This window comes from Choloepus didactylus, chromosome 14, assembly GCF_015220235.1.
Source record: "Choloepus didactylus isolate mChoDid1 chromosome 14, mChoDid1.pri, whole genome shotgun sequence".
Lineage (NCBI taxonomy): Eukaryota > Metazoa > Chordata > Mammalia > Pilosa > Megalonychidae > Choloepus > Choloepus didactylus.
In genome coordinates, this window is record NC_051320.1 from 56,627,385 (window position 1) to 56,771,563 (window position 144,179).

Consider the following 144,179-nt stretch of genomic DNA (forward strand, 5'->3'; position numbering starts at 1 on the left):
ATTAAGAAGAAAAAAATCTATGAATTAAGGCTAAGGGAGAAAACAGAGAATCTAAAACACAGGGTATTTAAAGTATAGGTAAACTAGTGCATGGACAAGCGTTTGCTTAGAACTTTTGATGGCCCCTTTTAGAAGCCAGCTTTTAAAATTCACCCATTTTAAGTGTACAGCTGGATGCGTTTTGACAAATGTATACAGTAGTGTAAACACCACCACAATATTCCATTGTATAGATATATCACAATTTCTTTAACAAATCAGCAGTTGATGGCCATTTGAGTTGTTTCTATTTGGGGGATATCATGAACTAAGCAGTTATGAACATTTATGTACGAATATTTGCATAGATATATGTCTATGTCATTTCTCTTGGGTAACTATCTAGGAGTGGAACAGCTGGATGCTTAACTCTTTAAGAAACAGTCAAACTGTTTTCCAAAGTAGTGATACCATTTTTTTTTTCAACCTTCATTTTATTGAGATATATTCACATACCACGCAGTCATACCAAACAAATCGTACTTTCGATTGTTTACAGTACCATTACATAGTTGTACATTCATCACCTAAATCAATCCCTGACACCTTCATTAGCACACACACAAAAATAACAAGAATAATAATTAGAGTGAAAAAGAGCAATTGAAGTAAAAAAGAACACTGGGTACCTTTGTCTGTTTGTTTCCTTCCCCTACTTTTCTACACATCCATCCATAAACTAGACAAAGTGGAGTTTGGTCCTTATGGCATTCCCAATCCCATTGTCACCCCTCATAAGCTACATTTTTATACAACTGTCTTCGAGATTCATGGGTTCTGGTTTGTAGTTTAATAGTTTCAGGTATCCACCACCAGCTACCCCAATTCTTTAGAACCTAAAAAAGGTTGTCTAAAGTGTGCGTAAGAGTGCCCACCAGAGTGATCTCTCGGCTCGTTTTGGAATCTCTCTGCCACTGAAGCTTATTTCACTTCCTTTCACATCCCCCTTTTGGTCAAGAAGATGTTCTCCGTCCCACGATGCCAGGTCTACATTCCTCCCCGGGAGTCATATTCCACGTTGCCAGGGAGATTCACTCCCCTGGGTGTCTGATCCCACGTAGGGGGGAGGGCAGTGATTTCACCTTTCAAGTTGGCTTAGCCAGAGAGAGAGGGCCACATCTGAGCAACAAAGAGGCATTCGGGAGGAGGCTCTTAGGCACAACCATAGGGAGGCCTAGCCTCTCCTTTGCAGCAACCATCTTCCCAAGGGTAAAACCTATGGTAGAGGGCTCAACCCATCAAACCACCAGTCCCCTATGTCTGTGGTCATGTTAGCAACCATTGAGGTGGGGTAGGCCAATACCCCTGCATTCTCCACAGGCTCCTCAAGGGGGCACTACATCTTTTTTTTTTCCTTGTTTTTCTTTTTTTTTTTTTTTTTTAACTTTCCCTTCTTTTTTAAATCAACTGTGTGAAAAAAAAGTTAAAAAGAAAACAAGCATACAATAAAAGAACATTTCAAAGAGACCATAACAAGGCAGTAAGAAAAAGACAACTAACCTAAGATAACTGCTTAACTTCCAACATGTTCCTACTTTACCCCAAGAAAGTTACCTAATATAGCAACATTTCTGTGAACTTGTTCCTACTATATCCATCAAAAATTAACAGACCATAGTCATTCCTGGGCATCCCCAGAACGTTAAATAGCTTATCTGTTCTTCTTGGATTATTGTTCCCCCTTCCTTAATTGCTCTCTATTGCTAGTTCCCTACATTCTACATTATAAACCATTTGTTTTACATTTTTCAAAGTTCACATTAGTGGTAGCATATAATATTTCTCTTTTTGTGCCTGGCTTATTTCGCTCAGCATTATGTCTTCAAGGTTCATCCATGTTGTCATATGTTTCACGAGATCGTTCCTTCTTACTGCCGCGTAGTATTCCATCGTGTGTATATACCACATTTTATTTATCCACTCATCTGTTGAAGGACATTTGGGTTGTTTCCATCTCTTGGTAATTGTGAATACTGCTGCTATGAACATTGGCGTGCAGATATCTGTTCGTGTCACTGCTTTCCAATCTTCCGGGTATATACCGAGAAGTGCAATCGCTGCATCGAATGGTAACTCTATATCTAGTTTTCTAAGGAACTGCCAGACTGACTTCCAGAGTGGCTGAACCATTATACAGTCCCACCAACAATGAATAAGAGTTCCAATTTCTCCACATCCCCTCCAGCATTTCTAGTTTCCTGTTTGTTTAATGGCAGCCATTCTAACCGGTGTTAGATGGTATCTCATTGTGGTCTTAATTGGCATCTCTCTAATAGCTAGTGAAGCTGAACATTTTTTCATGTGTTTCTTGGCCATTTGTATTTCCTCTTCAGAGAACTGTCTTTTCATATCTTTTGCCCATTTTATAATTGGGCTGTCTGTACTATTGTCATTGAGTTGTAGGATTTCTTTATATATGCAAGATATCAGACTTTTGTCAGATACATCATTTCCAAAAATTTTTTCCCATTGAGTTGGCTGCCTCTTCAACTTTTTGACAAATTCCTTTGAGGTGCAGAAACTTCTAAGCTTGAGGAGTTCCCATTTATCTATTTTCTCTTTTGTTGCTTGTGCTTTGGGTGTAAAGTCTAGGAAGTGGCCGCCTAATACAAGGTCTTGAAGATGTTTCCCTACATTATCTTCTAGGAGTTTTATGGTACTTTCTTTTATATTGAGATCTTTGGTCCATTTTGAGTTAATTTTTGTGTAGGGGGTGAGGTAGGGGTCCTCTTTCATTCTTTTGGATATGGATATCCAACTCTCCCAGCCCCATTTGTTGAAAAGACCATTATGACAGTTCAGTGACTTTGGGGGCCTTATCAAAGATCAGTCGGCCATAGATCTGAGGGTCTGTCTCCGAATTCTCAATTCGATTCCATTGATCTATATGTCTATCTTTGTGCCAGTACCATGCTGTTTTGGCAACTGTGGCTTTATAATAAGCTTCAAAGTCAGGGAGTGTAAGTCCTCCCACTTCGTTTTTCTTTTTTAGAGTGTCTTTAGCAATTCGAGGCATCTTCCCTTTCCAAATAAATTTGATAACTAGCTTTTCCAAGTCTGCAAAGTAGGTTGTTGGAATTTTGATTGGGATTGCATTGAATCTGTAGATGAGTTTGGGTAGAATTGACATCTTAATGACATTTAGCCTTCCTATCCATGAACATGGAATATTTTTCCATCTTTTAAGGTCCCCTTCTATTTCTTTTAGTAGAGTTATGTAGTTTTCTTTGTATAGGTCTTTTACATCTTTGGTTAAGTTTATTCCTAGGTACTTGATTTTTTTAGTTGCTATTGAAAATGGTATCTTTTTCTTGAGTGTCTCTTCAGTTTGTTCATTTCTAGCATATAGAAACATTACTGACTTATGTGCATTAATCTTGTATCCCGCTACTTTGCTAAATTTGTTTATTAGCTCTAGTAGCTGTATCGTCGATTTCTCAGGGTTTTCTAGATATAAGATCATATCATCTGCAAACAATGACAGTTTTACTTCTTCTTTTCCAATTTGGATGCCTTTTATTTCTTTGTCTTGCCGGATTGCCCTGGCTAGCACTTCCAGCACAATGTTGAATAACAGTGGTGACAGCGGGCATCCTTGTCTTGTTCCTGATCTTAGAGGGAAGGCTTTCAGTCTCTCACCATTGAGTACTATGCTGGCTGTGGGTTTTTCATATATGCTCTTTATCATGTTGAGGAAGTTTCCTTCAATTCCTACCTTTTGAATTGTTTTTATCAAAAACGGATGTTGGATTTTGTCGAATGCTTTTTCAGCATCTATTGAGATGATCAATTGATTTTTCCCTTTTGACTTCTTAATGTGTTGTAATACATTGATTGATTTTCTTATGTTGAACCATCCTTGCATGCCTGGAATGAACCCCACTTGGTCATGGTGTATGATTTTTTTAATGTGTCTTTGGCTTCGATTTGCAAGTATTTTGTTGAGGATTTTTGCATCTATATTCATTAGGGAGATTGGCTGGTAGTTTTCCTTTTTTTGTAGCATCTTTGCCTGGTTTTGGTATTAGATTGATGTTAGCTTCATAAAATGAGTTAGGTAGTGTTCCATTTTGTTCAATGTTTTGAAAGAGTTTGAGTAAGATTGGTGTCAGTTCTTTCTGGAAAGTTTGGTAGAATTCCCCTGTGAAGCCATCTGGCCCTGGGCATTTATTTGTGGGAAGATTTTTGATGACTGATTGGATCTCTTTTCTTGTGATGGGTTGGTTGAGGTCTTCTATTTCTTCTCTGGTCAGTCTAGGTTGTTCATATGTTTACAGGAAATTTTCCATTTCTTCTACATTATCCAGTTTGTTGCCATACAGTTGTTCATAATATCCTCTTATAATTTTTTTAATTTCTTCAGGATCTGCAGTTATGTCACCTTTTTCATTCATTATTTTGTTTATATGGGTCTTCTCTCTTTTTGATTTTGTCAGTCTAGCTAGGGGCTTGTCAATCTTGTTGATCTTCTCAAAGAACCAACTTTTGGTGATATTTATCCTCTCTATTGTTTTTTTGTTCTCTATGTCATTTATTTCTGCTTTAATCCTTGTTATTTCTTTTCTTCTACTTGGTTTAGGATTGGTTTGTTGTTCATTTTCTAGCTTCTTCAGTTGATCCATTAGTTCTTTGATTTTGGCTCTTTCTTCCATTTTAATATATGCATTTAGTGCTATAAATTTCCCCCTCAGCACTGCTTTTGCTGCATCCCATAGGTTTTGGTATGTTGTGTTATCATTTTCATTCGTCTCTATATATTTAGCAATTTCTCTTGCTATTTCTTCTTTAACCCACTGATTGTTTAGGAGTGTGTTGTTTAACCTCCAGGTATTTGTGAATTTTCTAAGTCTCTGATGGTTATTGACTTCTAATTGTATTCCATTGTGGTCAGAGAATGTGCTTTGAATAATTTCAATCTTTTTAAATTTATTGAGGCTTGTTTTATGTCCCAGCATATGATCTATTCTGGAGAAAGTTCCATGAGCACTAGAAAAGTATGTGTATCCTGGTGATTTGGGATGTAATGTCCTGTATATGTCTGTTAAATCTAATTCATTTATCAGATTGTTTAGGTTTTCAATTTCCTTATTGGTCTTCTGTCTGGTTGATCTATCTATAGGAGAGAGTGATGTGTTGAAGTCTCCCACAATTATTGTGGAAACATCAATTGCTTCCTTTAGTTTTGCCAGTGTTTCTCTCATGTATTTTGTGGCACCTTGATTGGGTGCATAGACATTTACGATTGTTATTTCTTCTTGCTGAATTGCCCCTTTTATTAGTATGTAGTGGCCTTCTTTGTCTCTCAAAACATCCCTGCATTTGAAGTCTATTTTATCTGAGATTAATATTGCTACACCTGCTTTCTTTTGGCTGTAGCTTGCATGAAATATTTTTTTCCATCCTTTCACTTTCAGTTTCTTTGTGTCCCTGTGTCTAAGATGAGTCTCTTGTATGCAACATATTGATGGTTCATTTTTTTTGATCCATTCTGCGAATCTATATCTTTTAATTGGGGAGTTTAATCCATTTACATTCAACGTTATAACTATGAAGGCATTTCTTGAATCAGCCATCTTATCCTTTGGTTTATGTTTGTCATATTTTTCCCCTTTGTCTATTAATATCCTTTATTGTACCCATACCGAATCTCTTTAGTACTGAACCTTTCTCCAAGTCTCTCTCTCCTTTCTTTGTTTCTCTGTCTGTAGGGCTCCCTTTAGTATCTCCAGTAGGGCAGGTCTCTTGTTAGCAAATTCTCTCAGCATTTGTTTGTCTGTGAAAAATTTAAGCTCTCCCTCAAATTTGAAGGAGAGCTTTGCTGGATAAAGTATTCTTGGCTGGAAATTCTTCTCACTCAGAATTTTAAATATATCGTGCCACTGCCTTCTTGCCTCCACGGTGGCTGCTGAGTAGTCACTACTTAGTCTTATGCTGTTTCCTTTGTATGTGGTGAATTGCTCTTCTCTTGCTGCTTTCAGAACTTGCTCCTTCTCTTCTATGTTTAACAGTGTGATCAGTATATGTCTCAGAGTGGGTTTATTTGGATTTATTCTATTTGGAGTTCGCTGAGCATTTATGATTTGTGTATTTATGTTGTTTAGAAGATTTGGGAAGTTTTCCTCAACAATTTCTTTGAATACTCTTCCTAGACCTTTACCCTTTTCTTCCCCTTCTGGGACACCAATGAGTCTTATATTCGGACATTTCATATTATCTATCATATCCCTGAGGTCCATTTTGATTTTTTCAATTTTTTCCCCATTGTTTCTTTTATGCTTTCATTTTCCATTCTGTCATCTTCAAGGTCACTGATTCGTTGTTCAACTTCCTCTAGTCTTGTACTATGAGTGTCCACAATCTTTTTAATTTGGTCAACAGTTTCTTTAATTTCCATAAGATCATCCATTTTTTTATTTAGTCTTGCAATGTCTTCTTTATGCTCTTCTAGGGTCTTCTTGATTTCCTTTGTATCCCGTACTATGGTCTCATTGTTCATCTTTAGTTCTTTGAGTAGCTGCTCTAGGTGCTGTGTCTCTTCTGATCTTTTGATTTGGGTGCTTGGGCTTGGGTTATCCATATCGTCTGGTTTTTTCATATGCTTTATAATTTTCTGTTGTTTTTGGCCTCGTGGCATTTGCTGAACTTGATAGGGTTCTTTTAGGATTTGTACACCAATTGAAGTCCTTATCTCTAATTTATCAGATCTACAGCTTCGTGGAGTACACTTTCTCTAACTAACCAGCAGGTGGCGTCCACGAGCCACCTGTTCTCCACAAGCCAGTTCTCCCCTGCTTAGCCTTTTTGGTGAGTGGGGGAGTGAGTCTTGTGGGGCCCAATTGGTGTACCAAGCTTGCGTGTGTAGTTGGTGTTGCCTGCCCTGTATATGGGGCGTGTTTCTGGGCAGTCAGGGAGGGGTGGTGGCCCTAACAATCAAATCTCCCTGGTGATCCTAGAGTTTTAAAGCTGCTGCAATAGTCTAATCCTTCAGTTCAGTCCTGCCACAGTTTGTCTCTGCCACTGACCCACAGGTCCTTGGTATTGGCGTATGGCTCCTGAGACTTGCAAGTGGGCCCCTCTTCCAGGCCGTGCACCCCGGGTCCTCTGTTGAGGGATGACTGTGCTATGTCACAGGTGAGTGCCGTCCCTCCAGGGCAGTTCTGGGCTGCTGGGCTGTGTAGGGAGGCTCCCAGTCTGCTGAAATGATGGCTGAATGGGGCTTTGTTAATTCACACTGCTCCACCTTCCCAACTCTGGGACAATCAGCTGAGGTTGCAGGGAAGGCTAATGTCCACGCCCAGTTTTGTGGTGTGTGCCTGTTATTTGAAGCACTCTCGTCACACTGGGTTGTCTGGGGCAGCTCTGGGCTATTGGGCTGGCGATGGGCAGGAGTGTTTCCTGTCCACCAGGATGATGGCTGTGAGCGGACACCCCCCTTTTCTTGGGAAGTTGTGGTGTTTAGTGAATTTTCTCAGCCACTGGATTATTGCCTTTTGTCTCAGAGCTCTCTTAGTTCTGCTCTTGACTTGACCTGCCCAAATTGCAAGTCTTTGAAGCTTTCTGTATTGGGCTTCTTAAGAGTAATTATTTTAGAAAAAAAAAAAAAGGATTAAAAAAAAAAAAAAAAAAGGGCCCTCCTCAGAGATCTAATGGGTTATTGAAATGCTAAGAGACAAAGCAACCAGGGCCATTAAGGAAAGGACCACAGGGCAGAGAGATCAGCTTTTCTTCGGGATTTGCATATGCGCCTCAGGGCCTGAGCTCTGCCCTTCCCCTTTCTATGTTCACCAGAACACTAAAAATCCTCCGCTTTTATTTTGGAGTTTTTTGTGTTGTTTTTTTTGTATGCCTGTGTCCTCTCTGCTGAGCTGGCTGCTCTCAGATTCTCTGGTGTCTGGTCTCAGTCTATCTATGGTTGGAGTTTGGATCAGTAGAACGAGTTTCCGATAAGGGCTGCCACTGCAGTTCTCCCTTCTCCTTCCCGGAGCTGACAGCCCCTCCTCCCACGGGACTGAGCCTGGCAGGGAGGGGCGCGGGTCCCCTGGCTGCAAAAACTTACAGATTTCGCTGATCTCAGCAGTTCCATGTTTTCATGAGTGTTGTATAAAGTATGCCCAAAGTCAGATTGGTCTGTGGTGTCCAGTCCACGCAGTTCCTGGCTTTCTACCTACTTTCCTGGAGGAGTAACTGAAACATACAGCTCACCAGTCCGCCATCTTGCTCCGCCTCCGATACCATTTTATATTCCCATCAGCAGTATATGCGAGCTCCAGTTAATTCAGTATCTTCAGTATCACTTTGCATGGTCAGCATTTTTTATTTTAGCCATTCTAATAGATGCGTAATGCTATCTCACTCCATTTTAACTTGCATTTCCTTAATAATTAATGGTATTTCCATCTTTTCCTGTGGTCAAGTGTCTAAATCTGTTGTCCATTTTTTTAAACTAGGGTGGTTCATTGTCTTATTGTTGAGGTATAAAAGTTCTTTATATATACTGGCTGTATCAGTATATATAAATAGCTTTATATATACTGGCTACAATCAGACTATTATCAGATATACGACTTGCTAATGTTTTCTCTCAGCCTGTGACTTGACCTCTTTTATTTTTCTCCTAACATTATCTTTCAAAGAGCAAGGTTTTTAATTTTGAGGAAACCCAATTTAACAATTTTTATTTTTATAGTTCATGTTATTTGTATTCTATCTAAGAAATCTTTGTCTAGACCGAGGTCACAAAGAATTTTCTCCTATTTTCTTCTAGCAGCTAACTTCTTAGAATCATGATCCCCTTGGAGGTACATATTATTTTGCATATGGACATCCAATTTTCCAGCACTATTTGCTGAAAATACTACTCTTTGACCCACTGACTAACCTTTTCACATTTGTCAAAAATTAATAGACTACATATGTATAGTTTTATAAACTCTTATTGCAGTCTGTTGATCCACATATCTATTATATCCTGACATCCGTACGATACTGTCTGGATACCTATATTTTTACAGAAAGAATTAAAAGCAAGTGGCATTAGTCTCCCAACTTTGTTCTTTTTCAAAATGGTTTTAGCTATTCTAGCCTTCACATTTCTATATAAATTTTATAACCAGTTTATCAATTTATATTTTTTAAAAGCCTGAGATTTTGACTGGGATTGCACTGGATCCTTACATCAATTTGAAGAGAATTGGCATCATAATAATATTTGTCTTCTAAATCCTGACATGGTTATGTCTCCATTTATTTATGTCTTCCCTGATTTTTCTCAGCAATCCTCAGTTTTGTTTAAGGTCTTGCACATATTGTGCTAAATTTAATTCTAAGTAATTTTTATTTTTGATGCTGTTGTAGATGATACTTTATTTCAGATTCCAGTTATTCACTGATAATAAATAGAAATGTGATCGATTTCTTGAATATTAACTTGTGACCACACTAAACTCACTTCAAAGTTCCATTAACACTTTTTGTTGATTCCTAGGATTTTTTTGGTAGGCAATCATGTATTTGAATAAAGATACTTCGGGGAGGAGCTAAGATGGGGGCATGGAGAGGAGTGGAAGACGATTAGTCCCCCCTGGAACAATCCATAAATGACCAAAAAACTAGTAAATAACCTGGAATAACTGTGGGGAGACAAACATGACTATCCACTCATCATCTACCAACCTGAATTGGGAGGAATGCCCGAGATCACAGCATAAAATCTGTAAGTAAAACTGCGGACCCACGCTGAGAGCCGAGAGCCGAGAGCCCCTCCTTCACGGAAGCCTCGCGGTGCCAGAGAGCAGCACTCTCTCAGCCCAGTTCCAACAGGGGGTTTTAATGTTAACTGCTCAATACAGACAGCAAATCCTAAACAAGCAGACAGAGGCTTTTGCTGACAACTGACCTTGGGAGAGTCGGGGGACATATGTGTCTCAGGATGGGGAGCCCAAAGGATCAGGTGCTATCTCCGGCTGACAGGTGAACCTGGGAGCTTTTCTGTCCCTTTCTCTCTCTGTGGAGAAAGGCTCAGCTGTTTTCAGCCTGCAAAGTTTTGCAGTAAAGACAGCCTCAACCATTTTAAAATCAAAACACTTTGATCAGCAGAGTCAGAGAAACAAAGAACTTACTGATATTCAGATGACCTCTCTGGAGGGGGCACAGCTTCCCAAGAGGAAAGGGAGGGGCCCAGCTCTACTGCCTGCCTTTCCGGAACCAGACCCCAAAGCCTGGGGGAGGAGAGCCACAGGCCATACCCTCTTACACCAGCTGGTGACAGGTTGACAGGTGCACCTGCCAGGCAGAAAAGCACAGGTGTATCAATCCTCTAAGAAAAACCATCAGGGAAACCAGATACTGAATATTTCCTCCTTCTGTGACCTGAGCCTGTTCTCGTCTGGGAAAACCTGATTGGGGTGGCCTAGGAGGTCAGATGCCTAGACAACAGAAAACAACAACCTACACTAAGAAAAACGAAGGAACAAACATACACTTCAACTGAGACACAGGAATGTAAACAACTAATGCTAAATCAATTCAAAAAGTTTAGAAAATATTTCACAAAAGAGATAGAGGCTGTAAAGAAAACACTGGGCATACATAAGGCAGAAACCGAAAGTTCAAAAAAACAACTAGTAGAATCTATGGAAACGAAAGGCACAACACAAGAGACGAAAGACACAATGTAAACATACAAGCAGATCTCAAGACACAGAAGAAAACACTCAAGAACTGGAGGAAAAAACACCTGAAAGCCTACATGCAAAGGAGCAGATGGAGAAAAGAATGAGAAAATATGAGCAACATCTCCGGAAACTTAAGGATGAAATGAAGTACAAGAATGTAAGTATCATTGGTGTCCCAGAAGGAGAAAAGAAGTGAAAAGGGGCAGAGGCAATAATAGAGGAAAAAATCAATGAAATCCCATCTCTTATGAAAGACATAAACTTACAGATCCAGAAGCATTGCGTACTCCAAACAGAATAGATCTGAATAGGCCTACGCCAAGACACTTAATAATCAGATTATCAAATGTCAGAGACAAAGAGAGAATCCTGAAAGCAGCAAGAGAAAAGCAATCCATCACATACAAAGGAAGCTTAATAAGACTATGTGCGGTTCTCTCAGCAGAAACCATGGAGGCAAGAAGAAGTGGTGTGAATAAAGACACTTTAATTCTTCCTTTCCAATCTTTATGTCTTTTTGTTCCTTGCCTTATTGCACACTTTAATATCAGTACATAGACCACTAGTAAGAGCTGTCTTTTTAGGCTGCTTGATGCTGTCCTACAGTTTAGCAATACAATGTTCAAATTTTTGCAACCTTTTTTTGTTCTGTGCTTCATTTTGCATAATTTCTATTGCTATGTTCATAAACTACTTCTTCTGTGGTGTGTAATCTTCTGTTATTTCCATACAATACATTTTCAATTTCAGATACTGTATTTTTCATTCTCTGAAAGTTGCATTTGGGTCTTCTAAAATATCCTTCATTCCCTTCTTCATTATGTTTATGTTTTTCTTTACATCCGTGGACATATTTATTTAGATTTATAACAGCCTTTTTAAGGTCCTTGTATAATACTTCCATAATCTCTATCATTTATGGGTTCTTTTTAAAATTTTCTCTGGTTATGGGTCATGCTTCTTTGCATGTTTGGTAATTATTCATTGGCTGCCAGATTTGTGGATTTTGTTGTTGAGTACTGGATTTTATTTTATTCCTTTAAAAAGTTTTGGTCTTTATGCTGTTTTCTGGTTTGCTAGTGCTACCATTATGCAAAATACCAGAAATGGACTGGCTTATATAAAGGCAGTTTATCAGGTTACAAATTTACAGTCTGAAGGCCATGAAAATGTCCAAATTAAGGCATCAACATGAGTATACCTTTACCAAAGGAAGGCCAATGGTGTCTAGAAAACAGATGTTAACTGGGAAGGCACGTGGCTGGCATCTGCTATTCCCAGGTTGTGTTCCATCTCCTCTCTCAGCTCCTGTGCATTCTTCAAAATGTTGCTCTTGGGCATTTTGTCCTCTCTTAGCTTCTCTGCAGCAAACTCTGGGCTAGCATTTCCAACGCATCAGCAAAAGTCTGCTTTCAACAGCCGTCTCCAAAATGTCTCTCTCAGCTGTTCTGTGTTCCTTCTGTTTGTGAGCTGTTTTATAGAACTCCAGTGATTAAATCAAGGCCTACCCTGAATGGGTGGGGTCCATATCTCCATGGAAATAATTTAATCAAACGTTTCGCCCACCACTGATTGAGTCACATCTCCATGGAAACACTCATTCAAAAGATTCTAAGCTAATCAACACTAATATGTCTGCCCTCACAAAACTGCACTAAAGAATATGACTTTTGGGGGACATAAAACATCCAAACTGGCACATGTTGGCATGCAATTATGGACCAATTAGATCCTGTGAAGTGACTTTGAAGTTTTGTTATGGCAAGCCCAGAGCCTTTACTCTAGGGCTAATTTAAACTTACTACCAGAGCAATATCCTTCTAAGCACCTTACTTAATGATTCATTATAAGGTCTTTCTGCTCTATCTGGTGGAAATACAAAATACACCCAGCCCTATATTAGCTCAGAGAATTGTTTGGTCTACCACCTTCAGATAGTTCCTTCTACAACCTTGTGGAGCTTCACCCAATGCATGCACTGATGAGTGTTCAGCTAAAGACTCAAAAGGATCCCTCTGCAGATTTCCAGACCTCACTCTGTAGCACTACAAAGTCGAACTGCCTTGTTCTTCCTGAATGCCAATCACTATAGCCTCAACTCGGTGAGACTTCTGGGCTCTGTTTTGGTTTCCCCTTTCTGCACTGCTCCTGAAAACAGACCCCAGGCAGAAAGATGGGGCAATTACAGTGCTCTTCTTTTTTGTTTCCCTTCCTTCAAGGTTCACAGTCCTTTGCAGTCTCTAATCCAATGTCTGAAAACAGTTGTTTTATATATTTTATCTACTTTTCTAGTTGTTTATAGTGGGAAAGAAATTCTCTTAGCAGTTAATCTGATGGCCCTTTTGGAGATACGTAAGGCAAACGTTATTTCTTATAATATGTATTCTATATGCTATGTTATAGATTGGCTCATGTCCCCTACAAAGACATATTTAAGTCCTAACCTCCAGTCCTGTGTATTTGAACCCATTTGTAAATAGGATCTTTGAAGATGTGATTAGCTAAGGAAAGGCCAAACTGAATTCAGGTGGGCCTTAATCCAACATAGCTGGAGACCTTATAAACAGAGGAAATTGGATTGAGTAGCAATAGGAGAAAGAAGGCAGCAGATAGCTATGTGACAGAGGCAGAGACTGAGTTATGGATTACCAGCAAGCCACCACAAATTAGCACACACTTGAGAGAAAGCACCTTGATTTTGGACTTCTAGCATCCAAAACTGAGACTACATTTCTGAGTTTAAACCAATCAGTCTATGGTATCTGTTATAGCAGCCCTAGCAAACTGACAGAAAAATGACAAATTCTCACTCTATCCCTTACCTTCAACCCACCTGGAATGAAGTCCTAGGTTGGTATGAGGATACCTGTCTCATATTTCATTTAGTAATAAAAATAACTGAAACTGCAATGGTTTGTTTTTTAGGGCATATCGAAAGGCCTCCATATAAAAATAATTGTGTCAAAGAAGAAACATCAAAAGGTGCCTTGACAAATCTATAGAAATGGAAAGTAGATTAGTAGTTGTCTAGGTCTGGGGCAGGGTGGGGGCCACAGTGGGGAGAATGTGGTGTGTCTGTTAATGGGAACAGGGTTTCTTTGGGGGGTAATGAAATGTTCTAAAATTTCTGATGATGGTTGATGGTTGCACCACTCTGGTAATATACTTTAAAAACCACTGAATTGTACACAATAAATGGGTGAATTATATCTCAACAAAGCTGTTAAAAAAAAATTAAAAAGTTCCTTGTGTCATTATAAGGAGCATAAGGTAGAGTTTCTGGGGTCCTGTTTCTTGCCCTGAATACTGGCTACATGGGTATTTGTTTTGTGAAAATTTATCAAGCTATGCACTTATGATTCATGCATTCATTACCTTGTGTCATGGGTTGACAGTGTTCCCTCCCCCCACTGCAAATTCATATCGACCTCAGAATGTGACATTATTTGGAAATAGCGTTTTTGCAGCTATAATAAAGTTAAGATGAGACTATACTAGAATAAGATGAGTCCTAAATCCAATGACTAGTGTCTTTATAAGAAGAGGGGAAGACACACGGAGACATACAGAAAAGAAGGCATGCGAAGATAGAGATTGGAGTGATGAAGCTACAAGCCAAGGAATGCCAAGCAATGCCAGGAGCCACGAGAAGCTATGAAGAGGCAAGAAGGATTCTTCCTTAGAGCCTTTAGAGGGAACATGACCCTGCTGACACCTTGATTTGGACTTCTAGCCTCCAGAATGGTGAGAGAATAAATTTCTGTTGTGTTAAGCCACCAGTTTGTGGAAACTTGTTATGGCAGCCCTAGGAAATGAATACATCCTATAAGTTTGTTATGTTTTAATAAAAAATAGGGCTTACAACAAAAAATCTTCACCAATATGCCAAGTATAACTGTCTGTCTGACAATGTACAATAGGCAGTGTCTATCATATCTACCAAGTTTGGATTGAAAGGCACCTATTGTAAATCCAAACCCAAGAAATCTGCATATAAATGCTGACCCCAAACTGAACTACAAGTGTTTTTCTGCTGCACCACAAATCAATCCACACCCAAAATCTATTGAAAACACATTAAAGCAGAACTAAATATATATATATACACACACAGTTTTTCAAATGATTTTGCAGTTGAAAGGGGAACTTAGTCTAAGTATCATCTGAATTACAACTCCATCACCACCATCAGTAAAATAGTGTCTGAGTGAGCTTGCATTCAATATAAACCATATTAAAAACAAGCAAATTATGATGAATTTGTCTACTACTTCTCTTGCAACTCATTTCACCTTATGCTATCTCTTTTATCCACTATAAAATAGCTTATGTTGGCTGTCTTATAGAGATTTGAGACTATATACTGGATCATGTATTACTTCTACGAAATCTATTGAGTACCTATTTCAGGCTGGCCATGAGTATATTTACTTAAAGTTATTTCCTTGAGTGAGTGTACAACTCAAGGCTATGCTTTTAAAATTTATTAATGCCCCACTCTCCAGCATGGAATTTGGTGTTAGATCTTGCCGTCTCTTCCAAGCAATATGGCCCTTAACCTCACTAAACCAGCAAATTATATAACCCTTGTTAAGTATTACATTCTTATCTATAAAATGATATTACAGTGCCTATTCCTTAGCATTGCTAGGCACTTAAAATATTAATTCTCTAGCCTTTCCTTTCTAGCAGTATCAAAACTCATCATGAACTCACCCAAATTGTTTCTTTCCTAGGAAACTGAGTATCACTATATTTTAGAAGGGATGGGAGATTAAAAGTTGAAAAGGATAGTCAAGCAGAAAGCAGTAAGCAAGAGAGAGGCAAGCTAAGTTAAAAGCAGTCTTTGACAAGCTGCACAGCCAACCCCAGAGAAAGCAAAGGAGAAAAAAAGCAATCAAGGGTCAAATACCTATGCTTCTGAAGATGGGGCAACTAGGCATCTATAAGCCCATGTCATAATAATGAGCAACTGTGTGGAGTTAGACCCTTGGTGAAGATGCATTCATCTGAAAAGAAAGAGAAAATCTTAGCTTCAAAGTCTGGAGAATAACAGTGGCATTCTGAATCCAAAGTCTCTCCATACATCCTCCCCCACATACCCCCCAACCCCTCAAAAACAACAACAACAACCAAAAAACCATTAAGAGATACAAATAAAACTGCATATGCCCCCAAGTCTTCAGCATTGCCAGAAGACAGATAATACCAAAACCTTAAAATTGACTTCAAGTAGAGAAATACCACCAAATTCCTACAAAGCTCCTGCCACTGCTATAGCCTGTAGGTATAAAAGTAGGGAAATGTGAGGGTTAAGAGGATCTCTATAAAGAGTAGAGAGTCATAAGGACTTTAATGAAGCACAGACTTAAATCACCCTTAGAAAGAGGAAGTTCAACACTTAATGTCAAAATCCTGAACCCAGATCACAGAACCAGCTACATGGTAGGGGGCCTGAAAGTAAACAGCACCAGAGGATGCAGCCTGGGAGAAGCATTTTTTTCTAGGGGGAGAATCAGATAAATAGAAAATAGATGGCACCTTATGAAAGAGAAACAAAATATAACAATCTCTCTTTTCCTACAAACACCATCAGCACAATCCATTTAAGAAAATGGATTTCACTAAAATGAAAAGGGTGATCTTGAACTAATAATCCTATATATGAAATGCCTAGAAGTATGGGTGTGTGTGTGTGTGTGTGAGGGAATGGGACACACCTATATAAAAACTAATGTAATGAGAAAACAAAAAATGTAAATCAAAACATTACGTCTGATGAAAATTATCCCCTACATACATGCACACATACACACACAGAAAACCACTAGGATAGAAGTCCAAATTGAATCAAATATTCTCAGAAATGCTTTGGGAGATATTTAAAAGATATTAGAATTAGAAATTTTTTAAAAAAGAAAGAAACAAATGAGACTTGTTCAAGCAAAAAGAAGAAAAAGGCAACACCATCTCAGAAGTAAAGGATAAATTACAAGATGATTAAGAACAGACTCAAATGAAAATCTAACAAGGAACATCAAAGAAAGGCAGAAAAACAACCATGAAAAAGAAAGAGATGAACTAAGGAGAAAAAAGGGTTAGAAAGAAGGAAGCTGAAAAGGAAGGTAGACAGAGAAGGTCTAAGAAATGTTAAATGGTCCCTGAAGACACAAACAAAATATAAAACAGAATGTTTAAAACTGGAATCCAAGAAAACTATGGAAATAAGAAAAAGCTTAAACTTTCAAGTTGAAAGAGCCCACTGTGTACCTGGGAAATCTGACCTGAAATGATTGTATACAAGACATGGTAAAGACAAAGAAAAATAGAAAAATACATCAACTTTTCTAGTCAAATTACTTATAAGGGTAAGAAAATCAGGCTTGTATCATCTTTTTTTTGAAATTATCTGACTTTATTTAGTATACCAATAGTTTATCCTGGTTATAAATTAATATGTACAGTAATCAAAAGATGTTGGTTGCTTTCCAAGGAAAATGTTCCTTTCTGGAGGTGTATACTCAAGTGTATGTAGAACCATTTAAACAGCTGTCTTTATAATTTTCAAATTTAAAAGTGTGGTAACATCAAGTTTTTAAAGGATAGTCTCTTTCTCTGTAATTCATGATTTAGATAGATGGGGTTTATCAAAGTTTCAGATGCCATTAGTCTTCTCTGCAAGCTACCAAACCTGACATTATAGAACTGACAGTTCAGAAATCATCTGGTCCAATCACCTAATTGAACAGATAAGGAATCCACTGGCATTGTCAAAGATTATAAAAGCTAATGAGAGGCAGAGCCTGGACTACAAACTGGTTCTTAGAAAGGCTCCAGAAATGTCTGTTAGGCTAAATGAGGCACATATATCACACAGAACACTAGTCGTATCTAAAACAACCCCGGTTTTACTTTGTTTAACATCGGATTGAATTCTGATGGTTCTTCTGTAGTTCACAAACATATTTTGTCATTCCGACTACTGCAGTTTATCACCAATCACTGATTGCCAAGGCTGTTTATGCTTCTTTTCTCCTGGGATGTTTGACTTTGGAAACTTTTTTTCCTGTAGTCACAATAGAACCAGGTCAACTGTTCTTGTTTGAAATTCAACATCAGCAGAGGGAGCTGACACAGTATCAATATTTATAAAACCATCAACATTTGAGTTTGGGGCAGCTCATTTCAGAGTTATCACCTATCCTGTTCTATTCCTTTGAACAGTTAGTTACTGGTTCTGAGACCAGCTTTGCAAAGCAGTTGTGGATTTCTTCAGGGGAGTCAGTATCCCACAGAGCAATGAGATTTATCAGCACATCAAGAATATGCCATGTAATGCTTCACGATGCACCATGGTGATTTATTATGTCTCAACCTAATGGCTACACATAGCCCTGCTGCAAGCAGACAAAAGGCTACACGCTTGTTTTAATTAAAACCCCCAGTGGGTATGTGTAGAACATTTTACCATTCAGTAACAGAATGTTCAAATTCTAGCAAGCCAGTTTTCTCTTAGGAGCCATTTCCCAGATATAGTTCATTTTTTCAACTTTATATATACACAGTAAAGTTGCATGTATAAAAGGAAATTTTGAAACTTCCATATAAGTGATTCTAATTTTGTGCTACTTCTCAGCACTGCAGCAATGGAAGACTAATGGCCTATCTTTATATATTTATTTTTCTCCAGGACAACATCTCAGTAAGAGTGCATGTCTGCTTTGGTTGCAGGTTATAGCATACTAGATATGCCCCCATGGGCATATTTATTCAGAATAGACCTCCAATTTTCAAGCTTATCTTCAGCAATCAGAAGTCATTATAGAGGCTTCATCTTTTGGCAGTAGTGGCAGTATCATACTTCTTAAAAGCAACATACATAGCAAGGCAGTAGCATTTTCAAGAAACTAAAGGAAAGAAAGTGTGAGCCCAAGAATTTGTATGCAAGTCAAGTAGGATAGTTTTGAATGTGCACAACCAAGTACACAAGAGCACTTCTAGGAGCATCAACTAGAAGATGAACTTCATCCAATCAAGAGTTTACTGAGGAAACCTTGTCAAACACCAATGGTGAGCATTTCTATAGTTCATTATAAACCTAAGAATAAAATAAAGGTGGGGACATAGGTGGAAGAATCACAAGCAAGCATTGTATGTTCTCATAAAGCAGAAAGAATGCTGCTTTAAAAATATGAACACAAATCACCAATACCGGAACAAAAATTATCAATATCAGGAATGCAAGAGGATTCACCACTCACTTCAGATCTTACAGTTATTAAAGGATGATAAGGGAATATTATGAACATTTTTATGCCAATAAATTTGAAAACTTAGATAAACCTTTTAATAAAGAAATACACACTTCCAACTGATTTTATGGGGGCTATGTTATTCTTATACTAAGCCAGCCAAGGGTAATACAAGATAAAAAAAATTATGATAGACAAATATCATAAATAGATACCAACATCCTACCCAAAGGTATATACAGATTCAATGCGATACCTATCAATATCCAAGCAGCCTTTTTTACAAAAATGGAAAAGCTGGTTCTCAAATTTATATGGAATTGCAAGGGGTCCCAAATAGCCAAATCAGTACTACAAAAGAAGATTAGAGTTGGAAATTTCATACTTTCTGATTTCAAAACTTACTACCAAGCCACATAATCAAAACAGTTGTTCTGGCATAAAGATAGACATACAGACTAATGGAATAGAATTGAGAGTTCACAAATAAACTCACATATCTATGGCCAACTGATTTTTGACTAGGGTGCCAAGTACATTAATTGGGGTAAGAATGGTCTCTTCAACAAATGATGTTAGGAAAACTGGATATCCACTGGCAAAAGAATGAAGTCGGATCCCTATCTCACACCATACACAAAAGTCACCTCTAAATGGATTAAGGATCTAAACATAAGAATTAAAATCATAAAACCCCTAGAAGAAAACACAGGGGGAGAACTTTCATAACCTTGGATTTGATACTGATTTCTTAGATACACACTAAAAGCACAAGCAACAAAAGAAAAAATAGATAAAATGAACTTTATCAAACTTGAAAATGTTTGTTTGTCAAAGGACACTATCAAGAAAGCGAAAAGACAACCTATAGAATGGGAGAAAATATTTGGAAACCACATATCTGATAAGTTTTTAATATCCAGAATATATAAAGGTCTGCTACAACTCAGTAACAAAAAGACAAATAACCCAATTAATAAATGAGCAAGGGGCTTGAATAAACATTTCTCTAAAGAAGATATATGAATGGCCAATAAGCACATGAAAAGATGCTTAACATCACTGGTCATCAGGGAAATACAAATTGAAACTATGAGACATCTCTTCACACCCATTTGGATGGATATTATTAAAAAACAAAATAAAATAAAGTAACTGTTAGCAAGGATGAGGAGGAATAGGAACCCTTACACATCACTGGTGGCACTTTAGAATGGTGTAACCACTGTGGAAATCAGTTCAGTGGTTCCCTAGAAAATTGAAAACAGAATTACCATATGACCTAGCAATCCCACTTCTTGGTGTATACGTAAAGAATTGAAAGCAGAGACTTGAACAGATATTTCTACACTGATGTATATAGCGGCATTATTCACAATAGCCAAAAGGTAGACACATCCAAGTGTCCAACACAGATGAACAGATAAACACAATGTGGTATATATAAACAATTACAATGGAATATTATTCAGCTGTAAAATGGAATGAAATTCTGATGCATGCTACAGCATGAGTGAACCTTAAAGACATCATGTTGAGTGAAATAAGCCAGACACAAAAAGACAAATATTGTATAATCTCACTTATATAAAATACCTGGAAGCAAACTTCATAGAGACAGATGGTGATTTACAGGTTACCAGGAGCCAGTGGATGGAGTGGGAAGAGGGAATCATAGCTTAATGGGTGAGTAATTACTGTTTGAGGTGATGAAAAAGTAGGGGTAATGGTTGTCAGTAATGGTAGCATAATATTGTAAATATAAGTAATACTACTGAACTGTGCACATGAATCTGGTTAAAATGAGAAATTTTGTGCAGCATATTTGTTATTACAATAAAAAGTTTAAAAATATCCTTATCAAAATATTAGCGAATTGAAGCCAGCAATAGATCACAACCAAGTGAGGTTTATCCAAAGAATGCATGGTTGATTTAACATGTGAAAACTAATCAATGTAATTTAGTTTATAAACAGATTACAACTAGATCATTAACTAAATATATATAGAAAACACATTTAACAAAATTCAACACTCACCTGAACCAAAATTCTCACTAAACTAGAAGCAGGAAGAAACATCCTAAACTTGACAAAGGCCAGCTACAAAAAATCTACAGCTTGAATCATCAATCACACTTATAGTGAAATACTGATTGCTATTCCCTAAAATTGGGAACAAAGCAAGGAAGTCCAATCTAACCACTTCTATTCAATGCTATACTTGAGGTCTTAGCCAGTAAAATAAAGCTAAATAAATAGCATAAAAATTTTAAAGGAAGAATTAAAGCTGACTTTTCCCGCAGATGACATGATTATGTGCATAGAAAACCCTAAGGAATTTTTTAAAAAGACCTAATAAATGGTTTTAATGAGGTCACAGTATATAGGCATAAGAACAAGTGGAAGATGGAATTTTTTAAAATACCATTTACAACTGATATTAACACGAAATCTTAGGAATAAAATAAACACAATGTGTGCATGACCTATAAATTGACAACTACAAAACATTGACAGAAATTAAAGAATACCTAAATAGGTAGAAAGATATACCATGTTCAGATGTCAGTTTTTTCCAATATACAGATTCAATGCAATCCCAGTTAGAATCCCAGTAAGTTTTTTTGCGTAGACATTGCCAAGATATTTCTAAAATTTATATAAAAATGTGAAAGACCTAGAATAGCCAAAATAATTTTAGGAAAAGGATGAAGAAAAAAAAACCCATGACCCTTACCATATACAATAATTAATTTGAGATGGATGATAAATCTAAATGCAAAAAGGTAAAATTCTAAATCTTCCACAAGAAAACATTAGAGAAAAAGACTTCTTATATAGTACACAAATAGCATAAACCATAAAAGAAAAAAAATTAATACATTGGAGTTATCAAAATTAAAACCTTCTGCTTGTCAAAAGACACATTTAAGAAAAAGAATGGGCAAGTTACAGAACGGGAGAAAATCTCTGAACATGTATATATGACAAAGAACTTGTATCCAGAACATATAAAGAACTAAACTCAACAATGAGACAAACAACCCGTTTTAAAAATTGGGCAAAAGACTTGGACACATCATAAAACAAGACATGTGAACAGCCAATTAAATAAGCTCAGTATTACCAGTCATCAGTAGTAGGAACCTTTAAACTGAAAGAGGCTTTGGAGACATGGCAGAGAGATGGCAACCAATACCAACAGAACTTATTTGAATCCTGACTCAAACAACCTGCATTAAAAAATAAAACAAAACAAAACAGAACTTGGAGAAAAATGAACACTGACTGAATATTTTATGATATAAAGGAATTACTGTTAATTTCTTTTAGGTAGAATGGTGATGTGTTATAATTTAAAATAGTCTTTATGTTTTACAGGTACATTACAAACTAGTTACAGATAAAAAGTTATGAAGTTTGAAATTTGCTTCAAAATCATCTGGGGGCATGTAGATTGGGGGAATATAGATGAAACAAAATTGGCCAAGTGTTGATAACTGTTGAAGGTTGGTGATGTGTACATTGGACATTATTTTATTTATTTTTGTATTTAAAGACAGACAAAACAACAAAAATTAAAATTAGGAGAAGAAAGAAAGGAGAGGGGGAAATAGAATAAGATCAGACTGTGTGGTAATACACAGGAGTCAAAGAATACCATTAAAAACTAATGGGCTGCCATGGTAAACTCAAAGAAAGTATCAGAGAACATGACCACAGAGATGAAAAGTAGAGTATGGGTTATGAGAAGTGGGGGAAGGGGCAATGTGGAGTTAAGAAATGAGTGTAGGGTTTCTGTTTGGGGTGAAGGGAAATTTCTAGTAATGGATGGTGGGAAGGTGACAGCATTGCAACATTCTAAATGTGATTAATCCCATTAATGGAATGCTAGGGAGGGGGTGGAATGGGAAGATTTAGGCTGTTTATAAGTTTCCACAATTGAAAAAAAAAAAAGACAGTCTAAATACATAATGACAATTAAATGCCAAGGATGATCCTGGGTGGAATCTGAGGATGGAGGAGAGGAGGCTCAAAGGGACACAGTTGGGACATAAGAAAGAAAACAAAGGAAATATAGAATGTGAGCTTTGTATCAATGCTGAATTTCTTGAACAACTTAGCTGCACTTAATGTGATTGCATAAAAGAATGCTCTTGTTCATGGGAAATGTATATGTGAATTATATTGTTTGTTCATGGATGTGTGCAGCTTGCTCTCATATGTTCAGAAGACAGAGCAATAGATGATGGATGACAGATAGGGAGGGAGGGAGGGAAAGAAAGAAATGGTGGTGTGACAGGATGTTAAAGTTGGTGGATTGGGGTATCGTGGGAGGGGGGTCGGGGTATGCTGGAGTTCTGTGTATGGAGTTTGTATTGTTTTTGCAACTGTTCCTGTAAGTTTGAATGTATTTCAAAATAAAGTTGAACAACAACAACAACAACAAAAAAAAAAAAACAAAAAAAAAACTAATGGGCTGGGTCCTGCCCCACTCAAGATGGCAGAGTGAGACGCTTCAGAACTCTGTCTCCCACAACAGAAGCTTTGAATGACCAGCAAAAACTGGCAGAAACATCCTTCTCAAAGCTCCAGAGAACATTTAAAGGACTGCAGTACAAGGGCAAGCACTGAATCAAGAAAAAGGTTACTTAAAAGCAGTAGAATCTCTTCTCACTCTGGCTGGCCCCTCCCCCACTCCTCACTGGCTTGGCTTGGAGGCAGACTGTGCTCCTAGTGTGGATCCCTGGTCTTGGTCCTGGAGAAAGCAGAGTAACCCTCGTGCACATACTAGGAGCATGTACGTAAAAAATCTGTCTGGTGGTAGCCTGAGGGACTCACTATCCCAGAACTTGCCCTGCATTTAGAAGGTAGCTCATGGAACTCTCCTACAGAAGGCTGTAGGACAGTAGTCAAGCCATGCTTCCTGGGGCAATGGATGCTGGCTGAAGGACATACAGTGCAAACCCAAGACAATGAGGAAACTGTTTCCTAGGTAAGAGGGGACATTCAGAACCATGTAAATGGGGGATATCCTAGGGCCACATGTGCCATGCCCAAGACAAGAAGCATGTGCAGAAAGGATCAAGGAGGCCCCTACCTACACTTTGGCCTTAAGCTATTCTCTAAATCTCATGTATGGATAAGCCCTGAAGGAGAGCACTTGCAGAGGTCAATATGCAAAGACTGGGAAAGGTGTTTTCTTTTTTCCCTTTATCTTTTATTTATTTTATTGGTTCCTGACAATCAAGGAAAACTCTGTCATAACACCAGCTGGATACAAGCTTAAGGAACAGACAAGTCAGAGTCTAAATTCCAGTGATAACATTAAAATATCGAAATGTCCAGGTTTCAACAAGATTACAAAACATATAAAGAAACAAGAAATGATGACCCAGGCAAAAAGAGATTATTAAAGCCTTAGATACCATCAACGAAGAGGACATATCAGACAAAAGAGTTCTTTAAAAAGGGTCCTAAATATGTTTAAAAAGCTAAAGGAAAACATGGGTAAAAAATTAAAGGAAATCAGGAAAACAACAGATGAACATAAATTGAATATCAAAAGAGAGAATGGAAATTATGAAAAGAACCAAACAGAGCTGAAGACCATGGTAACAGAAATTTAAAATTCCCTAGAGGGGTTCAACAGCAGATTGAAGGTGGCAGAAGAATCCGAGAACTTGAAGATAAGACTATTTATTTATTTATTTATTTATTTATTTATTTATTTATTTTTATCTTCATTTTATTGAGATATATTCACATACCACGCAGTCATACAAAACAAATCATACATTCAATTGTTCACAGTACCATTACATAGTTGTACATTCATCACCAAAATCAATCCCTGACACCTTCATTAGCACACACACAAAAATAACAAGAATAATAATTAGAGTGAAAAAGAGCAATTGAAGTAAAAAAGAACACTGGGTACCTTTGTCTGTTTGTTTCCTTCCCCTATTTTTCTACTCATCCATCCATAAACTAGACAAAGGGGAGTGTGGTCCTTATGGCTTTCCCAATCCCATTGTCACCCCTCATAAGCTACATTTTTATACAATTGTCTTCGAGATTCATGGGTTCTGGGTTGTAGTTTAATAGTTTCAGGTATCCACCACCAGCTACCCCAATTCTTTAGAACCTAAAAAGGGTTGTCTAAATTGTGTGTAAGAGTGCCCACCAGAGTGACCTCTCGGCTCCTTTTGGAATCTCTCTGCCACTGAAGCTTATTTCATTTCCTTTCACATCCCCCTTTTGGTCAAGATGTTCTCCGTCCCACAATGCCAGGTCTACATTCCTCCCCGGGAGTCATATTCCACGTTGCCATGGAGATTCACTCCCCTGGGTGTCTGATCCCACGTAGGAGGGAGGGCAGTGATTTCACCTGCCAAGTTGGCTTAGCTAGAGAGAGAGGGCCACATCTGAGCAACAAAGAGGCATTCGGGAGGGGGCTCTTAGGCACAATTATAGGGAGGCCTAGACTCTCCTTTGCAGCAACCGTCTTCCCAAAGGTAAATCCTGTGGTAGAGGGCTCAACCCATCAAACCACCAGTCCCCTATGTCTGTGGTCATGTTAGCAACCATCGAGGTGGGGTAGGCCAATACCCCTGCATTCTCCACAGGCTCCTCAAGGGGGCACTACATATTTTTTTCCTTGTTTTTCTTTTTTTTTTTTTTTAACTTTCCTTTCTTTTTTAAATCAACTGTATGAAAAAAAAATTAAAAAAAAAAAAAAGAAACATACAATAAAAGAACATTTCAAAGAGACCATAACAAGGCAGTAAGAAAAAGACAACTAACCTAAGATAACTGCTTAACTTCCAACCTGTTCCTACTTTACCCCAAGAAAGTTACCTAATATAGCAACATTTCTGTGAACTTGTTCCTACTATATCCATCAGAAATTAACAGACCATAGTCATTCCTGGGCATCCCCAGAACTTTAAATAGCTTATCTGTTCTTCTTGGATTATTGTTCCCCCTTCCTTGATTGCTCTGTATTGCTAGTTCCCCTACATTCTACATTATAAACCATTTGTTTTACATTTTTCAAAGTTCACATTAGTGGTAGCATATAATATTTCTCTTTTTGTGCCTGGCTTATTTCGCTCAGCATTATGTCTTCAGGGTTCATCCATGTTGTCATATGTTTCACGAGATCGTTCCTTCTTACTGCCGTGTAGTATTCCATCGTGTGTATATACCACATTTTCTTTATCTACTCATCTGTTGAAGGACATTTGGGTTGTTTCCAACTCTTGGTAATTGTGAATAATGCTGCTATGAACATTGGCGTGCAGATATCTGTTCGTGTCACTGCTTTCCGATCTTCCGGGTATATACCGAGAAGTGCAATCACTGGATCAAATGGTAACTCTATATCTAGTTTTCTAAGGAACTGCCAGACTGACTTCCAGAGTGGCTGAACCATTATACAATCCCACCAACAATGAATAAGAGTTCCAATTTGTCCACATCCCCTCCAGCATTTGTAGTGTCCTGTTTGTTTAATGGCAGCCATTCTAATCGGTGTTAGATGGTATCTCATTGTGGAGATAAGACAATTTAAATCATTCAGTATGAGTAGCAGAAGAAAGAATAAAGAAAAGTGAAGAGAGCTTGAGGAACCTGTGGGGACACCATCAAGTGTATCAGCATACGAACTGTAGAAGTCTAGAAGGAGAAGAAAAGAGAGAAAGGGGCAGAGAGAGTATTCATAGAAATGGCTGAAAAATTCCCAATTTTAACAAACGACATGAATTTACATCTAAGATGCTCAATGAACTCCAGACAGGATAAATTTAAATAGACCAATACTGTGACATATTATAATCAAACTGTCAAATGTCAAAGATAGAGAATTCTGAAAGCCATAAGAGAGAAGCAAAGTGTCAAGTATAAGGAAGCCTCAGTAAGACTTAGTGCTAATTTCTCATTGGAAACCAGGGAGGCAAGAGGGCAGTGGGATGACAAAATCCTGAAAGCAAAAAAGAAAAACAAGAATTCTATATCCCAGCAAAACTGCCTTTCAAAAAAAATGAGGAGATAAGAGTCTCCCCCTAAGTGCCTCTTTGTTGCTCAGATGTGGCCCTCTCTCTCTTGCTAAGCCACCCCGGCAGGTGAACTCCCCCTATGTGGGACCTGACTCCCAGGGGTGTAAATCTCCCTGGCAACGCAGGATAGGACTCCCAGGGATGAATCTGGACCTGGCATCATGGGATTGAAAACATCTTCTTGACCAAAAGGGGGATGCGAAATGAAATGAAATAAAGCTTCAGTGGCTGAGAGATTTCAAATGGAGTTGAGAGGTCACTCTGGTGGACATTCTTATGTACTATATAGATAACGCTTTTTAGGTTTTAATGTACTGGAATAGCTAGAAGTAAATACCTGAAATTATCAAACTCCAACCCAGTAGCCTAGACTCTTAAAAGACCATTGTATAACAATGTAGCTTACAAGGGGTGACTGTGTGATTGTGAAAACCTTGTGGATCGCACTCCCTTTTTATCTAGTGTATGGATGGATGAGTAGAAAAACAGGGACAAAAACTAAATGAAAAATAGGATAGGATGGAGGGGGATGATTTGGGTGTTCTTTTTTTACTTTTATTTTTTATACTTATTCTGATTATTTCTGATGTAAGGAAAATGTTCAGAAATGGATTGGGGTGATGAATTCATAACTACATGATGGTACTGTGAACAGCTGATTGTACACCATGGATGACTGTATGGTGTGTGAATGTATCTCAATAAAACTGAATTTAATTAAAAAAAAAAAAAAAGAGGAGAGATTAAGACATTCCTAGAAAAACCAAAGGTGAGAGAGTTCATCACCAGTAGACCAGCTCCACAAGAGATGCTAAAGGGAATTCTACAGGTTGAAAGGAAAGGACAATAAACAATAGATTGAAGTTGCATGAAGAAATAAAGGTCTCTGGTAAGGGTAACAACATGGGTAAATATAAATGCCAGTACTATTGTATTTTTGGCTTGTATCTCCACTTCTTGCTTCCTACAGGCTCTAAAAGGCAAATGCATAAAATACAATAATCAGTAGCTTTTAACTCATAATGTATAAACATGTACTCTGTGACAAAAACCACATAAAGGTGGGGGGTGGAGAGGTATAGGAACACAGTTTGTGTATACTGTTAAAGTTAAGCTAGTATCAAAGTAAATGAGATTGTTACAGATTTAGAAAGTTAAATTTAAGTAACATGGTAACTACAGGCATACCTCAGAGGTATTGCAGGTTCGGTTCCAGCCCACCGCAATAAAGCAAATATCACAATTAAAGCAAGTCTCACAAATTTTTTGGTTTCCAAGTACACATAAATGTTTATACTATACTGTAGTCTATTAAACATACAATACCATTATCTCTAAAATAAACAATGTACATATCTTATTTAAAATGTAACAGAGGGACATAAAGCGAGCACATGCTGTTGGAAAAATGGTGCCAATAGACTTGCTCGATGCAGGGTTGCCACAAACCTTCAATTTGCAAAAAAGGCAGTATATGCAAAGTGCAATAAAATGAGGTATGCCTGTGCAATGAAAATACGAGAGAATATGCAAGGTCATAGACATGGAAAGAATACAGGTTGCCAGGGGCAGGGGGGTCAGAGAAAATGGGAAGTTAATGCACAAAGGATTAGGATTCTGTTTGGGGAGATGGGAAAGTTTTAGTATCAGAAGGTGGTAAGATACAGCAATATCATGAATGTGATTAATCCCATTGAATGGTATGCTTGGAAGTGGCTGAAATGCAAAAGTTCATGTTATGTATATGTTCCCATAATTAAAAAAAAAAAAGAGCAATAAAAGAGACAATGACAATTAAATGTAATACATGATTGTGGATGGGATCTAGCAAGGGAGGAGGAGAAGGTTCAAAGGGACATTATTGAGACATAAAAAAATAGAATATAGACTGTAAGTTTTATATCAATGTGAAATTTCTTGAACTTGATATTGATAACTGTACTTAAGGTGGTCACCTAAGTGAATATCCTTGTTCTTAGGAAATGTACATGGCACTACTAAGCGTTCAAAGAGCACGAAGTATACAAACTACACTCAAGTGTTCAGAAAATGGATTGATAAATGATACTGAGTATCTACAATATGCCAAACACTAAAGCTAATGAGAAGACATTCATGATCCTACCAGTAAGTGCCCTTACTGGGAAATTAGACCTTGGGAGAGATGGGTGAATGGAGCCTATGAGGTACTGGGTATTTTACACCATTATCTCATTTAGTTTTCCAAACAACCCTGCAAAATAGGTATTGCCTTCATTTTACTGATGAAGAAATGTTGGCTATACTAAGATATTAAAGAACTTATCGCATAAAGAGAACAAGCCAAGATTCAAACAGAGATAGATATGGCTCTATCACCTGCTTTTTCCATTTTGTTGAAGTCACCTTCATCTGGGATCCTATCAGGGATGGATTTCCATGCAAATCCCTGAATTTTCTTCATTGTCTTCGTTTTTTGTTGTTGTCCTTACAGTCCTCTTTCTCTTCTTCTTCTTTAAATAGCCAACAAAGCCCTTCCTAATACTTGAGAAAAGGTGGATAGAGAAAAAGGAGGTTAATGTAGGTTTTATAAAGTCACAAAGAAATAGTATATATTTCAAGACATTTCATTTTATTATTAGAATAATAGTTTACATTTCAATATTTGCTGTGATTTTGCAGAGCTTTTGAAGACATTTTCCCTTTATTTGGGAATCAATTGGAAACATTGTTACCAATGTTATATTGTCTCTGGAGTTTTAGGCCTTGTTCCGATGCAATAAATCCAGCTGTAGTCTGTTGGTGGCCTTAGCAGAGCAATTCTCATGACAGCATATAATATCCTGCTGGCTGCCTTTTCTGTGGTTCAAAGGCCTAGTCATAGTTTGTTTTTTTCTTAACAGCCCCAAATTGAAAACCCAAATGTCCATCAGCAATCGAATGAATAAACTGTGGCATATCCATACAATGGAATACCATGTAACAACAAAATAAGAGCAAACTATTGCTACACATAATATGGATAAATCTCACAGACCTAATGTTGGACAAAAGAAGCCAAACGCAATAGTCCATGTTGTATGAATTCACTTACATGAAGTTCAAAAACAGGTAACACAATTTATGATAAGAGGTAGGAATAGTGGTTACCTTTGTGGGAGGCAGCAAACTTTGAGGTAACATTAGGGGTAGATGGGAGTTTTCTGAGGTGCTGGAAATGTTCTGTCTTGAACTGGGTGGTGATTATATGGGAATAAACATAGCTTACAAATCATAAAGCTTTATTCTTTAGACTTGTACCTTCAACTGCATAATGAAACCTTAATAAAAAAAAAATAAAAAATTCATGCAAAAATAAAATCTGGGTTGTAAAAACAAACAACAGAAAAATCTGGTCTACCGCAAGGCAAGGAGGTGATTTCCCAGATTGCCACATACCAAAGATATAATTATAGGAAAATACTCCAACTGCAGCTTGTTAGGGTATGCTGAAAGTTTTCTAGCTGCATTCACACACAATGCACTGTCTCTCCTAAGTCCACTGGGTTCGATCACAATTAAGAGAACCTTGTTTACACACAAATTCCACAAAACACATGTATCTGTTAGCATCTGAGTCCAGACTAAAGCTAAGTCTAAATGACAAAATATATGTATATTTTAAAGTTACTATCCATTAATATAATTGGTAAAGGAAATAAGAATTTCTGTCTTTTGAATTTTTTTAGGGTAAAGATTAATGATAAGGATATAAAAACTAAACAAAAGAAAACAAACTCTGAGCTAAAAGCACAGACCCTGGAGTCAGAGAGCCTGGAGTTCCAGACCTGTATTTGTCACTTATTACTAGTGTTACTAGTTATTAAGTTATTAAGAAAACGTACTTAATTTGTTGGAAATTTCTATAGCAGCTGGTAATTGGTGTTTTATCCAAAGTATTTCTTAATAACTTGAGAAAAGGTTGACATCGTCCTAATTGGCACAAAAGTGCAAGGCAGGGTCAGAAGGTTTTCTGTAGGTGTTCTATAGACTCTTATGATAATCATTGGTTAAATCCATTTATCAATTACAAAAGAACCTAGAATGGGAATATGAGCAAGCTCAGAAAAATGATCACCAGGTCGTTAAAGAAGTGTTTCATATTCCTGGGCAGTCCAAGAAGCTTACAGCAAGGAAAATATTCTGATTCAGAATTTTATGCCCAGCCTGTTTAAAGACTAAACAATGACTTTCTTATTCCCTTAGCTCTTTGCCCTAATATGTGACAACAGAAAAGCATCAAGTTTTGGCTTACTACTGCAAATTTTGATAAACATAAAAATCTGCTTGCTACCTGTAAGCTCCTCCTCTACCCACACCCCACTCCTCCCCAGCTAAGGGTAGTGCAAGTACCTGAGATTTTATGGAGCTTTACTTTTTGCAGTTTACAGGCAGTTTACACAGAGCCTAAACATGAACTCTGGAGTCTGAAGACCTGGTTCAAATCCCAATTCCAACACCACCTATGTTTGTTTAGTCATTTAACTTCTTGAAGCTTCAGTTTCCTCATCTGTAAAATGGGAATACATTACTAAACCAATCTCATAGGGTGGTTTCAAGAATTAAATGAGATGCATGTAAAGAATTCGCTTGATAAGCAAGCATGTAGCATATGCTAATTGTTAGCAGTTACCATTACTCCCAATCAGACATTTCTTTCACTGTTAAAAACAAACAACAAAATTTTGTTTTTTCAAACTGCACATGCCCCCTACCTTAAGAATCACTGCTTTATACAGGGGCCCACAGCTACTACTTCTTAGAACAAATTGGCTCGGCTCCTCACTTATATAACAATTTTCCTTGTAGGCCATAATTTTGGTGCTAGCAAATTATCAGTGAATCACAATTTGTATTGTAAATAACTCACCAATTTTGCAAACAGATTACATATAAAAAACATTAGATGTATCAAAAGATTAAGTTAAAAATTGAAAGGACAAGTGTTTAGCATATGATTAATTTTCCATTATAACTTTCATTACTTAATGGTCAAAATATCTTAGATTGATTTCAGTATTTCAAAAAATCTTAACATTAGGGGATGAAAATAGTACTTTTGAATGTCCGGATGGCATGTCTAATTGGCAACTTGAAAATGAGCCTGATAAAATATATCCGAAGTGCCATATTTTACTTCAGGGGTAGTATAAACAAAAACCCACTACCAACCATAAATCTACCTTTTCATATATGCCCTATCAATAAGTATTTTATACATTTTGTGGGACCTTTTGGAAAAATACAAATATTCTTGACTCCTTATGTGAAGAGCTTTTTTTCTATAGAAAGAATGTTAATTTGAGTTAATGAATCCCATATTGTTCAACATTTTCTGGAGAACAAAGTCAGTAAATAATTTGCATGTTTTTCTCTCCCTAAATTTGCAATGATTGTGATTGATACCGCCAAAAATTTGAAATAAGGTTACCCTCTAATTCTGCCATGTATAAATGCAGCACTTAAAACTAGGTGGTTGAGAAGACATTGCCAACATTCAGGTGATTTAAGTCTTAGAACAGTAACCGAAAGATTTTAATTCTAACCAATTAGATTGTCTAAATGAAGATAGGTTATATTTACTAAAGTGGAAGAAAACATGAAGACTTAAAAAAGGAGATAAAAGAATTCATCAGTGTAGCTTTGGCATTGCCCAAAGGTGTGCCTGTCCTGACTTGAGATTCTCCATGATTGATTTAGCCTCCTAGCCGAGAGGTGTACATCAGGCTATCACAGCTTGCTTGTATTAGCCAATGTACTAATTCCACCCATTTTGTTTCGAACTTGAACCAACCTCCTAAATTTTACTTTGCTTCCATGAGAGCTGCTCTATAGGGAGAGAATACACTTATTAAACCCAAGTATTTAGGTCCTTTTCAAAGTCATATACTTATTACAAATGAATAAACTAGGACAACAGTTTTACATCAAAACATTAAAAAATAGTCTAATTACTCTCCATAATCCCACTGACTTGTGATCCATTATTTTGAGCAGGAGGGAAAAGGAGTGGAAGCAAAGCTAGCATACTATAAAGAAGATACAAGTCTTAGTTGAAATGGAGAAAAGGATTCTAGGTCAGAAAAGCAGTTTCCAATTAGCAACTATAACGTACAGTACACCAGAAAAATGTTGCCTATAAAATTAAGTCTCTGAACTTTCCAGTAGAAGCAACCCTACATATGCTTAAAGATATATGGTGGTTCAATTAATGTCAGTTGTCTTATTATACTTTTTCTCTCAAATCCTGCATGAAACTAGGTAGTTTAAAAACAAATCACTGTAGGTTATGAACTATGTATTTATCAGATATAACTTAATTTTTCCTAACATAAGTCCTGTCACAGGGACTACATTCCAAATTTGCTGGCTCCTTCCCATCAGTCACATAAGCTTGCTACTTCTACAAAAATAGACAGTTCAACTGTTAGATATGAAAATTTTTTTCATATCACATAATTCCAACTGCCCAATATATAAAGTAAGTTACTTACTGTCCGTGTAAATCCTATCTGCATGCAACACTGGAGTATTTTTTAGTGTTGGGATCTTATTTACAGATACAGCTTCTAAAATGACTCAAACTAAAATTTTGAGTAATATGGTATGTACTTCTGATTTCTTAAAGCATTTTAGAGATAGAATCACCTTAAATGGTGCCTCAGAAATTCTCATTGAAACTGTCAGCACTTAGGGGTCTGTAGTCAGGCAAAATGCAAAATAATCAACACTAGAATGCCTACTAGGTGCACTGATTTAAGCAACCAGGTAGGAAGGGGAGGTTTGTGTTTAAATCAAACCCAGAGTTTCAAAAAAAAAGTAGCCAAAAAGTATTCCAGGGATAGAAGCATCCTATGGCTTCATCAAACAGAGAAGGGCCACTGTCACAAGCCAAGGTTCAGAACCCGAAGAGCAATAGATCACAAAAGCAACAGAGCTATTTCTCCCAGATGGCCAGGCATACACTTCAGAAGGCTAACACTGGCAGGATATGGAGAATGGAGTAGAGGTTAAAATTAGAACATTTTTCTCAAAAGTACAATTCAATTGTCTGGGTTATTGTTTCAATGCATATCTCCTGGACCCTAGCCCACATCTAAAACCAATCTCTGGATAGTAAAACCTGCAAATCTTCATTTTTAATAAGTATCTGGGTGATAATGAATTATATTAGGTACTTATACAGTCATCTACCAAAACAACTTTAACAAACTAATCCTAACTCTGACATTTAATCCACTTAAAAATGCCAAAAAGTTTACATTATCCACTCTCCTCTCCAATAAATATATTGCATAGCTTTATTGTTTTATACTATATAAATTAGGTTTTAAGCTAACTGCTTCCCGACCTAGAAATCTCAAGTTATAAACTGGCATGGTTTCAAAAAGTGAAGGACATACATTATATTAACCTTGGTTCAAGACTGCTACATGGAAAGCTACATTTATAGAGCACATTACAGGAATTGACTTGTGCCTCTTTTGCATAAAACTATGTCCAGTTAATTCCAGCTCAGCTGTTTACACATGCCAATACAACGAATTAAAATAAAAAAGCATAACATCACTGTGCACTGTTTAAGGAATTTTTATTAAAGCAAGAATTTTATAATCCAAATTACGTTTCCTTGCTCAGTTATCAATTCTGTTATCTAAAACAGAAGTGATGTTCTGAGCTATTCCACAGTAAAGAATTACAAAATTAAAGAAAGGAATGCTTTAAATTTTTGTACTTTGCTGAAAATTCTTTTTCCCAGGGTCTATAAAACATTAATTTGTTTTTATATTTTACTATTTTTTTTTGTTTTTTTTTTGTTGTTGTTTTTAAATCAATAAGTAATCTAGGACTAGCATTATGTTTGCTAGCCCTGGCATTTGCTCGGTACATAAGGTTCAAAGTTTCCTTTCCTTTTTTTATTTATTTTATATTTTGCAATGTTTTTTTCCACAATATTTAAGTTTTTCGATGTTTAGATATTTTTCTTCGGTGAAGCACAAGTTTCTTTTCGTGGTCCCTGATCAATCTGTAAATAAAAAAAAAAAAAAAATTGAGTTTTTCTACTAATCAACCTCCTATGATATAGGCCATCATTTCCCAAATTGTCAAATATCTCTGGGAAACTGATCATTTGTTACTCCTAGAAACGAACATTTGAGCTTCAGAAATCAAGCTTGACTGCTTTATGTTTAATACGGCACTTGTCAGTAGCAAATCAAAGCCCCTGGCCAAATTCAGTCTGCTGCCTATTTTTGTAAGTAAAGTTTTACTGGAACACAGCCACTCATTTACATACTGTCTATGGCTGCTTTTACACTGTAACAGTAAAATAAGAGTAATTGCAACAGAGACAATATGGTCCAAAAAGTTCTTTTATCCCTTACCGAAAAGCATTACCAACCCCGTTACAAGCCATCAAATACAAATTACTATATAAAAAGTGCTTGGATCTTAAAAATTCAAGTCAAGGTTGATACTAGGGTAATAGGTAAAATTTCCTTTAATTTCTTCTATATTTTTAGTTATCTCTAAAAAATTATCAATACATTTGGATTGACAGAAAAATGAATGTTTGCTATGTGTGTTTCAAAATATACTCAACAAACTGTTATAAAAGATTTAAAAAATCAAGCTTAAGATAATATATACCACAGTGGGGAAAACTCACTTTAAACAGTTGGAACACCAGTGGCACTGTTAACTGCTTTCTGGGCAGCCTCTTTAGCTTGGTGGGCTTGTAGTACAGCTACAGCTTCATCAACCTAAAAAAAAAAGGTGGGGGAGGGGGGTGAGTTAGCTCAGAAAAGGAACATCTAGAGTAAGTTTCCAAAAAACAATATGCAAATTTTCCAACAAATAAAACAAACTCCCTTCTTTAGATGAAAGTAGAAAAAGTCTATCAAAACACTGTATCTGTGTTTCATTCCACCATTACAGAAGAACTACATTCTCTTGCAGATTAACATCTTACCCTCTATCAAAAAAAAAAAAAAAGTTGAGAGGCATCAGGAAACATCTCCGTTCTCCAATAGGGAAAGCAGCAGCACAACTAAGAGACCACAGAGATGCTGAAGCTAGACAAGTGCCACTTACTCAGTAGCTGTGAACACTGGGCAAATTATTCAATCTCCCTATGCTTTCCTCATCTATAAAATGGGATTAAGAGGATTTAAAATTAAGTCTTTATAAAGCTCCTAGAACTGCATTGTTTGTAGAAAGCACAATATAAATGTTCTATAAAATTAGTTTCTACAAAAAGCCATAGAGTAGGTATTATAAAAGGCAGTTAGATAAATGATAAATTTAAATTACCTTAGAACGGAGAGACTCTGGAGACTCAAGCATATGAAGAAGTTCTGAATTATCAATCTCCAACAACATACCAGTGATTTTACCAGCAAGCGTAGGGTGCATGGCTTGAATAAGAGGAAAGAGCCGTTCACCTACGAACAAAAACATTCAAGAACTTCTTTGGTCAAAAAAAAATCTTAAGGGCATTCACCTCATTAGAATGCGGTTTTAGAAGCCAACTTCTGTATAACTTAATGAAAAGACGGCTATAGATCAGAATAAGAAATTTCTCCACAAGAAAATTAATTCTCAGCACTATCAGTTGACCAAAAGAAAAAAAAAGAAAAGAAAAGAAGAAAGGAGGGAAGGGAGGGAGGAAGAAATTAAGCACTATAGTATTAGGTTGTTAAATCTGTGCTCAGGCCAAGTCACTCTTCTCATTTGTTTCAAATTCTTTGTTCCAAAAATGGAAGAGGGTCCATGGTAATTGTTGCCGTGCCCTACCCATGCTCCCCACAAATATATTTTATTTGCTTAGGGAAACCAACAATGCCATCATAATCATGCATGCCAATTTAGATCAATCCCACTACCATGACTGTCATTTTTATATGCAAATGGTATCCAAATGATCGTTGTATTTTAGTCTCTTTGGAACTAAGTGGGGCAAAGCTACTTACCCAACATCTGCTTTTGCTCTTGAGGAGGGGCAGATGCCAACATGGAAGCAGTCAAAGGTTCCTGACCTTGTACATGAACAGCAGGCTAAATATTAAATAGGAAGATTCAAGAGTTTAAAGTACAGATGCAGACATCACTGGAAAATGGTGATCAAAATGACAATCTAAATGTGAATAGAAGCTAAGTAAATTAAAAATACAGTCTAGGATAGCTATTAACACCTATATGCTCAAATAGGTAGAACCACATGGGATATTATTTCATTTCTTCTTTCACCTTTGTAACCATTCACCTATTATCAGTATCAATTTTGGTCCCAAGGTTGGAAAACAGGTAAGCCAAAATAAACTATGCCAAACAAAACTCTCAAACTACCAGTAATTCAGGACTGAGACTGCCAGCTGACTGGTCTAATTCCTTTAGTGTTAGCCATGTAACACATTCTTTACATACTACCAACTGATGGATCATGAATTTGCCAAATTTTCTAGAAAGCTTAAGCTCTCATATATCACATGGTTGCCTTCAATTTCTTTGATTTCAACCAAGGACTATCATTTTCATAAAGAAATCATTAAATCCATACCTGCTGCATGGTAACTTGGGGCTGTGCATTAAGATGTTGTTGTGGATTGCGAACTCCTGCAGCATATTTATACTGTGGAACGGTGCGGACAGCAGGAGTAGCTGCAGCAGCAGCAGCCGCAGGACGTGGACCCATTGTCTGTGTTGATGTATTAGCTGGAAAATACAAACATATTTTTATATATTTTTGGCTACTTCATATTGGAGATCAATTTTTACAGGCAGGGTAAAGACTCACCAACACGTTGTGTTGACATGACTCGTGGAACCTGTGAAGAAGCTGGTCGCATAGTACTAAATGGTGGTCTAGGAGCGGCTGGGCGTATAGCACCGGGCATATTTTGGAATGCTACATCAGAAGACATTAACATACAATAATTGGGAAAAACAAAGTAAAAGTGTTTACATGCTATTTACAGAGCTGAGGTTGCACAAGAAGCTAAAAGTGACCAAATATAAATACAGTTTAAGACCAAGCCTTACATCTGCATTTTCCCCAGACTTATCAGCTCAGAAAACTAGTAAATAAAAACACACAATGACAAACAAGTACTTATATCTGAAGTCAGACTACATAAAGATGGTCCCAAGTGCTCTGGCAATACAGCATTGTTACACAGAACAAGACCTAAAATACCAGGATCCTGACCCTTTATACATATATGATTAGATGGAATAGATTTTCTAAAACCACCGCCTAAATGAACATGAAATTAGAGAAGGATCTAGTCCTAAAATTTTTATAAAAGGAAACCAAACCAGCACAGGCATTACTGTCTTAAGAAAAATGGCAAAGCAATTTGAGTGATTAAAAAAAAAACTAGGATCCCAAAAAGGAGCACCTAGCACTGTAAATTATAAAACGCAGAATATACCACGAAAACGTAATATTATTAGCTACATTTGTCTCATGTATATTTTTAATTCAAATAACTAACAGCCTTAATTAAAAGAAAATTAAAGGCTTACGATGAGGTCTGGCACCCTGAGCAGTCCAGCGAGGACTTGGTCTTAGTTGAGCAATTTGGCTAGGAGGATAGTATGCAGCACGGTTCTGAGTCTAGAAAGGAAGCAAATTTATCAGATGAAGAAAACAGCAAACAATGCAACTGGTTATATACTCTCAAAACATATTCCAGGTCTTCATATTCTAAGCATTTCTTCAAATTCAATCAATCATTAATTCACAGGTCTCTTCATGTTTTTATGGCTTTACTACTTTTTAAAATGCTAAACACTAAAAATGACCAAATATGAAAACTTGTAAAAACATAAGGTTCTTGTACTCTCCTAGAACCTACCTGTGGGATAGCTGCCATGAAGTAACCTGAAGGAGGTGCTGGCTGGTAGGGGTTGATTACAGGGTTGGGCACAGCTCTTACACTTGCCATTCTCTGCATATACTGGTTAGTGAGGTGAGCCTGGCGCTCTTCTTTGCGCTGAGCTAAAGCTACATACAATGGCTTGGTGGCCACAATTCTACCATTCATTTCGGTAACTGCTTTAGTGGCTTCTTCTGGGGAGGAGAAACATACAAAACCAAACCCTTTGCTGCGACCACCCTCCATCATAACCTATTAAAAGAAGAAAAAAAAAAAAGGTTAATGCAATGGCAGAATGAGGCACAAAAAGAGGAGAATCTTATCCTTCAGACTCAACTACAGTCACTATATCAAATATTAATTCAATATTAATATTTTAACTTTCAATATTAAAACTCACAAATGTTAAATACATTCAAAGCCCACTAACTGGACTTTTGGGCATATTAGAAACAATTAAAATTCAACTATTCTGGCAATACAAGCTCACAAGATTTTAGTATTCTTTTAAGAAAAAAAAGCAGCTGAACCTTATAATTCAATATCTACTTCTATAAATTTATAAAAATTTCACATTCAAGACCAAAAGGGCTGTAAATATTGGGTATAGAAGATACCTCAGGAAGCAGGTTCAAAAATAACTGTCAAGATTTTTTAAACCAGCAAAGAACCTTAGCTCTGCAAATTGAATACATATGCATGCTATCAAACTATATTAACTAAACATATCCATGCAACTATGGAGGATTCAGTATGTTAATGTTAGCATTTTAAAATAGTGGGCAGAAGACGGACTTCTGAATACTCATTACATGGTACATCAGGAAAACCGAAGAAAAAAAATTTCTTCACAAAACACTGAAGAATCAAACTGCCAGATAATTTTGAATCTGGCACATAAAATACAAAAAAAAAATTCCCAAAATAAAACAGAAAATCTTTCTAAGATAACAAACCCCCCAAACTGAGTAAAAGACACGGACAAAATATCTGCAACTTTAAACAAAAGGCTGGCATGAAAATGCTCCTAAATCAATAAAAAGACAACCAATACGCAATATAACAATATGCCAAGACGAGACATATGCAAACCAGGCAAATTAAACACATTAAATGCACAATACCACTATATTTCACAATATATTGCGAAGACAAGATACCACTTCCTATTAAATTAAGAATGTTAATTAAAGCAGTGTTTCTAATAGTGGAAACTTGCCCAGTAACCCCAAAGTTTACCAATATAGGTATGATGAAGTAAATATGGCACATCCACACTACGAACTAATGTAAACTGGCACAGCCACACTATGAATAGTCAAGCCTTAAAAAAATGCCAAAAATACACATGTAATTCATAGAATATGTAGTATGATCCCAATTTCTAAAAACTATATATACATATACAAAAAAAAAAAGAAAAAAGAAAATCTTGGACAAGCAAGAAAAATTCTTTAGGAAGGATACTCAAATTCCAAGAGTTCCCTCTGGAGACCGAAAATGGGGGATCGAGGAATGACCTTTTTTTCACTTTCTACCCTTCTGTCTTGCTTGATGAATTTGTTTTTCCAGCAAAATTAACACAATGAACTCTTCCCTCAAGAATTTCTTGCCAACTGTTTTCCCAGCCAATGGTGATATTATCCACAAACATGTTTTAGAAAAAACTAAAGGAGAATTCATACTTTTGCAATAAACTGATTGACAATATTCAACCTAAGCAACTTTCAAGGAATTTAATAAGGATAAAGACCCTCAGGAATAAAAGCTATGGTCCTCTAGATAACGTAGAAAAGCACAGGCTGAAAGGTAAGGGAACAACAGTACTTTGCCTTTTATTTGCATTCATCTACCTTGTCCTTAACACCCCCTATTTACAGAAATAAGCTCCTTTGGTTAACAGGGTCACCAGAAAAGACGTGTATAAAGCTGGCCATGAGATCACTCCAGGTCAGCACATTGTAACCTTTCCTGGGATCTTCTGAGACTGGTTAAAGTTGTGGACCTTCCTCCCCAAAACATTAAGCACATAACACATAACTTGGATTCCTGGACCATGGACACCAGATAAAAACATCTAGAGCAGGGGTTCCTAAATGAAAATTTCAGAATTTAGATGAAAATCCTACTCTATTGCTGATCTCAAGCAAAAGGAAATATAATCAGGATCTTTATTGCTAGGAGATATGGGGTTTAACTACACAGAATGAACTGTATTAATGAATATCAAGATTACACTACTGTAACAATTATAGTTCCTAATAAATTGCCCTTCTTTGACCAGTAAAATAAACCAGTTTAACTGAGTACAGGATACAGTACATATGTAGTCATCACCAATGCAGTCTTCCTCGGGAAAGAATTAACTTGCCATGTGCAAAATGGAAACACTGAACTAACAACATCCTCTTTGAATCTGAATGTAAAAGTTTTAAAAGTGATGAAGCAAAAACTTGGTTTCCAGAATACCTGACCATTTAAAAAACAAGAAAAAACACTATAGGAATATTAATGTGAGAAATTCACATATGTATATATACATGTACATGGATTTTTCCCAACTCCTAAAAAAAAAAAAAAAAGCATCATACTTTCAAAAACCACACACTCTACCTTTGCACTAGTGATTGTACCAAATGGAGAAAACTCTTTCCGGAGACGTTCATCATCAATACCATCATCAAGATTTTTCACATAAAGGTTAACACCCTAAAAAGAAAACAAAACTATAGATAAGGGAAAAGAATACCACAGTGAGGCACACACTTAAGCACACTACCTATTCCATGTGTCTTCTCCTTTCCCCTCTAAAACCCTCTCAGCTACCTGGTAATAACTGAAACGAATGTAACATAGGTTCCTAAACCCTGTCTTATTTTGCTTGTTCAATTAAAAATGAACCTGGTATCTGGTGATTCTATCTTGCTTCATCTGTTCAAATTTGCGCTTAAGTTCCGTCTGTCGTTCCACTTTTTTCTGAGCTCGACCAACGTAAATTTGTTTTCCATTGAGCTCCTTTCCATTCATCTCATCCACAGCCTTAAAGAGATCACAAATTTTAATCACTAATTTGCAACATAGCTCATTTCTTCAACAATAAAGAAAATTTGTTAAATTACAAAAGCTAGGTACAGAGGTTTTGGGAAAACATAGCCCCCCAAATTTACACCCTCAAAACAAATACATAAAATGCAAATAACCCAAAATGATACAAAAACATAGAAAACAGCCACTGGTATAAACATGTATTTCAACACGAAAGCAATATAACTTTACATCTCTTCTTCTTACTATAGAATATAGAAAAAAAAATCCCACAAAAACTGCTTTTAATTAGTATATTTAAGCCTTACTTTCTGTGCATCTTCATGCCTTTCGAAGCTCACAAATCCAAAGCCTTTGGATTTTCCACTTTCATCAGTCATTACTTTCACACTTAAGGCAGGTCCTAAAAAAATATTTTTAAATGTTTCAGATATGCCATACAACAGTCTGCATACTTAACTTAAACACACACAAAAGCAAAGTCAGCCACCAAAGAAAGGAATTTTTTAAACTTCCAAGACTCCCTCCAACTGCCTTCAACCAAAACACACACAAATGGGCACTTAGTATGCTCTTCAAAAGACATTTACTTTTACCAGCAAGTTAAGTAAATACTCTCTATTCCCTGAAAGATTCCTCTTTCCATTTAAGAAGATGTTTTAGATAGTGTAAAATTTGATTTTCTTGACAAAGAATTTCTTAAGCCTTGGTTCACCAGATTTTCAACAGGAAGCGGAGGGAATACATGGTTTGACTCTGGGAAGACATAGCAGAATCCCTGGAGAGGAGGAGGCATGATTCTGAAGAGACACTTAAACTTAAGTGAGTGGTAACTCACATAGGTGGGGAAGAAACAGGTTAAAAATCACATTATTTGATTTCAGAGAATTTGGAAGAAGTATGAGCACAGGTAAATTGTTTCTTTTGAATGTGTCTCTGTCCTAAGGCCATGAACTTCAAATCTCTGCTGTATAAAACAATGTCAAAATATGACATATTTACAATATTGCTCTAAATCAAGCATTATTCATTTGAACTAAGTGCTTAGCATTAACCAACTAGTTACAAAATATCTAATTCAAACAGATTAAGAAACAAGACAGATGAAATCCAAGAAAACCAGTCATTAAAGAGAATTTGGGATAAGATGTGGGACATGTGTCACCTATTTCCCACATTGTAAATGATTTATCTTTAAGCAAGACGGCAAATTTTTTGCTCAGAGCATGGAGGGTCAATGTAGCTTTCCTAATTCTTTATCTTTTCTAGTCCATCATTAATTCATGAACTGAATTGGAGAACTCAAAAAATAAAAAAGCCACTAAGTTCAAATAAGATAGCACAAAGGATGTACTAAGCAAATCATCTGCAAATATAAACAATTGTAAGTTCATCTACCAATCTGTTATCCCACTACCTAAAGTGAAGCTGGTTATACTTCATTAATGTGAAGTTTAATGAAGTTAATTTGAAATGGAAGGAAAAATATTTTAAGATCCCATGCATTCAGAAATCCATCCTAAGGAGATACGACTGGAAAATCTGGATCATTGGCTTTGTCTTTGAAAGTCATTGTTTTAAACTGCTCCAACATGATGCTATTGAAATTGGCCAAATATCTTAAAGCTGGCCGGGTTTTACTGTCCTATAACTAAAAAACCGCACTCCAACTTGATTGTGTCAAATGCATGCCCCTAATAAGGAATCTTCAAGGCATAAAACCCAGCACTATATATGTACCTTAATGTAGCAAAGTTTTAAAATCTGTTCAAATTAGTGAGACGGTCATATCTTACTGTACTAATCCAGTGCTATTAATTTTTAATCTAAACTGGACAGTCTCTTTATATGTCTCTTGGTAGCTTAACCCAAATAACTACAAATATTTTAAGTACCATGTAAGTCTCAGCTAATTTGAAGTATGAAGTATTAACTAAAACTAATGTTGAGCAATCACTTAGAACTTCGAGCATAAAAATTTAATTCAGACACATTACCAAACTTGCCAAAGAGATCCTTAAGGCGCTCATCATCCATGTCTTCTCCAAAATTCTTGATGTAAACATTGGTGAACTCTTTTGCCCTAGCTCCAAGTTCGGCTTCTCGTTCTTTACGAGACTTAAATCGTCCAACAAATCTAATAAAATATGTAAATACTATGACATTAGGTTCTATTTTATGAAATTCAGATTAAACCTGATGGTTTCTGTTAATGAGAATTTCAGTATCTCTAAGAACACACTATAAAAACAGAAATAGGGCCTTAACATCAAGTATGAAAACAACTCAAATACAACCGCAAAAAATGGAGCACCTCTCTTCCTTCCCTCTAGCTAACAGGGATTAAAGAGATCAAAAGCTTTCAACCTTACGGTTTCAAATGGGCCTTTGCACTGTTTGCCAGTTCCTAAAACAAAAGCTAAAACTTCTGAATTTTGTATTCTTTTGCATACAACAACTTGCCTGGAGATTTTCTTTGCAGCATTATCAACAAAATGACTTTAAAGAATTAGGTATTTTTCCCCTATTAGCTTCTCAATGCTATTAGTTTTGTAAATGTGCTCAATGGAGGCATAATATTTCATTGTGGACAGGATAAGCTTCTGCTTGTGTAAATAGTGTTGCCTCTTAGAATTGCAGAAATCCTTAATAGTAGGTAAAAGAGTATATAAAAGTTTTATTATTTATACATATGCTCAAATTGTTTTCCAAAGGGTTATATCATTTTATACTCAAAGCAGCAATAAATCAATCATTAATATAGACCTTGCCAGAGGCAAACTTTTCTTTCCCTTTAAAGCACCAACAGGCAAACTGAAATATTTTCATTTAATGTCTTCTTCAGGTACAGACTGACTATACCACTTGAGGCAGGGATTTATGAAAACCACACCTTAGGGTAATACAGTTAATTTGCATGTGATTATTGCCATTTACATAGCAACACGAACTCACATATCTTTTACAATATGACCTTACAGCTCAATTTGCCCAGATGATTAAATTTAAGATTTGTCATTTCTTTGGGCTCATAAAATGTTTTACAACCCATAGTAGAAATAGTCCTGTATATAAGCTTTATCTTACAATTTTAAAAGTTTGCTATTTTTAAAAGCCAAGTATATTTCAGGAAAGATTAATCATAACAACTTCTGACTTAATTCACTGAATCAATCAATATAAACTGCAGCAGTATGGCCAAAAAGGGGGATAGGCTCTGAAATCAGACCACTGGGTCTGCATCCCAATGCAATTTACTTTGTTTCCATACCTATTCCTTCAACTATAAAATGGGCTAATTTACATCAGGAATTATGAGGATTAAGTTTCTGTCTAAATATCTGATTTTTCAATTTTAAACTTATTTTTGGAAAAGCTTGATGTCCCTATTTATATATCTTCTCCTTTTTCTTTTCAGTTTCAATGTTGACCAACTATATTAATTCACTGTTACGTGTACATTACATTGGATGTAGAGAAAAAACAATTATAAAATCAAGACGCAGTTTACTAATTTTAACTCATAAAGAGCAAAAATATACTAACTTTTAAAATTGATTTGAAACTATTAAAAACATAATTGGAATATGAATATCTTACACTTTGCGATCATTTAGAAGCATCCCATTCATTTTTTCAATAGCTCTTTCAGCTGCTTCCTGTGTCTCAAAATGTACAAATCCGTAGCCCTTGGAACCATTTTCATCACAAACCACCTAGGGGAAAAAGGCATACCAACTTTCCATTACTTGCTATTGATTTAGCATTTTCCAAGTGTTCAGAGGTAACTTGTCGGCCACTTAACCTGATAATTTGGGAAGTAAAGCTATCCAATTAACAGGTAACATGGTTGCTATTTTAAGGAATAAACTAAAGGTAACTAAAACACTGTAAATATGTTTACCTGTCACTCTGCTTACCTTACATGAAAGGATGTTACCAAAAGCAGAAAATGTATCATACAGTGCTTTATTATCAATAGATTTGTCCAAATTTTTAATGAATATGTTGCCCACTCCACTTTTGCGAAGCGATGGATCACGCTGAGACCACATGATGCGTACTGGCTTGCCCTTTATAACATCAAAATTCATGGTGTCCAAAGCACGCTCCGCTGTAAGAACATTTTCAGAATGAATATTACTTTATAACTTTACGGGCTACCTAAGATTATATAAATTATGGTTGGTTGGGCCTGTGGTATCACTAACATGCCCTCTTCATACACTAACTGCAAGATGACTGAACCTACCTTTCAAGTATCACATATTAGTCTAGATTTAAAGTGTATACTGGAAAAAGACAAGATAAAACAAATTTCCCATATGCACTAAAGGATGGCATTTGTGAATAATTCATATAATTTCTTAAACAATCTCTTTCCTCAACTGCTATTAAATTTAAAAGTACCTTTTTGTTCCCAGTCAAAACCCAGATTCCCCTTCAAATACAATCTGCTTAATAAGCAATACAAAATACATCATAATTCTAGATTATTTACAGGCTGAGAGTATTTTATAGATTTTCAAGCATTTTAACTTCTTCACTATTTGCCAAAATTGGTCATTTCATTGCTATCACTGCCAATACACAAAACGAGTCCATTTCTTAAAAAAAAAAAAGTTCCTAAATTACTGGGTAAATTTCATTGATTCATGCTATCACTTCCTAATACCAAGTAGAAAACGAAAGGCTAGATACCTGGCTATACCCACTTAGAAAGACTGTAATCAGGTCTTTTAAAACTAACAGAAGTTGGATGTGTAATCACAGAATTTTTGATATATCAAGTTTGCCTATTCATAATTCACTTTGAATGCTTTCAGCAATTCTCGATACACAAATCTACAATTACATAATTTTATCTTAAATCATCTTTTTACTCAACAACTGAGGATTTAATCAGATTATTTTTGGATAGTGCTAGAAAACTTCAAAATATATCCAGTTAATTTCCAGGGTCTTTGAGGGACTGAACTGTGTATCCACCATCACTAAGGAAATGCTCCTTTAATAGAGCTGACACTCTGTACAGAAAAATGTAACTTAAAAAAAACCTGTTAATCCCCAAGAGGGAAACAAATAATTCATGGGAAGTCCTGAAACACCAGTTTTCACAATTCCATGCCAATGAAACTGTGAAGGACATATTTTCCAGCTCCTTCTTTACGTAAATGAAAGTTCCATTTTCTAGATAGCAATAATCAACACTCAGCTCGTTATCAATTGACCACATCTACTTAGCTCCCTTAGTTTTTTAGCTGATTTGATTGAGCTTTTTTTGAATAAGTTACCTCTTCCTGTTCAAACTGGAAATTGGTTACTTTCAGAAGTTATTCTACAAGCTCATCAATATAGCAAATGCAGCAATAAATAAGTAAAAATAAAAAAAAAATCACTGGAGAAACCATTTGGAAAGATGGTAAATTAAACACAAAAACCAGGAAAATGGAAGGTAGCTACTGGGATGGAACAATATACAGTACACTACAACCACAGCAACCTTAAGTTCAACTTTTCAAATCCTAAGGAAATAAAAAAAATTTTTTTTTTATTTAAAACCATTAAGGTTAGAAAGAATACAGTCTCAAGTTAGCTATTTCACAGGATTTGTTCAAGTTTTCTCTACCAACTCTTTACCTGCCCCCCAAAGCACTTTCTCAAATTTTTTATTTTACATCCAATGATAATCTTTGCCTAGAGTTATGGAGTGATATTTGGAGTTACTGCCGACAGAGCAAAACCTGAAGTGCAATTTTACAACTTCTAGCTGTGTCACTCAATATTCTGCTTACCCAAAGTCTCAGCTATCAACCTAACCTAGCGAAAAGTTGTTCACTAAAGTAACCTAAATTCTACTGAACAAACTTACTAAGTTTAAATCCCACCCTTAAGGCCATTTCTAGAAAAATGAAAGTTAAATTCCTTACATTTTAGAATACTTGAAAAGTATCCTAACACTCTGTAAAAATGCAAAATTGGGCTGTAAAATCAAGTGAAGCTAACTTCTGGAAGTCAACTGATGCAGAAATAAAAATTCTGATGACCCATCAAGCCACATATTTCATTGATTTACGACAACAAAAAAAAAAATTAGCTGTATTTTCCCCATAGATTTCAAACTAAATTTAATCTCAGTTATTTTGTATTCAATTATTCCAGGATTTACGGATATTTTGGACCACCTGTAAAAATAAAAGAAAACTGAACCACTTGAATGCTACATATTCCTACATAATGATTCAAGAGTACTGGATTGAAGTACGATTCAGTCCGGTTTATACTAACATTTTACAGCTAAAACTGATGAATATACTTTTAAGAAAAAAACCCTGAAAACCACAGGAGCTATTTCAGAAGGTAAAAAAATAAATACTGAACATATTAACGACTTTGAAACCAAAGAAGCCTAAGCTGAACAAAAAATAAAAGGATCAAAGCTGGCTGACAAATACATGGTCTCCAAAAGGTCTTCTTGCCCATCCCCTCCTCCCATTACCCTGCAGTCAATGGTGAACGAGAAATGCTAGGTCTAGGGGAAAACCCCAAATGCACTACTCATTGGTAGTTTACATTTCTAGATCCATCAGTCACTGATGAGTTACTTCTAAACAACGGACTGAGAAGCCTGAGGATGACCACCCCATCACTGCAACTTTATTCTAAGGACCTGTGGCTCCCCTAGGCGATTGGGCCAACATCAGGAACAGGCCTCGGGCCTGCGAGGTTACAAGGTTCAACACGTGGTATTTTTCGAGCACTGAATTTCACTTCCTCCCCTTTCCGGGGAGCCGGCAAGAGCCCGGGGACCGGGAGTGCCTCCACCCATTAGTGGAGAAATGGTCTCTACACTCAACGTCCCCAAATCCCGGTTACTGTCAGGTGCGACTACTAAGAACCGAATCTCACCCACCCTCCTGGCGCGTCATCACCCTAAAGTTCGAGAGTGGCTGCGGCCGAGAAAATGGTCGCAAAGGAGGAAGTGACCCGGCATGCGAGGGGCGTGCGGCTGCTGGCTGCGCGGGTCCCCGCGGGCATGGTGAACATGGCTCAGGTGGAGCAGCCGGACCGGGGAGTCCCGGCGCCCGAGCCTCTTCCCGGTGGCCTTCGGGGGGTGACAAGCCCTCCTGCCTCCTCTCCCCAGGCTTGCCGGCCTATCCCGCCCTCCCGTCGCCGCCCGAGCCTCATGGCCCGCTGCCCGCCCGCCGGCCCGGCTCTCACCATCCGCCGGCTGCTGGAAGTTCACATACGCGTAGCCCAAGGAGCGGCGGGTGATCATGTCCCTGCAGACCCGGATGGAGAGGATGGGCCCGGCCGGGCTGAACTTCTCGTAGAGCATCGCCTCGGTCACGTCGGGGTGTAGGTCCCCCACGTAGAGCGAGGCCATGGGGTAGCTGGGGGCGCTGGGGTTCATCTCGGCACAGCTGCCCGCAGGGCCACAGGCCGCGACCTTTCCGTGAGAGGAGAGCGAGTGCTGGGGCCGGGGACCGGAGCCGGGGGGAGGGGAGCGGGGGCAAGCGCAGAGGGACAAAAATCAACCGGAATCGAAAACTACTCAACGGCCGCAGAACCGGGTCGATCCCCTGCCGCTGGCTGCTGGCTGGGGAGCGGGGGTGGCGGTGTCGGGTCCGGGCAGCGGGAAGGCCTCGGTCTCTTGGTTCCTTCTTGGAGCTGCTGCGGGGCCGCGGGCGGGCGGGTCGGTCTCGGCTGCTTCACCGGGTTATTTTATAAAAGAGGAAGGAAAAAAAATAAAAGTCTCCGGCGGGGGAGACGCGGATTTTTTGTAAATTTTTTTGGGTTTTTTAAAAGATTTTTTTAGATTTTTTTTGGATTTTTTAATAATAAATGTGTGTTCCGAGCCCGGAGCACACACTCCGCACTCTCAGCACTAACCGCCGGGGAGAAGGGGAAGCACCGCCTCCTGCACCCTCTACTTATACCCCCCGCCGCACTCGCCCCGCCCCGCGCGTCTGACGCCAGGGCCCTACGCGAGCGTCAGCGCCGGAGGAGGAGGAGAAAAGGAGACGAAGGGGAGGAGGGAAGAGAAAACAGGAGGAGGAAACAGCAGAGAGGAAGGGAGAGGTGGCGGCGGCGGCTGTTGCGGGTGTGGGGGTGGGCTGTGTAGGAGCGGGGCGGGGTCTTTGCGCACGCGCCGCAGCTAGGGGGCGGGGCCGCGGAAGGGAAAGGCCGGCTCGCGGCCGGTTCTCTGTGGAGTCGGGTGGGCGGGCCCCTCCCTCCACATACCCCGCCCCCACCTCCACCCGGCAGAAGCGTTAACCCGTCACCGCGGCAGTGGGCGGGGCGCGGGGCTTCCGGGTTTCTTAGCACTAACCACCTCCCACGTGCGTGGTCGCCAGAGGGGCTTCTTCTAGGTGCCGCCCGCCCGGCACCTCTTCCCCTTGCCCCTGAGGGACGCCGGGCGCGAGTGGGCCGGCGTGATCACCTTCAGGCCCGGTTTCCGAAGCGTGCATGTAAGAAGTCAGGGGTGGCTCCCCCTTTCTCCTACCCTGACAGTACTACGAGTCCCTGTGGGCAGCGCCGCCACGCGCGTCCGCCGCAGAAGCGGTGCTTGCTGGGAGCTGGAGTCCCCAACGGCCGCGGCTCTCGCTGACCCCGACCGGCCGCGGGTCCTGGCCGCCCGCTCGGGGACCCCCAACCGTCCTGAGCGCTGGTACCCCCGTCCCCACCCCGAGGTTCTTCCAATAGCTGAGGGGGGGAGGGGAGAGGTTTTGGGGTTTCTTGTTCTTGGGTTTGACAGCCCAACACTTGTTCTCGCTACTGGATGCTACGGGATGGTCAAAGTGGCTTTAATTTGGGAAAGCTGTTTTGGGCTCTTCACTCGCTTCTTTTTAAATGTCGGGGTCACTTAACTACCTTAAGGTGCTATGTTGAGATTATTGATTCGTGCTGTTTTCTGCCAGACAACATTTCTTTGAGGTAGAAAAGAGGACTCGACGAAAATGAGTATTTTTCCTTAAAGTATAACTTTATCACAGTCACTGGTACTTGGCACCACAGACCTTCTACTAGGCAAAATCAGGAATAGTCTAAAACCACACAGTATTACACAAGTTTAAAACAATTTTGTGCATCCAGCTTATCATTTTAGTAAGAATGATAAATTTAAGAAATGGACACCAATAAAAAACAAGAATGACATTGTCAACAAATACTACTAATGCACTTAACAGTTTTAAAGGTATTTGCATAAGTATCCTATCATTAAAATCAATAAACAGCCAATTCCAGCATTTTATCAGGCTGCAAAAATTTTCTATTAGTTCCTGAATTTGTTTTCTTAAAAATTAAATTCTGTTACTGTAGTTTAAAAGAAAACAGGCTTCATTTCTGTATTTACATAAACGTAATGAACAGAGACAATATGAAAAGGCAATAGACATGATAGAAGATATGTACTCATTAAAGAAGGGTGAAGGGAGACCACCTCCAATAACTTGGAAATTAGATAACATCAAGAATTTAAAACTATCAAAAACCATACATAATTACTAAGATTATCTGGGGACTTTTTTTTCATATATTTCTGGTAGAGGACAATAAGGGTATGGTTTCTGGTGGACCTCATTGGAACATGATTGTAAATAACAAAGGTAAAGAAAATGGTCTCCTTGGGATCTAGAAAACTTTTAACAGAGAGCAAGAGTTTGGGAAGCACTGTCTGGGTGGTTTGAGTACCCCAGTCACAAGAGGTCCTGCCCTCAGGTTTCACTAGAGCCTGGATTAAATAGTTCTGGATACAGTTTGAACAAGCAACCATTTAATGGATAAGTCCAATTAATAGTTCAGTCTTACCTTGACACAGGAAATGGATGCCCTGGATGGTAGACAGAGGCAGTCTAGTCACTGGAAAGGTATATCAGCCCTTTTTAGATTAGTAAATGCTTTAAGAAGGGAGCTAGTCATCAGGACTTCTAGACATTCCAGGAATGTCACTGTCATATTTCAGGGAGATATAGTTGAGTCTGTGCAAGGAAAATTAGAAGCAAAGTCCATGTCTGAGCATAGGGAGCTAGCAGCATCAGGAGAGGGATTCAGAGCTCATCCCAGCAGGAAACAAGTGGATATGGAACTGGAACAGAGAACCAGCTCCCTTGTTGTAGCAATCATCTTTTCTCTTTCCATTTCCAACCAGCTTCTTTCTCTCAGATTAGAACTCTGTTTTTCTGATCAAAGGAAGAAAGAAAGAGAAAGAGATGGGGGTGGGGTGGGGGAAGGAAGAGAAGACAAACTCTACTTTAACAACACATTCCTCTCTAATTCACCGTCTTTTCAGAGCCAAGTTTTTTAATTTCCACTTGTTCATCTCCTCTTAATTCCTTTACCCACTGCAATATAGCTTCCTCCACCTCCACTCAAACTGCCTTGCAAACAGTTGCCTGGGAACCCCCTCCCATCTGACAAATCCAGTGGACTTTTTTTCAGGTCCATCTTACTCGATTTATGCAGAATTTGAGTCTGTTTTCCTCTCTCTTTTCCTGAACACACTATCTTGGCTTCTGGGATACAGCTCTTCTGGTTCTCCTCCTAACCCTCAGACTATAATTCCTCCTTCCTTGACCACCTAATTGGGCTGGGCACCTTTCCTTTGGGCTTTATCCTGACTACCTTCTGCCACTATGTTTACCATATTATATTAAAATAGTCTGTTTATGAACTGTCTCCCAAAATAAGTTGTAAGCTCCAAAAGAGATCCTGTGTAATATTTAGCTGTATCCCTACCACCTACCACAAAATCTGACACATGGACTTCCTTTTCCTTTTTTTTCCCCCTAACTGATAAGAAGCAAGGACTCAGGGAGAAGGCCAGGCTCGTGGACTGACCACACAGAGCGGGGGTGAATAGAGAGATAACCTGATGCCCTCATGGGCAACTAGGGTGGCGTTCACATCCAGACTGCTTGGTCTGCCGCTGCACACTACTTCCAAATCCCACTGGCTCTGGTAGGAGTATTTCCTAACATACTGGCTGGTCTCCCATTTCCAGGGCTGAGCTTAGAGGTAGACTTTTAGTACTTGTGCTGGTTTGTATGTATTATGTCCCCCAGAAAAAGCCATATTCTTTAATGCAATCTTGTGGGGGCAGACATATTAGTATTGATTAGGTTGGAAACTTCTGATTAAGTGTGTCCATGGAAATGTGACCCACCAACTGTGAGTGACAACTTTGATTAGGGTGTGACCTCTTGATTGAATGTTTCCATGAAATGTGGCCCCACACATTCAGAGTAGGTCTTGATTAGTTCACTGGAGTCCTATCAAAAGAGCTCACAGAGGGACCTCAGAGCTACTGAGAGTGACATTTTGAAGAGCTGCAGCTAAGAGAGGAAAAAACGCCCCAAGAGCAACATTTTGGAGAACAACATTTTGAAACATAACTTGGGAGCAAGCAGATGCCAGTCACATGCCTTCCCAACTAACAGGTTTTCTGGATGCCAATGGCCTTTCTCCAGTGAAGATACCCTATTGTCGATGCCTTACCTTGGACACTTTATGGCCTTAAGACTATAACTTTGTAAACAAATAAACCCCCTTTATAAAAGCCAGTCCATTTCTGCTGTTTTGCAAAATGGCAGCATTAGCAAACTGGAACAGTACCCAAAGCAAGCAGGGCCATGTAAGAATTGCTGTGCAAAAGGAGTTTCTGGCCCTCCAAAGCTGAGGACACAGTTCAATGATGATCCCATTAATGTTCTGACACCCTTCAGGGACTATCAGACTACCTCCCTCTTTGGCTTTTTACATTATGATTTCTTCCTGTTAGTTTTTTTTTTTTTTTTTAATACATTCTGACAGAGGCGATTAAGACTACAAACAAAAGGCAGATGAAATATTTGTCAACTCCCTTTGCCTTTTTGATTCTCTACTCTCATTTTTCTCTCCCATCAATTTCTTTTTGTTCTTAAAAAAAATGTGCTATGTTTATCTGGCCTGCCTGTATTTATCTAATTTTAGATCACAAGCTGTGGGATAGAATAATGTCTTTATATGTGCAGCATCTCACTGTGGGTGCCTAAGAATGTCTAATGACATCAATATCATTGAATTAACCTGTTTTTATCTTAGTGAATGGATTGTAAAGTTCCCTAGAGAACTTGTTCCCTTGAACTTCACTAGAGATGTATTGATTTTCAGGCTATATCCAGGATACACTCAGAATATATCCAGAATAATTTATAGTATCTTGTGTAATGTAAGACCAATTTGACTGAACTCATGAGATCTTTGGGTAATGCTAAGAGGTATATTTGAGACGAATTATATGGGAATATAGCAGCCCTCTCCCAATTGGAGGGGTATACTTTCTGTAGATCCTTGAAAAATAAAAATATTATACAATGTTTAAGATAAAACCAAAAGTATACAATGTTTAAGAAAATTAGCTCTCTGCCTCATTAGTTTACTGGGTTTGAGGAATACAACATCTACTCAAACTTGTAAATTATCATGCCCATGATCAGAAGCATTCCTATAATGAGAGTTCCATTCAGATTTTATATTTTCTTTCACACACATTATATATTCTCATACTAACCAAAAACTAAGAAAGGGATTTGTAAAAGAATTTTAAAATTGGGTCCTGTCCCCAGACCATGTGTCAGACGACATAACCTGACGTGAGCTCTGAGAAAATGGCTGCCCAATAAGAGGATGTATTTCCTGAAACAAAGACCCACGTAGGGTCATAAACACTCATAAACAAAAACAGTAATGGGAGAAAAAGGTAATCATGGCTTTGCTGTAGAAGAGAATAAGAAACTCAGAGAAATCTCAGAATACGGTACTAAGATTTCTTAGAAAGTGTTCTTCTAAGGGCATGGCCTTAAGCCAGTGTACCTGACATAATGACTGTTGGATAGCCACACGTCTCCTATAACAGGGATACTACTACCTACATAATTGGATTAGTGTCAGATTTAAATAATATATGTAAACTTAAAAGACATAATGTACAAAAACATCTTGAAAAAAGAATGAAGTTGGAGGACTTACACTTCCTAACTTTAAAGCTTATTACAAAGGTACAGTGGTCAAAACAACAAGGTATTGGCACAATGATAAATATATAGAACAAAGGAATCAAATTGAGAGTTCAGAAATAGACCCTCACATCTTTAGCCAACTGATTTTTTTAAGTTCAGTTTTATTGAGATATAGTCACAAACCATACAATCATCTACAGTGTGCAAACAATAGTTCACAGTATCATGTATATAGCCAAAACATCCCATACCCCTCATCCCTATTATTCATTTACTTTTTTGTCCTCATTTTTCCACTCATCTGTCCATACCCTGGATAAAGGGAGTGTGAGCTACAAGGTTTTCACAATCACATGGTCACACAGTGTACAATATATAGTTATACAACTGTCTTCAAGAATCAAGGTTACTGGGTTGCAGTTCAACATTTTCAGGTATTTCCTTCTAGCTATTCCAATACACTACAAACTAAAAAGGAATATCTATATAATGCATAAGAATAACCTCCAGAATGACCTCTCAACTCTATTCGAAATCTCTCAGCCACTGCAATTTTGTTTTGTTTCATTTCTCTTCCCCCTTTTGGTCAAGAAAGCTTTCTCAATCTCACCATGCCAGGGCCAAGTTCATCCCTGCGAGTCATGTTCACACATTGCCAGGAAGATTTATACCCCTGGGAGTCATGTCCAACCTAGAGGGGAGGGCAGTGAGTTTACCCGCAGAGTTGGCTTAGAGAGAGAGGCCACATCGGAGCAACAAAAGAGGTTCTCTGAGTGACTCTTAGGCACAAGAGTCTTAGGCACATAAGGGCTTAGCCTCTCCTTTGCAGTAACAAGGTTTAAGGGTAAGCCCCAAGATTGAGGGCTTGGCCTTCTAAATTGCTAGTCATCAATGCTTTATGAGAATATCAGTAACTTCCCAGGTGGGGAAGTTTAATAGTTCCACGCTTTCTCCCAGTTCCTCACGGGGGCTTTGCAAATACATTTTTATTGTCTGTCCAGATTACTCCAGGATGTATCGTGGCCTCACAGTAACCTGTACAAACCAACCAGATCTCACTCCCTATTCAAAGTTCCATGTAATTATGGTGTTTGAATCAACTAACCATACAAGTTAAATTATATAGTGTGCTACAAAAAAGATAGATTTTGCACCTAATAAACTTCTCTTCCTTTGGTCTCACACAGAAGTTCATGTTTTAAAACACCATCAATATTGTCATTTACCCTTTAGTCTAATTTGCCTTAGTCCTAACCAAGACCATTTCATGCACATCTCCAATTGAAGTCTGATCTCTTTTTCAGACTCTTTAACATTTGCTGTATGGGGTAATGCTGACATTTATAGCTGCCGGACTCTGGCTCTTAGTCTCAGGTGTCACACAGATACCTGAATTCCAGGGACCGATGAGGTTATACACAAAGAGCTTATCATCTCAGTATTTAGAAATAGCCATTATAACTCAGGAATAGATGTAACTGCTGTAAGAACTTACAATCTAGGAACTGTTACAATAAACCTTCCCCTGATGACCTATGCTTTCAGATTTAATTCTCAGAGTTTGCACATTATAGTTACTCCATATTAGTGAGGCATTATAATGTTTGTCTTTTTATTTTTGGTTTATTTCACTCAGCATACTGACCTCAATGTCCATTCATCCAGTTGCAGACTTCACAACTTCATTCCTTCTTGTAGCAGCTCAATATTCCATTGTATGTATACACCACAGTTTGTCATTCCATTCATCAATCAATGTACCATTAAGCCAGCTCCATCCACTGTAAATCATGAACACTGCTACCATAAACCCCACTGTGCAAATGTCCATTCGTGTCCCTCTTTTCAGTTCTTCCAAGTATATACCCAATAACGGTTGCAGGACCATTTGGCAACCCTATGCTTAGTTTCCTGTGGAACCACCACACTGCCCTCCAGATGAGCCATGCCATTCTACTTCCCCACAAATGGTGATTAGGTACATCCCTTTCTCCAGATTTTCTCCAGCACTTGTATCCATCTGTTTATTTTTTAGACAGTTTTATTCACACACCATACATTCCCTCCTAAGTAAACAATCAGTGGTTCCCTGTATAATCACATAGTTATGCATTCACCACCACTATCTATATGAGAACATTTCCATGTCTTCCACAAAGAGGAAGAGGCAAAAAAAAGAAGAAGATTGAGGGGGAAAAAAATGACCTAAATAAAAGACAAAATAAAATAAAAATACAATAAAATACAATAAAAGGTCAGACAACAACACCACTGCCAAGAATCCCATACCCCTCCCTTATATCTCCCTCTTACAGATATTTAGCTTTGGTATATTGCCTTTCTTACAATTAATGTAAGCTTATTACATGTTACTGTTAACTATAGACTTTAGTTTGCATTGATCTGGGGAAAAGATACAGTGAAATGGCCAATTGATTTTTGACAAGGCTGCCAAGTCCACTCAATTGGGAAAGAATAGTCTCTTCAACAAATGATGCTGGGAGAACTGGATAACCATATGCAAAAGAGTGAAAGAGGACTCCTGTCTCACACTTTACACAAAATTAACTCAAAATGGATCAAAGACCTAAATATAAGAATGAGGACTATAAAATTCCTAGAAGAAAATGTAGGGAAGCATCTTCAGGATCTTGTGGTAAGCAATGGTTTCTTAGACTTTACACCCAAAGACACAAGCAACAAAAGAAAAAAAAAAAATAGATTAATGGAACTTCCTCAAAATGAAAAATTTTGTGCATCTAAGGAGGACTGTATCACAAAAGTGAAAAGACAACCTACTCAGTGGAGAAAATATTTGGAAACCACGTATCTGATAAGGGTTTAATATTCAGAATATGTAAAGAAATCCTATAATTCAACAATAAAAAGACAAACAACATAATTTAAAAATGGGCAGAAGACTTGAATGGACATTTCTCCAAACAGACAAATGGCTAAGAAGCACATGAAAAGATGTTCAACATCACTAGCTATTAGGAAATGTAAATCAAAACCGTAGTGAGATATTACTTCATATCCAGTAGAATGGATTCTATTAAAAAAACAGAAAATTATAAGTGTTGAAGAAGATGGAAAGAAATAGGAACACTCATTCATTGCTGCTGGGAATATAAAATGGTGCAACTGCTGTGAAAGTTCCTCAGGAAGCTAAATATAGAATTGCTGTATTATCTGGCAATCCCACTACTAGCTATATAACCAGAAGAACTGAAAGCAGAGACACAAACAGACATTTGCACAACAATGTTCACAGTTATTCACAATTGCCCAAGTGTCCATCAACCAATGTATGGATAAACAAAATGTGGTACATACATGCAATGGAATATTATTCAGCCATAAAAAGGAATAAAGCCCTGATACATGCAACAACATAGATTAATCTTGAAGACATTGTACTGAGTAAAATAAGCTAGACACAAAAAGAGAAATATTGTATGATCTTACTGATTTGAAATAATTAGAATAAGCAAACTCATAGAGTTAGAATCTAGAATATAGGTTACCAAGGGAGGGGTTGGGGATAGGGAATGGAAAGTTAATGCTTAAAATGCTTAAAATGTACAGAGTTCCTATTTGGAATGATGGAAATGTTTTGGTAATGGATGACAGTGATGGTAACACAATATTGTGAATGCAATTAACAGCACTGAAATATATATCTGAATGTGATTAAAAGAGGAAATGTTAGATTGTATATTTAGTAATAGAATAAAATTTAAAAAAATCCATGGACCTATACTACACAAACAGTGATCAGTAAGTTAAACCAGGGACTTCAGTTAATAGTACAATTATAAAAATGTGCTATTATCAATTGTAACATGTTCCACACCAATGCAAGGTGTTGGTGGTAAGGTGGTGTATGGGAATCCTGTATTTCATGCATGATTGTGCTATAGATCCAAAACTTCTCTAATGAAGAAAAAACTACATTTCAGGTAAATAGAAAAAATTTTAGTATTTATTGATGATTAACATGGATAATCTTACTGTCTCCTTACAGCAACCCTATCTGGTAGGAAACTATTACCAGTGAAGAATCTGAGGCTTAAAGAAGTAGAAAAACTGATTCAGACATAGGCAGTGTAAGATTCAAAGGATTAGATCTTTGATATGGGACTTACAGAGTTCAAGACTTGGAATGAGAGGAAAGGGCATAGTAAAGTAGAGGAAATAACATCAGGAATGTCATATACAGGTGGGAACAAGCAGGATGTGTTGGGGTATGACAAAGTCACATGGGTGAAACATGGCATACAGGAAGGGGTAAAAGTAGGCAGGAGACGGGGGCAGATACAAGAAATTTTATAATGGTAACCAAGTTGGAAAATTAGATTGGTAGTGTAGCCTTTAGGCAACATATCTCAAATATCAGTGGTTTAATCTAGGCTGTTTCAGAAAGCCCAGGTAGGTCTCTGGTAGGTAATTAAAGGACTATTCTGGGTTGGTGATTAAAAGGACATAAATATTTACATATATCCAAATACTTACTCATTCAATATATACTTATCGAGTCATATATTAGGTACCTACAAACACCACAGAAGCAAAAATGGACAAGACAATCCCTGCCCTGAGGAATGTATTGTAACATCAATAGCACTGAATTCACCTTTTTAAAATTTTTTTTTACTCTTAGTGAATAGATTGCAAAGTTCTCTAGAAAACTTGACCACTTAAGCTTCCTCAGAGATTTATAAATGAATTTCAAATGACTGGTTTTTAGGATATAGCTACAATAACCTATAATAGACCATGCAATGTAAGACAAATCAGAGTTAACTGGTTTCTTGAGATCTTTAAGTCTAACTCTGAGAGGCCATTTGATGTGAACAGCGAGTGTAAACAGCAGAACCTTCACTTCTGAAGAAGTATACTTCATGGAGACCTCCATAATGGTAAAACATTGTATGAAGGAGGTCCTAGTTTACTGGGGTAACAGATATGATGGCCAGCAACTACAGTACAATGCAATAAATGGTATCGTAAGGGAAGCACAAGACGTTCCAGGTATACAAAACAGGTGCACTGAACTAAGCTTTGGGAGTGTTTGTGGATGGCAACATGAGAGGTGGACTCAAGCTGAGTCGTCTTAATATAATAGTAGCCGCCATTCAGCGAGCCCTTTTCCTCACAACACAACAGCCCAGGGGATTAAAATGACGCCCAGAGACGGTCAGCCCACAGCTGGACCCCGGGCAGGCCCATGAGCAATGCACACGACAGCACCTTGTCTTGGGAGTCAGGCCCTGACAGAGCACCAGGGCAGCCCTGGTGAGCCATGAGGGACCAACCTGTAGGATTCCAAGAAGAGAATCCATCCTGGTACTGTAGCACTAACAAGGCAGCTCCTGCCACTATGGTTCATTGGTTTATTTTGTTTTCTCTTCTAGGAAACCAACCAGATATGAACAATTTCTTCTAGAAATTTTTCTTTTCACTTATTCATAGGATGAACAAGAAAATATACTTATGCCAAATGGTGGATAAATGCCTGTGTCCTCACAAGTGTACACTGAATGACATGACAAAAATATGGGCATAGTACTTGTTCAGTGTGTCACTGTCTTAAAAATCTATAGTTGTATAGTCTAGATTTTAAACCTACTTTTAATCAGAATTTCTTCAAGTTCACCCAGCTATACCATTTCTTTTTCACTAATAATTTAGTAATGCTGTCCATTTCCTTCCATACAAAAATCTATTTTTTAAAAAATATGAAGATAGCCTACCTGTAATTTAACTATTGATAAAATACCTTGCATTTGAAAAAAAAATTCTTAAATTTTTCAAGAGGAAAAAGTGAGACACTGAAAGCCACTATACAGAACTGTCAGCATCTGCCTGCCAAGGCTCTTGTGTGAACTAAGGCAAGATGACTAAACCATACATTTGTAAGTATTATATAAGCACACAAAATGAAGACATTGTGAGAAGCAAAGTAATTGGTCTGTACATCCTTAGTGAGATGGATTCTAAGAGAAAAGCAAAGAAAAATTTGAATTTTGTTCAGTAGCTTTATTGTTAGTATTTGTATTCCTGTTGTGTTTTGTATTGTCAGACAAAAAAATAAGTATGCTAATTTTGTCAAGTCTAACATTTTTATTTAGGGTGATAATGTTTATTGAATTACAAAGAAAAGGAAATATTATCATAATTTGGATGAAGAAAAAAATAATTGAAGTAGGCATGCTGTAATGTGGGAACTAAGTTAGAAATATTAACATAAACTAATAACATTTAATAAAAGCTGTCTTTTCTAACTCTATCTGATGAAATGGACAAGGTACAATATTGTGCCACCAACGTGAGTCTGATGATTTGTGTGCCTAATACCTAAATGTTAGGGTCTAATAGCACCTTTCACTTAAAGGAACCTACATGCCTTGGAAAAACAGCTGATTCTATGTCTGGATCTGGGAAGATACAAGGTGAGTCTGGGATGTTTTTTTGTGCAGAAAGCAAGGATGCTTTCAAAAAAATGGTGTTGCCTGGAAGAACACAGGCGCCAGTTTAGAGGAACACCATTGACTGAGTTCTGACAATTGGGTTTCAAATGGGTTAACTGAAATCTGTTAATTTGGGAAAAGCTATGAGTCCATTATGATACGAAAAAGGAGAAAAGTTGACAAATTGTATGAAAGAAGTTGCATGTCATTACTCACCCTGTTATCATGTTTGTGTTATTGACTTGTTTATTGAATCAGTACAGAATATCAAACTCAGTCAAAAGCAAATATGTTAGTTTTACTTAATTTAAGTTTATATTTAGAAGAATAATTCTTTAACTTTAACACAGGTTATAACTGCCAGTGTCTATACTACTATAAATGATTTGTTGTAGTGACAGAATTATTTTTGTGTGTAAACACCCACCCTGCTAGTGCTGGGAGTTTTGATTGTACCTCAAAGTACTGTTGTAGTGAGTCATCCGGAGAAAATTAGCAATGGAATATATCTGAATTTACTCCTGAGTCTCAATGTAACAATCTGCTAAGTTTTAAGAGCTGGTTCATACCCTGGTGGTATTTTGCATAGTCTATATAGCAGGATATCTATCCAATAGAACTTTCTGAGATGATGGAAATGGTCTCTACTTGTGCTGTCTAACAGAGTAGCCATTAGTCAGATGTGGCTAATGGTTACTGAGTCACTTGAAATGTGGCTAGTATGACTGAAGAATTGAATTTTAAACTTAATTTAATATTAATTAATTTAAAATTAAAGTTAGACACATGCATTTTTCTTCTCCCCAGTAATTCTGGAACATCTATTTCCTTTCAGATAAGGATCACTATTGAAAAACTTTCACATTGTAATTTGTTTTTTGAATAGATAATATATTCACATAGTTTAAATGTACAAAAAGGTATACAGGAAGAATTTTCTCCCACCCTGTATCCCACCTACCCAGATCTTTTCAGCATAAGTGTGACAATGTTATCAGTTTCTTTTGCACCCCAGAGATACTTGATGTATATACAAGTAATGGTAACATATCATTTTTGTGAGCAAAGCTTTTTCTCTTTCTCCTTCCTGTTTTAAAGGATACCTGAAGGTGGCCTGTGTGCCATCTTGACAACTGATGAGATAGCTCACCTTTGGAATCTTAAGAATCCTGATTTCACTAGACAGGCAACAATAACAGCAGGTAGAACGGATGGCAGCCCCTATTCGGTGCACCCCACCCATATGGCAGAAGCCCAAATTTCAAAATTCCTGGTCCCTTGCCTTTTAAACTTATATTTTGAACCAAATCGTGCTAAACCTTGTGAAGTGATCCAAGATATTACCTTATTATAATACTAAATATGATTTTTTAAATAGCACAATTTTAATTTCAATAATATGTAAGACTCTTTAGTGGCTCTCCATTGGACATAGAATAAAATCCAAACTGCTTACCAAGGCCCACCAGCGTTTGCACCATCCGGCCTCAGCCTTCTCCTGAATCACTAGGCTCCAGTCACCCAGGTCTCTCAGGCAGCCAACTCTTCCCTGCCTCCGGGCCTTTGCACTCACTTCTCTCAGTCTGGCATGCTCTTCCCTGGTCTCTTTTTATGGCTCTCCATTTTATCCTCCATCCTCAGCTTAAATGTCACCTCCTCACTCATGTTGTCTCTGAATGTGCCATCTATCGTGCCCCTCCAGCCCCCCACACAGTTACTTTCTTCAAAGCACTTTTTATAATTGTAAATAATTTGTTTATTTAAACATTCTCTCTCTCTACTTGACTGTAAGGTCTCTGAGAACAGGAACTTGAGCTGTCTTCACTGCTTGCCACGGCAGTTGCTGTACAATTAACATTTGCTAAAAAAAAAAAGCAAACATGTTGAATGAGCAAATATTGAATGCATTTCAAATACAGGGCCCGAAGCTTGAGAGAATTTGGACTAATGCCATAACTATCAAACAGCCCGTCATAATTGAATAAACATTGTGAATTACTCTCAGATACTGTTTTTATGTGATGGTTTTGATTCCCTTAGAATCCATCTTGAGTCCTATTTTCTTCTTTTGTAAGTCAGAGACATTTAGTATATTTGACTCACTAGAGCTACTTGCATCTGTTATGATATCCATCTATGGAGTGAGGCTGCTTATGCAATAATGGTTTGTATGTGTCATCTTATAATCTTTTTGTGTCACTAAGTCATTGTGACACTGAGTCATTAGTATTGCTTGCTAAGTCAACATTTATTGCTCAAGTGCTTACCTCATCATTACTGAGAAATATACATTTGTATGGTGTTTTACAGCTTGCAAAAAGCTTTTATCGATGTTAATTTATCTAATCTTCATAACCCTCCTGTACTCTGTAAGGCATCTTATGGCCATGTTATTGGTGAGATTACTGGAACTCAGGAGAGGTTAAGTTTTGCTTAAAACACAACTGGGAAGAACTTGAGCTAGTAAGTGAACTCAAGTCTATCAAGTCAAACTTCCAGGTCCAAATCCTCTGCTTTTTCAGCCACATCATGGTGACATCAGCACTATAGCTGAATAACACTTCATAGTTTACAAAGCACTTCCACATAAACTATCTCATTTGGTCCTCTTTACAACCTGTTGGTAACAGGGCTGGTAAAATTCCCTCCCTAAAGAATTTATAGTCTCTTTAAGGAAACAGCAGACATGCAAAACTGAACATATTGCTACAGAGTAATATTTAATACATGGAAATTAATTATGGAAATGAGTACAGATGCTGAGGAGACTGTGAATTGTATATAGTCAAATGAGATCTATTACAAAACACTTCCTAGGAAGAGGTGATGTTTAACAGGTTTCAGAAAGAGAGGAAGAAACAAGATTCATTTACAAGAGGGTTCAGTGTCTTCCAGACAAAGGAAATGGGCCATACAAAGATGTGTAGACAGGCACAGTGCCAAGTGGGGAACATGACCACAAATGAGCTTGACAAGATAGAGAGGCCCAATAAGGAAATAACGAAAGATGAGGATGCTAAGATTAGGAGTACTCCTAGTTGGTGAAAAACTGGATGTCAAAGGCGAGTTTGGACTGTATTTGACAAACATTAAGGAGTCAGTGAAAGCTCACGCATAAAAAATATTAGAGATGAGAAGTTTTGATGACTCTTCTAGCAACTATTTGTAGGATAATTGCAGTAGGGGAGATTGACTGAAGGCTATTATAGTAATCCCAGATTGAGGCAACTTGGTCATAGACTACAGTGTTGCTTGAGGATATGGGAAAGAAAGTGGATCTTGCAGAGAAAGACTCATCAGGACTAGATGATGGATTCACATTAGTGGGGGGAAGAAGCAGAGGAGTGAAAAAACAAGTGCAAAGTTTCCAGCCTGTTGAACTGGGGTTGTTATGGTGCAATAAACCCATTATTTCTGAAGGGAGGCCTTTTGGCTGAGACCAAGAGGTGGGAGGTGGAGATAAGGAAGAAAGGAGTTAAGCTTTTGAAGTGTAAAGTTGAAGGTGGTACAAGGCTGCTCAGTTGAAGGCCTCTAGGCAACCGGAGAAACAAGTCTGCTCACTGGCTGCCTACTCACAGAACCTCCAGTGCTTTTTTCTTGGCTATTCACTTTTATGAGGAATACACACTTACAGACTAGGATATTTCCCTGGGAACTTCTCTACGGTAGCATAAAAAAAGAAAAAGGAAAGGCTAAAAATAGCATTATTACTTTTCACCCTGAAAAGATTATTTAGAAGTTACTTTGCTTTTAAAAATTAATATTCATTACTTTCCAATTCAAAATCTTGTTCTTAATCTTTTACATTCAACATATCCATTTTATTATTCTATTTATATGTCTAGCGAATTACTGTCTGATCCACCTGGTTAATTAGACTCCTTTAAACATTTTAAACAACATTTATTTATTTAATAATTTGATTCCTTTTGCAAACATAATTTTCTGATTAACAAACCCTCTCAAATTCTTAAGTAATTCTCATAAAAGTAATAAACAAATACATATGGTGAATTGTACTGTCTCTTAGAAGTTCCAATACAGTGTACAAACATTTTAAGATTTTAACTTAAAATAAAAAATCTAAATTAGTTATACATTTTAAATCAGTACTACAAAGTTAATTTTAGATACTTCATTAAACATTAAAAGTATTAAATACTATTAAATATTAAAAGTACTTAAAATACCCAACATCAGAAGCATTTAAAATACCAAAATATATAGATTCCTCAATACAAAGAAAATTAATACCGCGAGGTTTGATTTCCTTTAGAATATCTCTACTTAAATTTAAATCTTCCCAGAATTAAAAGGTACATATCCACTTAGAAAACAATTATGTCATCCCAAGAAATGTTTGGTTTACCTTTTTAGCTAGGTCTGTGGTCACAGGGTCCCTTGACCCCTGGGTGTCTGATTCTTTCCACCTCTCCACTGGCGACCCACAGAAAGCGGGTGCACTTTTCTCTGTTGAAGCAGCGTTGGTTGGACTCCAGTTCTGCACTTTCCTTCCATCACCTCCTTAGAGGCTGGTTCCTTTCCTCTCAGGATTCAGGGGCACAGTTGGAACCTCTCCAAACCTTCATCACCCTGCAGAGGGTAGAAAAAACATATAGTTAAGAAAGCAGTCATCATAGGCTGATACGTTGAGAATTGACCTGGTGGAGGGAAGAGAGAGAAGTATAAGCAGATGGCAAGTTAGGAGGCAGCTGCCATACCCAGGAAGGAAGCACTGGTGCTTTGGACTACGGGTGCATGTCCGGGCCACACTCCCCTGGCTCTCCTACTCTCAGGCTGTCCTCAGTCACTTTTTCTTTCTTTTTTTTAACTTTTACAATTTTTATTGTGATAAAATATACATAACACAAAATTGACCATTTTGGCCATTTTGGAGCGTACAATTCAGTGGCATTGAATACATTCACAATATTGTACAGCCATCACTGCCATCTAGTTCCAGAACTTTCTCATCACCTCAAAAAGAAACCCTTACTCAGTAGCAGTCACTCCTGATTTCCCCTGCCCCCAGCCCCTGGCAACCACAAATTTCCTTTCGTCTCTGGATTTTCAGTCACTTTTGAGGGATCCTTCTCAGTTTCCGACTCTAATTGTTGGGGTACCCAGGGCTCAGTCCTCGGAACTTTCCTTCTCTTTGCTAACAATACTTACTTCTTTGATGACTTCATCCAGTCTTTACACCTTCAGCGAGACTCTCACAGACCACAGAGAAAACTGCCTCCTTGACCTCACTGGCTGGATGCCCAGCAGGCATCTCAAACTCACCTTACTCAACACTGAGCTCCTGAGAGCTGTCCACCTCCAACCTGCTCCTTTCACAGTCTTCTGCTTCTTGGCCAATGGCCACTCCGACTTCCAGCTTCTCACCTTTTCTCTCACACCCACATCTGATCTGTCCATAACTGCTATAGGCACTACCTTCAAATTATAACCAGAAAATCTATTAGAAAGGAAAAGTCCTCAGAAATCCTCTGACTTCCATTAACAAGTGGGCATAAGCTACCCAAAATAATTTCATGTATACAGTTGTGTCTCATTATTTGTGGGAGTTATGATCTATAAAGTCACCATTAAGACTAAATTAGCAACCACTGAGCCATTGCTCCTAGGGGAAATACAGTGTTGAGTTCCTGTGAGCCTCTGGTCACAATATTTTCATCAACCCATCAATACATAACCTCATTTTGTTTTTGTTTTAAAGAAAGCAGCCAACAGAATTCCTCTTAGGTGAAAGAACTGTCTTTAGCTAAACAACTGTACTTAGCAAAGCACTTTCACAGGTCATTTTGGTTGTCAAAAAAGTAGTCCTGAAGGGATGGCAGAATAAGTTAGGAGTTAGGTAAAGAAAAACTAAATGGCTTGACATAACGAAGAGTAAAATCTGAGTACCAGAGGGCAGTCTGGGAGGGAAGGGGAGAAATTTAGAGTACATGAGGAGAGAGGGGAACCAAGCTCTGAGGATAAGGCATATGTTTTTCTAACGAGTTCCCGGGTGATGCTGAGTATGTTGGTCCAGGGACTGGCTGTACTTTGAGAACCTTTGTCCTAGGTTGAAGGTTGGAGGGTGGGGCTAGAGATGTGAAAACACAAAGTACCATCCTTTGATTTCCTTCTCTGTAGGTCTCAAGGTCTGACTACTGTGGTTTATATCACTTCCTCTATAGTCTTTTCACCACAGTTTTACAACTGGCATGACAACCTCTAACCTTAAAACATTGTTTAAGGAGGAGGGGAATCACTCCTTAAACTTCTCCCCTGATTCCCTAACCCTCCCAATCGCTCAACCACTACCACCCCCCCCCACCTCCTACGAACTCTTGCCCCACCCCCAACTCCTTCACCCTGCCCCATGCTTCTGATAACGACAGATAAATGCTAACATTTTTAGTTCCTATTTGGCTGCTATAGAGAGGCCTCCATCAAGAACCTGGCAATAAAGCTGAACTCTTAAACGATGAAATCCATACTTAAAAGATTAAAGCAGAGGCTGAAAAGATGACCTTTGCTAACAGGTCTTTTCAGTAACTGCATTAAAGGATTAATGAGAGAAAGTAGCATCCAGATCTGGTGGTGGAGGGAAGTTTGGTCAGCTATGGAAGTTAAAAACATAATTACAGAGGCTAACATTGGCAGTGACCATCCAGGCTTTAGCCAGGGAATAGGGAACACTGGTCAACAAACTTCTAATATATTGGTCCCATTGTCAAACCCATTCCTGATGTGGAGATAAAGGCAACAAACTTTTTGAGCCTGATTCCATTAGTTGTTGGATTTATTTAACTTCCAGTGTTCTGATTCTCATTCATCTCCATGGGTAAGTCTGCCTGCAAGGAAAGAATGCACTGGTCTCATAAACTCCAGTATTACAGTTCTTAGGACAGTTAAAGTTCTTATCGTAATTAATCTGTTGCTATTCTTATTTTATACATTTTTCAAGAAGTTATACATTTTCTGTCACTAAGAGATGGCTCTGTTCTCAATATGCTGATGAAATTAGGTTTCTGAATCTTTCAGGTTGAGTACGGGACCCTGAACTGGTCAATTCATCAAGGGAATGTCTTGGGAGACTGCTAGTCTTCCTAGCTATTCCCCAGGCCAGTTAGTCAAAAGGTGCTCTGACAGGGAGTCACAACTCACCCTGTGGGCTTGTGAAAGTGATAACATCTGAATTCTGTCTTAAATGATGAATAAGAATTTACAAGCTAAGGGAAGTGGGCAGGGCATTCCCAGCATAATCAAAGGCACAGAGAAGAGAGTTCGCAAGGTGAGTTTTCAAATGACAAGTGTAAGTTGGTGGCTGCAGCAGGAGAATGAAAGGACAAATTTAGATTTTAGATTTTTCACTTTAGTTCTAGGGTGGAATATGATTTTAAGAAGGAGTTAGTCCAGAAGCTATTAGGAGGTTACAGTTCAGAAGAGAGGTGGTGAGTTCTGAACTACTATAATGGAGAAGCAAAATATAGGAAGCAAAAATCAGCAGGATTTAGTATTTGGAGACAAAATATTAGGAGGAAAGATAAGGGAGACGGAGGAGTCTAAGAGGCCACCCAGGTTTGGTATGGATGTCTGAATGGATGGCAGTGCTATAAGCTAATTAAAGAATAGAGGGGAATAACCCAGGGTTTGTCCTACAGAATCTGGGAGTTAGCAAGAATTAAACAGGAGTGAAAATAATGAGGTTTTTTTTTTTTTTTATGTTGATTTTCAGTTGGCTATGGGATTTTCAAATAGACATATTCAGCATTCAGTTATACAGTATACAGTCAGCTATTCATGGGGGATGTCAGCATTGGACATAAAGACTTGTAGGTTGTTCACATAGAGAGTGTGCCAGTTTGACTGTATTATGTCCCCCCAAATGCCATTATCTTTGATGTAATCTTGTGTGGGCAGACCTATCAGTGTTAATTAGATTGTAATTCTTTGAGTGTTTTCATGGAAATATGCCCCACCCAACTGTGGGTGATGACTCTGATTGGATAATTTCCATGGAGGTGTTACCCCACCCATTCAAGGTGGGTCTGAATTAAATTCCTGGAGCACTATATAAGCTCAGACAGAAGGAGCAACCTTGCTACAGCCAAGAGGGACACTTTGAAGAACGCACTGGAACTGAGAGAGGAGCCTCAGCTTACACACACATGTTGAAGATGGCTGTTCAAAGGAGACTCTTGCTCCGGAGAAGTTAAGAGAGGACAAACACCCCAAGAGCAACTAAGAGTGACGTTTTTGAGGATCTGCAGCCTAGAGAGGAACATCCTGGGAGAAAGCCATTTTGAAACCAGAACTTTGGAGCAGACACCAGCCACGTGCCTTCTCAGCTACCAGAGGTTCTCTGGACACCACTGGCCATCCTCCAGTGAGGGTACTCGATTGCTGATGTGTTACCTTGGACACTTTACGGCCTTAAGACTGTAACTGTGTAACCAAATAAACCCCCTTTTATAAAAGCCGATCCATCTCTGGTGTTTTGCATTCTGGCAGCATTGGCAAACCAGAACAGAGAGGTTAGTTTAAAACCTGAGACTGGACAGTGTTGCTCAGGGAAGACAGGGAAGGACAATGGTCCAAGGAAAAACTCCTGGGCAGCAATCTTTAAGGGCTGGGCAGTGGAAGAACCCACAAAGAGGAACAAAAAAGTCTTGATATCAGAGAAGGAGAAGCAGAATAGAAGAGAGTTGCAGGAGCCAAGGAAACAGTTTCAAGGAGGAGGGGTTCCAATTCCCAAGGGTGCCCAAGAAAGATCCAGGAAATAAGGACTGAGGGTTGTCCATTGGATTCTGCACAAAAGGAGTCATTGGTAACCCTGATGATAGTAGTCTCAAGAGTAGGAAGCTGTGGATTGAGGAGTGGATGAGAGATGAGGAAGTGGAGACTGACTAAGGATCATTCTTTCATAAAGCCTGCTGAGCTTCTCCATCCTGAGAGGCTAACGTAGACCACAGTCATTTCAGATCCAAGTGACTGGGAACAAGTACTCTAAAATAGGCAGGGAAAACCCCTAGACCAATACTGGCAAGGGACTCAGGGTGCACTCTTTGCCCAACAGTCTCCACTTTCAGTAGACACCTCTCATTTTCTCCATCTTTCTGCATCCTCCACTGGTGAATGATGGATCATAGGGGTGAACAACCACTGGCTCCACAGGAATGATTACAGCTCTCAGTGATACAATCTGGCTGGAAAGAAGAGGAAGACCAAATGTCCACCCTTGGAATCAAGGCATACATTCCTGAGCCCCTTCCCCTTCAATTTGGGATAGGAAGTAAAGGTGGAGGCCCTGTTCTGATTTCCTTGTACCTCCTCCAGCCCCCCAGTTTCGAGGGTCTGGAGATCTGGCATATGATAGAGTATGAGCGCTTGCTCATCCCTCTTTGGACACTGGCTTTCCAAAGGAGAGACTGAGGGTATGAACTTGGGCTTCTGTAAAGTGCAGTCCTCTACTCAGGGGGAAGAGGAAGCCCCAGGCCTTCCTTCCTTCCCAGGTCAAGTTTAAACTCAATTAAAATGGTGTAAATGATTCTTCTGATGGAAAGCTGGATTTGTGCTGGAGTCTCCCCAGGTTCTCAGTGTAGAGAAGAATGAGGAGAATTTGGTCCCTTCCCTTCAGCATTGTTGGGTCCTTTCCACCCTTCTCCAGACCTCAGCAGAAACCCAGAGGCTTCCCCCTTTACTGCTCACATGGAAGCTGGCTCTTTAAACAGGAGAGAGGGTCACTTCACCTGTGCCCTAAGTAGATCCTGGATGTTCTGCCCCAGCTGAGAGGTCTGGACCAGTCACCCAGACTCTTCCTTAAGTTTGTTTATTAAAATTTTTCATAGGGTTTTTAAAAAGCTTGTAAGAAGACTCTCCCCTACATGGGACCTGACTCCCAGGGGTGTAAATCTCCCTGGCAACGCAGGGTATGACTCCCAGGGATGAATCTGGACCTGGCATCATGGGATTGAGAACATCTTCTTGAACAAAAGGGGGGTTGTGAAATGAAATGAAATACAGCTTCAGTGGCTGAGAGATTTCAAATGGAGTTGAGAGGTCACTCTGATGGACATTCTTATGCACTATATAGATAACACTTTTTAGGTTTTAATATATTGGAATAGCCAGAAGTAAATATCTGAAACTACCAAACTCCAACCCAGTAGCCTTGACTCTTAAAGACAATTGTATAACAATGTAGCTTACAATGGGTGACAGTGTGATTGTGAAAACCCTATGGATCGTACTCCCTTTATCCAGTGTATGGACAGATGAGTAGAAAAATGGGGACAATACCTAAATGAAAAATAGGGTGGGATGGGGGGTGGTGATCTGGGTGGGGGTTTTTTGTTGTTGTTGTTTGTTTGTTTTTGTTTTTTATTTTGATTCTAATTCTTTCTGGTATAAGGAAAATGTTCAAAAATAGATTGGGGTGGGACTCGGGCAAGATGGCGGCATAGAGAGGAGTGGAAGCTAAGTAGTCCCCCTGGAACAACTACAAAAAACCAGAAACAACTAGTAAATAATCCAGAATAACTGCGGGGGGACAAACGAGACCATCCACTCATCATACACCAACCTGAATTGGGAGGAATGCCCGAGAACACAGCATAAAATCTGTAAGTAAAACCTGCAGAACCAAGTCGTGAAACCCCCTCCCCCATAGCCCGAGCTGCAAAGCCTCATGGTGCCAGAGAGAAGTTCTCTCCCAGCAAGCGAATATAGCTCAGTTGAGCTCCAACTGAGGTTTTAAGTAGCGAGTGTGAACTGCTCACTACAGGTACGCATCCCCAAAAAACAGACAGAGGCTTTGGGTGACGACTGACCTGAGAGAGCCAGAGGGTCACCTTGGACTGGGTCTGAAGGGGACTATCTGTTTCTTTTTTGGCTCAGTGGAGAAAGCCCCAGTCATTTTCAGTTTCCGGGGCTGTGACTCTGGGAAGGGTGGAGATAGCACAAGCAGAGAGAGAGAGAGACAATTGAAATGCTAATGACCTCCACCTGAGGGGTCTGTCTTCTCTAGGAGGAAAGAGGTGGAGCACTTTCCATTCAGAACCAGACCCCAGAGCCTGGGGGAACACGGCCACACCTCCTCACACCAGTCAAGAATTATAGGCTAACAGGCATCACCTGCTGGGCAGGAAAGCATTGTGACCCGAGGCATCAAAGGGTGGAGCAATTTTCTAAGACACACCCACAGGGAAACCAGATACTGAATATTTCTTCCCTCTGGGACCTGAGCCTGTTCTGGTCTGGGAAAACCTGATTTGGATAACCAAGGAAAACCATGCCTAGAACAACAGAAAATTACAACCTACACTAAGAAAAACAAAGTTATGGCCCAGTCAAAGGAACAAACATACACTTCAACTGAGATACAGGAATTTAAACAACTAATGCTAAATCAATTCAAAAAGTTTAGAGAAGATATTGAAAAGAGATAAAGGCTGTAAAGGAAGCACTGGTCATGTATACGGCAGAAATCAAAAGTTCAAAAAACAACTAGTAGAATCTATGGAAATGAAAGGCACAACACAAGAGATGAAAGACACAATGGAAACATACAACAGCAGATCTCAAGAGGCAGAAGAAAACACTCAGGAACTGGAGAACAAAACACCTGAAAGCCTACACGCAAAGGAGCAGATGGAGAAAGAATGAAAAAAATATGAGCAACGTCTCCGGGAACTCAAGGATGAAACAAAGTACAATAATGTACGTATCATTGGTGTCCCAGAAGGAGAAGAGAAGGAAAAGGGGGCAGAAGCAATAATAGAGGAAATAATTAATGTAAATTTCCCATCTCTTATGAAAGACATAAAATTACAGATCCAAGAAGCGCAGTGTACTCCAAAACAGAAAAGATATGAATAGCCTACCGCCAAGACACTTAATAATCAGATTATCAAATGTCAAAGACAAAGAGAGAATCCTGAAAGCAGCAAGAGAAAAGTGATCCACTATATACAAAGGAAGCTTAATAAGACTATGTGCAGATCTCTCAGCAGAAACCATGGAGGCAAGAAGGAAGTGGTGTGATATATTTAAGATACTGAAAGAGAAAAACCGCCAACCAAGAATCCTGTATCCAGCAAAGCTGTCCTTCAAAATGATGGGAGAGCTCAAAATATTTTCTTGACAGACAGACAATGAGAGACTTTTGTGAACAAGACACGTGTCCTACAGGAAATACTGAAGGAGCACTACAGGGTGATAGAAGACAGGAGTGCGTGGTTGGAACACAATTTGGGAGCTGGTAGCACAACAATATAAGTACAACTGAACAAAGGTAACTATGAATACGTTGAGAGAGGGAAGGTGGGGAGCATGTGAGACACCACAAGAAAGGAGGAAAGATAATGACTGGGACTGTGTAACTTGGTGAAATCTAGAGTATTCAACAATTTGGCGATAAAAATGTACCAAATATGTTTCTTTTACGAGGGAGAACAAGCAAATGTCAACCTTGCAAAGTGTTAAAAAATGGGGAAGCATTGGGGGAGGGATGCAATCAGCATAAACTAGAGACTGTAACTAATAGAATCATTGTATTAGGCTTCCTTAATGTAACAAAGGTGATATACCAAGGTGAATGCAGATAAGAGTGGGGGATAGGGGATGCATGTTTAGCCACTTGACATTGGTGGTTATTGTCTGATTCTTTATTCTACTTTGATTTAAGGTTATTTTCCTTTTGCATGCTTCCTAGCTGTCATTTTTTTTCCTCTTTCTTTTGCCTCTCTAACCTTCTTTGACTCTCCCTCCTGCCTTGTGGAAGAAATGTAGATGCGTCTTCTATAGATAGTGGTGAAGGTGGTGAAATACATAAATGTATAACCAGTGCAGAAAACCAGCGATTAATTTACTTGGGATGGAATGTATGGTAAATGAACAAAACCATATTAAAAAAAATGGGTTGATGACAAAACCTCGAGGGCAATATACTGAGTGAAATAAGCCAGACACATTAGGACAATTATTGCAAGGTCTCACTGATAGGAACTAATTATAATATGTAAACTCATAGACATGAAATATAAGGTACCAAGATATAGGACAAGGCTTAAGAATGGGGAGTGGTTGCTTAGTATGAGCAGAATGTTCAATTAGGATGAACTTAAATGTTTGGAAATGAACAGGGTTGTTGGTAGCAAGATGTAAGAATAACTAACAGCGCGGAATGGTGTGTGAATGAGGTGGAAAGGGGAAGCTCAAGAGTCATATATGTCACCAGAAGGAAAGTTGGAGATCAACAGATGGGAATGTATAAAACTGAATCCTATGGTGGGCAATGTCCATGAATCAACTGTACAAATACTAGAAATCGCTTCCATGAACCAGAACAATGTATGGACAATACAATTAGAAGTTAATAACAGAGGGCATATAGGGAAGAACTACATACCTTTTTACAAACTATATACTACAGTTAGTAGTATTTCAACATTTTTCAATGAACAGTAACAAATTGTACTATACCAATACTACGAGTCAACAATTGAGGGGAGTTGGTTAGGGATAGGGGAGGATTAGAGTTTCCTTTTCTTTTTTTCTTTTTCATCTGTCACTTTATTTCTTGTCCTGGAGTAATGAAAAGTTTCTTAAAAATGAACAAAAATTAAGTGTGATGGATGCACAGCTGTATGAGGGTACCCAGGGGCAAGTGATTGTACACTTTGGATCTTTCGATAATTGTATGGTATCTGAACAATCTCAATAAAAATGAAAAAAAAATAATAGAGTGGTATAAAGGGAAAAAAATACCTAATGCAAACCATGGACTATAGTTAACAGTAATATTTTAATATTCTTTCATCAACTGTAACAAATATACCACATCAATGCTAAGGGACAATAATGGGGTGGGAAGGGGTATGGGGTTTTTCTTTTTGGAGTAATGAAAATGTTCTAAAACTGATTGTAGTGATGAATGCCCAAGTCTGTGATTATATTGTGAGCCAATGACTGTATTCTTTGGATGGATTGTATAAAGTGTGAATATATCTCAATAAATCTGCTTTTTTTAAAAAAAAAAGATTGGGGTGATGAATGCACAACTGTAAGATGGTACTGTGAACAGTTGATTGTACACCATGTATGACTGTATGGTATGTGAATATATCTCAATAAAACTGAATTTTTTAAAAAAGAGAGAGAAGGTGAAACAGTCGGAGGTGACAGATAACACAGGATTCACTGACAGACTTTGTGTTTATTTCAAATATGAGAGACTTGAGCAAGCCTGAGAGAAAAGCCAACGGAAAAGGAGAGATTCAAGACATAGGAGAGAAAAAAGTTAGCAATGGACCTGGATGGTAGAGGAGTCAGGATGAGGGAGGCAATGGAGGCCACCTGAGGAGGGTCTGACACCAAACAGGAAGAGAGACTCATCCTTTGAGACCAGCAGATGCTAAGGCTATGCAGGGTCAGATGGGGCCAGTTATGAAAGGCTCCACTGGGGGGGTCATCTGGATTTTAATGGACCCTAAGTCATTTAACAAATCACAGAATATCGACTTTGTGAGAGCCATGCACACACATGATATTTAATCCTCACAACAACTCTATGGGGTGGATATTGTCTGGTTTTCCACTGGAGGAAACAGCTTCAGGGAAGAGAAGCAACCTATCCTGGGTCACACTGTTATAAGAGGCAGAACTGGGGTTTGACTCCAGGCTTGCTTAGCCCATGTTCTTGTATGACACCAGGTTACACCAGACGGCCTTAGAACAAAGGAGAGGGAGGTGTGCCAGTCATGGGAAACTGCTGTGGGTACTTCTAGGGGCACTGAACCTTTTAATTTCTGGAATCACCACAGGGGCCTTGTCTGCGTAGGTATAGGGCTTGTCCTGGAAGCCAGATTTTCTTGCTTGTCTAGAAATCCTTCCAACTATATCAAACAGCACAAGTCCAGCTGGGGCCTCTAAGAGTCAGGTCACAGGCTGGTAAGAATTTGAATTAAAACCTGATAAACAGTCTTCAATACTAGAACTTCATTGCTCTGATTTTGCGTCTTGTATTCATTACATTATATCTTTGTGATACCTGAAAATGTGGGAAAGCCTGGTGAAAATATTTGCAGTCTTGAAGATTCTTAACCAGTAACCCATGAATTAGACTGAACACCTAAACCCATGAATTAGATGAACACCTCTACAAACTGGAATAGTGGCTGCCTCTAGGGGAAGAACCTAGGGGATCATCTAGGGGATTCTGGCCCATGTATATATATGTTATAAAATCAAATAAATTTTAAATTTTATCTCTATAAAGATATGACATAAAAGTACTTGTTAAATGCAAAGTCCTCAGGTAACACTGCCAAAGATAGGACTTTCACCTCAGGTAGTTAGAAGAGTAGTCAGGCATGATTAAGACCCAAAATGTGCATGTCTTTCGAAGATGCCCACAGCACACTTAACCAAAACCTCTCTCCCTTTATGTCAGCCTTTCCAATGTGGAGCAGTAGGGAAAGATGGCACAAGGTAAAAATCAAAGCTTTCGCATAGGAACCCTGAGTGTTTCAGGAATGCTGGAAGGAGGAAAGCCAGTCCCTGGCTTATGTTGTTGTTACATAAGTTTTCTACTGAAGTTGGTGTAGAGATCAAGTGATTAAAGGGTTGACAACAGATGGAATGCAGGAATTTTTAGATAAGAAAGAGTAAGGATGTCCAGGAGACTCTGGGGAAAGACTTTTAAGAAAGTGTCTGGAAATATTGGAACAGATGGCTAAAAGAGTAGGTTGGAGCCAGTTTGCAGGAATTGCGAATCTCCTAAAACCTCCAGTCTTCTCCATAATTCTCTCAGAATTGGCCAGAGGGAGGAATCTTGCTTTCTTTTTCCTTGATGCTCCTAGACTTGGAATTTCGTTAGTCCCCCTTTCACTAACTTCTAATTCATTCTTCTAATTCACTTGGCACCTCCTATGCGTTGGGTTCTGTTTGGGGTTCTAGGAATATGGGGGTGAATAAGAAGGACAAGATAGCTTCTCTTTACTTCATGATGCAAGTAGATAGAAAATATCAATTGTTATAAAAAAATGAAATAAAAAGCAGGGTGATGAGCTAGAGAGGACAGGCAGGCTACTTTAGATTAAGATAGTCAACAAAAGTCTCTCGGAGGATATGATGTTTAAGCTGAGACTGATAAGAGGAAGGAACCAGAATTTGAAAATCTGTGGAATGAGGACTCCAAGGCAGAGGTTACAGCAAATGCAAACTCTTCCTAAGGTGTGCAAGAGCTTGGCACATTTGAGAACAGAAAGAAGGACAATGCAGATGGAGTGAAATGAGCAAGGGAGAAAGGTGTAGAAGACAAGGTTGGAGAGATGGGCTCTGGCTGGATTTTATTATAAGGGCAATGAGGAGCCATTTGAGGTTCTAGACAGGGGACTGACAGGACACTATGTTTCAAAAGTTCTCTCTGGCTATGATGTGAAGAAGAGATTGTATAGGGTGGAGAAAAGAACCAGCGGGATCAATTAGAGGGTTTCTGCAGGAATCCAGGTGATAGGCTGGAACCTGGAGATGGAAGAGGAGAGAAAGTGTTTTGGAGATGGAGTTAACAGAGGTTGCTGATAAATTGGATGCAGGAGGTAAAAGTGAAAGGGAGGAATCAAGGATCATTTTTAGGTTTGGAACTAGGAAAGTATGTACTTTTCCTTATTTTCTTCTGCTATTATAGACTTTATGAAAACAACTTTTTAAATTATAAAAGCAATATATATATATATATATATATATATATATATTTTAGTTTAGAACATCTAGAACACATAATTATATATAATTAAGAATTAGAAGAGATCCATGAGCCCATAATTCCCAAATAACCACCATTAATCTTTTGGTTCATCTTCTTCTAAGCTTTGTTCTCCTTTTCTTTTCAGGAGAACAATTTTCTTAGCTAATAAAATAATATATGTTAATAGGAAAAATACAGGAAAGAAACCACATAGAAAATAAAACTACACAGCTATAACTAGAGTTAATATTTTTGTGAATGCCAATTCACTTTGAACTTTCTTAATACATAGCTTTGTATGGTGCTTTAAAAAATTTACCATGAACTTTACTCCAGACCAACAGGAATTTCATCCCTTGACCTCAGACCTGTCTTGTGCCACCACCTTACCATCACCACCGCCTATACTAGCTACCCACCACCACAAAAAAGCCATGTGATCCCTTCAAATCCCTACCTGGTCTCATCTTTTGCAAAGCAAAAGGAAAACACATAAAAACCCCAAACGAGCCCTCAAATGCAAACTTTGTTGTCACCTGAGCGCTCCAGGAATGATGTCCCAGGTTTCTGGTTTTATGATGCATCCCCTCCTACCACTCTTGGGACCACGTGCTAAGGGAACAGGCAGGATCTTGCCCACTCACCAAAGAATGCTAAGGATAGAGTCTTCATCAGCGATGACTGTTTCTAGCTTTGCAAAACTTACTTAAGCCACCTTGACCATCCCATCAGATGGCCCAGCCCCTCCACCATCCCTTCCCACTCTCCCCAAAAGGAACAGAAGTGTTTACTCCCTATTTGTGAGCCAGGTTCTGAACTGCTCTCAAACTACTCTCACATCTACCCCATTTCTCACACCCCCTCCCATTAGGCTCCCCACCTTCACCTTGGCCTTGCCTTTCAGATTTGACTATAACCCACTAATTTTGGCTCACAGAACCTGGTCATATCTCTGGGCTGGACTTGGCCCTGGTGCCTTTTGACTCTGGAACTGGCCCTGTGGGCGAGACTTCCACCAGACTCATCCAGACCACAGTGAGAACCAGACCAAAATTATTAACTAAACACCAAATGGATAGATTCCTTACCAAGTCTACAAAATCCCTGTTCTCACTGGATGTGCGCATACCTGTCACAGAACTCACCCCTTCAGGGAGGAGGAGGGCTGCAAGAGGAAGGGGATGGGGGTGCTGGTGCATATGGTGGCAGCTAGACTCCAGAGCCTCCTCTGCTGATCCATCTCCCTTCCCAGCAGGTGCTTCCATGAATAATCCTCCAGTAATCTCTAGCTCAGCTACCCAGACAGTCAGGGTTCCAGGTCTTCCCGTGGCAGGTCTTTCCCACTGCCCCATTTTACTCCATTTCCCTCAGCACTGCAGAGAGGTAACTTCTGGCCTTAGCGCTAGCCGATCAATTCTAAGAGTCCTACTGTCAGAGGCCAATCAGCAGGGCATTACCTTAAGGTGGAGCTCATCAGGCAAGTGATGGAGCTTGAAGAACAGCAGCCCAGGCCAAGCGACCGAGGAGGGATAGGCCAGAGCAGTGCCCAGCCAGGCTGAGTGCCCCAGACATTCTTTTGCTGGGTGCCTGGTGTGCCACAGGGTCAGAACACAGATCCCTACAGGAGCCTAGTTAGGGTAGTCAAAAGCTTTAATATGCCCATCTTTGCAGTTTATTGTTATCAATATTATCTATTAACAGTCATTACTAGTTACTGAGAACCATCTGTATGCCATGTGCTTTTAGTTCCCTTACATACATTTCCTTGAATCCTTAATCAATTGTTCAAAGTAGATGTTACTGTCCATCCTTTTATAAATAAGGAAACTGAGGTTCAGGGATCAAGTGGTTTTTATAAGGTCACGCAATTAATAAATGATGGCACTTGGATTTGAAGTTGGGTCTGTCTCACTCCATGTCATGCTAGCAGTACAGTACACCTCTGGCAGCACAATGTCATGGTTATCAACAGGTGCTCTAAGCCAGTGGCCTGGATGCACAACCTGGCTCTACCACCTACCAACGACGTGAGCATGGCAAGATTAGACGTTCTGTGCCTTTTCCACAAAAAGGGATAGTAATAGTACTTACCCCCATGGGATTATTGTGTGAGCACTATGGGAAGTCTTGCTATTATCCCTTTTGTGTGTAGCAGGTGAATTCCTTTATATGTATTTTTTTTTACCAGTTCAACATTACATCTCTGTTATCTGTCCACATATATTTGCACTGGTACATCTTGCTCATACTGTAAACTACAGAGGGTTGGTCTAGAATTATATCATACATTTGTCTGGCACTTCTTATAGTCCCACTTTGATGAAGGCAATGATGAACATGTGCTAAGAAAGAAAACTTTTATTCTGACATTTGGCTCCTTTTCTCCAGTTCCTTTTTCAGGCCAAATACCAGTCTGCTGCCCTGTTGACTGTGCAGGGGTCCCTCTTTGGGGAGGAGAGTCTCTCTTTCAGCTCAAACAAAGTCAGTGGCCTCTGTGAATTATGGACATCTAATATGAATGTACAACAATGGAGGAAGTGTTTGAAAAACAGCCTGTTCCTAATTGAATTGCTACTTTTATTTTGACATGGTTTGCATACGTTTTTGTACAATTAATTGAAAAGTAGTTTTTGATTCGTAGATTTATCCCTTACCCCTGGCTACTAGACAGTACTTTTGGTGGACTATACAAGATATTATCTCTAGTGACTAATGCAGAATTGATGGTTGACTCTGTCTTAATTTTTCAGGTTCTAGTTGGAACTGAGTAGTCTGGGATTACACTGGTTTACATTGTTTAACTGGAGGATTTACTCCAATTATGAACAGTTTTGAGAAGACTCAAAGGGCCAGGAAGACAGGCACCAAGGAAATGTGGAAAGAAGGATATTTGGGGACTAGAGTGGATTAAATTTTGACTCCCAAAAGATATGTCCACCTGGAACTTCAGACTGTGGCTTTACTTGGAATAAGGGTTTTTGCAGATATTGTTAACGTAGGGGTCTCAAGATGAGATTATCCTGGATTAGGGTGGACCCTAAATCCAATGATGAGTGTCTTTATAAAGCACAGAAAAGAAGACACAGAGGCAGTGGGGAAGGCCATGTGAAGACAGAGGCAGAGACCAAAGTTAGGAAGCCCCAAGCCAAGTCAAGGCCATGGTCACCAGCAGCCACCAGAAGCTAAGAGAGAGGCGTGGAAGAGATTCTCCCTCAGAGCCTTGAGAGGGAACCAATCCTACCGACACCTTGATTTGGGACTTCCGGTCCCCTGAACTGTGAGAAAATAAATTTCTGTTGTTTTAAGCCACCAAGTTTGTGGTAATTTTTTATGACAGCCCTATGTAACAAATAGAGGCAACCAATGTTGTCAGAGTTAGGGCAACTGAGGAAGGATCATAGCAGGTCTCTGAGTGGACTGGGTGCCCCAACTTCTACCCCCAACCCTGACTAATTTTCTACCCTTCTCTGCCCTGCTCTGTCCCTGGAAAGTTGATCTCTGTGGGGTGCACATGGCTCCCTCGCTGGCTGGCTTCTGATTGGGCTGAGCCAATGGAAGGTGCTGGCAGGCAATTAGAGGCTGAGTTCATGAGAGCGCAGGGTCTTTATTCCTTCACTCTCCCCGTGGTTCTCCCTCTTGGATCAAAGTGACTGTGTCCTTTACAATCACAGCCTCCATGGGGCAGCCCCTCTCCGTGGCTCCAGCTTTTAACCAGGCACTAGAAACATCATGTCTTCCCCTTGACTCTTGGCCTCGGGTGCTGACAACTGGTGCTGACAACTTTCCACCACTGCTGGTTCCTGAAGCTTTACCCAAGTTGGGTCATCTCAACCCTGCCCCCAATCAGTGAATAGTCCTTTCATTAAAAATTGTTCCTATCCCAGCTGAAGGGGCCATCTGTCTCCTACCCTAAAAATGTTACAGTACCCACATGGATCCAGAGAGTGTGGCTGGTGTCAGGCAGGGTGAGTGGAACACTCTTTGCCTTGCTATGTCCCATATTTTGGGAATTTCTCTTTCCTTCTCCCTTCTCTGGGATATCTTTAAACAGGCGGGAGATGATAAGGTGGACATCACTTGATCATTTAGAGGTGAAGATAGGCAAATGTCATTTGCAAGCCCAGTGCCACCTGAAGAGAACTCAATTCCTGCTTTGTGACTGACTGATTGATTGAATGACCATTGATTGAAAGACAGGCCCTTTTCATTATAATTGCTTTCTTACCACAGGCAAAGAGTGCCACAGTTGTTATCCAGGAGAGGATTTGGTTTATTTTTAAACTAAAGATGAATCTGAGTTTTTTTTTATAATCAACAGAGTCTGTGCAACTGCCGCAAGTAAACATGCTTCAGCTGCAGGAATCTGAACTGCAGAGTGGAAAACCGATGGATAATAATACCTTCTATTACATGTTCCCATGCTTCCTCTCCCAAATTATCTCATTTGCTCATTACAACTTGTTGAGGCAGGCAGAGTTGGTATTTTTATTTCCATTTTATAGGCTTAGTTCATCAAACATTTATCTATCCTTTTTCATATGCCTGGCCCTGTGCTAGGCACTGATGATACTGACTGGAAGATAATACAGTTTTCTGTCCTCAACTTAACTCACAGTCTAGCAGAGACACAGACACCACAAGTAATTATGTATGATGTGATGAGCATTATGCAAATGGTATGAATAAAATGCTATGGGAGCCAAGAGGAAGGTGTAATAAAGAGAGTTGGGAAAGTCAATGTCATTGAGTCCACCAAGGACCAGGTGCTGGGCTTGGGCCTTTCTACCCAACGGGTGTCCATGGACCACCAGCATCTGCATCACCCGGGCACACGTTAGTAATGCTGAATCTCAGACCCCATCCCAGACCCACTTGTTTGGAATCTACCTTTTCACAAGATTCTCAGGAGATCTCTAAGCACATTGAAGTTTGAGAAGCACCAGGCTAGGTAATTTATAGATTTTATTTAATTCACAATGCAATGAGATCGTTATTATTATCCCTGTGTTACAGCTCAGGAAATGGAAGTTTAGGGAAGTTTCATAATTCTCTCCATGTCACACAGCTGTAAGTGTCACTAAGCTGGAATCTGAACCTGGACTCCCAGGCTCCATTCACTACTCTGTGCTGTTCTGTACTTTCAGGGGCTCAGGAGGGTTTCCCAGAGGAGATGACGTCTGAGCGAGACCTGGAAAGACCTTTTTGGGTGGATGGAGGGAGTACTTGAGCAAATGCTTGGTATGGTTGTGGACTAGGGTCTGTAATAGGGAGTGGTGGGAAATAAGACAGTGAGCAAAGAAGACTGGAATCAAATTAGAAAGGGCCTAAGGAACTAAGGAACTTGGACTTTATCTGTGAAAAAGATACTGCAACCTGCCATGGAATTGTGATGAAGAGGTGGACTGCCTGAGTTTGTAGTCCAACTCACCACCTACTAGCTGTGAGAGATGGTGCAGGGTCACAGCCTTGGTTCTCTGGAAGCAGACATTGAGATGAACTCTGGGGTGGAAGAGGTTTATTAGGAATCAACACCTGTGAGAGGAAGCGAGAGGAAGCAGGGATGGTAGAGAAAGGAGACCCAACAAAGTCTCAGGCAACCCAACAGAGACTCTGGAGTAAGTGTGGCCTGTCCAAGCTGTCCTGTGTTGGACCAAAATGGCCAGGCCTTTATGCCACCACCTCCCTCAGTCACAAGATGTGATTATCCTAGAAAGGGCATGACCGTGCATGAAGTGGCTTTCTGAAGCTGGTGCAGAACCTGAAGAAGGAAGCAGCCTGCTGACTAGCTGGGCTGTGAGACCTTCCTTGGAGGACCTCTGAGCAGCACCTTTCCTTGTCTAAAACCAGAGCAGTTTACTTAACTGTATGACTTCCTCTCTCTTCATCAGAAAAAAAATGGAAATAATACTAGTAGAGCCCTCATAGGACAACTGGAGGATTATATGACTGGTATAGAAACTGATGGATGCTCATCATTATTATCTGCCCTGATAAGATATTCACTGTATACCTTCTTCCCTGGGTGCACTCAGAGTATGAAAAACCCCTCACTGTGTCCTGAGGAACACAGAGGGTGATGTCCATTCCTAGCTTACCAGATGAAATTCTGCCCTTTTCTCATGATGTTCAGTTCTCATTGTTTGTCCGGACACCCTGGTTGATTTAAACTGTGCTAGGCATTAGGAAACACTTGAAAATTTAAAGAGGAATGACATGTCAAATCAGTGGTTTAAAAAGTTAATGGAAGTTGACTCATGAAGGATGCAATAGGGGTATTATTTGGGTATAGGCGAAGCCTATGTAAATAGAGATTCAAAAGAAGACACAAACAAGATCATTTCTTTCTTTCTTATGTAACAGTCTCAAAGCGAGTGGTCAAGGGCCACAGAAGTGGTGCTGCTCCATGAGACCACTCAGGGACCCGGATTCTTTCTATTTTGTTGCTTTCCCAGGGCAGTGGTTTTCTAAGTGCAGTCCCTGGCCCAGCAGCATGACATCACCTGGGAGCTTGGTAGAAATGCATATTCTGAGGCCCCATCTCAGACCTACCAAATCAGAAACTCTGGGGGTGGGGCCCAGTAATCTGTTTTAACAAGCCCTCCAGGTGATTCTGATGCTTGCTCAGTTTGAGAAACACTGCTGTAGGATTTTGGCCTCATCTGCCAGGTCAAAACTGTGGGGAACTGGGCATGATCCTTACATTCCTTGGGACACACTGGGGGGTTTTCAAAATCCAAGTGAACCCAAGAGAGAAGGTCTACAGTGAATACCTCATCAGGACATAATAATAACTGGCATCCTTTGGGGTACATGCCAGCCTGTGGAAAATGGGAAAGAAGGAAGGTAAACAATTTCTTTTCTAAAGAATATGCTTCGAAGTTGAATGCATCACCTCTGCTGGCACCCTACTGACTGGAACCTACTCATGTGGCCATGTGCCCATAGGACTTACTTAGCTGTAAGGGACTTTAAGAAACATAGTCTCTTACCTGGACAGCTTTGTGTCCAGTTAAAACTGGGGGTTCAATACTAAAAGAAAAATAAAGAGAATGCATACTGGTAGAAAATAAACAGGCTCTGTCACTGTTGCAATGGGGCAGGCAAAAACGGGAGGGGCAGAACTAAAGTGGTGGTTATGTGTTGGAGTGGATGGGGTGTATTTGAGAACCATGTTCAAGATGGGTTGAAGAATGCTTTGATCATATGGGAGGGAGAAGAAGGAAAAGTGGACAACTCCCAGGTTTTTAGACGAGCAGATGGTGATGGTGTTAACTGATAGATTCTAGGGGAAGAGAAAGAGCAGGAGAATACGAGCTTGAGCTTAGAATTAATGAATTTGAGTTGACCAAAGAATATCCAAGTAAAACTGCCCAATCTTGTAGGCAGTTGGAAATAGTTGTCCAAGGACCCTGAGAAAATTTCATGCTGGGCATAGAGATTTGGAAAACATGGTCATCAGAACTTGAAGGCTAACAGGATTGCTCATAGAGTGTGAGATGGAAGACGGGTAAGTACTGAGAAACACCAAATTTAAGAGGTGAGCACTAGAGCAGAAACTAATGGCATAGGCTGAGAAAGAGTGGCCAGAGTGGAAGGAGAGCAAGGGCAGAGGAAGCTGGAGAAGTCAGTGAAAGAAGGAAGGGTCAGGGTAGTTACCAGGGTCAAATGCTGCAGAGATGACTCATAGGACAAGAACTCAGAAGTAGCCTTTGGTGATGAAAGAGCAAAACTGAGGTTCATAGAGCTTATAGGACACACCCAAGGTGCTACAGCTTGTGGGCGGCAGAGCCAGGACTAGCCATGGCTTCTGGGTCTAGCCTTCCCAGAAGAAGATGCCAACGTGGCCAGTCACTCTCCTCACCATGCTATGCCTATGCAGGAATTGCCAGTGTTCTCTCCCACACCAAGCTGGGGCAAAGATTGTCTTCTGGTTTGTTGCTCTCTGTCTGTCTGTAAGATGTATTTCCAAAATTATTGTGGTTTTTTTCTGCCTCCTATTGGCTTGAACTGACCCAGCCTGAGCCTAACTGTGACGTACCAGGTTGATTTACAGGCTTTCCTTTCCTCCCAAGCATTCTGCAGTCATGCTGCCTTTTGCCCTTGGTGAATCTTGCCCTGCAGCCCAGCTTCAAAGCTGCTACTCTGTAGTTGCATACCCCTCTACTCACCATGCTCTGCCAGCCCAGTGCTGGAAAAAGGAGCCTCATGACAAAGAAGCATGACATGTTCAAATACATGGAATTGCTGATCCTACCTTCTGTGCATTTTATAGGGCAGACAGCTTGATTTTGCAGAAGATGAGGGATACCTGGGACAAGGACAAGTTCTACCAATGTGACCTTGTTCCCTAGGCTGCTTATTTGGTCTGGAGGTTGATCTTGGACTTGGCACCATCCAAAGTTGTTTAACTCCAAAGTGCTCAGTTTCCTTCATTCTGTATTTTTAAATCTTTGACACTGGTGCATCAGGATGCTTTCAAGATACCTGAATTCCATGGCAGCTCTCAGCGTCCTGCTCCTGGTGAAGGCTTTTGCCTATTGGAAGGCCTTTGCTGCTACCAGGCAGACTCCCATCATCCACCAACTGGCTTTTTGTCAATCCATAGTCGTGTACTGACTGCAAAGTGGCCCCAGTTTTTTGCATATCTTGTGAGATTGCTATGGGAACACAGTCATTATGATACAGCAGTTCTTGTCTTAAGTACTTTTGCTGGTTTTTGTGTGCGTGTGTGGTTTCATTTCCTATTGAAATGAAAGAGACTCTTGATAACCAAAAATAAATATATCTACAAATTTTAGATCCCTATTTCATTTATGAACATTACTTCATAATCTAAATTGAGTCAGTCCAGATCTGTTACACAAATGCGGACTCTTTTAACAAGTGGTTCAGACAAAACTCTGTCAGCTCTGACACGTTGAATGACCTTAAGAATTTAGTGATGACTTATACTGTAGAACAAACACTTTCAATGGCTGCCAGCAGAAACCATGCATACATATGACTAGAATACTACTATTGGCTCTAAATACTAAATCAGCTCACACCTCACTTTCTGCTGCTACCATCATAGCCCAAGCCATCTCTCTGCTTTCACTCCGACCCATTCCATCCATGTTCCACACTGAAGCTAGAGTCACCTTAAAAGTAAACCAGATCACATGGTACTGGCATAAAGACATAAAGAAGGTGAGTATAGAATTGCTACATGATCTGGCAATCCTGCTACTAGGTATGTATGCAGAATTGAAAGCAGGGTTGCAAACAGACATTGGCCAAAGGCATTGAATTGAGAGTTCAGAAACAGACCCTCACATCTATGGTCAATTGATTTTGACAAGGCTGCCAAGTCCTCTCAACTGAGACAGAACAGTCTCTTCAACAAATGGTGCTGGGAGAATTGTATATCCATATATCCAAAAGAATGAAGGAGGACCCCTACCTCACATCTTATAGAAAAATTAACTCAAAATGGATCAAAGACCTAAATAGAAGAGCCAGGACCATAAAACTCCTAGAAGAACATGCAGGGAAGTATGTTCAAGATCTTCAGGTAGGCAATAGTTTTTTAGACTTTACACCCAAAGCACAAGAAATGAAAGAAAAAATAGATAAATGGGACCATCTCAAAACTGAATACTCTTGTGCTCCAAAGGACTTTGTCAAGAAAGCGAAAAGGCAGCCTACTCAATGGGAGAAAATATTTAGAAACCATATATGCAATAATGGTTTAATATTCAGAATATATAAAGAATCCTACAACTCAACAATAAAAATTGTCTTTTGCCCAATTAAAAAATGGGCAGTAGACATGAACAGACATTTTTCCAAAGAGAAAATACAAATGCTAAAAACACATGGAAAGATGCTCAACATCACTAGCTATTAAGGAAATGCAAATCAAGACCACAATGAGACATCATTTCATACCCAGTGGAATGGCCACTATTCTAAAAAAAAAAACAAAACCAGAAAACTACAAGCTTTCTGAGAGGATGTGGAGAAACAGGAACTCTCATTCACTGCTGGTGGGAATGTAAAGTGGTACAGCTGCTGTGGAAGACAGTTTGGCAATTCCTCAGGAAGGTGAGTATAGAATTGCTACATGATCTGGCAATCCTGCTACTAGGTATGTACGCAGAATTGAAAGCAGGGTTGCGAACAGACATTTGCACACCAATATTCATAGCAGCATTATTCACAAATGACATTATGTTGAGTGAAATAAGCCAGACACAAAAGGACAAATATTGTTTGGTTTCACTAACATATCTAATTATAATAAGTAAACTCACAGAGCTAAAATTTAGAATATAGGATACCAGGAGATAGAAATGACAGTAGAGAAAGGGAAGCTGATGCTTACTTTGTGCAGAATTTTTAATTAGGTTGATTGTAAATGTTTGGAGATGGATTGAGGTGATGGTAGCACATTATTGTGAGTGTAATTAACAGCAATAAATTATGCGTGCGATTGTGGTTGAAAGGGGAAGTTTAGGGTCATTTATGTTACTAGAAGGAAAGCTGGAGGAAAAAACATGGGACTGCATAACACAGAGAACCTTGTTGAGGATGATGACTGGGGCTAATATTACAAATATAAGAATGTTCTTCCATGAACTAGAACAAATGTATGCCACTATTACCAGGTGTTAACAATAGGGTGGTATATAGGAAAAAATACACCTAATGCAAACTATGGACTATAGGTAACAGTAATATTTTCATATTCTTTCATCAGTTGTAACATAGGGACCACACCAGTGCTAAGTGTCAGTAATAAGGATACGGGTTATTCTTTTTGGAGTAATGAAAATGTTCTAAAATTGGATTGTGGTGATGAATACACAACTCTGATTATACTGTAAGCCATGGATTATATACTTTGAATAGATTGTATGCTCTGTGAATATATCTCAATAAAGCTTTTTTTAAAAAAATTGATAAGTTCAAAGATAAAGAAAATGATAAGTTCTCCTCTATTTTGTCTCATCCCATGATTTTTAAATTTCAAGAGTATTTGTAGTAAAGAATAAAGGTCTATAAATTTAAAAACAAAAAGTAAATCAGATCATGTCATTCATCTGCCTAAAACTCATCTGCTTTCCATCTCACCTCAGAATAAAATCCAAGTTCATTGCCATGGTCTTGGAGGCCCTGTATGATCTGCCCCCACCCTCCCCTCACCCCCCGATTCTCTGATCTCATGTCGTAGCATTCTCCTCTGCCTTGTAACAGTCTATCCACAATGACATTTTTGTTTCTTGCACACAGGGCCACCGTTCCAGACATGCAGGTTGTGCACTGCATAACTCCAGGAGACACGTTCAGGAGGCTGCACAGGGAAGGGTGCCCTTGGAAATGGGCATTGTGGCAGCCCTGCTTCCACACACCAAGCACTTTCCACCACAAGGGCTTGGCACTTGCTGGTCCTTCTGCCTGGGCATCCGTTAGCAGGTTCTTTGCACAGCTGGCTTCTTATCAACCATTCGACAAATGCTCCACAAGGCACTCTACACCAGGCAGGGCCAGCTACGTAATTTGTGCAGCCCAGCACAAAATGAAAACGCAGGACATCCTGTTCAAAAAGTATTAAGACTTTCAAGACGGTGACAGTAGAGCATTAAAACAAGCACAGAGCCCTTCTGAGCACGAACCCAGTATGACTGAACAGGTTGCGTACACATGAAGCTGTCCCTGATGCCACTGGCCTCAGTCTCAACTTAATTGTACTTCCCCAGAGGGACCCTTCCTAACCACTCAAACTAAGGAGACTTCTGGTCACTCTGCCTAGGCCACAGCTAAGGACTCCCCTTCCTTTCTAGGCAGAATCTCAGCCTTTTAAATTACAAATGGAACAAGGATCTTTGGATGCTTCCACTCGCACTGTTTTTATGCAGAACATCTAATCAACTTAAAAGCTTTTGTGCTTCTCTTTAATGAGGTCTTGGACAGGTTCTCATTTTTCTATAAATTTGCCTTGAAGGCAATGGCAGGCCCCATAAGCTAAGGACAATTCTAGCGTACAAAGATCAAAAAAGATCCAACACAACGTTATCAATTTGGAAGGTGTACAATGGTTGGATTTTTTTTTTCTAATAAAAAACAATAATGTGCATTTTATGGAGTTGATGGTTTCATATGTCTTAACGAACTCAGCTATATTTTAAAGTTTAGTAGAAAATACACAGTTAATAATTGGCTAGTATATATTTCCCTCTGTTTTTGGAGGTTAAAGATTTTGCTTAAAGAATTCCAACCTTTAAGCAAATTGGAAAGATGGAATTCTTTTTTAAAGAATTCCACCCTTGAAAAAGTCAAAGGTTTGTTATTTTGTAACATTGTGATGTTTTACTTTAAAATACAATTAGATTCAAATGTATTTTCTACTTTTATTCATAAGACCTATATAAATATTGGCTTTTCAAGTTTCAGATAAGTTATTCAACTCAGAAAAAAAGGATATATTTAACAGCTTCTTTAAATATAAGATCTTCTCACCTTGTTATGGGTTTTCTCTCTTACTCTTAAGAATCCAATACTCTCCGTCTACATAACAAGAGAAGCAAAAGTTCAAGGATCTGTGACAGTGAGATAAGGCAAGAACATGTAATTTTCAGTAAGAGTCCAATTCCTCCCAGCCATCCTCCTGCTAGGCTTGTCATCTGGAGACTTCAGATATGCTTTTCTGTAATGGATTAGCCTTGGGTTAGTGCCAGGAGCAAAGTAGTTGTAAAAACATAAACATCTTGAAAGCACTTGTAACCAAGGAAGAAAGTATGGTTCTGCCCCCATTTTTGCTAATTTTGTAAGCAACCACAGAAAGAAAGAAAAGAAAAGAAAAGAAAAAAGAAAGAAAGAAAGATGAATGGACCTAAGAATGATATGACATTACACTTGCATAATGTGAAGAATGAAAGCAGAACTAAACAGGAATAGGTATGTAATTAAATAGTCCAGTCCTAAATAATGAAGTAAGCAAACCTTGACTTCCTGCCTTCTAGCCCCGCTTGCTCTCAGAAAAGTAGCTGAGAAATTCATTTATGTTAAGATATAAATGGCTGATAAGGATTAATGGATTGTCTTCTACAGGAGTATTCACTTTAGAGAAGTGAAAAAGAAGTCTTTGCCAAAAAGCTGACATTTTTGATGGTAGAATTCCAAGAGTCCAAAAATCATCCACAGACAAATCATTCTATATTGAGAGAATTGAGAATTGTCTACATTTGCTGGTTCCTTTTCCTCTCCCCCCATTCTCTCTCTCATTCGCAATAAAATTTTGTTTTGGAATAATTTGAGATTTACAGAAACGATGCAAAGATAATAGAGAGTCCATTTACCCCTCACCCAGTTTCTCCTACAGTTAACCTCTTACATTACATAGAACATTTGTTTAAACCAAGAAACCAACATTAGAACATGACTATGAACTAAACTGTAGGCTCTATTGCAATTTCTCCAGTTTTTCCACGAATGACCTTTTTCTCTTTGAGTCAGTCTAGAAGACTACATTGCACTTAGCTTGTTCTCCTTTTAAATTAAATCTAATCAGGTTTTCATTCCCAGAACTCCACAAAAACAGCTCTTGTCAAGGTCATCAGAGTCAGTGAACATCATGCTGCCAAAACCAATAATGGTCTTTTCTCATTTTATCAACTTCCTTTGATATACTGGTCCACTCCCTGCTTCTTAGAACCTTTCTCACTTGACCACGGAGACAGCCCTCTCTCGTGGGTTCTCCTCCCATCCCACTGCCCCATCTTTCTGGGTATTGATTGTGGGTTGAATAGTGCCCCGCCCCCCATTCATGTCTGCCTAGAACCTCAGAATGCGACCTCAACTGGAAACAGAACTTTTGCAGGTGTAATTAGGATGAGTTAAGATGAGGTCATGCTGGATTAGGATGGGCCCTATGTCCAATGACTTGTGTCCTTATGGGAAGGAGAGCTTTGGACACAAAGACACAGACACACACAGGGAGAAGACAGCCATGTGAAGATGGAGGCAGTGATTGTGGTTGTGCTGCCACAAGACAAGGAATGAATAAGGCCACCAGAAGCTGCAAGAGGCAAGGAAGGACCCTCCCCTGGAGCCTCTGGAGGGAGCATGGCCCTGCTGACACCTTGACTTTGGACCCCTCACCTCCAGAACTGTGAGAGAATACGTTTCTGCTGTTTTAAGCCACCCAGTTTGTGGCACCTTGTTATGGCAACTAATATAGTCTCCTCTGCTGGAGCCTGCTCATCTTCCCTACTGCTAATTGTTGGCAAGACCTCAGGCTCAATCCTTGGACTTCTCTCCTCTATCAACACTCACTCCCTAGGGGTTCTCATCCAGTCCCATGGCCATAGATCTCACCTACTTGTGGTGACTCCCAAATTTGTATCTCAAACCCTAACCCCTATGCTGAACTCCAGACTGGAGTATCTACAGCTGCCTATTCAACATTTCACTTGGTTTCTATTAGGCATCTCAAATCTAACACCTCCAAAACTGAAATCCTAACTCGTCCCCTTTAAACCTGCTTCCCCTTGGGTCTTCTCCATCTCTGTAAATGGCAGCTCCATTCTACCAGTTGCTCAGGCCAAAAATTTAAAAATCACCCTGACTCCTCTTTCTTTTATACCTCACATCCAATCCATCAGGAAATCCCATCAGCTGTATCTTTGAAACTCTCCTGATTCTGATCACCTTTTATCATATCCACTGTCATGATCTTGGTCCAAGTCACCATTTTTCAACCTGGATTTGTGTAACAGCCTCTAAACTGGTCATCCTTCTTCTGCCCTTTCCTGTCTCTGGCCTTCCTCCTTTCCTCACCCTTCCCTACCCCAATTTATTCTCAACACAGGGATACTTTTAAAACATAAGTCTGATTATGTCATTTCTCTATGCAAAGCCTTCCAATGGCTTCTATTCTCATTCGAAGTAGCATCCAAAGCCATTACCAAGACTATAAGGTACTAGTGATCTGTACTCTCCCCAATTCTCTATTTCCTACCACACTCTCACTCATTTACCCCACTCCAGCCATACTTGCCTCCTTGCTCTTCCTTCAACTTGTCAAGCATGTTCTTCCTCAAGGCCCTGTACCTGCTATTGCTTCTGCTTGGAATGTTTTGCCTCTAGATATCTTCTTGGCTTGCAGGCAAGGGAGATAAGAGAGCAAGGGGTTGGTGTAACCAACTCCTCTGGTTTTGCCCAGGACTGTCCTGATTTAAAAACTGCAAAGTCCTCATTCTGGGAAACTCTTCAGTTCCTAGAAAACAGGACTGTTGGTCACCCAAGTGAGAAGTGAGGGTGTATATGTAGGGGTGTTTTAATTCTTTTTGGCTGCTCAAGCAAATAACATGTAATGGGTTGGCTTAAACAATGGCAATTTATTGGCTCACAGTTTTGAGACTAGGAAAAGTCCAAATCAAGTTGTCATCAAGGAGACACTTTTTTTTTCCCAAAGACTGGGGTTCTGGGGCAGGCTGCCAGTGATCCTTGGTCCTTGGCTCTTCTGTCACATGGCAATGGAAGCGGCAGCCTCTCCTGGCCTTTCCCTTCTCTTCCAAGTTCCACTGGCCTTCAGCTCTTGCGTCCCTTGGCTTTCGCTAAAGCTGTTTGCATTTCCTACTGCTTATAAAGGACTCCGGTTACAGGATTAAGACCCATTGTTCTAGTTTGCTAATGCTGCCAGAATGCAAAACACCAGAAATGGATCGGCTTTTATAAACGGGGTTTATTTGGTTACACGGTTACAGTCTTAAGGCCATAAAGTGTCCAAGGTAATGTATCAACAATGGGGTACCTTCACTGGAAGATGGCCAATGGTGTCCAGAAAACCTCTGTTAGCTGGGAAGGCACATGGCTGGTGTCTGCTCCAAAGTTCTGGCTTCAAAATGGCTTTCTCCCAGGTTGTTCCTCTGTAGGCTGCAGTTCCTCAAAAATGTCACTCTTAGTTGCTCTTGGAGTGTTTGTCCTCTCTCAGCTTCTCCGGAGCAAGAGTCTGCTTTCAACAGCCATCTTAAACTGTCTCTCATCTGCAGCTACTCTCTCAGCTTCTGTGCATTCTTCAAAGTGTCCCTCTTGGATAGCAAGCTCGCTCCTTCTGTCTGAGCTTATACAGTGCTCCAGTAATTTAATTCAGACCCACCCTGAATGGGTGGGGCAACACCTCCATGGAAATTATAACCAAAGGTCTTATCCACAGTTGACTGAATCACATCTCCATGGAAACACCCAAAGGATTCCAAAATCTAATCAACATTAATATGTCTGCCCACAAAAGATTACATCAAAGACAATGGCATTTTGGGGGACATAATACATTCAAACCGGCACACCCATCCTGACTGAGTTAGGTCACACCTTAACTGAAGTAACCTTTTCAAAAGGTCCTACTTACAAAGGGTTCAACCCACAGGAATGGATGAAGTTTTAGAACATGTTTTTCTGGGGTACAAAGCTCCAAACCACCATAAAGCAATTTCCAAAAATATAATATGGAGGTCAGAGACATCCTAGTAGAAAAGGTTTCTGGCAAAGACATTTGGGCAAAGGCTTGAAGGATGTGAGGGATTGAATTTGCCATTCCCTCATGCTGTATGACTTCTTGGGGGCCTTGCTACAGAATCCACGGAGCCCAGATAAAGGAAAATCCAATAGTTATCTAAAGATACATTTTTAGATATTGTTTTCAAGTTCTTGAACTCTCAGATTTTATGAAATCTACAAAGAATACTGGCCAAGGAGCCTTTGAAGCCAGGCAAATTTGGAGTCTTAGCTTTGCCGTGTAACCTTTGACAAATTATTTAATTTCTCAGAGCTGCAGTTTTCTCACTAATAAAATGGAGATTACAAAAACCTTAGAGTTATTGCAAAGATTAAAAGAGATAATAAATATCAAGTATTTAGAACCATTCTGGTACACAGTAAATGCTCAATTATTATCTAGTATTGTTATTTTCTCACTGGGTTTTTAGCGGAGCATGGATAAAATTTAATTTCAATGATGTGTGCAGGATTCCAAGGATATTAAAGACCTGTGGAAAGGGAATTAGGGAGAAAGAAGGCCATAAAAAAGGGGGTTGTGAAAAGTAAGAGTTAATTGAGGTACTTCTTTTTTAACATTTTATTTTGAGATAACTGTAGATTTACATGTGGTTGTAAGATATAATACAGAATGTCCCAAACATATCTTTCACCCAATTTCCCCCAATGTTAACATCTTGCATAACTATAGTACAATACCACAGCCAGAAAAATTATATTGATATAATCCATAGTAGGTACTTATCAGTTTGATATTAAAAACTAAGGCTATCATCTTCATGGGATTGACTGACCAGTACTGCCCCGGCAGTGGCCAGGGGCCAAATAGTATAGGCTAATAGTGCTGGACGATTGCAGTGGCTGCCCCTTGCTCTCCCTACTCCAATCTACTATAAACCGCAGACTGTGCTCCTAATAGTATCACTTCTTGGCAGTGTTCTCTTTTGCCTTGAACATAACCCAAACTACTACATACTGAATGTACTGTGTCCACAGTCTCTGTGCTAAATACTTTTCATGCATTGTCTCAATCCTCACAACAGCCCTCTAGGGTAGATAATACCATCATCCCTATTGTATAGATGATGAAAGTAAAGTCTACCAATGCTAAGCAAATTCACTCAGGCCACATATCTAGGAAATAGCAGGGCTGAGATTAAAATCTGAGACTGCCTGACTCCAAGACTATTCTTAACCACCTACCCCCACCTATATCATCCTCACCCTTTGGGCAGAGTATAGGAGAAAGGTATTGGATAAAAGGTGGTCTACGATGGGTATTATTTATCATTCCTCTATGGTTTACAATTGAGTAGGGGAAATAGAATCTAAAACCATAAATAATAATGCAAGGCAATATATATGTAAAGCACCCATCCTTGGTGCCCCAGGAATTCAGGGGAAGGGGTAGTTGGGAGAGGTTTATGCAGGAGGGAGATGAGGAAGATGAAGTAGGCCTTGCACGCAGGCCTGGTTTACACACATGAAAAGCCCATGTCAGGCAGGGCTCACATTTTCAAGCCCTTTATGTCTGTTGTTGTTGTTGTTGTTCTTGTTTTTAATAATTATGAACATTTATTAAGCACCAAAAGTATATTGCAGTGGTTGTTGTATAGAAACATAATTATTGATACAATGTCCCTGCCATTGAGTTTACAATCTGAAATGAAATACAACTAGAATGCCGTAAGCCTATGTACCAGTTTGCATGTATTGTGTCCCCCAGAAAAAGCCATGTTCTTTGATGCAATCTTGTGGGGCAGACATATTAGTGGGGATTAAGTTGGAAGGTTTGGATTAGGTTGTTTGCATGGAGATGCGCCCCACCCAACTGTAGGTGATGACTCATAGACATTTCCACAGAGGTGTGGCCCCACCCATTCAGGGTGGGCCTTGATCAGTGGAGCCATATAAATGGGCTGACAAACAGAAGGAACTCAGTGGAGCTGTGAGTAACATTTTGAAGAGGAGCTACAGCCAAGAGGGACACTTTGAAGAAAGCACAAGAGCTGCAAATGAGAAACAGTTTGAAGACAGCCATTGAAAGCAGACTCTTGCTCCAGAGAAGCTAAGAGAGGACAAATAACCCAAGTGGAACTAAAAGTGACATTTTTGAGGAACTGCAGCCTACAGAGGAACGTCCTGGGAGAAAGTCATTTTGAAACCAGAACTTTGGAGCAGACGCCGGCCATGTGCCTTCCCAGCTAACAGAGGTTTTCCAGACACCATTGGCTATCCTCCAGTGAAGGTACCCGATTGCTGATGTGTTACCTTGGACACCTTATGGCCTTAAGACTGTAACTGTGTAACCAAATAAACCCCTTTCATAAAAGCCAATCCATCTCTTGTGTTTTGCATTCTGGCAGCATTAGCAAACTAGAACAGCCTACCTCAAAATTTCCTTAACTTAGAAATGGCTATTTTGGCAAATGGGTGAGACAAGATAACCTGTTATTTTAGGTGCAGTGTTAAGAAAGCTTGGAACATGATCCAAAGAATGTTTTACTTTACCCAGACATTTTCCCCAGTTATATTAAGCTTGCTAAGAAAAAGACCACTTGGAAATTAGGTAAGAACAATGAATTATTTCAAATTGCTTTGTAGAACTTTAAATAAAGAGATGCTTACTAGCCTGAGTTTTTCAGCTTCCAGGACAAACTCCATAAAAAATATTACAAAATAGACAAGCTTGTCTTCTATTCCACTATATGTCTGGTTTTAACCTGCCTCCCCAAGGCTCCTTCCTCCTCTTCAACCAAACTGATGTGTGGTAAACTCTCTTCAGAATACATAATAATCCTAAGAGCTAACAATTACGGAACACTTCTAAGTGCTTAACATAAAGTAATTCATTTAATGCTCTCAACAATCCTATAACACAGGTACTATATTTAGCACCCTTTTACAGATGAGGCTACTACAGCTCACAGAGGGTAACTTGCCCAAGGTTACCCATTTAGTAAGTGTGAATCCCAAGATTTGAATCCAGGCAGTTTGGGTTTAGACTCCTGTGATGGTTAGGTTCATGCGTCAACTTGGCCAGGTGATGGGGTCCAGGAGTCTGGTCAAGCAAGCACTGGCCTAACCATTACTGCAAGGACATTTGTGGCTGGCTAATAAACCAGAAGGATGGTTTATTAAATTATCAGTCAATTGGCTGCAGCTGTGACTGATAACATCAACGAAGGGCGTGTCTTCTACAATGAGAGAATGCAATCAGCTGGATTTAATCCCATCAGTTGAAGACTTTTAAGTGAGACAGATAGAAGACCTTCACTTCTTCTTTGGCTGACCAGCAAAGTGTTTCCTGAGGAGTTCATTGGAGTTGCCAGTTCACTGCCTGAGGAGTTCATCGAACACATTCATCAGAGTTGCCAGTTTGCTGCCTGCACTACAGAAGTTGGATTTGTGCATCCCCACAGTTGGGTGAGACACTTTTATAAAATCTTATATTTATAGATCTCTCTTATTGGTGCTGTTTCCCTAGAGAACCCTAACTAATACAGCTCCCTACTCTTAAACTTTGTGCTGGGCTTCCTCACCAATATAACTTTTGTTTTCCAGCATCTGAGCCTTTGTAAATGCCCTGCCCTCTACTTTGTTGGTCTTTTTTACACATCTCTATTTATAAGATCCAACCCAATCAAAACTTAACTTAAATTACCATAACAGCAATTACCATAATGGGAATAAGCACTTTTTGAACAACAAACTTCTGTGACTGGTCCTGAACCTGATGGTTCATATTTAATTTTCACAAAAATGCTGCAAGGTTTTTATAAATGCTGAAATTGAGCCTCAGAGACATTAAGTAACTTGCTCGAAGGCATCAAGTCAAAGTGGTTGAGATTCTCACCTCAAACCTAAGCCCTCACTTCTGTAGCTTGCTGCCTCGAATCCTTCCCCATCAACACCCCCACCCCACACCCCAACCTACATGAGTTTCTGCTGAACTCACCACATGAATTCTTGACTCATTTAGAAATTTGCAACACTGCCTTGATGGTCCTCTTGTTCACAACTTTTCGAGCTGGGTGTTAGCTCCAAATGTGAGGAACCTCAGGGCACCAGTCTTAGAGTTTAAAAAATTCTAGGATTTTGGAGCTGGAAAGCATTCAGAGATAATCAGACCCACTGCCACCCCAGGCAGGGTCTCCTTCTACAGTCATCCCTGATCACTCAGTTCTTCAGCAATGAATGCCTGCTGTGTCAGTTTAAAGCTGTTTTGTACCTCAGAAAATGTCATGTTCTTTTAATCCATTCATGTGGGTGCACACCTATTGTGGGTGGGACCTTTTGATTAGGTTGTTTCAATTGAGATGTGACCCACCCAATTCAAGGTGGGTCTTAATCCTTTACTGGAGTCCTTTATAAGAGGATAAAGAACACAGAAAAAGCCCAGAGAGCTCAGAGAGAAACACCCAGGGAAGTTTGGAGAGAGTTTAGAAAGAAAAAGCCCTCAGAGGAAATGAGAGAGCCACTGAAGCCAGAAGCTGAAAGCTACAGAACCTGGGAAAGAAGGATCAGCAGATGACGGCCATGTGCCTTCCCAAGTGACAGAGAAACCCTGGATTTCAGTGGCTTTTCTTTAGAGAAGGTATCATGCTTGTTGCTTCAATATGTCCAGCTACAGAGAGGTCATTCCCTTAAAAGACACTCATTCCATTTTTAATAACCTCACTGTCCTGAAGTTTGTCAGATCCTCCTCCCAGTGACTTCCATTCATCTTCTTGAGGTCTGCCTTCAGCAGCTATACACAGCAAGTCTAACCCACTCTCCTAGGCAGCCCTTAGCCTGAGGACATCTTTTATGTTTCCTTCTGGTAGTTTCCCCATAACCCCAACATCCTGGCTTCAATACCTATCACCCTGCAGGCTGCCCTCCTTTGGATGTACTGCTCTTTATCTCAAGAACAGAACATTTTACTCTAGAGGATGTTGATTAGTGCAGAATATCCCAGATTACTGCTCCCTTGATACGGACCCAATACTTCCATAAAAACAAAATAAAATACATTTCTAAGCTCTATCCTAATCAGAACTCACACCTCATTTAGGGGAACAAGACTAGATTCTTCAGAACCTGGAAACTAGACTCAAAACCTCGGTCTAGGGAAGGGGAAAGCTTTTCCTTCCTCAATGGGCTTAAATTGAGTGGGGGCTCCTAGAAGTATAGGAGAGAGGAGAGGGAGTTCAGGTTAAAGACAGGCAGTGTGAGGAAGATCCCGAACTTGTCCGTAGGTAAAGCTCCTGGCAGGCAGGTGATGCACAATGTCAGTGGAAGGGCGTCAGAAGCCAAATAGCTTATTGTAGTTTTGACTTGACATTGGGGATTGAAACATGTCCCCTGCTAGACATGTTCAAGTCCTAAGCCCCAGTCCTATGGGTGTGGGCTCATTTGTAAATGGGACCTTCAAGGATCCTATTAAGATGAAAGCCAAATAGGATCTGGGTGGGCTTTAACCTAATCTGACTGGAGTCTGTATAAGCAGAGGAAATTTGGAGACAGAGGGACACAGAAGGCCATGTGACAGAGGCAGAGACTGGGTTATGGATTGCCGAAAAGCTACCACCAGAACCCTACAGACTTCAAAGAAAGCCTGATCCAGCTGACACCTTGATTTTGGACTTCTAACCTCCCAAACTACGAGACCATAAATTCCTGTTGTTTGAGCCAACCAGTGAGTGGTATTTGTTAAGCAGCCCTGGCAAACTAAGACACTTGACTACTTGACTGCTTTTTTTCTTTTCCAGATCAAGGAATTAATTTTTTAAAAAACTTATGTGTGATTCCAATATTCAGCCAAGTTTAAAAAGCCACTGGAATAAATATATGAAACATATTTGTATTTTGGGGAAAGTGAGTTTCTAGATGATAAATGTTTTTCCTCCTTACGTATGGATGTGCCTTTTAGTCTAGGATAGCTTCTATCTTGGCAAATACAGTCACTGCAGAAATTTTGAAAAGCAAACACCTTCTGATGTGAATCTGCTTGGGGAAAAAAGTGGTCAGCTTAGTGAATGCAAGCCAGGCAGGTCTCTTCTCCAAGTTTCTTAGCTAATCCTTCTAACTTCTTCTGAGTGAGATTAAGCATCTTTTCATAAGTTTAAGAATAAATTATGTTTCTTTTCAACATTGTCTGCAAAATTTTCAATTAATTTATTGATCCTTTGTGTATTGATTCTAGACGTTTTTACAATATATTATGGAAATTAACCCTTTGTATATGGTACAAATAGTTTTTTCCAGTTTGTCATTTTTCTGTTAACTTCATTAGTGTCATTTTTTTCTTTGTAGAAAAGTTTCCTTTTTTTAAGTAGTCAAATGTACCAATATTTCCATTTGGGGCTTCTTTTCTTCTTCTTCTCCTCCTCCTCCTTCACATATATCATATTTAGAAAAGCCTTATCCATTCTGATATTACAAAAATAATCTCCCACATTGCCTTCAACTATCTTTATGATTTCACTTTTTACATTTAGTTCCTTGATGCATCTGAAATTCATTTTAGTGTGCCAAGAACTGTTCATTTGCCACATGTGCCAGGCATGGTATTCAGTACTTTACATACATTATTATTCAACAGTAATAATTATGGCAATCTCTGTTGTACAGGTGAGGACACTGGAACTTAGCAAGGCTAACTCATCCAAGATCATACATCTAGTAAGTGTCAGGGACAGAAACCAAGTCTTCCTTCATCCAACTGTTATGCTCTTAGCTATTATGTTTGTAAGACAGACATCCTATGTTGTTTGGAAATCTACAATTTCATAACTGCACATTACAGGAAACATTGTTAGGTATGTGATGACTACTACCCACTCCACAAGGTTGTAGAGAACCAGGAAGATGTACTGAGGAAGGGCTACTCTGTGTCAGTAAGCCAGTCACCCTTTAGCTGGGTGACTGACTCATGCCCCTGCCTGGAAGCTGAGGATTCCAACTCTTAGCAAAATGATGGCTGCTTATGTTAAGCAACACCAGAGTAGACAGAGCTGTGAATATTAAATCCACAAATGTAAGAGACCCTTAAACTTCCCTTGCCATGGGACAGGAGAGATTCCAGAGTTTGCATGGGGCTCAATCTGCAAATAGAACATAAATGCTGAATTGTATTGATTCCTATAAAAACATCTTATCACATATAATATCTGAAATTAGGATGCATCATACAATCAATAATGTCTTACAATTGCTATTGGGCAGGCTACAGACATGATGTAACTATCATTGTCTACACATATGTCAGTTCACTCTATATTTCCAGTAGCATGAATGAACAACTACAATCCATCAACTTTTCACTCAAACAATTTAAGGATCATTTCAGGGGTAATACAATCCTGGTTATTTTCTGAAACCCTCTGTTGACACCTCCTGGAAAGATCAAGGGAGGAGCAGCATTAAGAACCGGAGGCTGGGATGTGGTGGAGCTGGAAGAAGATCCTTGAGAAAACTCTTTCAAGAAATGTTGCGTAACTAACACTCCTGATTGCACAGAGGACAGTTTTGTTTGGGAAAACAGGACATGTATAGAGCTCTATGAAGAGAAATGTGTTTTAGGTGATTGAACTCTGAGTGAGAAGTTTGGAGGATACTTTAACCAATTTATTTCTCTTACATTTTCCATTCGTATTTAAGCAAAATTGAAATGCAATGAATAAGTCTATGTCTACTAAGTTTTTAAAAAGTTCTCTCAACCATTATAAAATTAAAATGCTAAGTGTTACGAAAGCATTCATTCCGAGTTTAATTGATGGCATTTTTTTCTTCATTCTTTGTAGCTATAAAACACTTCACTTCTTACAATCAATGGTCATCTTAGATTTGATGAAATACGGTAGCTCCAGCTTTGGAGGACTATGGGTCAGGGCTTCAATTTAACATAGAATTACATTGTCTTTTTTTTTTCATCTATATCACATTGAACTCAATCTATAGGAGACTGACTGTATCAATTGATCTAGATTTCTATTTTTGTTATTATGCTCTTAAGATGGGCATCCCTAATTATTCTTACTATTGAAACCAGAGTATAGGATTTTACCATGGTCCTTATTAAATTTCAGCTTGTTGGCTCTGTCCTTTTATGCCCATCTGTCAAGATCATTTTGAATCATGATTCTCTCATTTGCCATATTAGCTCTCCTTCCTGCCTAGCTTTCTGCCATCTGTAAATTTGATGAGCCTGACTTCTATATCTTTATCCAAGTCACTAATAAAAATGTTGAGCAGCCCTGGGCCAATTTTGTAGACCATAATGATTTCCCCCAGGCTGGCATGAATCCACAGATCAATGCTTTCTGTACATGAGATTTTAGCCAGCTGCAATTCCATCCATCTGAAATCCAGTGTGGTTAGGTGCTCAGGCTTTGATCTCACGGCAGAGCCCAGTTTAAATCCTGGCTCCACCATGTCCTAGCTATATGGCCCTGGGCAAGTTACCTGTTGAATCTGTTTGGTTTCCTTGTCTGTAAAATGGGGATAATAGTTTTTTATTTTATAGGGATTGGGTGAGGGTTAAATGAATTAGCACACACAAAACACTTAGTCCAGTTCCTTCCTAACATAGAAGAGGCTCTCGATAAATATTAATTCATTAATAGTATTACTTATTAATAATAGTAAATATTCCTATCAACTTTCTCAGACTTCTTCATCTTGCCCAATGCAAATCATGAAACACTTCATCAAATGCCTAGAAAAAAACAGCTTAAGTTAACTTCATCATTCTACTGTTCTAGCAACCATATCAAAAAAAGAAATGAGGTTAGTTTAGTAAGTGTAGTTTTTATTTATAATTTATAGCCTGCCTACTCTCACAAGCGGTTGATACTGCTTAAAATAAAAGACATATAGATTTATTTATAGGAATTCCAGGCTGGCTCTTAATGATCAACACTCCATTTTTAAGTGCTCACAAACACTGTTAACCCTTTCCAGAGTTTCTCTAGGAATCCATATAAAACTGACAGGTCCATATTTTCTTGAAACCCTTTTTGCCACTTAGTGGCAATCAATATTTGCCTGTACCCAGGCTGCCAGCACTCCTTCCATTCTCCATGATTTCTTAAAGATTGAGGTTAATGTTTACATGATCACACCTGCAAGTTATTTTATTATCCTGGAAGTATTTCATAGGATTTAAAGAACTAAATCCTTTTGAGGCAGCTGGTGCTTTCTTCCAACTTCCTCATTTATCTTAGGCTTCAGTTTCCTTCAGGCCATTGTTGTTCTGTCCGCAAGAGTAGTGGTTTTAAATGGAGAGTTTACCAGAATCTCTGGGGGTGGGGTGGGGACAGTCAGAGCCTGTTAAAAATGCAGATTCCCAGCCTGCTTCCAGAGATTTGGGTTTAATAGATCTGCGATAGGGCCTGGAAATAACACATTTTAGCAAACACTCTAGGTGATTTTCACGCACCACCCTCTGAGAATCACCATACAGAGAGAAAAATGTTGAGAAATAATAATTCAGTAAGTATGATTTTTCCTTATAATCTGTTAACATTACGTATGTCTCCCAAGCAATGGAACACAGTCTAACTTTGTTTTTCTGATCCAAATATAGCTTGTTAAAAGCCTTTTTGTTTAGCATTTTCCACAAACCTCAGATTATCCTGGATTTTGTCCTTCCTGACAGTACTTACAGAGTTTGTGCTTTTTGAAAATAGTTGCTCTTGGTGATGAGCCGTTCCTGTCATTCTGAGCATGCGCAAAATCCCAGGCCTCCGAGCGCGTCAGGCGCGCTCCAGCCGGCGCCTTCGGATGCCCACGGGGCAGTACCCTGCCCTCGAGGGATTCAGCTAGGGCTCGTTCCGAATGAGATGAAGGCCATCGATGGCAGAGAGAAGCGCTGCACGGGCTACAGAAGGGGATGCCTACAGGAAATCGGCCGGGAAACTGGCACTACAGAGCGCTGCCATTAGGAAGCGGTGGAGGTGGGAAGGGGGTGGAGTGAAGACCGCAGCTGGGGCCGTCCAGCCTTCTGGAATCGCGGAGTGCCTTCCACCCCTTCCTTAATGCCCCACCCGACTCGTTTCTCTCTGCCAACGCTGGACTTCAAATGCACTTCCATTGCTGCACACTCCGCACTGGATTGTAATTGCTTGTTTATATGCCACCTATTTATTTCAACTACCCAAAGGCAGGAACGTCTTATTTAAAACAAAAACAATTCAAAACAAACAAAATACAAAAACTCCTGCACTTTACACACCACCTGGCACATAATAGGTACTCAATCCCTGTTTGTGGAGCTAAACCAAGGATAACAAATATTTGATATGTGTTGAACTCCTCTCCTGTATTCAGCACCGACTTGCTAATGGGTCTTAGTGCTCTTTCCTATTGTGCCTGGAAACAACATTAAGATCCTTTAAAATGTGGCTTTCTGCCGAATCAACCAGAATTGGCTTGCAAAAAGAAACACATTTGCCGATTCTGACAAAACAGAACTCCTTTACTCCTACAGCTCACTTGTTAACTCCATTTGTGGAATCAAAAAGAGGAAAACTTACTAATATAAAAACTTGGTTTTAACACACTAAGGTGAAAATACAGGGAATTACATTGGAACTACATGGCTGGACAAACCAGTACCCAGCAATAAGCAGGTTTTCCAGCTTTTGAGACCCCAGAATGATACTAAAAGCCAGCACCACATCTCATGTGATCAGCTGAAATCTTTCAAGTATGATGCTCATACCTGAGACAGAGCCCACATTTCAGCTGGATCCAAAATCAATGTGGAAATTGTGAATCCTGGCTTCTAGCATGCATCAGGAGACAAGGATGGTATTTGTGCTTAAAGAGAGAAATAAAAACAGAGCAGCCTGGGAAGCATTTTCTTTGCTCCCACCCCTCCACAGCTTTTGAACCCTGTTTATTATCACTCAATAATCCTGTTGTTTCCATTTTGAGCTGATAAAATTCTCTTTAGGGTATTTACATAACCTGCTTGAAGTGGGGCTGCTTTGAAGTAAAGCTGGACCCTCTCAAATGTGACCACTGTCATTTTCTCTTAAGTCCATATTTTAGAACTCAAGTCATATTGAGAAAAATGCCCCTTCTTTTAATTCCCAGATTGGGGTAAAAGGACTCAGAGGCGCATTTAGGGCATTTACACGCCCTGAATTTTCTGGGATCAGTCTCAAAGAGAAATTGATTTATGAGACTAAAATATAGAAATGCTTATTTACTGGACCCTGCTAGTGGTTGAGTTTCTCCAAATGAGGAAAAATTTCATCATAAAAGCAACGTTAAATTTTAGTTCCTTATAAATATAGAAAATGTATTAAAGGCATTGCATTCTTCTCTGCTTTCAGAAATAGTCTGACTGGCTTGACGCTTCCTCAGGATCAGCACCAAAAACATGCATGTTGGTTCCACACACCGTGGAGCCATGTAGGGAGCCTCCCACAAGCTGTTGCAGGATGTAGGAATAAATGTCTCCATTGTGCCTTTTCTTGAGCTTCTTGGTCAGATTTTTATAGTCTGTTTACTCTCCTCTTGTGATGCTGTCAGATGCCATTCCTGGCTGCTTTCAATAAGCCACCATTCAAAATGCACATCCAAGTTAGTGTTTCTAATGGGTTATGTGCCTGAAAACCAGATAACCAATTTTTCTTTTCTTTTTTTTTTTAATTGTGTATAAAACAAACAAGAGTTAATAGACTCTTAATGAAGTCTTGGGAACTCTGGACAGCCATGCCATCTTTCAAGTTATTGTTTCTAATGGGTTATGGGTAGGAAGCCAGATAACCAAGTTTCTCTGAATTGTGAATAAAGTAGGAGTAAAGAAGCTCTGAATGAGGCCTTCGAGGCTTTCTGATACATAAAGTACATATTAAATAAGATTGTGACTCTTGTGCCATCCAACTGCACTATACAGAATCATTTTATACTAACTCTTGGATTCTTGGATAGTTGATTTTGCTGGAAAAATAATTTCTGGATAAAGTATTGCAATTTTAAAATATTTTAGTAGTGGTTAGGAGATTGTGTTTTTGTTTTTTTTTTTTAAACATTTCTTAGAAAAGTTCAAGTATGTTCCTGAATATTTTTATGTAATTCAATTTTTATAGTCTATTTAAGGGAAACTTGCAATGATTCCTTTCCTGAAGTACAGAAGACTTTTAAAAAACAAATACTTACTTCTCCATAGGTTAAACTGCTTAAAGCAGAATATGTTAGTTTTGTAGCTTCTAAATATGCAGTTTAACAAAGCCTAGGGAGATCAGGAAAGGACTTCCATTTACCAGGAATAAAACAAGATAGGGTATTCAGACCAACCGTCCACTGAAAACAACTAAAAATTCTTTAAAAAAAATTTTTAACTTCTCAAAAGTATCAAAGACTGGCAAGAGAATTAGGAACTAAATTAAAAAAAAAAAAAAAAAAAAAAGAAAAAAGAAAAAGAAAAAGAAAACAAAGTCTCTAAAAGTTAAGCGGAGCCCTGAAGCTGTTTTTGTGCTAAGGGCATTGGCCAATACCGGCAAATGTGAACTTTGGTCCTGAGGGCATCTCAGGACAAGGCAAACAGAACAAAAGCCCAGGGCCTGCTCCTCCCCTTACTAATCTGGATCAAACCATCAGGGCAAGGATGAAACAAAAGTAAATGTGCCTTCATTCCCAGGTCTAGAGGACTACAGGAAAAACTGTCCTTATCATGAGCAGAACAGGGCAGATGATAATGGTAGGGAACAGCCCTGAGAAGTTATAAGTGCAATTTGGTACTTCCACAGGTTTTCAGCCAAATCCACATCACTTTGGGGGTCAAAAACAAAAGCCAAAACAAAACAAACAATAAAAACTACAAAAGAAATTATAAAACCATAAAAACTTCTCAAATTGTGAATTGAGTTTAAAGTGCCCCTGGGTGCCTGGCAAAGGTAAATGAAAATCTCTCTGGAGGAAATTAACCTCATCCTCGCCTTCAAAGAATCTCCCCAAATAGATTTTCTAGGATAATGAGCAGCACACAGTTAAAAATAACCAAGCATACAAGGAAACAAGCCATGAAGAATGAGAACCAGAAGAAAGAGACCTACAAAAACTTCTAATATGAAATTATCAAAAAGAGTCTATAAAACAACTTTGCCAAAGAGTTGACAACAGAGTGGTATACAGGAAAAACTAAATATTGCATACTATGGACTATATTTAATAGGAATACCTTACTAGTACTACACTAATGCTAGAGATAAATAATTAGAGGGTGATAAGAGCTTTGGGGTGTTTGGGATTACGATATTTAAAATTGAGAGTGATGATTGTATAACTAAGTGAAGATGGTATGAGACATTGTTTATCTTGGACAGAATATATGCTATGTGAAATTAGGAACCCCCTATTTAATAAGTCAGGCCGTCAATCTTAAGGCTTGCTCTTGTGAAACTCATGCTATAAAGGGGAGGCTAAGCCTACCTATAATTATGCCTAAAAGTCACATCCAGAGAACCTCTTTTGTTGCTCAGATGTGGACTTTCTCTCTCTAAGCCCAACTCTGCAAATAAATTCATTACCCACACCCCCATGTGGGACATGACTCCCAGGGAAGTGAGTCTCCCTGGCAACATGGGACACAGCACCCAGGAATGAGCCTGGTCCAGGCACCGAGGGTTTGAGAGTGCCTTCTTGACCAAAAGGGGGAAAAGAAAGGTAACAAAACCATGTTTCAGTGGCTAAGAGATTTCAAAGAGTTGAGAGGCTATCCAGGAGGTTACTCTTAAGCAAGCTTCAGCTGATATTCCAAATGGCCACAGTATGCCAAGCCCAAATCAACAGTAGTCACAAAAATCCTAAAGAATACCCGGGTCCCTATTAGAGACTCTATAAAGTTTCTCAGAAACTTAAATCCTCCAGGGTGTTCCTATGCCAGATGAGTCCCAAACCCAGAGGCAACAGCCTCTTCAAGAACGTCAATCAGATGCATCCCCTTCACCATAATGTCAACACCAATTTTCAGTACGAAAAGGTAGGGAACCAGATATCCCTGAAGACTGAGACAGTGATCAAACAAGAGGGAGGAGTAACAACATACAAGATAGGATTTAACAAAGGATTACAAATACTTAATCTTTATATATATATATTAGTCTTTAGGTATTAGAATAGCTAGAAGGAAATAACTGACATGGTGGAACTGTAACCCATAACATTATTTGAAATTTGCACTATAATTGTATTAAAACATACTTTGAAAGTTATCGCTTTCCTGTATATATGTTGTATTTCACAATAAAGAAATAAGTGAAATTGTGGAACTGTAACCCTTAACATTTTTTGAAATTTGTTCTATAGCTACTTGTTAAATTGCACTTTGAAAGTCATCACTTTTCTGTATATATATTTCACAATAAAGAATGTTTAAAAAAACAACAACTAGGCTTACTAAATTTAAAGAGAACAGAAAATATCTGTAAGGAAAAGGAAATTATAAAAAGTGACCCAGTGGATCTGAAAAGGAGCCAAATAGAACTTCTCAAAAAAAAAAAAAGTAATAACCAAAATTAAAAACTCAGTGGACGTGTTTAATAGCAACTGAAGAGAGAATTAGAAAACTAAACTACAGGCCAGAAGAAACTATCCACCATACCATACAGAGAGGTAACAATATAGAAAACATGAAAGAGAGTTTAAGAGACATGGGGAATAGAGTAAAAAGGTCTAACATTCATTTACTCAGATTCCCAGAAATACAGGAGATACTTGGAGAAAGATAATATTTGAAGAGATAATACCTGAGAGTTTTTCAGAACTGATCAAAGACAGATTCAAGAGTGAAAAGAAAAAGTAAAAAGAAATCTATGCCTGAATTCATCATTGTGAAACTTCAACATACTAAAGACAGCAAAATTATCTTTCAAGAATGAAGGCAAAACAAAGTCATTTTCAGACAGACCAAAACTGAGAAAGTTTGCCTCCAGCAAACTCTTAACTTAGGACCATTCTTTTAGGTAGAATAAGAGTGGTCTCACAAGGAAGAGCTGAGATGGAAGAAGGAATAAAGAGCAAAGAAAGTGGTAAATATATACATACATCTAAATGAATATTAACTGTATAAAACAATAATTATAATTGTCTTTAACGGCAAAAAACAAATAATAAAAATAAGAATTAAAATACTTCCCAACAATAACATGTCAGGAAGGGTAAATGGAATTAAAATGTTCTAAGATCTTTAAATTATGTGAAGAATGGTAAAAGCATTGATTAATTTCAGACTTTAATTCAGTTATAAAGAGTGTATAATTTCCAAATTAGTAGAAGGAAAAACATGGAATGATTAAAAAAAAAAAAAAAAATTAACAATCCAAGAAGTCAAGAAAGGGAAGAGAGGGTGACATGCGATAGATGGGATAAATATAAGGGACAAATAAAACAGTGACTTTAAACCTCAATATATAAATAATTATATTAAATGTATATGGATTATATGAGTAAAAGAATACATGCAATATTATTCCATATATATAAAGTGCAGAAACAGGCAAAGCTAAAGGAGATTATTTAGGGGTTATGGTAAGCTGAATAATCACACCCCAAAGATCTCCACATCCTAATCCTAAACACCTGTGACTACTTTACCTTACATAGCAAAAAAAATGTTACAAGTCTTATTAAGAATTCTGAGATGAGGAGATTATCCTGGATTATCCTAGTGAATCCAGTGGGAAGCACAAGGGTCCATAAAAGAGGGAGGCAGGAAAGACAGTCATAGAGACAGGACAGAAGCAGAGATCAAAGAGGAGAGAAGATGCTACTTTGCTGTCTTTGAAGATGGAGGAAGGAGCCACTAGCCAAGGAACGTAGGTGGCCTGTAGAAGGTGAAAAAGGTAAGGAAACAGATTCTCCCCTTGAACCTCCAGAAGGAATGCAGCTCTGCAGATCCATTTTAAACTTCTGATCTCTGAACTATAAAATCTGTGCTGTTTTAAGCCACTAAATTTATGATAATTTGTTACAATAGCAATAGGAAACTAAACAGGGATATATATAAGTACATATGGTGAAGCAATAAGTAAAAGCAAGGAATTGACTGTCACAGAAGTCAACATAGTGGTTCCTGTAACGATCAGGAAAAGAAAAAAGGAAGTCAGGGTTCTGGGACCCTGACAACATTCCTGACATAGATGGAAGTTATGCAGGTTATAACTGCTCTTAAACCATACATAAATGTTTCATGCACTTTTTCTGTGTATAGCTAATGTTTCAAAATAATAAAAAAATGTAGAAGGTAAAAATAGACCAGGAAGCCTGGAATTTAGATAGGAGCCACAAAGCAATTAGTAATGAATTTCTAATAATTGAGAGGCAGATTATCCCATCTGCAGCATATCCCTGCTCCTTATAGTGTCCCTTAATCCCTCCTGAGATTTGACCTCTCCTCTGCTCATTAATACCCCACCATGGCTGGGAATGGAAAGAATCTGTAGGAACAAAAACCACCCATGTGCTCTATTGCTTATGAGCTGTGTGGACTTAAATCTATAAATTAAACTCAGTTTCTTAATCTATAAAATGGGGGTAATAGTAGTATCTTCCTCCATAAGGTTGGTGTAGGGTATAAATGAGAGAAAGCCCTTCGCACAATGCCCAACCAGAAATTTCACCTATTTTTTATTTCATTGATCCGTCCCCCTCCCCCCCAAATGTTTATGGAACACTGGCCCAATACCAGGGCCTTTGCTAATTCCTAGGGATACAAAAGCTGGATAGAGATGACCCCATAATCAAAGGGTTCATAGTTTAGTGAAGGAAGCAGACACAAAAACACATAATTGAATTGCAAAGTCTTAGTGCCACAATTAAGGCGTAAACAGTGTGCTTGGGCATTCTCGAGGAGGGAGTCTAACTCTGCTTAGGAGGAGTAAGGCAGGGGAAGAGTCAGAGAAGCCTGTCCAGAGATGACATTGGAGGAGGTCTTGAAGGATGAGCAGGAATTCACCAAGTGGAGATATGAAGCAAGGATATTTCTTAAAGGGATCAGCACAGACAAGGGATCAGACAGGCAAGTTTGGACTGGGGCAATGGTGAGTTGTAAGGTTTAAGTATTAGGAGGAAAGCGAATTTGGAGTAATCAGCTGTGGTCAGAAATCAAAAGGTCATGCTTGCCATGTGAAAGAGTTTGAACCTTCTTTTCTAGGCAGTGGAGGGCTATTGTAAGCAGGGGTTAGTATGATCAGAGCTATGATTTAGAAAGACCACTTTGCCTGCGTGCAGATGGATGGGAAAGATTCTGAAGACTACCAGTAGTACAGGTGAGAGGGCTTCAACTAAGGCAGTTGCAGTGGATGGATAAAGGGAAAACAGATTCAAGAGACATTTAGGAGGTAGAATTGAGTGGAACCTATTGATTCAGGGTGGAGGTGATTATCATATTTCTAACTGGTGCTAAAAATGATTATGGATAAGAATACCATTAACCAAGTTTGGGGAAATCAATAGAGCAGGGATGAAGATAATAGAAATTTATTTTTGATTTACTGAGTTTGAGGTGCCCTTGGACATGAGGTAGAGGTTTCTAGTAAGGAGTTGGAAATCTGTTTCTGAAACTCAGAAAGAAATGAAATCTGGATGTGGAGATTTGGAAGCTTTAACATATAAGTGAAGGTTGAAGCTAGAGGAATGTATGGGATGGTCCAAGCAGATCAATTTGTTGAATCTACCTGAAAAGAATGAGCAGTAGACTCACCTTAGTGCAGCAGGTGTTCTCATTTACTCATTATTTTTGCCTTTTTCTTTAGCGTACATTTTGGACCTAGATTAGCAAGGTTTCCACAAAATAGCTTCCATTAGCCAAGATCAAGATTTAGAGTAGCTACTAAAGACTTTAGTCCATGTAGCAGCTGGCAGGCAGATCTTGTACCCGGAATACTAATTAAAGGAAAAATTTTGCACAAAATATCTATTGTAATAGCAAGCATTCTGAGGATGTCAAGATTCGTACTGTTTTCAGATGGACATGTAAGAAGCAACTTATTAAAATTTTCAGCCTAAATGAAAAAATCTCTGCTCTTAAAAAAACTGTCATCTACTAATGTGATTTTCAATAACATACCTCAGAAGTTGCAGACCTTTTGAAGGTAGAGTCATAAAACTCTTAGCCCTGGAAGGAAACTTAGAGATCATTTAGTCCCATCCTTTAAGTTTTCGAATGGAGCCGCAGAGACTAAAGAGATAGATAGTGCCACACCATGGCCACCAAGCCTAGATTAAGAGACCAGTCTCCTGATCCCCAATCATTTCCCTTCACACCATCCTTCCTCTCATTGGAATCCAATCTTTCTAAAGTTTCAAGATAAAAATGAACTCAAGTTCAGTTGCTCAAATGAAATGTTTTAATATATTTATGAATTTAATTCATATCTGTGTCCCCTGAAGTTAGATAAGAACAGGAAGCCAAGTATGATTAAGATTCTTCCTTTGCCTCCTTCTGTCCCCGGCTTCTTGGCAGAACACATTATCGGAGTTCCACAAGGACAGACCTGGAGAAAAGGACAATGACGAGAGTCGGAGCTCAAGTAGGGTTGCTGGATTTAGCAAATTAAACTAAAGGATGTCCAGTTAAATTTGAATTTCAGACAAACAATGAATAATTTTTTTAGCAAAGTATTTCTCATGCAATATTTGGAACATATTTGAACAACAAATTATTTGTTATTTATCTGAAATTTGAATTTAAGTGGGAGTCCTGTATTTCATCTGTCAACTCTAATCTTGGGGTGAAGGACACAGGCTTTTAAGCATTTACAGATGATTGAGGCAGACTGAGTTAGCCCCACTAGAGGTAGCTGATGTTTTACAAAATTGCAAATTTCAAATCATCCTGGGATCTGTAACTCTTTTTGCAAAAGTGAAGGAGGTTTCATGCTGTGCCATTCCCACCCCTCCTCCCAGTTTGTAGTATAGTGAGACTGATCTTTCACGAGATTAGCAAGGAACATGGGGGTGGCAGGTCAAGCAGGCTGCCCCATTGGCCAAGGTTAGAAAAAGGAGCAGCTCAGTTTCGGTGCGTTCTAAAGTAGCTGTATCCTCTCCTTTTTCTCTAATAGTGCAAGCAGATTTTGGAGGCACAGAACCAGAATTCATTATATAATCAGTGATTACAAAACCAAAGCGAGACTGTGGAACAATATAACGTTCCATCACAGAAAACTGTTTTGTTTTGTTTTTTTTAAAAAAGCCACCTTGCGTGACAGCGTCTCACCATGGCACCTAAGGCCAGGATCCTTCACGTCAGCCTCGTTTAGCAAGATGCTGAGCATTCAAGTCTCCAAAGCATGCGGTGGGGAGGAGCCTCATCAGAAAAGCAGGGCTGAGGGAGTGACAAGGGTGATGAAATGCCAGCCCTGGCTCAGCATATTAGCAGAGTTTGGCCACCCGCTCAGCGGCAGTAAGATGTCATGACCACACTAACCTAAGAGTGATTTTCAAGTTCAGCCACAGTGGCCACATAGCAATGTCAACCCGAGGTATGAAATTTCATACTTATGAGCCTAGGTATGAAATTACCTCCCCAGGTGGCTTGAACATTCCAGGTTGGAAGTGGTGGGAGTGATGGCAGCTGTGGTGGTGGAGGTGGCGAGAGTTAGAGGTGATTTGGCAAATCTGGAGAACACATTTAATTAATCAATAGAATTGGGCTACAGTTACAAACATATTCGTAAGGTCACATGCAGAGCCATGGCCCAAGTTCCTTCTAGCAGCACTGAGAATCATGTAATCAGGGTCAGCTTTTACTGTTTATTCTAAACAGAAATGCTTTTATATATTTGAGTCTAATAATATGTTTAAAAATTCATTGCTTAGTCTTAACATTCCATAGGATAAAACATAAATATTGAAACATAGTGGGTTAAGAATGTGGTTAATTATAGGAACTCATAGGTGGCTACCATGGCCAAAAAGCACATGGAGCAAATATATTTGCATACATTTATACATAGTAGTCAGTTCTATTTTCTAAAACGTTTGTGCAGGAGGAAGCTAATGGTATCTGAGTGTCGATTATATGCTACATATTTTATAAGTACTTTTTATCATTTCATCCAATTCTCACAGCCTCCCTGCAAATGGAGGTGCTCTAAGGAAATAACCCAATGCTTTGCTCTGTCTCTGTCTGGAATTAAGGATGAAGGGTCTACACTGGTGGGCTTGCCCTACTGACATAAGATAAGGCCATACCCTGGGGGTAGCAGGCTGTGCCCTTAGAAACATCCTGGGAGAGAGTGTGATGATGCAGTGGAAGGTATTTCTAAGTACCTCAGCCTCTGAGGAGGGAAAAAATGGGCTTGGGTGAGGAACAGAGCTGGCTGGTGACATTCTGGGGAGAAAGTCAATTTGCCCCAAGCAGCATTGAAAGGCCTGGGCATCGAAATGATTATGATGCCTCAACCTCCCTCTCCCCATCCCCAATATGGAATTCACAATAAAAACCATACTAAGCCATTCAACTGATGAAATCTAACATCAGTCACATAACTTTGATGCTTTTTTAAAATTTGTATTTTGACATTAATTTTAGACTTACAGAAAAGTTGCAGAGTTCCCTTATACACTTCACTCAGCTTTTCCTAATGTTAACATCTTGTATAAGCAAGTACAAAATTCAGAAATTAATATCAGTACCATACTATCCACTAAACTCTGGAATTTGTTCAAATTTCACCAAATTTTCCACTAATATCCTTTTTTCTGTTCCCGTAGGCAACTCAGGACCCCATACTGCCTTTGGTCTTCATGTCTCCTTAACCTCCTCCAATCTGTGACCGTTCCCATCTTTCCTTGACTTCCCTGACTTTGATACTTTTGAAGAATACTGGTCAGGTATTTTGTAGAACGTCTCTCAATTTGGGGTTGTCCGATGCTTTCTCATGGTTAAGTTGAAATTATGCGTTTTGGACAGATTCAGTGCAAAATATCTGGGGGTGTGTGGTGTCCATGTGCCTTCACACTGGTGAGGTCGACCGTGATCACTGGTGAAGCTGGTGTCTGTTGAGTTTCTTGACTGTCAAGTTACTGTTTTTCTCTTTGTAATGAATAAACATGATGGGGAAGTACATGGAGACCATGCAAATATTCTGTTTCTCCTCAAACTTCATCAGCCAATTTTAGCATCCATCACTGGATCTTGCCTGCAGCAATTATAACTATGGTGTTCTATTGGCAATTTTCAATTTTATTCATTCTTGCTACGTGTATTGATCTGAATTCTTCTGTAAGGAAGAGCTGTCCCTTCTACCACATCTATTTATTTATTCAATTAGCTATTTACAGCAGTACGGAGTCATGGGTATTTATTTTACACTTGGATGCTTTAAAAATTAATCAAATCTCTATATTTGCAGGGAACCCTGGGAAACTGGGGAAGAATGCGGAAATGCTGGACTCCCCCACCTGGGTTGTTACTTGTGTCCTTGCAAACATTGAGGACTAACGGTGTGGTAGGATGAGCCTTTGATCTTGGGGCGTGTCCTTGCTGCAGAGGAGAGGCTGAGCCTACTTATAGTTGTGCCTGGGAGTCTCCCCTGGGGAACCCCTTTGTTGTTCAGATGTGGCCTTCTCTCTCCTTCTAGGTCCACATGTGGGTGGGCTCACTGCCCTCCCCACTCTGTGTGGAGCTTGATTTCCAGGGGTGTGGATCTCCCTGGCAATGTGGGACATGGCTCCTGGGGATGAGCCTGGATACAGCTTCGTGGGATTGAGAACATCTTGACTGAAAGGGGGCGGGGGGAGGTCGGTGAAATGAAGCAAGGCAAAGTTTCAGTGGCTGAGAGATTCTGGATGGGGTCGAGAGGTCACTCTGGTGGGTATTATTATGCACAATACAGATAACTCTTTTAATTTTTTAATGTATTATAATATCTATAAGGAAATACTTGAAACTGTAGAACTGCCACCAGTAGCCTTGATTCTTGAAGAAGATTGTTAAACTATGCAGCTCCCACTCCCTTTGTCCAGTGTATGGACAGATGAGTAGAAAAATGGGGACAAAAACTAAATGAAAAATAGGGTGGAATGGGGGGGAGGGATGGAATGTTTTGGGTGTTCTTTTTTACTTTAATTTTAATTTTATTTTTGGATTAAGAAAAATGTTCAAAAGTTGATTCTGGTGATGAATGCACAACTATATGATGATACTTTGAATAGTTGATTTGCACACTGTGGATGATTATAGGGTATGTGAATATATCTCAATAAAACTGTATTAAAAATTAATCAAATCTCAAATTATTTCTGAGAAATCCTCTTGTTCATTCTGTCTCCTCTTCTGTCACCTCGCTTTGTTGGTCCTCTAGCCCTGTGGCTGACCTGCCTGCTGAGCCACCCGCTCTAAAGAGAAGGGAGAAATCATGGAAAGCTGCCCGTTCAAAAGATGGTCTGGCTATGTTCAAACTTCAACTCCCATGTGAGACCAAGAGAAGAAATGTTTATTTGGTGTAGGATCTATATTTTCTAAACAATATAACTTCTACAGTCAGTTTGTTCAAACACTACAATTACATGGAACTTTGAATAGGAAGTGAGCTATGGTAGGTCTGTATAGATTAGAATGAAATAGCAACACATCCTAAAATAATTTGGGTGGAGAATAAAAATATATATTCGGGGCCCCCCTGAAGAGCTGGGGGAGGATGCGGAGGTGTTGGACTTCCTCACCTGGATTGTTGCTGATGTTCTCACAAACACTGGGGACTGATGACTTGATGTGCTGAGCCCTCTGTCTTGGGGCTGGCCCCTATGAAGCGTGTCGCTGCAAGGACAGGCTAAACTGCTTATAATTGTGCCTAAGAGTCTCCCCCTGAGTGTCTCTTTGTTGCTCAGATGTGGCCTCTCTCTCTAACTAAGCCAACTTGGCAGGTGATCTTGCTGCCCCCCCACCCTACATGGGACCTGACTCCCAGGGGTATAAATCTCCCTGGCAATGCAGGATATGACTCCCGGGTATGAATCTGGACCCGGCATCATGGGATTGAGAACATCTTCTTGAACAAAAGGGGGATGCATAATTAAATGAAATAAAGCTTCAGTGGCTGACAGATTTCAAATGGAGTCAAGAGGTCACTCTGGTGGACATTCTTATGCCCTATATAGATAACACTTTTTAGGTTTTAATATATTGGAATGGCTAGAAGTAAATACCTGAAACTACCAAACTCCAACCCAGTAGCCTTGACTCTTGAAGATGATTGTATAACAATGTAGATTACAAGGGGTGACAGTGTGATTGTGAAAACCTTGTGGATCGCACTGTCTTTATGCAGTGTATGAATGGATGAGTAGAAAAATGGGGACAAAACCTAAATGAAAAATAGGGTGGGATGAGGGGGTGATTTGGGTGTTCTTTTTTTATTTTTAGTTTTTTATTCTGATTCTGATTCTTTCTGGTGTAAGGAAAATGTTCAAAAATAGATTGGGGTGATGAATGCACAACTATATGATGATACTGTGAACAGTTGATTGTACACCATGGATGATTGTATGGTATGTGAATATATCTCAATAAAACTGAATTTAAAAAATTATTAAAAGTGAAAGACTATAAGAGAAAAGAGTTCTTAACTGGTTTATTTATAACTATTTTAGTTCCTGGATCTTTCTAGAACATTCATGAGTCCAAACTTTCTATCTCATTGTTTGCAGAAATGCACTAATGTCCAACTGTGGGGTTCAGAATATGCGTTCACCAAAGGCAAAAAATAAAGAGCCTATTTGTGATTAAAAAAAAAAAAAAAAAGATGGTCTGGGAGTCCTCACATGCTGGGGTGAGGGCAGGAACTGGGGTGTGTCTCGCTCACCTGGAATGAAGGCTGAACCCCATAGTAGAGTAGAAATCCCACCTCCAGCAAAAAGGGGCTGGAAAGAGAGGAGTGATGCTTAAGAAAGCCAGAAACTGGGGGGTGACAATGCATTACAGCTAGTATTTCTCAAGTCCCATAACTCAGGTCTAAAGAAAATATGATTATATAGCTTGAAGTCTCCAATTGTAGCAAACTAGGCCACTGGCTGTGGTCCTCTCATGACCACCCTCTGTAATGAATATCCTGTTTACTTTTTGTTTTAGTGCTGAATTGGGCATATGAGGACAAGTTGACTATTTGGGTAAAAATTCTTTATGAAAGGATTTACTTTGAATGGCTAGAAGGGGTTACTATTCCTCTTCTCCTCCCAAGTGCGTGTTAAAATTATGCCTTTTATAAGGGTTAGAGTCAAACAGGGACTTGGTGATCCAGCCAAAAACTGGATTCAGAATGTGAATGAGCCTTATTGATGATGCATTCACAAAATTACCTTGTAATCCCTCAACCTGACACTATGTGTGCCTTTCCTATTGAATCAGAGGTGGATACTTCAGTGAGGAAGAAAGAACTCAAGCTCAGCTCCCACCAATATGGGCTTATAACTCTTCATAGTCTACAGTTGGGGAACAGGCAGATGTGCTCCTGAATTCAGAATTTTCATATATTTGAAAAAGAAATCAGTGCATGTCCTATATTTTTCATAACACCCCCAGCAAGGTCTGGGGTGGGACCTATAATCAAGCAGATTAATATTTCTGCAGCAAAGCATATGGATATCATGCTTAATGGTAAAAATAAAAACTGCATAAAGTCTCACATCAGTTCAGGTTAGATTTTACCATTAAATGAATTCCTGCTACTTAAAAAAAATTCTGTTTTTCAGAGCCCCATGGATTTCAGAATTGGTGATAAGGGTTTATGGATCTGGAGTATTATCATTCCCATTGTACAGATGAGAAAACTGAGGCACAGAGACATTAAGGAACCTTTCCAAGGTCATATGGTAAGTGGTGGAGCCAGGATTTGAACCCAGGTCTAATTGTGCTCATACCACTACTCATTTTAACCACTGCTTTATCCAAAACTTCACATGGCAGGAGATAAGAATACTCAGACCCCATCTACTCCACCACTGCATGAGAAACCACTTATTGCTGGCATTCTTATATATTGTCATTGGGAAAGTTTAGTAGATGTCTTATAAAATAACAGGCTAGAGAGCATTTCCATATTTGAACACCTTCTTGAAGAGGTTAATGATGCAAAACAAAACACCCTTCAGGTTTGGGGAGGGGAGGATAAAGGTGTATGATTTCCCCATTCTCAGTAAGAAATACTTCGTGCTTTTCTGCCCTTTCTTTCCCACTTCACGTGCTCTCTTTGGTTCCTCTTCTGCTCAACTTAATGGACTAAAGGCCTCTGATTTCTCTTCAGACAGGCTCCAGCAGCTGCTGGCATTTCCCGCTGTTCTTTCTTTTTGGCCTCCCCCTCTTCCCTTAGGTGGGGCCTCTCTTTACCTTTTCACCGGCTCCATTGTTCAATGCTCTCCTCACCCACCAGTTCCAGTATTTGAGCCCAGTCACCACAGCCACCTGCTGATGGAACAGCAGGAAAACAGGACAATTTCACATAACCATCCTCAGCCACGTTCTAGAACTTAAGAGTCTGTCATCCAGTTGAGGTAAAAGAGGCTGTTTGAGGGGGTTATGGGAGGACAGAAATAAGGGGTGTGTGTGTGTGTCTGTTATTGCTGGTTTGCCAAGTCTCTTGGCTCCTCCAAGTCACCAAGTATGTAAATACCTGGCCAGCTCCTCAGCAAGACATCAGATTCCAGGGCACAGAGGAGAAAGGCAGGGAGAGACTTACTTTTTGGCACTTGAATCTCTGCATTTCAGCTGGTCTGGGCCCTGACTGAGTTACTGTTACTGGCTCCCAGCTCCGGATGACGAGTTCTGAGAGAGTAATAAATTGACATGTACTTAGTTGTCTTTGTCTTTATTTTTTCAATTCAATATTTTGTCCTTCTTAAGGCAATTTTGAAAAGCATCCAAACCTTGGTGGGGCAGAGGAATAGCTGGTATTTGTTCAGGTTATTTGGTAAAGCCCATGGAAAATAAAACTGAAAAAAAAGTGGATCTGTCCTCTCTTAAAATTTAGTTTTTCCATAATGATAGCTCTTCTTGTGAAATCCCTGATGAACTTCTGACAAAATATTCTTCTGTTCTTCAAGTTATGAGAAAACAAACCATCGAAGTAATGGGAATTGTATGATTTCCATTAAGAGCTGACCAATAATTTGGTCAAATCTGTTGATTACAGAGATCAAAGGAGAATAATATAAAAAAATTTGGGGGGAATATAAAATTTTAACTCAAAGTTCTTTTTTTCTCAAAAGAATGGACCTCAGTTGAAACACGTATTTCTTAACCCAATAAAGAAACCTGCAATAAACTAGTCTATGAGCTAATTTACTTAGTTTGTGTTTGTTTAAATTATACACAGTGTAGTCTGTCTTGCCCTCCCTGTGTTTTTTCCAATTCATGCCAGTGAAATCCCAGTGAGGATTGTTGTTTCTACTGACAGCGAAGAATTCCCTCATTGCGTCTTTGTTCTTGGTCTGAGGTAACTATACATTCCCAGACTCACGGTTTCCCCTCAGAGCCTCTCTTCTTTCACCCCATTCCATTTCATGGACTCTGTCTCACCATTGCAGACCACGTGACTCACGGTTTTATTCTCATCCCTCTTTTCTTACTCTACATATTGTCCCTGGTGATTTATCCACTGCTGTGGCTTCAATACCCACCATGGTGCTGGAGACCCCCATGTATATACAGGCCTGCTGAGCTCCGGAGCTAAGAACTCAACTGCCTGCTATTGGACTTCTCTGTTGGGATATTCCACAGGAATCTCAAACTCAACAGGTCCCAAAGTAGGCTTGTTTCCCACAGTTGTCCTTCTCCCCACCATCACCCCCATACCTTAAGGTCTCTCCCCCAAACTATTCTCTCCTTAATCCTTAAGCTCAACTGATGGACCCACCTTCTAAGCCACAGTCATCCTAGGGCCATCCTCAATAACTCCTCCTTCAACCCTCAAATCCAGTCAGGCATGCTGTTCAACTCTACTCCCCAAACACCTTCAGAATCTGTTCTGTCTCCTCCATCCCACTGCCACTGCTTCATGCATGTCTTCTTTGTCTCTCACCTGGATCACATGGCTGCCTGCACCAGTTAACCCATCCTGAGTTATCCTCACTCCCTCCACCCTAACCCTCATCCCAAACAAGCCATCACATTGTGCTCTCCTCTGGAGTTAACTATCTCAAACATAAAGTGGATTTTTTTTTTTCCAATTCCCCCAAACACTTCAAGTATTTCCCTCCATTTACAAAATAAAGTCCTTCCTCCTTGGTACTGTGTTCAGTGCCCTTTATGTCTGCCCCCCCACACACACCCTGTGTCTGTCTCTCCTGCCTTTTCTCTTGCCATTTCCTGCCTTACATCCCATGTTTAAATAATACCTGACACTTCCTACAGATCTTTGAACACAGCGTGTGGCTTCACACATCTAAGTTTCTGTACATGAAATCCCCTCTACCTAGAATGCTCTTTTCCCTCCTTTGCCTAGAAAACACCTCTATGGCCATTCACTTAATGACCATTTATCAATAATAATCAAGTAGTATCTGCCATAAGACTGTGCTAGGCAGTGGGGACAAAAAATGAGAAGGCCTGTCCAGTTGAAACATCATTTCTTGAAATTCTCCTTAAATCTTTTCTACCTTCCCCTACCACCTGTGCATAGTAGACCATTCATGCCTTTCTACCTTTGCATACTTATTTCACTGAACTTCTGTGACTTTTTGTTCATCTGCAGAAACCCGATGTTTATTTGTCTGCATAAGATGCCAATGATGGATATCCATAATTTGAGAGAAGGAAGAGTGTCATTTAAAGACCATACAGGCACTAACATCAGTGTGGTAGGCAGAATCCAAGATAGCCCCCCAAGATTCTGCCCCCTGGTGCACAGCCTTTTATAATCTTTTCCCCCTGAATGTGGGTGAGACTTGCGAATATGATGGGATTTACTCCCGTGAGTAGGTTATATAATATAGCAAAGATGAAAGGGATTTACAGATATAATTAAGGTCCTGATCAGCTGACTTTGAGTTAATCCAAATGGAGATTATCTTGGGTGGGCCTGAACTAACCAGATGAGCCCTTTAAAAGAGAATCCAGGCCTTCCTTGAGGGGAGAGATTTGAAGTGATACAGGTGCTGTCCTATTGGCTATGAAGAAGCACACTGCCACGTTGTGGAGGAGGCCACTTGACAGGGAGCAGTGGACAGACTCTAGGAGCACAGAACCTCAGTCCTACAGCTACAAGGCACTGAATGAGGCTAACTCCAGTGAGTCTGGAAGAGAATCCCACACTTCACATGAGATTGCAGCCCTGGCTGACATCTTGATACCAGCCTTGCAAGGCCCTGAGCAGAGAACTGTGCCCAACTTCTCATCTACAGAAACTGTGAGATAATAAATGTAAGCTGTTTTAAGTCATTAAGTTTGCAATAATTTGTTATGCAACAAGAGAAAACTAATGTAATCTGGAAGGCCTGTACTGAATTCCTACTCTCCAGTTATTATCCATGTGATCTTGGATTTAATGTCTCTGAGCCTCAGCTTCCTCATCTGTCAAATGGAGATAGTGATACCTATCTTATAGCATATGTGTGAGGGCTAAATGTGCTGGACACTTTGTGGTGCCCAAAAATAGTCAGTCCCTTGAAGGAAGGCACTGGTATCCTCAGAGCCTAGCACCCTGCCTGAACTTGGGGGATGCTCAATACATTTAGTTAAATGAATGAACTGAGTGTCATTAAAAAACATGTATTATAAACCCAAGCCTTTTCTTCTTGATTTTTCTTCTCTAATTCAGAGCTGATACAGTACTAGTTTACTCATCTATGAAATTAGGGACCATCCAGATGATCTCTCAAGTCCTTCTCACGCAAATCCTATGATACTGATGAGTCTTGAGATAAGGTCCTGGGAGGACAACCTCAAAGTTGTTCTTAGAGAGTGCTCCAAAGGGGATGTTTCTTCATGAGACCCTCTCCTCTCCCAAGCCTCTCTCCTGAGCCAGTCACTATGCCCCACCACAACCAAGTGTTCACACCCAGATGCCTCTCTGAGGGTTAATGCTTTAGCGCAGCATTCTGACAGCTGTAGACACGAAGGATTTGATCAAACAATTGTTGATCAAATGAAACCAAATCAAATTTTGGCTTCTTATTTTGGAAATTAGTATACAGCTCAATTAGCCATCTTCAAATACCTAGTAATAGGAGGAACATTATATATTTCTAAAAGTAGAAATGAAGAAATAATTATACTTAATAGGTGATAAGATTTTGTCTTATTTATGTTTTGCTCTGAAATGGCCTGGGAGATTCAGGCACTGGTATTTGTCTGAGGTAGTTAAAAAATCCTGCTGTAACTGTTGCCATTGTAGTTTGTATAAGCAGAATACATAAACACACATTTAATTATAAATATGAATATCGACTTAACATTAGGACATTTGGCAATTGTCACTGGACCAGGATCCCAGAGGGATCCTTGATTACTCTCCTGGGATCTAATAGAACGTTTATCCACAGAGCTACTTTTCAGTGTCAAGGGATGTACCTGGCTGATCTGCCTCTTAACAAGAGAAAATATGTACACAGTTTCTCAAACAAGTCAGCTTTGAGCAGAGGGCTATAGGGCACAGCACTACCGCCATCCTGAGCCATAGCCTGGTGTCAAACTTCTAAGTTAAGAGCAGAAGACTTTTCCCCAGGATGTCTCTGATGATCATACCGTCTGAGCAACAATTTAGGAAGACTGAGGTCCAGGAAGAGTGACTGGTTGACTGTGTGTGTGCATGTGTAGGTGTGTGTGTGGATGTGTGTGTAAGTGTGTGTTTCTCTGCACCTCTGGGTGGAGAGGAGTGTGATTAGGGGTCTACCAGCTCTTACCACTCTATCCACTCACTTTGGACGTCCCAGTGTGGAGCTGGAAGCAGAGAGAGTCTTGCTGTGATTAGTGGGGTCTGAGTGAGGACAGGCTCAGGACCTCACCTAACTCCCAAATCTCTCTGCTACTCCCCGTCTGCTCCATTGTTTTTTCCCCACCACTGGGTTTCCTTGATTGGCTCATGTTTTTTTTCTCCATAACTTCGGTTTGCCCAAAGCAATCATGGCCCCTCCTGTCTCAATTTTCAACTGCAGTGACCAGCATCCAATGAGAAAATCCTTTCTTTGATTCTTGTGGTGGTTTTAAAATATGTCTGTCAATTGTGAGACTCTCTTTTCATTGAGAGGTGCAGACTATGTCCCCTCTCCTTGAATCTAGGTGGCCTTAGTGACTTGTTTATAGCCCACAGAAGGCATCAGAAGTAATACTGCATGATGTCCAAGGCTAAATCAGAAAAGGTCATGCAGCTTCTGCCTAGTTCTCTTGGGATACTTGTTTTCGGGGACATCAGCCTCCTGATAGATGGACTACCCCGGGACCACTAGAAAGGCCACATGCTGGTGCTTGGGTTGACAGCCCCAGCTGAGCTGCCAGCCCACAGTCGGCATAAACTGCCAGCCATATGAGTGAGTCATCCTCCACATCCAGCCTGGCGGAGCCAACATCTGACTACAACCACACAACAGACTCCAAGTGATAGCTTCCCAGCTAAGCCGTTAATTCCTGACCCGAAACTCATGAGCAAAATAGAATGGTTGTCTTAAGCTTCTAAATTTTGGAATAATTTGTGATATAGCAATAGTAACCAGAACAATTTTTATTCAGGTTCTCAACAGAGACAACCTGGCCCAGATAGATTTCTCATGTAAGTGACTGGCCAGCCTGCTGTCTGCACTTGGGTGAGATGCCCACCCTAATCCAATCACCCGTGGCTGGGGTGCTTGGCAATGAGAAACGGAGCATGGCTGTTTAGAAGAGGATCTAAGCAGGCAACTCGGTAAACCCATGTGGTGCAGCATGCTCCCTACCTGACTTCAACTCATTTTCCCAACCTTATTGCCTTTGATTCCCTTAGCCGAGCAAATCTTCTACTTTCTTCACTCCATGAATTCTTTTCCTTTGTCTTCTGCTCTAAAGTGCCCCCTACCTCCATTTTAAACTCTCCTCATTTGCAAATGCTGCCCATTCTTCAAATCTCAACTCAAATGGCCCTTCTCCCCACCTAGGAGTGATTGCTCTCCTTCCTCTGAGCTCACATAGGACTTTTTCTATATCTCTTTTAAGGACACTTTCCAATTCTATTTTGCATTGTAGGCAGTTTGAAGTCAGGATCCATGTCTGATTCATATCTGCATCCATACAGTTTGTGCCTAACATATGATTTGAAAGAGAGATCCTCTGGAAATAGTTGCTCAAAGAAAGGATGGATGAATTAATAAATGTAACTATGATGGAGTCCCACCTGCAGAAGGTTGCATAGGAAACCATTTAGCAGGAATTGTGGAATACAATAATTAACATTTCTGGAATACTAGGCACCATACCAGGAGATATTACATGGCCTTTCTCCTTTGGTCCTCATAACAACTCAATAAAGTAGGTACTATTATCAAACCCAATTTACAGATGAGGAACTAAAGGCTGAGAATGGCTGAGACCTTGCTCAAGGACACCCAGTTGTGAGTGGTAGCCCTGGGCTTCCAATCCAGGCAGCCTGACTCATGGTCCAATTTCTCAACTACCTGCTCCGCGGTTTGGAATGTTCACTCATGATTTTCTGGGAATTTTGTGACTCCTACACCTAATCATGCTATAATTCGTAGATGAAGTTGAGTCTTTCATGTTTCCCCTATTACTCTCAGGGAGGCATAACATCACTTGAGAAACGTGGCCCTGGACCTTCCAGGGTGGCTGAGTCCAGGGTAGTTCTCTCAATCACATAGCCCCATACACACTTCCCAAGGCCTTAGAGACCTTTGCAGGGAGTAGCAAGGGCTCATGAGGAGGGGGCAGAGGCAGAGGCCAGAAAGAAAAGGGATCTACACCTGCAGAATCTCTCCCCATGGCCATTCTCTTGCAGATCTGTCACCGTCTTAACATCCTCTTCCAACCTGCCTCACTGCGTATCTCTGGAAATTAAAATGTTTTGATTCATTCATTCATTGAATGTCAGTTCAACAACTACTCTATATTGGGCACTTAACATTTTTAATGAGCTTAATTATGTAAATCAACAAGAATGATGAGGAAAGAGGATTGAGAGTGATGGAAAGAGCAAGAGAGAGACAGAGAGCAAGAAAGTTCTGATATGTCTCTTATGCTTACGTCAATAATCAATCTCTTCTTATTAAGTGCCTTCCTGTCTTTTAAATCTGGATTCCAGATGACAGAAGAATGGAAACCTCATCAGTTAACTCGGTTAAAGTTGAACCCTTGGCTTACCTCATACACCAATAGGTCCCACCTATGTTGTATTAGTCAGGGTTTTCTAGGGAAGCAGAATTGACAGGAGATATATATATATATTTATATGAGATTTTTTTAAAATAGGAATTGGCTTACACTACCTCGGGGATGGGCAAATCCAAATTCCATAGGGCAGGCCACAAGCTGGGGATTCTGATGACAGTTTTCAATGAATTCCCCAGGAGAAGCTGGCTGGCTGAAGTAGAAATGGAAATTCTCCCTTCTGTCTGCTGTAACAATCAGCTCTTCTTTTAGGACCTTCAACTGACTGGATGAGACTTCTCTCATTGTTGAAGACAATCTCTCAGTTGATTGTAGATGTAATCAGCCATAGATGCAATAGACTTACTGATGATTTAAATCCACAAACTATCCTCACAGTAACAATCAGGCCAGTGCTTGCTTGACTAAACAACTGGACACCAAAACCCGGCTGAATTGACACAAGGACTTAGCCATCGCATATGTCTACCAGAGAGTGCTTGTGATAGCTGACAAATGTCACATACCTCTTATCAGTGTTTCTTTCTGAATCCTCCTCTCTGCCATGCCCTGTCATCCCTTATTGGTTGGTGGGTGTATTGGAGTGAATCATGTCCCCCGCAAGGGCACGTTCAAATCCTAACCCCTGGTCCTGTGGATGTGAACCTATTTGTAAATAGGAGCTTTGTAGGTGTTATTCAGTTAAGGTGAGGCCAAACAGAATCGGGCTGGGCCTTCATCCAAGATGACTGGAGTCCTCATAAGCAGAGGAAATTTTGACGAAGTAGTAGGAGGAGGCAGACGGAGATGGACGGCCACGTGGCAGAGGCAGAGCCTGAGTCACAGACTGGCAGCAAGCCACCACAGGCTGCTTCAGACTCAGCAGAAAGCATGGCGTGATGTCATCTTTGTTTTGGACTTCTAGCCTCCAAAACTGAGAGGCGATAATTCCTGTTGGTCAAGCCACTAGTCTGTGGTCTTTGTTGTAGCCATCCTGGCAAACCAAGACAGTGGGGTAATATTAGCATTACCAAAAGCCTGCCCCTGCCGACATCTTTGCTCCAGCTCTTCCTAAAGTTAGTGTGATTCCCTGACCCAATCCTTTCAGCATCAGCCATAGTCTATTGCATCTATGGCTGATTACATCTTCATTTTAGTTTGAGAGCTAAAAACTCAGAGCCACTCGTTCACCCTTCTGCTGATCACCATGACATTATAACACACAAAGACACACCATTCCAGAACACAATGGGCCTTTGTCTAGGCTATAAGCTTACTTTTACTTTGTGTGTGTTTGTGTTTTTTTTTTTTTTAAGGCAGATTTGAATGTGGAAAGAATGTGCCTGCACACACACAGACACTCAAATGCTATGTTTGTATAAATTATATTTTGGACTCAAACTCTAGATTACCTGGCACACTCCTGACCCTCAACTGCCAGAGATTCACATTTGAAAAGCAGTGCTCTTGAGGGCAGAGGCAACTCAGCTTTGCTGAAAGAGCAGGACACACTTTTCCAGCGCGACTGGAAAGTGCTAGATTGTCATATGTGGGGCTACCAAAGAATTCTGTTGAGCTTTCTCTGGATCACTACATGTTGTAAACCGATATATGACATTGCCACTCTATTCTAGAAACAGAAATAGACAAGGGGCAATTATTCCACCTGGCCCTTTTGAAGAACCTTTCATCAAAAGATTTCAGGAAAGTTTACCAGTCCTACTGCCTCTTCCTCCCATTTTACAGGTGGAGATGCTGAAGCATAGTGAAGCCAGAAGAACATAGTCAAAAGATGAGTCAGAAACTGAGAAGGGCTGTACCTGATTACACCTGTTTCCTCACCTGCGGCCTAACCCCTGGCATTAGAGGTTTCCTGGAAAGGAGTGGTACTCACTTGTTGAGTAAACATTGCTCTGAGTTTCCAAATGTTTCCCCATGTCGAGAAGGTTGTGTCTCTGAGCAAGAAGTAAGTTCTGTGCAATTAAACGAGCACCTTGGTCAACACTGGTTTCCCTGTGCAGGATTTTATTTGTAGCCTCTAAAGTATAGCTTTTCCCTGTTGTGATCTGTTGCCAAACCTCTCATCGGTTCATTTGTGACATTCCTGCCTAGGAAGCCCTGCAACGTCTACTACCCCTTTTCCCCACCCATCTCCCACCCCAGTTTGTGGCCACAAAACTATTTGGGATGGTGGGGGCCATCTGTTTCCACTGTGGTCATACTGTCCCATTTCCATGAAGATTGCTTTGGCCCCTCAACTTTCCACGATGCCACCACTTCTATCCTTGGCTTCTCCTTCCACTCCTCAGTCTGTCCTGGGCTTAAGGAAGACTTCAGAGCAATGACATCCACTTCCCTCTCCATCAGGAATGAGACATAGTTGTCAAGACAGCATAGAATGTAGGGCTTCCTAGAGATGGGGGGAAGGAAAAATACTCCCTAGGATAAGGAAACAGGGATCTCTGATTCTACCAAAACAATCATTACACTAAAATACAAAACAACTGCTTCTGTTGCCAACTGGTGGTCATTCCTTTTCATTTTAATAATAAGAAACTGTATGAATATACTTTTAAAAGGTATGTGAGTGAAACCAGGCTTGTTTCCATTATTCCTTTGGTAGATAGTAAGTTATGAATGCTTTCTTTAAGAATATTTGTAAATGTGCCCAGAGGTTAGTGAAAGTGAGAACATTCGATGCAACAAAGAATACCAGCTTTGTGTGTTCTCTCGGAAGTTCCCTGAGATTGGATCCTATACTGAAATAATTTTCTCCAACATCTTAAAAGACCAAAACTAAAAGGCGGAGTAATTTGGTATGACCTAGAAAAGTATTACCTACAAGCAGACAAAAGAAGTCCTCATTTATCTGTTGAAAATGAATTAAGTCACATTCAGAAAAATATCTCTGAGCCCCTAAAATAATTGTGACAGCATTGCTTGCTTGAGAGAGAGGTCCTCAGATCATCCTTCAGTACTTATTCTTAGCTTATACACATTTCTACAAGACACAATTACCTTATTTCAGGGAATGAAACATTGGAAAACAGGGAGATTGGTGCAAATGGGATCAGATAGCAGAAATGACAGCTAGAGTGATAGCTAGAGAAGAGACAAAACAATCACATTAAAGCTCATTTAAGAACTATTAGCCATGACCATAAGCATGACTTGTCAAGAAAAATTTAGATCATGTGCATCATCCTCCATCAAGTAAAGCAATGATATATGCAATACCTTTTAGGTTTTCTGTCAAAAGGTGGTTACAGAGTAACCTTCAGGCATCTGAAACACCCCCTTAGGTGGAATGTGATATTGCTCAATGAGGAAGGATTACTGTACAGCCCAGAACCCCCACATCCTGCAACTGTGATGCTAATGTGACGGGCACGGCGCTGGCTTCCTTTCTGACTCACCCTCTGTTTATAGGCAGTTGCTGGCTTCTCAGGCCGCTTCCCCTCCAGTAAAAAGGGGGAAGAAGTGCACGTGTATGTGGCAGGGAGCCTTGGAGACCTTTGATGGCAGGTTCTAAAACAAGGCTTGGCTTCATAATAGGGCAATTACTCTCAGGCAGATTGGTGCAGATGCTGTAAAAGCACCTTTTTGGAATGCAAACAAATGGCACCAGGGTATTTAGCAGTAATATTACAACACCTACAGGCACACGGGAAGCCCGCACCATCTGTAGAGATGGACACGAGAGACAAACACTTTGCACATCCAGTACTCCGTACCTACTCCTAGCTCATGCTGGCTCCATTGAGAAGGCACAGCTTTCAGTCGACCCCTTGCCACCTTCCTTGTCAGGAAAAGAGTTGGCCCTTTTAGCTCTGTGCGTGGCCAATGTGGGAAAAGTGCCTACAGGCAGTCAGCCAGGGATGCAAGACAGGGTCCGGCCCTTCTGTGCAGCCCTCCTAAGCCCCATCCCTGCCTGCCCTTCCACCTCCTTCCCCTTGGCAATACTATCTTCAGGGCTGAGTGTTAGACACTGGGGTTACCAAGATGAAAGTGGGGAGGTGACATTTTAAAATAGTTTTTGGAGGTTTTTCTCCCCAGTTTTCTTGCTTTCCTCTGGGCTGTCCAATATGGTAGCCCCTACCCACGTGTGGGCCATTGAGCACTTGAAATGTGGCCAGTCCGAACTAATGTGCTTTAAGGGTAAAATACTTGCCAAATTTCAAGGAGTTAATACCAAAAAAAAAAAAAATGTAAAATTTCTCATTAATAGCTCTTTTACATTGATTACATGTTGAAATGATAACATTTCGAATATATTGGGTTAAAAATTTATTCTTAAAATTAACATTCCCTGTTTCTTTTTACATTTTTAAAATGAGATTGCTGGAGAACTTGAACTTACATTTGTGGCTCGCACTTGTGGCTCACATTAAATTTTTACTGGGCAGGGCTGTTTGGGTTAGTGACCTGGCTGTCCTCAGCTAACTTAAGGAGGGGAGGGAATGGGGGAAAGGGATCTTCTTGGCTTTTGAGTTTCAACAGTTTGGACCTAGGACAGAAAGGAGGCACTTTGGCAGTAGATCCATGAGAATCCACAAGGACAGAGGGACCAGGTGCTGCAGCCACGACTCCCAGCCCCTCCAGCCCACTGCCCAGGTCAGGTCAGGAATCCTCAGGTTGGAGGGAGAGGAAGTAAGGAGAGTTTGGCTCTGGTGCATGCCTGAGAAAGCGGAAAGGGCGATCAGCCAGTGAGCAGCCGCATCACAATTGCAAATTGTGGGCCTGGCCTACCTATTTCCAGGTCATAGGGTTCCAACAGGGAAAAAGCAGAGTCCCTGACCTAAAAGCAGGAATGACAGGGAATAGATGTGAACAAATAAGACAATTTCAGGTACTTGTAAGTGCCACAAAGACCTCTCTTGATGAGTTTGTGGGATTGGAGGGCACACTGTGTTTGGGCCCCATTCTCCCACCAGTTTCCCTAGAGCCCAAGTGAAAATGGCTGTGTGGTGAGTCTAGGTAGACCAGCCAGAGTCAGTGCCCCAGGTTTGCCTGTGCCCAGCACGGTGAGTGGACAGAGAAGGACCCAAGGGTGCCTAAGAGAGAGCTGGACCCAGGGAGGCCACATGGTCAGCGTAGGGGATCAAGAGTGGGGAGGGTCTCCGAGAGAGAGTATCCCGTGACTCAGAAGGGAGCTGGGAGTCAGCTCCTTTAGATTTTTACCATGAAGGAACATGGGCCCAGTGTTAGCAGGTTTTCCGATTTTTCAAGAGAAATAGGAGATCCGGATTTTATGTGAAATACTCCAATTTGTAAACTTTGGCTAAAAAAAAAAAAAACCCTCTCTATGTAGGCCAAATGAAGGTCATCTGCATAGCTAGTGGGTTGAGTTGTGTCCCCCTCAAAAAGTACCTGTGACTGTGACCTTATTTGGAGATAGCATCACTGCTAATGGAATTAGTTATATTAAAATGAGCTCATGGGGGAACAGGAATGAATGAAAATAGAGTTTCAGTGGCTGAGAGATTTCAAATAGAGTTGAAAGGTCATTCTGGAGGTTACTCTTATGCATTATATAGATATCCCTTTTTAGTTTTTAGTGTATTGGAATAGCTAGTAGGAAATACCTGAAACTGCTGAATTGCAACCCAGTAGCTTTGATTCTTAGAGATGATTGTATAACTATATAGCTTAGACTGTGTGACTGTGAGATTGTGAAAACCTTGTGGTTCACACTCCCTTTATCCAGTCAGAAGAGTAGAAAAATGGGAACAAAAATTAAAAGAATAATAGGGGGGATGGGGGATGGGATGTTCTGGGTGTTCTTCTTTACTTGTATTTTTATTCTTGTTTTTATTTATTTTTTTAATTTATTTTTGGAGTAATGATAATGTTCAAAAATTGATTTTGGTGATGAATTTACAACTATATGATGTACTGTGAACAACTGATTGCACACTGTGGAAGACTGTAGGGTACGTGAATATATCTTACCAAAAGTGAATTTTAAGAAAAATGAGCTCATACTGGATTAAGATGGGCCCTTAATCCAATATGAAGGGGTGAAGAAATAGAGACAGACAGACAGCAGACGGTCAATGATGCCAGAAGAAGAGATAGAAGGACTGCAGCTGCAGGCCAAGGGACCCCAAGAATTGCCAACAAGCCACCAGAAGCTTGTAAGAGGCAACTGAGGATGTTCCCTTACATGTTTCAGGGGGAGCATGGCCCTGCTGACACCTTGATTTCAGATTTCTAAACTCCAGAACTGGACACAATAAATTTCTCTTATTTTAAGCCACTGACCACAAACCCACAACAAGGGTCCTGTACTAAACCGAGGGAAGACCCACCCTGACCCGGCCCCTCCAAGTCCTCCAGCCTGCACTTTCCCCTCTGGTTCCTTGAACCCCACCTGACTTTCTGTCTCTCACTTGCAGGGTCTTAGTGCACAAGCTCCAACTGGTGCCCCCTGCCTTCTCCCAGCACCCTCACCCTTTCCCTGGCTGACTCCTACTTACCCTTCAGGTCTTAGTAGAACATCATTTTTCAACCTTTTCTGGCCATGGCCTTGAATAAGAAATGCATTTGACATCAAGTCCCAGAACACACAAAGAACAGAGCCCAAAACAACACCTAACTTTATATGCAGTGGAGGATGGGGGGCTTCTAGAATGGGAGGTAAGTGAAAAAAAAGGAGTTCAGGTAAGACCGAAAATGTTTTCTAGGCATTAATTCAGCAAATATTTATTAAACATTTACATTTTACTTGGTGCTGGGGGTACAGGGATGAGCAACCATACAATTACACTTTAAATATTAATAACCATTTATCAAGCTACTACTACTTAAAAGATATTTTAACTATTTTCTAGTCTCAGGGTCTACTAAAAGCTAATGGTAGACTTGATGGAAGAAGATGGCGGCATAGAGAGAAGTGGAAGCTAGTTTGTCCCCCCTGGAACAACTAATAAACAACCAGGAACAACCAGTAAATAATCTGGAATAACTGCGGGGGGACAAACATGACCATCCACTCATCATACACCAGCCTGAGTTGGGAGGAATGCCCAAGATCACAGCATAAAATCTGTAAGTAAAAAACTGCAGCTCCAAGTCAGGAGTCCCCTCCCCCCACAGCACGAACTGAAAAGCCCCATGGTGCTGGAGAGCAGCACTCTCCGAACAAGCGAATATAGCTCAGCTGAGCTCCAACTGGGGTTTTAATAACCAAAGTGGACTGCTCAATACAAACTTCAAATCCCCAACAAGTAGACAGAGGCTATTGGTGATGACTGACCTAGGATAGCCGGAGGGTGGCCAAGGAATGGCCCTGAAGGGGTCTTTCTGTCCCTTTTTCAACTCGGTGGAGAAAGCCTCAGCCATTTTCAGTTCCCAGTGCTCTGACCCAGACAAGGGTGGAGATAGCACAGGCAGAGAGAGACCATTCAAATGTTAATGACCTCTCTCTAGGGGGTGTATCTTCTCTAAGAGGAAAGAGGTGGTGCCCAGCTCTACTACCTGCCTTCCATTCAAAACCAGACCCCAGAGCCTGAGGAAAAACAGCCACAGGCCACATCTCCTTACACCAGTCTGGAGATACAGGCTGACAGGCGCCACCTGCTAGGGAGAAAAGTACAGTGACTTGAGGCATCACAGGGTGGAGCAATTTTCTAAGACATACCCTCAGGGAAATCAGATACTGAATATTTCTTCTTTCTGGGACCTGAACCCATTCTGGTCTGGGAAAACTTGATTGGTGTAACCAAGGAAACCAGATGCCTAGACAACAGAAAACTACAACCTACACTAAGAAAAACGAAGTATGGCCCAGTCAAAGGAACAAATTTACACTTCAACTGAGATACAGGAATTTAAACAACTAATACTAAATCAATTCAAAAAGTTTAGGGAAGATATGGCAAAAGAGATAAAGCATATAATGAAAACACTGGGTATAAATAAGGTAGAAATTGAAAGTTCAAAAAAACAACTGGCAGAATCTATGGAAATGAAAGGCACAACACAAGAGATGAAAGACACAATGGAAACACACAACAGCAGATCTCAAGAGGCAGAAGAAAACACTCAGGAACTAGAGAACAAGGCACTTGAAAGCCTATACACAAAAGAACAGAAAGAGAAAAGAATGGAAAAATATGAGCAAAGTCTCTGGGAACTTAAGGACAAAATGAAATGTAGGAATGTATATGTCATTGGTGTCCTAGAAGGATAAGAGGAGGGAAAAGGGGGAGAAGCAATAATAGAGGAAATAATCAATGCAAACTTCCCATCTCTTATGAAAGACATAAAATTACGGACCCAAGAAGTGCAGCATACCCCCAAACAGAATAGATCTGAGTAGGCCTATGCCAAGACACTTAATAGTCAAATTATCAAATGTCAAAGATAGAGAATCCTGAAAGCAGCAAGAGAAAAGCGATCCATCACATACAAAGGAAGCTTGATAAGCCTATGTGCGGATTTCTCAGCAGAAACCATGGAGGCAAGAAAGAAGTGGAGTGATATATTTAAGATACTGAAAGAGAAAAACCACCAACCAAGAATCCTATATCCGGCCAAACTGTCCTTCAAATATGAGGGAGAGCTTAAAATATCCTCTGACAAACAGACAATGACAGAGTTTGTGAACAAGATACCTACTCTACAGGAAACACTAAAGGAAGCACTGCAGACAGAAAGGAAAAGACAGAAGTGAGAGGCTTGGAAAACAATTTTGGGAGATAGTAACACAGCAATGTAAGTACACTGAACAAGGATGACTGTGAGCATGGTTGAAAGAGGAAGGTTAGGACCATGAGGCATACCAGATTGAAAGACGAAAGATAAAGACTGGGACTGTATAACAGTGAAATCTAGGGTGTGCAATGATTGTAATAAAAGGTACAAATATGTTTTTACATGAGGTAGAACAAATGAATGTCAACATTGGAAGGTGTTAAAAATAGAGTGAGATTGGGAGGAAAATACAATCAATGCAAACTAGAGACTATAATTAACAGAAACATTGTATTATGCTTCCTTTAATATAACAAAGGCAATATACCAAAGCTAAATGCATATGGCGTGGGGGACATAGGGGAAGGGTATGGGACCCCTGGCATTGGTGATGTTGTCTGACTCTTTACTGTACTTTAGTTTAATACTATCTTTCCTTTTGTTGCTTTCTAGCTGTCATGTTTTCTTTTTTCTCTCTTTTTTCTTTTTCTTTTGTCCCTCTACCTTCTTTCACTCTTCCTCCTTCTTTGTGGAAGATATGGAGCTGTCCTTATATAGACAGTGATGATGGTACTAAATACATAAATACATGACTATACAGGGAACCAACGATTGTCTACTTAGGACGGAATGTATGGTGTGTGAACAAAACTGTCTTAAAAAAAAGTGGTTGATGAAGAAACCTGAGGGCACTATACTGAATGAAATAAGACACATAAGGACAAATATTGCTGGGTCTCACTGATACGAACTAGTTATAATATGTAAACTCATAGACATGAAATATAAGTTACCAGGATATAGAACAAGGCTAAAGAATGGGGAGCGGTTGCTTATGATGAGCAGAATGTTCAACTAGGGTGAACTTAAATGTTTGGAAATGGACAGAAGTGATAGTAGCACGTTGTAAGAACAGCTAACAGTGCTGAAAGGTGTGTGAAGGTGGTGGAAAGGGTAAGCTCAGAGTCACGTATGTCACCAGAAGGAAAGATGGAGGTTAAAGGATGGGAATGTATAAAACAGTGACTCTTGAGGTGGACAATGTCTGTGATTAACTGTACAAATACTAGAAATCTCTCTCATGAACTAGAACAAATGTATGACACTATAACTAGAAGTTAATAATAGAGGGGCATATAGGAAAAAAATATATACCTATTGCAAACTATATACTATAGTTAGTAGTATTTTAATATTCTTTCATCAACAGTAACAAATGTACTATACCAAAACTATGAATCAATAATGAAAGGGGGGTGGTTGGGGTATGGAAGGATTTGAGTTTCCTTTTTTTGTCTTAATTTCTTTTCTGGAGCAATGAAAACGTACTAAAAATTGAAAAAAAATTAATTGTGGTGATGGATGCACAGCTGTATGATGGTACCATGGGCAACTGATTGTACAGTTTGGATCTTTGTATAATTGTATGGATTGTGAACAATCTTAATAAAAAAAAAATACTGGAGGATGTTCTCTTCAAGAACATCAACCAGTTTCATTCCTCTACCCCATAATGTCAGCACCCCTTTTCAGCACAAAGTAAAAAAAAAAGAAAAAAGAAAAAAGCTAATGGTATATTAGGGAGCTAAACAATTATTTACAAACTTCATTAAAATAATGGTCTTGGACTTTGGGTATATTAGTAAAATCCACAGGATATATTGGTGGTGGTGAGGGATTGGAGATTTTTTTTTTAAATAATATTCGCTCCTTTTAGGTTTTAGCCTAAAACTTTAATGGTGTGCACTCTCAGTTCTAAAACCTAGTACTTCGTGTGGTTGACTTGTCTTTTGCAATACACACACTGATCATCTGGGAACACAGACCCATCCTTGCCTGCATCTTAAATGGATCAGCAAATTTCTGTTTTACCCATAATGTAGCTATGCTAACTGTGGCAGATGGAATTATGAACCCCAATGTAGGCATGTTCTTAGTCTTAATCTGCATTCCTGTGGGTATGAACCCGTAGTAAACTGGATCTCTTGAAGATGTTATTTTTAGTTAAGGTGTGGCCCAACTGAATGAGGTTGGGTCTTAATCTAAATTACTGGAGTCCTATATAAACAGAATAAATTTAGACCCAGTCAGAGAAAACCATGGGGAGGAGCTGTAAGTCAGAAGAAGTCAATGGAACCTGGAAGGGAAAGGAGAGGACATTGCCATGTGACTTGAGACAGGGATACAAGCCAAGCAACCCGAAGTCTCCTCAGCAGCCAGCACCAGAATATTACAGTTGTTTGGAAGAAAGCATTGCCTTGCTGCTGCCTCAGTTTTGGACCTCTCCTAGCCTCAAAAACATGAGCCAATAAAATACTGTTATTTAAGCCAACCCACTGTGTGCTATTTGTCATAGCAGCCTAGTAAACTAAGACATCAATTCTGTGGACTCATTTGGCCTTTCTAAGTTACCAAGTAACCTTCTAAGAATGTCAGCACACCCAGGGGAGTGAATCTCCCTGGCAACCTGGAATATGACTCCAAAGGAAGAATCTAGACCCAGCATCGTGGGATGAAGAACATCTTCTTGACCAAAAGGGGGATGTGAAAGGAAATAAGCTTCAGTGGCAGAGAGAGTCCAAAAGGCGCCGAGAGGTCACTCTGGTGGGCACTCTTATGCACAATATAGACAACCCTTTTAGGTTCTAATGAATTGGAATATCTAGCAGTAAATACCTGAAACTATCAAAGTACAACCCAGAACCCATGAATCTTGAAGACAATTATATAAAAATGTAGCTTATGAGGGGTGACAACATGATTGGGAAAGCCATATGGACCACACTCCCCTTTGTCCAGTGTATGGATGGATGAGTACAAAATGGGGGCAAAAAAGAAAAAAAAAAAAAAAAAGGTACCCAGTGTTCTTTTTTACTTTAATTGTTCTTTTTCACTTTAATTTTTATTCTTATTATTTTTGGTGTGTGGTAATGAAAATGTTCAAAAATTAATTTGGGGGATGACACACAAATATATAATGGTACTGTGAACAACTGAATGTACACTTTGTATGACTGCATGGTATGTGAATATATCTCAATAAAAATACATGTAAAAAAAAGTCAGCAGTCATTTTAGTGCATTGCATTTTTAAAATTTAATTTATTTCACCGATTTATAAATTTATTCCATTTACTTATTTTTTTCAATTTGTGCTGCTGATATGTAATTTTTCCTTGAAGCCTTTCACTAGTGTGCCAACTCAAGGAGTCTACCCTTTAGGCTTTAACCAAAATTTCAGTTTTCTTGCTATAATTAAATATGTGTTTATTCTCTCTTGCAGAGAAAGCAGGAGCCCCACCAGATTTCTTAGAATGCTTCATAATAATATAGTTAATTTGATATTAGAATTTCCTCTAGTGTTTATAAGTTAGGTTATTTTCCCCCTTAACTTTCATTATGTCTGATTATACCTGCTATATAATGCCACTTAATTTCTCAGCTTTTCTTTGTGTTTTGAACCAACATATATTTAACTACTGTACAATATTATTTATCTCCCCCCTACACACGCACACAAATATTAAAGTGCAGGTCTCCCACTCCAGAGCCAGCAGGGGCATCTGTGGGGCTAAGCTTTGGTCTTTCTCCCACGTGTAAATAACAGGCCTTTATGGCTTCTTTAACGGGAAGCAGGGCCTGCCCCCACCAGCACTCACACGGCCAGCAGGTTTGCAAACACAGGAAGTGCTAACATGCTCAGACCCTCCACCCCCACCTGCCACACTATGCTGCCCCTTACAGTTAGGCAAGCCCTGAAGAGACACATATTTAGTACCTCTATGACAGCAGAGAGAGGGTCAGAAATGGGACCTGTGGCCTTTCTTTTCCACCTCTAGGTTTTACTTTTGGGGAAGTAGGAAATGTACCAGGAGACTATGTATCCAATTGTTTTAAGAGAAAGACCTAGAAGTGGCACACATCACTTCTGCTCCCAGGCTCCTGGGCAGAACTTGTCCCATGGCCACAGTTAGCTGCAAGGGAGACCGGGAAATGCAGACCATTCTTGGGTAGCCATGTACGCAGCTAAAACCCTGCTATTGAGAACAGAGTGGAGAACAGATAGATTGACAACAAGTATTCTGCCACAGGTACCACAAACGATTCCCAAATGTAACTAAAAGCCTGCAGCCTAAGAGTCAGGAGCCCAGGTACTGGCTGGGTGTCAGACAAGTTCTCTGAATATGACACTGCCTTGCCTGGGTCATCTTAAAGACACCATGTGGCCTCTGACACTGTGGCTGCTGGAGGATTATTTTCAGGAGTCCATAAGGGCAAACGACCAGGATTTCCACAAGGTTCTCTGAGTGTTTAAATCCTTTGGCATGTCTTAGGCTTTCTGGCACATTTGTTGGATTTCGCCAGTCTCCCTCTGACACCAGTGGCCTTATTTTCAGAACAACAAAGAAGAACATGCACACTGACACATGGTTTGACAAAGGAACAAGTTACTTTAAATGTTGGATAGTCCTGAAAAAACCCTGCCCATTAAGTCCAACTCCTGTAAGAGTCCACTGAAGGAGAGCCATGGGATGCATCTTCTTTCCCAATAGAGTTGTTATTCACATGGTGTCACATCCCTTCTTGGCAAGCCACTCTTGTGCAAAAACACACAGGCATGAAAGCACGAAAGAAACAACAGTTGCCTAAAATAGATTGCTTTCCAACTGAAAATTGTACAAGTTGATATAGAATGCATCCTTTCCAATACAAAGAGAAAAGCAAAGATTTTGCAGCCGTATCTCCAAAATACTCATTAAAACAACAGTCTGGAACAGGACAAAGTCAGAAGCATTCAGCAACAGACGGCAGAGACTCAGACAATTAACTGAAGATAAATTCTTATCACTGGGTTGGCCATGATAAGATGTTCAAAGGCAGCAAAGATATTATTCAAATTCTTATTTTTCCTCAGCCTTCCTCAGCAAAGAAATCCAGACTCCTTAGCTTGGCATTCAAGGTCTTCCAAAATTAAGGTCCTTATCTCATTTATAAACATAAATGCAAAGGTACTAAATAAAATATTTGAACAAATAATACATTATGCCCACGTAGGGTCAATTTTGGTGGCTCAACCTCAAGAAATCTATTAACGCACTTCAGAAAGTTAATAGATTAAAGAAAAAAAACCATTTGAGTATCTCAGTAGATGCTGAAAAAGCTCCTAATTAAATTCAACATCCATTGCTACTAAAAACTTTTAGTAGACGGAATAGATGGAAACTTCTCTACTGAGAACATACAGCAAACATCATACTTAACCGCATAAAAGTAGTATTCCTATAAAGACAGGAAAAAGATGGTGTTGCCTCCTACCACTGCTTCCATTCATTGGAGTCTACTAACAGTCTTAGTAAATCAATAAAATACATACAGAAAAAATGGAATACAAAGATTGAAAGGAAGGGATTCATCTTCGCTATTCGTAAAAAGTATCAGTCTAGTTAGAAAATGCAAGAAAGTCAAAGAAGTCAATAGATCAATAAGAAAGATATGAAATCAACATACCAGGAGTCCATTTATACCATTTTAAAAATCCTGAAGTACTTGGGCATAGATCTTATCAGAAATACACAAAATCTATATGAATAAAATTATAAAAGAAGACCAAAAGAAGTAGAAACACATTCTAGCTGCTGAACAAGATGATTTTTTTTAATTCTATAGTCAATTTTCCCTCAAACTGAACTATAAATGATAGTCAATCCTAATCCAAACTTTAACTGGTAGAACTTGATAAAGTCCAGAATGAGATATTTCTGGAAGAGCAGATAAGAAACTGGTAACAGTAGTTGCCTCTTGAGCAGGGAATTGAATGGTATGAGATAGGGGTGGGAAACTTACTTATTCCTTGCATACTCTCCTTTATCTTTTGTATTTGATATGAGGTGCATTGTGTTCTCTAGACAATAAACTAAATAAAAATTAAAGTATAGGATGCATTTAGGGAAAATGTATTTGAAAAAACCAAGATGTTTTTGCAAAATAAAGTATAATGCTACCAAACAGGAAAACATACAATAAAACCACAATAAAGTCTTTGGTATCGAGACAGAAGTAGTTGAACATATCAATAGAACAGAACAGAGTGAAAAAGAACAGTCACGTATATAAGGCAATTTGCTTTATGAAGCATTTTCAATCAGTGTGTAAGATAACAGCTATTAAATAAATACTGAACCTCTCATTACCCCTCTCTGTAAAATGGAGATAGTGACTTACAGGGTTCTTGGGAGAATTAACTGAAATGATGAATGTAAATTGGCAGGCAAAGTGCCTGACTCAGTAAATACTACTGGTAGTGGTAGTCATAGTAATGGTGTGCTTGGAACTATCAATGTTAAATAAAATAGGATTAAAACCCAAACTGTGTGATAGATATTATTTATATTTATAATTCTAGGCAACAGGTCCAGAAGGTGCAGTGTGATCTTATATTTCTACACTGATTTTTGTTTTTTTAAGGCACTTTCCAGCACACCATCTCATCAATACCTAAGCACATCTTTTGTACACCATCAGAACAATCATGAACAGGGTATGGATGGCAAAATGCACAAGGTTAGCAGGGCAGGGGTTTAACTGATGGGGTTTAGCACAATACTGTAAGTCACTTGACCGTTTTTGCTTAAAGACATTCTCAGGATGTCTTTTTTTGAAGATAGGGATGAGGTGAAGCCGAGGCTTATATTGCTGCCATTTTGAACAGGGTTTGGGCCACATCCCACACAAAGCAAGATGGCGAGGAACTGGCCAACCCATGCACAAGGGCTCCACAGACCCTCTCGACCCTTCTACCTTTCCCAGGTGTAGCGTATGAACCCCACAGGCTCTGCAGCCAGAGGTGCCAGTTCAGTGGATGGAGGATTTCCATGTGCTTCAACGTTCTGAATGTGAGAGCTGTCAGTCATGCTCAGTTGACAGGGGTGGGAGTCGGGGTGGGGAACTACAAAATAAGTTAAAAAATAATAGCTCTGGCATCCTTTCTTCCACTAAATGACATTCTCAGCTCTCAATGGGGAGTTGAACTGAGCCCAAAGTAGGAAACTGATATTTTAATCTGAATTGAAACTGAACTCAAATAACAATATTGTTCTCTCTTTGAAGTTTGAACTGGATCTGACCTGGACAAAATCCAGAAAATTTCTTACCCTGTGTCTTCACTCCACAAACAACCCACAGACCAGCATAGATCTTTCTTAATTCTGAACCTGCTTCTTGTTTTGTTATATTTTTCCAATTGAGTAGGGTAATACATTAAATAATTTTTTCAAAACTTTTTAGTACCACGATAGAAATGTGAATCTCCTTAAATAAAGATTATATCCTTGCTGTTGAAAGAGTAACAAAACATGTAGGTAAGCTTGACAGGTTATTTATTTATTTATTTATTTTTAGTTAGAAAATGAAAAAAAAAAAAAAAAAACCTGATAGGAAATTTGAAGCTCCCTTCTGTACTTTCATTTTTTTGTTTCTTTTTTTAAATGATGAACTCAAGGAAGCCATACAGAAAAAATGTTTTTTAACTTAGTGAACATTATATTCCCTTCTATCTGACACTAGGTCTTAAAGGAATTTCAGCGTGAGGGGGGTAAGATGGCAGTTAATGTAGGCAATGGCTGGGTCTGTTCATCATTGTCTCTTCAAGACCTGGCACCACATTTAGAATGGAGCTGGAGCTCAGCACGTCTTTGTGGGATGAATGAATTGAGGCGTGGCCCCTCAGCCTTCCTCAGTTCCATGACATATTTGCCCTGCTGTACTGCAGACTTTTGGTCTTAATTTTAAATATTTGCTCAGCTCTGCCCATGCAGTTTTCTAGGCTTGTCTGTATTCTCTTTCGTACCATTGCAAATCGCTCCCCTCCCCGCCCCCTGCAAATTCCCCGTGAATATTTGTTATTCATTTTCTTCTTGGCTTGTTAACTGATCACAAGAGGTTTTGCATGTGTGTGTGTGACCTTTCTGAATATTGGCACTCTAACATGATCTTATCTTTCTTGAATAACTGTATTAATAGCTTGAATTTTCTTTTCTCCTTATATGCAGTTGTGTACTTTTAAAAATACATGCAAGAATAAAGTATGATTCAAGAAATTTATTTATCTTTCCTTCCTTAGACACTTAAATATAGTCCTGTTTTGGTTCAAAGTTTAACTCAGCAAAATTTTTTCCTACTTATTTCTTCTATATTTATCTATGATTAGCACTAGTGTCTTCCCTGGAGCATGACTAATTGGGGCATTTTCCCTAAATCATACATGGAAACTTAGCAGCAGTGAGTGGGGAAAAAGTAAGCATAACCATCAGCTGGTGCTCACAAACATGTGTGACCTTGCCAATCTTGTAACCCTCTTTCGATTGTCCCAAAGTCACCAAGGGACAGGGCCTCGCTGCTCAGAAAGTCCTCCCCCTCCCCCCTTCAGCCTACAGGTTATAATTTTGACATTACCTTCCCATTTCTTTCCTCCTGCAC

The 144,179-nt window shown here is 39.5% G+C and overlaps 1 protein-coding gene and 1 long non-coding RNA gene across 5 annotated transcripts; both read right to left on the bottom strand.

The window, feature by feature from the left end:
• Nucleotides 1-34,623: 34,623 nt before the first annotated feature.
• On the bottom strand, nucleotides 34,624-49,874 carry PABPC1 (poly(A) binding protein cytoplasmic 1). 2 transcript variants are annotated; one of them, XM_037802787.1, is made up of 15 exons: nucleotides 49,194-49,874; nucleotides 45,893-46,086; nucleotides 45,573-45,688; nucleotides 43,979-44,109; nucleotides 42,281-42,375; nucleotides 41,829-41,966; nucleotides 41,541-41,636; nucleotides 38,907-39,179; nucleotides 38,575-38,665; nucleotides 37,844-37,954; nucleotides 37,607-37,761; nucleotides 37,020-37,104; nucleotides 36,361-36,491; nucleotides 35,717-35,810; nucleotides 34,624-35,074 (listed from the first exon to the last, which is right to left on the bottom strand). In XM_037802787.1, exons 1-14 carry the CDS (start codon nucleotides 49,384-49,386, stop codon nucleotides 35,718-35,720), a joined length of 1,902 nt encoding a protein of 633 aa, XP_037658715.1. In that variant the 5' UTR covers nucleotides 49,387-49,874; the 3' UTR covers nucleotides 34,624-35,074; nucleotide 35,717. The 2 variants fall into 2 exon arrangements, with proteins under 2 accessions (XP_037658715.1, XP_037658714.1); XM_037802786.1 differs by having other exon boundaries at nucleotides 43,970-44,109.
• A 13,342-nt stretch (nucleotides 49,875-63,216) lies between these two features.
• LOC119509403 lies at nucleotides 63,217-86,767 on the bottom strand. 3 transcript variants are annotated; one of them, XR_005211692.1, is made up of 3 exons: nucleotides 86,672-86,767; nucleotides 65,816-66,039; nucleotides 63,217-63,307 (listed from the first exon to the last, which is right to left on the bottom strand). It is a non-coding gene; the product is annotated as an uncharacterized LOC119509403 (long non-coding RNA). The 3 variants fall into 3 exon arrangements; XR_005211693.1 differs by lacking the exon at nucleotides 86,672-86,767 and adding an exon at nucleotides 86,356-86,600; XR_005211691.1 differs by lacking the exon at nucleotides 86,672-86,767 and adding an exon at nucleotides 68,209-68,897 and having other exon boundaries at nucleotides 65,816-66,885.
• Nucleotides 86,768-144,179: the final 57,412 nt, after the last annotated feature.

Coding starts and splice junctions, on each gene's coding strand:
- PABPC1 (XM_037802786.1), bottom strand. CDS start 49,386: ATGAACCCCAGCGCCCCCAGCTACCCCATGGCCTCGCTCTACGTGGGG. Junction 42,376..43,969: donor GGATCTCTTTGGCAAGTTTG/GTAATGTGTCTG, acceptor ATATTTTTTTAG/GACCTGCCTTAAGTGTGAAA. Junction 38,666..38,906: donor TCATGGCAGCTATCCCACAG/GTAGGTTCTAGG, acceptor CTTCCTTTCTAG/ACTCAGAACCGTGCTGCATA.